The sequence below is a fragment of the Ambystoma mexicanum genome, chromosome 6p (assembly GCF_040938575.1).
Source record: "Ambystoma mexicanum isolate Mex_15411 chromosome 6p, UKY_AmexF1_1, whole genome shotgun sequence".
NCBI classification, from domain to species: Eukaryota; Metazoa; Chordata; class Amphibia; order Caudata; family Ambystomatidae; genus Ambystoma; species Ambystoma mexicanum.
Genome location: NC_090935.1, coordinates 1,183,296,507 through 1,183,440,685, shown reverse-complemented (window position 1 = coordinate 1,183,440,685; position 144,179 = coordinate 1,183,296,507).

Here is a 144,179-nt window from a genome sequence, read left to right as displayed (position 1 = left end):
TCTACCTCACTCGGCCCCTCTGTGGCTGCCTCTCCTTTCCCGTGTCCACTACCTGACAATGGTTCTAGACAAGTCCTATCTATGAAAGTGTCATCCAAGCAGGTGCTCCCCTGCTCCTCCAGAACCATCAAGGAGCACATCAACACCCTTGCTCCAGCCATGGCCCATTTTCTGCAATCACTCTTTTGACACTTGAACTTTCCCCTCGCCCTAAAGCACTCCCTTGAGCACCTCCTCCTTAAGAAGCCTTCTGCTGATCCTTACTCTCCAGCAAACTACTAGCCGATCTCCATCACTCATTTCCTGGGCAAACTCCTGGAAAAGCTGGCCATCTCCGAGCTTACTCTCCATACTGAATTTGTTGGTTGTCTCCATGACCATCAGTCTGGCTTAATAGCTGCCAGTAGCACAGAAACTGCTCTTGTGAACACCCGTGAAGACCTACTCTCTAATCTCGACTCTAGCCTTCCTTCTGTCCTCATCCTCCTTGATCTTCCCTCTGCTTTCGACATGGTCAACCACACCATCCTGATCAATCGACTCTGCAATAACCTGGGCATCATGGATCAGGTCCTAGTCTGTTTGACCTGCTTTCTCCTGGATCGACCCTCCCAGGTCCAACTTGGGACCTTTCTCTCCACCACCTTTCTCTCCACATGTGGTGTTCCCCATGGTTCTAACCTCTCACCCTAGCTTTTCAACATTTACTTGGTACCTCTGGCCCACCTCATCTCTACCTTCTCTTCTAACTTTTACTGTTATGTGGAGGACACTTGGCGCTCCTTCAGGCTCCCCTCTGCCTACCTCTCCTCTCTTGCTCATTCCTGACTGTCTTTCCGTGATTGAGGAATGGTGTGCCTCCAACAATCTCTTCCTTAATGCAAGTAAGACTGAGATCCTTCTCATTGGAACCTCTGCTCCCACTTTCTGTCTTTCACTCTGTCCACCCTCCTTGGGCCCTGTCCCACTGCGCCTTCCTGCGAGGCAGGGAACCTTGGTGTCATCTTAGACTCCAGTCTCTTTTTCTCTCTTCACATCACGGACCTCTCTTAGAAGTCCCATTACCAGCTGCACCACCTCAGAGGTATTCTTCCTTTTCTCACTTGCCCCCCGAAGCTCACTGCCTTTGGAGCCCTGGTTCTCTCTAGGCTGGACTACTGCAACAGCCTCTTTCTAAATCTACTTGCCTCTACTCTTCGCCCTTTGCAACTAATCCAGAACAGGACTGTGAGACATGTCATTGGCCTTCCATTTGGCTTCTGCTTTCTCTCTCTCTCCCCTGCCAATGTACTTGTCTGCTGCGCTAAATGGTTACCCGGCCCCCTCTGAACCTTAATGGGCACCAGGGGCATACACGGCCAGTAGCCCCATGCACTGCCTCCATGCTTATCGCACACTAAGGGACTGTATCCGCAACCCAACAGTCCCCTGCCTCCTTGCACTTACTCAAAGCCATCCACCCCGGTGGCACTTATTTAGTTGTGCCCTATTGCACTTCCCACCTCCCTCCATCTGGCACTTCTCCTCTCCCTTCCCCCTTGCACTTGCATGATCCGAATGACTCAAGACCTAGTAAGATTGTTTGTCCTCCCTTTGTCTTCCCTTCCTCGCCTTGTCTCACCTAGAAACACGTTTGTACAGGCGTGTCATGAATGACTTATATCATATCATTTACATGCACAATTGGGGCATTACATCTCAGAGGATTGCTTACAAATAACACTGCTTGGTCATTTACAACATAAACGTTGGTGTTACTACATGATACACTAGACTTTACACTGATGAGTTCTTCACCCATATATCGGTATTCATATGTTCAACCTAGATTTGTAAGTAAGAGATGATTTTCATATGATATGTTTCAGAATAATATTTCAGGACACTGTTCTGTTGCCATTTATACGTGTCCTTATATGAAGCAGTGATTTGTCTACCGAGCATACCTGAGGGTTCACCTGATGGGTTGACATGCATTGCAATGTGTAATGATGTGACTGGCAAGTGTGCATGTTGATTTTTTTGCTGTTATTATGCTTGTGGTTTAGCGTGAGGTTTATGGTGGCACAAGGGAGATTGCAGGGTCCCAATAGGAGCATAATACTTCACTAGAATTCCCACTAACCCAAGGTCAGGTGAGCAGGACTCCTCCGAGCAGAGACATGGTATTCGGGGACTCAGGTGCCGGAATTGATGGGAAGTGAGTGTTTTTTTTCTAGAAACTCAGAATTCTTGGAGAGTGGTGAAGTCAAGGAGCACAAGGCAATATTTCTCTCTATAGGTGGCTGAGTATTATCGCTATCAAGTTTTTATCCAATAAAAAGCATTTGTCATGCAATAACACGAGAAGATATTTGTTGAATGAATCTTTGGCATATCTGACAATTGTGCATGTAATTTGCATGCGACTGCCTGTGATTAAGTATGCATGTGTTCTGGAAGTGAAGTACAGCAGATCCCTCAACTGTAGACAGTTGCCTTAGAGGTTGATAGACTCTTTGTAATACCCATTTCCACTCTCATACTGCAACCCATATAATACAGCTGAGTCCCAAAAATAAATGTGGTCCAGCTGTCACACAGTCACTGCACTGACATAGCCGTCATCTCTGCACCAGAACATAATGTGCTTCCAGATTTTTACAATGTTGTAAACTAGTCATCTTTGCTAGTAATTGAAAAGACTGCAAATTCTACTTACTGTTCTCATATAATGTAATGCCTTTTTATTTTCATGAATGCACAAACTGCGGTCTTTCGAAGGACCTGCATCCACCAAAGTGTTTCAGAACGATAACAATGGCAGTAGGCACTCTACAAACATCAAGCAACATAACATAACATACAACTCAGGAGTACAAACAATCACTACATACCTCTACCGATCCAATCTTAACACTTGCTTCAAGTATTAGCAAATAATACAATAATACAACAATACATTAATGCAACAATACCTACTGGACACATATAAATCCTTCTTTCCCTCCATCAACAGTACTGCGCTGCTTTATAAAATACTAATACCAGTTCTGGCACATGCCTATTGTAAACCACCCCAGTGCTCTTAAGCTAGGTTTGCGCTATATTCAATCAAATACAAATACAATATTAATATGGAAATTAGTGTTGCAGCTGGATTTGTGGTGGTATAGAGTGAGTCTTTATTCTTCCAAGCAAGAGAGTGGAGAGAAGGGATGAGGTTTTTGTAATATTTGTGTCCAGAGAAGTAGTGAGAGGAAGGAACAATTACATATAAGAAGCAAATATAAGGAAAGTGAGTCTTGCACAAGTGGTGCAGGTTGATGAACATGGTTCCTTTCCATTTTTAAAGGCCCATGAAGATCCAGGGTTAAACAAGAGAGTGAGACAGTGTGACGGATTAGAGTAAAGGTGTTCAAATGGAGAGATGTAGGCCAGTGCTGAACACAACAACATAAATATTAAATCAATTAAGATAGCAATGGGTGGTGAGAGTTCTTGAAGAGGAGTACTGGCTTGGTCTACATGGTGACACGTTTGGATTTCCATTGTTTTCTTTTTAGAGATTTTTAAAAGGAAGGGAAAGGAGAGTAGATGATTGACAGAGAAATCAAAATGTACAAGAAAGTGAACAAAGGGTGATGGAAAAATAATGGTGAGGAGTAAAAGCGGAGCTTGAGAACGTTCCCAAGATCGTATGCTAGATGGTTAAGGAATTCCTAGCAAGAATGATCAAAACTATTGGTATTCAGATGTTTGAGGTCCCTGTGAGTATGACTGGGACTTCAGTTTGAATACATTTGGGGATGAGGTCAAGATCATGGATGGAGATGTTGAGGGGTCAAGGGCTGGCAGATGATGATGATAACAGCAGTAAGCCTTGTGAGCATGTTAATGGTGGTGTGCTTGAATGAAGAGGGCAGAAATTCAAAGGAAGCAGGTAGGCTGGATTTGTTGCACAAGAGTCCAACAACAACAACTATATTAAGTAGGCGAGGGGATAGATAACAGGTAGCACTATCCGTTCTGGAGGCTTCAAGAGTGGCAGTATCATGTGGAAGATCCATGATTCAGTGTTGGGCATCACAATAAGATGGGGGTGAGAGGAATAAAATAAGACAGTAATAAAGGAGTTGTATTGGAGAGTGATTGGGCATTCCACAGTAGATGCAGGCGCAGGTGTAAGAAAATTGCGCGTTTTTGAGTGAAACAAGATGGATAGATGGAGTGGAGTGGGGGTATGTGAAGTGACCAGGGTGTTGTCGAGTAGTGGTGAGAAGGAACAGGATGATGTTGGAAGAAGACAAAAAGAGCAGCAGTTTGGATGATCATGGGGTATTGTATGGATTCCAAGGTGAAGAGTGGGGAGAGGGTGTTTATGATAATGAATGTATGCAGGAGCGTGGTGGTATCAGAAAAGCAGAGGACATGGAATGTATATTGATTAGTAGTCACAGGAAGTCACAGAGGAATGGTGCTTACATACGACAAAGTGAAGTACAGCAGAAGGGATAAGGGGTAGCGGCCCTTCTTTTTATCCATCCTGCTCTGGCAAATACAACATATTGTGTATACTTTGTGCTGCTCATGGGGTCTTGCCATGGGTACTTTGAAGCCATAACAGGCCCAGACCCTTTAAATAGCTGTGCATACATTGGCTGGATACCCAGCATATGATAATAGCCAATATGATTTCCACCAGGAACAGGAAACAGTTGTATATTCCTCAATCTTCCAGTGACAGGGGTTGCTTTGATTTTACTGCAGTATCATTGGTGATTTGGGTCCTCCTGTCATTGGACACTTTAAACTGCAAAGGCAATTGTCTAGCCATAATCTGAAAGTCACATTGCTATTTAATGTTGTAATGTGAAATTGGTATTGCAACATCAGGGAACAATGACATGGTATAACAATAGTCTTAACAGGGGCAGCCTGAAGATATTAAAACCACATGGTCATTTCCAAAAGCCAACATGAGAGAGACATTCATTACCTGACAACAATGTGAAACTGCCAAAGTTATATTATGGGGTCAATGGGGTGTCATATTTATTTGCTTTGGTATTTTATATAGTGTTGATATACTTATTTACAACTGCTTGGAGCAGTGTCTGCAAACTTGGAGACACTGCAGCAAAGCCAATCAACCATTGGCAAAGCCAATCGTTTTGGTGTTTACTGTTGCTCCATGCATTTTGCATTTATAGGCACCAACGGGCAAAGAGGAGAGTCCAAAGTTTTAAACGAGGATGTGATGAGGGATGTGGTTGTGTGGGTTAATGAGAGGGAATGAGATCAGAGCACGAAAGGAAACAATTGAGAGAGGGTGACGATGAGCAAGAGGGAATATGAGGAAGAAAGGGTAAGAAATAAAGCGAGAGTGTGAAAGGACGGATGTGATGGGGTAGAGAGTGGAGGTCGAGTGGGTGGGTTGTACAGTGAGTAGAAAGAGTGGGGGTTTGATGGGAGGCTCAGATATAGAGAGGTGTGTGGGTGGGTGTAGAGAGAGTGGGTGTTGGGTAGGTGTAGAGCGAGTGTGCGTGTGGTGGGTTGGTGGGGTAGACAGAGTTCCGAAGGTTGGGTGGGTGGGGGTAGAAAGCCTGGGGAAGGGTGGGTGATTTGGGGAGTGTGGGTGAGTGGGGCAAAGGTGGGTGGGTGGTGGAGGGTGGATGGGGGAGAAAGAGTGGGCTAGGGTGGTTGGGCAGGCTTAGTGAAAGCAGAGGAGTGGGGTTAGGTTGGCTGGGTGGAGTTAGAAAGTGTGGGTAGGGTGGGTAGTTTGGCTTATAGAGGATGGGGCTAGGTTGGTTGGGTGGAATAGAGAAAGCAGGGGTAAGGTGGGTGAGTGGGGGCAGAGAATATGGGGGTAGGGTGGTGGGTGGGGTTAGAGAATGGAGGTAGTGTGGGGGGTGTGAGAGGAGAGAGCACAGTTACAGTAGAGAGAGGGGGCAGGGTGGCTAGTGGTAGAGAGAGCAGGGGTAGGGTTGGTGGGTGAGGGTATATATAGCGGGGGTAGAGTTTGTGAGGAGTAGACAGAACAGGGGTAGGGTGGGTGGGGGTTGAGAAGTGGCATTATGATAGGTAGAGAGGAGTAGTGTGGGTGTGGGTGGAGAGAGCAGAGGTATGGTTTGCAGGTGGTGGTAGAGAGTGGTGGTAGGATAGGTGGGGGTAGAGATAGTGGGGGTAGAGAGAGTCGGGGTAGAGTGGGTTGGGGTAGATAGGGTGGTGTTAGGATGGGTGGGTGTCGGTAGAGAATGTGGGGTAGGGCAGGTGAGTGCAGAGAGGGTAGGGATTGGGAGGGTGGGTATAGAGAGGGAGGGGGTAGGGTGAGAGGGTGAGGGTAGGGTGAGAGGGTGGGGATAGGGTTGTTCGTGGTGAGTGGGTGTGGGTGTTAGAGACAGTGGGGTGGTGAGTAATAGTAGTTGGTTGGGGAAAACATGAAGAAAAAAGCAGCCTAGGGAGCACTTGTCCAAAGTACCCCAAAATAGCCCAAACACAACCTAACCAACAAACATAAAGGGGGTGGAGTGGGTGAGTTGGGGTAAAGAGAGTGGCCATGGGGCAAGTGGGTGTAGAGAGAGTAGGGGTGGTGGCATTGGGTACGAGATGGCTGGGTGTAGAAAGGCAGCCTCAGGAACACAAAGCCCAATTGTCCTAATAAATTGCTGCTTTTAGAAGAAAACATTGTTTGAGAACTTCTGGATGGGTAGTACGACAGACGAATTTGGAAAAAGAGATTTTTGTGATTTGGCAATTTCATGCAATGACATTGCCCATTGTTATGCCAACCAGATATTCTCAGTTCAGAAACCCCATTCCTTCTCACTCTTCTGTAACAGTGGTTTCAGCAAATTGTCAATACCAAAAAGACAGAACTGAAATTACCCAATTTGGAAACATATCATCTTCAGAGCTGGATGGTAGATGTTAGCATATCATATTCAGAGGAGGTGGTAGATGTTGGGGTACATGCTTGTTTTGATTGAGGCAGACTGGACATCCACACAGATGTGGAAGCCTTGTGAATGATAAAGGTGGAAAGCTACTTAATGTTACACAAGAAGAGTGAGAACATGAGGTGTAAATGACTGATGCGCATAACATAGCATGTAGTCATTGGGTAATGTAGGAAAGGTATGGTATCACAAGTATTGACACTGACACAGTGGATACAATTTGTAAAACCTTTATTGAAAATGTTGGAGTTGGAGAAACTCCTATTCTGCCCTAAAACAAATATGGGAGTAGTCACGACCATCAAACGATAAACAGAACAGTCCTAGTGGAGTCTGTCAAATCAAAATGGCCTATGGTAACAAAAACCTAATGCCTGCCCTATATCTTTTACAAAAAGCTCTCTTCCCCATGTTAGGCCTCAAGGGTGTAAGGTGCTCCTTGTAGGCAGGATGACACACTCTGGCTCGGCATCCAACACAGTACACAGTTCAAAATTGTGGATTGAGGCCCGACTGGCCTTCCACGTTTAAAGTTCCTTTCTCTGACTTTCAAAATAATGCTTCAACCAAAACATTCACAAAGGCCCTCCCTCTGCCAGGCTCAGACCTGTTCACCACGCATTTCCCATAGGTCCCCCTCTGCTGGGCTCAGATCTCTCATGATACAGTTCACACAAAGTTGCAGGGGGGCTCCCTTCCCCAAGCTTAATATACTTCAGGTCTTAATCAATCGGGCTCGGACCACTTTCGGATGTCAGTCTTTCGAATGTGTGTGGCTTTCGTTACAGACCACTTCAGGACCACTTCAACTCAACGTTCACTATTTACTTTCACTCTTGCTGTTTGTTCGCCCTTTAGCTTCAAACAATGTACCTTTCACAGAGACTTTGGAATGGGCTACTCCCTCTCAACAGCCCACTCCGTTACTTAGCATCGCTGATCTTGCTGCTGCAGTTTACTTTAAAGTTAATTCACAGGTCTGCCTTTGTTCACATCTAATCCACATGTGTGCAGCCTTCACTTGTGATATGATGTTGCTGCTTCATTCACTTTAGCACACACCAGTCTCTGAGGTCGCTTGCCAGCTCACCAGCTGTGTGCGCTTCTTTCGTGTTTTGCATTTTCTGATTTTCGTGTCGAGGTTAGTACCACAGGCTTGACCTCGCCTCCCCAATTCTGCCGTTCACCCGGGAGGGTTGCTGGCATCATTGAAACACAATGCATTCTTCCCCAGTGGGATCTGACCTTCTCCACGTGTCTTTTGTGGTCTATCAGAGACAACAACCTCCAGTAGAGAAGCCTTGGGGTTTTCAGCCTGCTGTTCTCGTCCCTTGGTCTGTTACTCTGCTCCAGTAGGTGTGCCTTTGTCCTGGAAGTTCTGCTTGTTCTCATGTTCCACCTTGCTCACAGTGTGTCTTTAGATGTTGCCTTTTATAAATGTGAGTAGAGCTGAAGGTGTATGCATTTAGGGTAAAGTGCCTGACTTTGCCTGAACTGTTTAACGGGACATGTCCAGTACGATGTTAGAGAGTAAATGTGGTTACTCTCAGTCACCCTCTTGCTCGGCCCAGTGTTTGTATAAAAAGGGGAGGAGAGGTTGGGACTTTGCAAAAATCCTAAAAAATAGGATGGGGTAGATGAACAAAAAAGGAGGGAATACCACGTCTCACCATCAGCTCTTTCACCCCCACTCCCCAAATACTCCTCACCCAGGTGATCCTCCCACAGTGGTCCAACCCCAGGGTCTAGATACAAAGGTAATGGCTGTGCCCTGGCCACCTGAGAGAGATCTCTCTGGGGACTAGCGGGCGAGACACCCTCTTGTTTCTCACAGTAAGAACCCTCAAATGATGTAATGATGTGGTGGAACCTAGTTAGTGAGTCTGTGAATCTGGGCCAAGAAAAGGAAAGTGGAGGGCAGAGGGTTAAACATGACGAGGAAGAGTCAGAGGTTCCTCTAGAATGAAACATGCAGAGACGAGAGATATTGGGACAGCAGGAAGTGAAACCATCAAGAATTTGATATGAAGGAGGAGGAAGAAGTGCAAAAGGAGGCAGAAGTGGAACATGATTATTTGGTAGAACCCAAGGATGCAGTTGCAGCGAGGGAGGAGGGACAACAGTAGGCAGATTCAGTTCTGGATGAGGAATTTATAAGGTGGATGAAGGGCACGGGAGGAGATGCAGCAGGAAATGTAAAACAAAGCAGATGATGTGCAGAAGGTGGACAGCGCAGAAGCTGATATGGTGCAAGAGCAAGATTAGCAAGAGGAGGGAAAGGAGTAGGATGGGGCAGTGTGTCATATCCCAGTCCAAGTGGCGATGGTTACCGCCTACCTGAACGGTTGCAACGTTCTAGTGTTTTTCATCATGGCCACCGCTGGGATGTACTTATTCAGTGTACTCCCAGCAGTCGGCGTGTTGCAACCGTCCGATCAGCTGTTGATTGCTCTTTGCGGTTAGACGCTAGTTTTCCACTTGTTTTTCGCTTCGCACCAAAGCACTTGCTCCTCCTCGCTGCCTCCTGTCTCTCCTCCTCCCCTTACTCATACTCTTTAACTCCTCCTCACTTTCTCTTTGTTTCAGTTGCATTTCTGCTTTTTCTCAGAACTTTTTTATTTTACACAGGCATGCCGGCTCCTTGTCTCCCTTCCTTATTTGGACTCCTGTTGTCCTTATTTCCCACTTACCTTTTATCCTCTTACCTTCCTCCAGATTTCTTCCTCTCTTCAAGAATTTCAGCGCTCCTGCAGCATCCTCTTTGTTGTTGGTGCCTGTAGTTTTCTTCCTTCTTTTTGGGTACCATTCCACAAGCCTTTCTGTTTGTTTTTTGTTAGTTACTTTCTTGGACTAGCATTGGGAGATCTAAACTTATTCCGTCATTCACACTGGAGATTGGCCAGCACCGCTCAAGGAGTCAGGGTTTTTTTCTGCCAAAAGGCTTTTTCCCCCTTTTTCGCTGTTCCCTGTTCCGGGGCTTGGGTCATGGCGTGGTTTAGTCCTTGATCCATCACGGCCTCTACCCGTAACAGAACAATATCATCGCAAAAGAAAAAGGATTATCTGGCACATTGGCACAGCATTGAAGAGGCTTCAGATTCCGATTCCACAGGTGATGAGAGTGGTGCCGGAAGTGGGGAGGTGGAGACCCTTAACCAAGGGGTATCAGATAGTCCAGAGGGATTTCAGGACACATTGCAACGCCCACAAAGGAACATGGCAACGCCAGAGCAAGTACAGAAGCTTTGGAAGGCTGTGCAAGGGGTCTCTCAAGAGTTACAGACTGTAAAGGCTGAGAACGCTGTTGTAAAGCAACTGGTAACAAATCGAGAACAACCACCTCTGGAATTGTCTCCAATAGCCTTATCCGCATGCAAATGTGACAGATCACCTAAGAAAGTGAAGGAGTTTCTTGAAGCTGCCACAGTCTATTTCACATTCAGGCCTCGGCTGTTTTCCACGGATCAGTCCAAAGTTGGCTTCCTTATCTCTAACATGACAGGCAATGCCCTTGCATGAGCGACCCCTTTAGTCACTGGAGGAAACCCTATACTGCAAGATTACGGGGGTTTTAAGACCCTTCTTAAACAAGCCTTTGAAAGGCCTTAACTTACTTACCTGGCATGCAAGGATCTGCTAGATGTACGTCAAGGGACTTCAGATCTCCTTTCATACATAACCAGTTTCATGACTCTGGCTGTAGGCGCTGGATGGCCAGAGCAATCTCAGTATGCCATTTTTCGCAGGGGGCTCAAGGAATACATAAAGGACGAGCTGGCTCGAGTACCATCTTCATGAGAGACGTAATGAATGGAGACGACTTCGAGGCAGCCTTGGTGGCGAGACACCCAGTACTCCTATAGCCTAACCGTCTCTTCCCAGGGAGGAACCTATGCAGATCAGAACCACTCGAGCACCACTCTCGGCCGAAGAAAGAAGACGTCGAAGAGAAAGAGGCCTGTGTGCCTATTGTGGATACGATAAACATCTTCTCAAGGATTGCTCTGAATTGTCAAATCGGCGCCCGGGAAATGAGCAACCCCGGGCTTAAAAGGGACAAGAGTACGGGGGTTGTCCATCCAGTCCAACCCCTATGTATCATTATCTGTCTCAACAAAAGGAACACAAGAGGAATCCCGATTTATGGTGGTGAACGTAATGTTGGTCATCAATAGTCAACAAATTGAAACTCTAGCCCTCCTAGACTGCGGAGCTGCAGGCAATTTTGTTGTCACCTTGTGGGCAGACAAGGTGGGACTAAAAAGATTGGAACGCAAGGAAGGAAAAGCAGTCGAGAGTGTTGACGGAACACCCCTTTCTTCAGGGCTCATCACACATACCTCAGAGGATCTCCAAGTAGTTATCTTCCAACACATCGAGACACTGAGATTTGACATTATCCGGGTGGCTCATTTCCCAGTGTTATTGGGGATTACTTGGCTTATAAAACATAATCCTCATCACAATTGGGCTGCTAACCAGCTGAGTTTTGAGTCTTCTTATTGCAAGCAGCAATGTCTTTCTCAGCCATCCTTTACCAAAGTACAGACTACTTCTTCCCAGACGAAAGAGTTTCTAGGAGTACACGCATTACCACACTTCTCTGTCCAGTTCCAAAGTGTTTTTACAGAGATGAAACCAGCTGAGCTTCCCCCGCATCGGCCAGAGGATTGTTAAATTGACCTCGAACCCAACGCTTTGGTTCCTTTTGTTCGGATGTTTCCACTTTCTCAAGCTGAAAAGAATACTCTACGTGCCTACCTTGATACCAATCTTCACAATGGACTCATTCCGCCTTCCAAATCCCCTACAGGTGCCTCCTTGTTCATCTCTAAAAGAGATTGCAATGACCTAAGACCCTGTATAGATTATATTGGTCTCAACAAAGTTACCATTAAAGATCGGTATCCTATGCCTCTCATCACTGACATAATTGAGGCTGTTCAAGGAGCAAAGATATTTACCAAGCTGGATCTCTGTATGCCTACCATCTTCTTTGTATTGCCAAGGGGGATGAATGGACGACAGCCTTCCGTACCCCATTTGGTTTGTATGAATATAGTGTGATTCCATTCGGGCTTGTCAACGCCCCTGCAATATTTCAACGGTTCATGGACCGTATGTTTTCTGATCTCATGTTCTTTTCTGTAAAAATTCACTTGGATGACATCCTGGTATTCTCCACCAACAAGTAGAAACATGAGCAGCATGTACAAGCTCTACTGGACCGACGCAAGAAAAAGCAACTACTGACAAAACCTGAAAAATGTATATTCGGAGTATCCTCTATACCATACCTCGGTTTTGTTCTTTCAGAGCAGGGCATTTCCATGGATCCTCGCAAGATTTCTGCAACCATGGAATGGCCATCTCCCACTACCGTCAAGGAGGTACAACGCTTCCTAGGACTGGCCAATTTCTATCGAAGATTTATCCCCAGGTTTTCTGAGATCGTGTTACCAATAACATCACTACTCAAAAAGAACTCTGGTCCTTTTACATGGACTGCCGGAGCGGAAGAAAGCTTTAATCAACTTAAGTCTCTTTTCTGTTCTGCACCTATCTTACAACAACCCAATCAGACAAAGCCATTCATTGTAGAGACTGATGCTTCCTCAGCCACTATATGTGCGGCTTTGCTTCAAAACAAGGAACGGGTAGAACACCCTGTGGCTTAACTATCTCACACCCTCACTGCTAGCCAGATGAACTATTCTATCCTCGAAAAGGAATTATTGGCCATGAAACAGGCCTGCGAGGAGTGGCGCCATCTACTTCTATGCGCAACCCACCCTTTTTTGATCCACATGGACCATAAGAATCTCAAAGTCCTACAATCCATGGAATGCTCAAATTCCAGTCAGGCTCGTTGGACCTATTTTTTTGCCCAATACCATTTTTCGATTACCTATCTTCATGGTTCTCAGAATATGCTGGCTGACGCTCTTTCGCGAAAGGATTGGAACTCTCAGGTCATCTCTCACCCTCCTGAATTAATGTTCTCTCGGAACCAAATAGTGGCACATATCAATACTTTCTTGCAGGATGTTAAAGATGCAATGGGCTCAGACCCTTTGAGTTCAGCCTAGCACATTACCCTTGACTACCAAGCAAGGGAAGGACACTGGTTTCACCAGAACCGATTGTACATTCCTCCAGGTCCCCTCCGCAAGAAGATCATAGGCTGGTGCCATGACAACAAGACCGCTGGCCACAGAGGACAATCTAATACCCTCGATCTCATAGGAAGAACATTCTATTGGCCTACTCTGAGACAGGAAGTGCAGATGTACATTTCAGCCTGTCCTGTCTGTGCCATGTCAAAAAATCCCACAGGCAAACCTTTGGGACTCCTTACACAAGCAGAGATTCCACAACATCCTAGGGGCCGTATATCTACGGACTTCATCGTAGAACTCCCTGTTTCAGATGCATGCACTTGTATCATGGTAACAGTTGATACTCTTACCAAGATGGCACATTTTTCCCCTTTGTCTGGGTTACCTACTGCTGCACAGATGGCCGAGGTTTTTGCTAAAGACATTTCCCGTTTACATGGACTACCTTATCCCTTCGGACTGGGGCAATCAGTATGTTTCGAAGTTTTGGAAAGCACTTTGTAGTCATTTGGGTATAGATCGGGGTTTATCTTCAGGGTTCCACCCCCAGACACATGTCCAGACAGAGAGACTGAATGCTACTCTTGAGCAGTATCTTAGATGCTACAGTAACCAACTCCAAGATAATTGGGTTCAACTTCTCCCACTGCTGAGTTTGCCTATAACAATTCCAAGCACTCTGCCATTGGGTTTACCCCCTTTTACTGTACCTATAGGGTTAATCCCAGATCTATACTGCCCATTCTCCCCATTCCTTGTGATTTACCAGAAGTGGAGTCACTTTGGCTGACATTACCGAAGCTCATAAGACAGCTAAGAGCAGACTAGAGAAGAGTCTTATGTATTACAAGGAGCAAACTGATTGTCATCGGCGTAAGAATCCAGACTGGGCTGAAGGAACTAAGGTGTGGCTCTCAACCAAATACTTACCTCGATGGGTTCGTCCCTCAAAATTGACTCCCCAATATGTAGGCCAATTTCCTGTACTGGTAAAGATCAATCCAGTAGCTTATAGGCTAAAGCTACCTCCCAATCTCAGTAGCATTCACCCTGTCTTTCACTCATCTCTTTTAAAAGAATACCTACCGGATAAAGTTTGCAAACCGGTATCTCTTCATAAGGAGATACAGGGAATTACACCAAGGGAATATGAGTTCTCTAAGATCCGTGACTCCCGTTACTACAGAGGAAGAATATAATACCTCATTTCTGGATACCCCAGGTCAGAGGATTTGTGGGAACCCGCTCACTATGTCAAGGCTCCCAGGCTTTTGGCTCGTTTCCACCGTACATAACCGGGCAAGCCCGGTGGAAAAAGTATAAAGAGGGGGCATACTGTCATGTCCCAGTCCATGTGGCGGTGGTTACCGTGGATATGACTGTTCCGCCATTAAAATGTTCCACCACGTTCTTCCCGAACGGTTGCAACGTTCTAGTGTTTTTCATCATGGCCACCGCTGGGATGTACTTATTCAGTGTATGCCCAGCGGTCGGCGCGTTGCAACCGTCTGGTCAGCCGTTGATTGCTCTTTGCGGTTAGACGCTAGTTTTCCACTTGTTTTTCGCTTTGCACCAAAGCACTTTATCCTCCTCGCTGCCTCCTGTCTCTCCTCCTGCCCTCACTCATATTCTTTACCTCCTCCTCACTTTCTCTACGTTTCAGTTGAATTTCTGCTTTTTCTCAGATCTTTTTTATTTTACACAGGTGTGCCGTCTCCTTGCCTCCATTCCAGATTTGGACTCCTGTCTTTCTTATTTCCCACTTACCTTTTCTCCTCTTACCTTCCTCCAGATTTCGTCCTCTCTTCAAGAATTTCAGCGCTCCTGCAGCGTCCTCTTTATTGTTGGTTTCTGTAGTTTTCTTCCTTCTTCTTGGGTACCATTCCCTGAGCCTTTCTGTTTGTTTTTTGTTAGTTACTTTCTTGGACTAGCATTGGGAGAGCTAAATCTATTCTGTCATCCACACTGGAGATTGGCCAGCACCGCTCAAAGAATCAGGGTTTTTTTCTGCCAAAAGGCTTTTTCCCCCTTTTTCCCTGTTCCCTGTTCAGGGGCTACGGTCATGGTGTGGATTAGTCCTTGATCCATCACGGCCTCTACCCGTGACAGAACAATATCATCGTAAAAGAAAAAGGATTATCTGGCACATCGGCACAGCATTGAAGAGGCTTCAGAATCCGATTCCACAGGTGATGTGAGTGGTGCCGGAAGTGGGGAGGTGAAGACCCTTAACCAAGGGGTATCAGATAGTCCGGAGGGATTTCAGGACACATTGCAATGCCCACAAAGCAACATGGCAACGCCAGAGCAAGTACAGGAGCTTTGGAAGGCTGTGCAAGGGGCTCTCTCAAGAGTTACAGACTGTAAAGGCTGAGAACACTGTTCTAAAGCAACTGGTAACAAATCGAGAACAACCACCTCTGGAATTGTCTCCAATAGCCTTATCCTCATGCAAATGTGACAGATCACCTAAGAAAGTGAAGGAGTTTCTTGAAGCTGCCACAGTCTATTTCACATTCAGGCCTCGGCTGTTTTCCACGGATCAGTCCAAAGTTGGCTTCCTTATCTCTAACATGACAGGCAATGCCCTTGCATGAGCGACCCCTTTAGTCACTGGAGGAAACCCTATACTGCAAGATTACGGGGGTTTTAAGACCCTTCTTAAACAAGCCTTTGAAAGGCCTTAACTTACTTACATGGCATGCAAGGATCTGCTAGATGTACGTCAAGGGACTTCAGATCTCCTTTCATACATAACCAGTTTCATGACTCTGGCTGTAGGCGCTGGATGGCCAGAGCAATCTCAGTATGCCATTTTTCGCAGGGGGCTCAAGGAATACATAAAGGACGAGCTGGCTCGAGTACCATCTTCAGGAGAGACGTAATGAATGGAGACGACTTCGAGGCAGCCTTGGTGGCGAGACACCCAGTACTCCTATAGCCTAACCGTCTCTTCCCAGGGAGGAACCTATGCAGATCAGAACCACTCGAGCACCACTCTCGGCCGAAGAAAGAAGACGTCGAAGAGAAAGAGGCCTGTGTGCCTATTGTGGATACGATAAACATCTTCTCAAGGATTGCTCTGAATTGTCAAATCGGCGCCCGGGAAATGAGCAACCCCGGGCTTAAAAGGGACAAGAGTACGGGCGTTGTCCATCCAGTCCAGCCCCTATGTATCATTATCTGTCTCAACAAAAGGAACACAAGAGGATTCCCGATTTATGGTGTTGAACGTAATGTTGGTCATCAATAGTCAACAAATTGAAACTCTAGCCCTCCTAGACTGCGGAGCTGCAGGCAATTTTGTTGTCACCTTGTGGGCAGACAAGGTGGGACTAAAAAGATTGGAACGCAAGGAAGGAAAAGCAGTCGAGAGTGTTGACGGAACACCCCTTTCTTCAGGGCTCATCACACATACCTCAGAGGATCTCCAAGTAGTTATCTTCCAACACATCGAGACACTGAGATTTGACATTATCCGGGTGGCTCATTTCCCAGTGTTATTGGGGATTACTTGGCTTATAAAACATAATCCTCATCACAATTGGGCTGCTAACCAGCTGAGTTTTGAGTCTTCTTATTGCAAGCAGCAATGTCTTTCTCAGCCATCCTTTACCAAAGTACAGACTACTTCTTCCCAGACGAAAGAGTTTCTAGGAGTACACGCATTACCACACTTCTCTGTCCAGTTCCAAAGTGTTTTTACAGAGATGAAACCAGCTGAGCTTCCCCCGCATCGGCCAGAGGATTGTTAAATTGACCTCGAACCCAACGCTTTGGTTCCTTTTGTTCGGATGTTTCCACTTTCTCAAGCTGAAAAGAATACTCTACGTGCCTACCTTGATACCAATCTTCACAATGGACTCATTCCGCCTTCCAAATCCCCTGCAGGTGCCTCCTTGTTCATCTCTAAAAGAGATTGCAATGACCTAAGACCCTGTATAGATTATATTGGTCTCAACAAAGTTACCATTAAAGATCGGTATCCTATGCCTCTCATCACTGACATAATTGAGGCTGTTCAAGGAGCAAAGATATTTACCAAGCTGGATCTCTGTATGCCTACCATCTTCTTTGTATTGCCAAGGGGGATGAATGGACGAAAGCCTTCCGTACCCCATTTGGTTTGTATGAATATAGTGTGATTCCATTCGGGCTTGTCAACGCCCCTGCAATATTTCAACGGTTCATGGACCGTATGTTTTCTGATCTCATGTTCTTTTCTTTAAAAATTCACTTGGATGACATCCTGGTATTCTCCACCAACAAGTAGAAACATGAGCAGCATGTACAAGCTGTACTGGACCGACGCAAGAAAAAGCAACTACTGACAAAACCTGAAAAATGTATATTCGGAGTATCCTCTATACCATACCTCGGTTTTGTTCTTTCAGAGCAGGGCATTTCCATGGATCCTCGCAAGATTTCTGCAACCATGGAATGGCCATCTCCCACTACCGTCAAGGAGGTACAACGCTTCCTAGGACTGGCCAATTTCTATCGAAGATTTATCCCCAGGTTTTCTGAGATCGTGTTACCAATAACATCACTACTCAAAAAGAATACTGGTCCTTTTACATGGACTGCCGGAGCGGAAGAAAGCTTTAATCAACTTAAGTCTCTTTTCTGTTCTGCACCTATCTTACAACAACCCAATCAGACAAAGCCATTCATTGTAGAGACTGATGCTTCCTCAGCCACTATATGTGCGGCTTTGCTTCAAAACAAGGAACGGGTAGAACACCCTGTGGCTTAACTATCTCACACCCTCACTGCTAGCCAGATGAACTATTCTATCCTCGAAAAGGAATTATTGGCCATGAAACAGGCCTACGAGGAGTGGCGCCATCTAATTCTATGCGCAAACCACCCTTTTTTGATCCACATGGACCATAAGAATCTCAAAGTCCTACAATCCATGGAATGCTCAAATTCCAGTCAGGCTCGTTGGACCCATTTTTTGCCCAATACCATTTTTCGATTACCTATCTTCATGGTTCTCAGCATATGCTGGCTGACGCTCTTTCGCGAAAGGATTGGAACTCTCAGGTCATCTCTCACCCTCCTGAATTAATGTTCTCTCGGAACCAAATAGTGGCACATATCAATACTTTCTTGCAGGATGTTAAAGATGCAATGGGCTCAGACCCTTTGAGTTCAGCCTAGCACATTACCCTTGACTACCAAGCAAGGGAAGGACACTGGTTTCACCAGAACCGATTGTACATTCCTCCAGGTCCCCTCCGCAAGAAGATCATAGGCTGGTGCCTTGACAACAAGACCGCTGGCCACAGAGGACAATCTAATATCCTCAAGCTCATAGGAAGAACATTCTATTGGCCTACTCTGAGACAGGAAGTGCAGATGTACATTTCAGCCTGTCCTGTCTGTGCCATGTCAAAAAATCCCACAGGCAAACCGTTGGGACTCCTTACACAAGCAGAGATTCCACAACATCCTAGGGGCCGTATATCTACGGACTTCATCGTAGAACTCCCTGTTTCAGATGCATGCACTTGTATCATGGTAACAGTTGATACTCTTACCAAGATGGCACATTTTTCCCCTTTGTCTGGGTTACCTACTGCTGCACACATGGCCGAGGTTTTTGCTAAAGACATTTCCCGTTTACATGGACTACCTGATAAGATCCCTTCGGACTGGGGCAATCAGTATGTTTCGAAGTTTTGGAAAGCACTTTGTAGTCATTTGGGTATAGATCGGGGTTTATCTTCAGGGTTCCACCCCCAGACACATGGCCAGACAGAGAGACTGAATGCTACTCTTGAGCAGTATCTTAGATGCTACAGTAACCAACTCCAAGATAATTGGGTTCAACTTCTCCCACTGCTGAGTTTGCCTATAACAATTCCAAGCACTCTGCCATTGGGTTTACCCCCTTTTACTGTACCTATGGGGTTAATCCCAGATCTATACTGCCCATTCTCCCCATTCCTTGTGATTTACCAGAAGTGGAGTCACTTTGGCTGACATTACCGAAGCTCATAAGACAGCTAAGAGCAGACTAGAGAAGAGTCTTATGTATTACAAGGAGCAAACTGATTGTCATCGGCGTAAGAATCCAGACTGGGCTGAAGGAACTAAGGTTTGGCTCTCAACCAAATTCTTACCTCGATGGGTTCGTCCCTCAAAATTGACTCCCCAATATGTAGGCCAATTTCCCGTACTGGTAAAGATCAATCCAGTAGCTTATAGGCTAAAGCTACCTCCCAATCTCAGTAGCATTCACCCTGTCTTTCACTCATCTCTTTTAAAAGAATACCTACCGGATAAAGTTTGCAAACCGGTATCTCTTCATAAGGAGATACAGGGAATTACACCAAGGGAATATGAGTTCTCTAAGATCCGTGACTCCCGTTACTACAGAGGAAGAATATAATACCTCATTTCTGGATACCCCAGGTCAGAGGATTTGTGGGAACCCGCTCACTATGTCAAGGCTCCCAGGCTTTTGGCTCGTTTCCACCGTACATACCCGGGCAAGCCCGGTGGAAAAAGTATAAAGAGGGGGCATACTGTCATGTCCCAGTCCATGTGGCGGTGGTTACCGTGGATATGACTGTTCCGCCATTAAAATGTTCCACCACGTTCTTCCCGAACGGTTGCAACGTTCTAGTGTTTTTCATCATGGCCACCGCTGCGATGTACCTATTCAGTGTATGCCCAGCGGTCGGCGCGTTGCAACCGTCTGGTCAGCCGTTGATTGCTCTTTGCGGTTAGACGCTAGTTTTCCACTTGTTTTTCGCTTTGCACCAAAGCACTTTATCCTCCTCGCTGCCTCCTGTCTCTCCTCCTGCCCTCACTCATATTCTTTACCTCCTCCTCACTTTCTCTACGTTTCAGTTGAATTTCTGCTTTTTCTCAGATCTTTTTTATTTTACACAGGTGTGCCGTCTCCTTGCCTCCATTCCAGATTTGGACTCCTGTCTTTCTTATTTCCCACTTACCTTTTCTCCTCTTACCTTCCTCCAGATTTCGTCCTCTCTTCAAGAATTTCAGCGCTCCTGCAGCATCCTCTTTATTGTTGGTTTCTGTAGTTTTCTTCCTTCTTCTTGGGTACCATTCCCTGAGCCTTTCTGTTTGTTTTTTGTTAGTTACTTTCTTGGACTAGCATTGGGAGAGCTAAACCTATTCTGTCATCCACACTGGAGATTGGCCAGCACCGCTCAAAGAATCAGGGTTTTTTTCTGCCAAAAGGCTTTTTCCCCCTTTTTCCCTGTTCCCTGTTCAGGGGCTACGGTCATGGTGTGGATTAGTCCTTGATCCATCACGGCCTCTACCCGTGACAGAACAATATCATCGTAAAAGAAAAAGGATTATCTGGCACATCGGCACAGCATTGAAGAGGCTTCAGAATCCGATTCCACAGGTGATGTGAGTGGTGCCGGAAGTGGGGAGGTGAAGACCCTTAACCAAGGGGTATCAGATAGTCCGGAGGGATTTCAGGACACATTGCAATGCCCACAAAGCAACATGGCAACGCCAGAGCAAGTACAGGAGCTTTGGAAGGCTGTGCAAGGGGTCTCTCAAGAGTTACAGACTGTAAAGGCTGAGAACGCTGTTCTAAAGCAACTGGTAACAAATCGAGAACAACCACCTCTGGAACTGTCTCCGATAGCCTTATCCTCATGCAAATGTGACAGATCACCTAAGAAAGTGAAGGAGTTTCTTGAAGCTGCCACAGTCTATTTCACATTCAGACCTCGGCTGTTTTCCGCAGATCAGTCCAAGGTTGGCTTCCTTATCTCTAACATGACAGGCAATGCCCTTGCATGAGCGACCCCTTTAGTCACTGGAGGAAACCCTATACTGCAAGATTACGGGGGTTTTAAGACCCTTGTTAAACAAGCCTGAGAAAGGCCTGAACTTACTTACACGGCATGCAAGGATCTGCTAGATGTACGTCAAGGGACTTCAGATCTCCTTTCATACATAACCACTTTCATGACTCTGGCTGTAGGCGCTGGATGGCCAGAGCAATCTCAGTATGCCATTTTTCGCTGGGGGCTCAAGGAATACATAAAGGACGAGCTGGCTCGAGTACCATCTTCAGGAGAGACGTAATGAATGGAGACGACTTCGAGGCAGCCTTGGTGGCGAGACACCCAGTACTCCTATAGCCTTACCGTCTCTTCTCAGGGAGGAACCTATGCAGATCAGAACCACTCGAGCACCACTCTCGGCCGAAGAAAGAAGACGTCGAAGAGAAAGAGGCCTGTGTGCCTATTGTGAATACGATAAACATCTTCTCAAGGATTGCTCTGAATTGTCAAATCGGCGACTGGGAACGAGCAACCCTGGCTTAAAAGGGACAAGAGTCCGGGGGTTGTCCATCCAGTCCAGCCCTTATGTATCATTATCTGTCTCAACAAAAGGAACACAAGAGGATTCCCGATTTATGGTGGTGAACGTAATGTTGGTCATCAATAGTCAACAAATTGAAACTCTAGCCCTCCTAGACTGCGGAGCTGCAGGCAATTTTGTTGTCACCTTGTGGGCAGACAAGGTGGGACTAAAAAGATTGGAACGCAAGGATGGAAAAGCAGTCGAGAGTGTTGACGGAACACCCCTTTCTTCAGGGCTCATCACACATACCTCAGAGAATCTCCAAGTAGTTATCTTCCAACACATCGAGACACTGAGATTTGACATTATCCGGGTGGCTCATTTCCCAGTGTTATTGGGGATTACTTGGCTTATAAAACATAATCCTCATCACAATTGGGCTGCTAACCAGCTGAGTTTTGAGTCGTCTTATTGCAAGCAGCAATGTCTTTCTCAGCCATCCTTTACCAAAGTACAGACTACTTCTTCCCAGACGAAAGAGTTTCTAGGAGTACACGCATTACCACACTTCTCTGTCCAGTTCCAGAGTGTTTTTACAGAGATGAAACCAGCTGAGCTTCCCCCGCATCGGCCAGAGGATTGTTAAATTGACCTCGAACCCAACGCTTTGGTTCCTTTTGGTCGGATGTTTCCACTTTCTCAAGCTGAAAAGAATACTCTACGTGCCTACCTTGATACCAATCTTCACAATGGACTCATTCCGCCTTCCAAATCCCCTGCAGGTGCCTCCTTGTTCATCTCTAAAAGAGATTGCAATGACTTAAGACCCTGTATGATTATATTGGTCTCAACAAGGTTACCATTAAAGATCGGTATCCTATGCCTCTCATCACTGAGATAATCGAGGCTGTTCAAGGAGCAAAGATATTTACCAAGCTGGATCTCTGTATGCCTACCATCTTCTTTGTATTGCCAAGGGGGATGAATGGACGACAGCCTTCTGTACCCCATTTGGTTTGTATGAATATAGTGTGATGCCATTCGGGCTTGTCAACGCCCCTGCAATATTTCAACGGTTCATGGACCGTATGTTTTCTGATCTCATGTTCTTGTCTGTAAAAATTCACTTGGATGACATCCTGGTATTCTCCACCAACAAGTAGACACATGAGCAGCATGTACAAGCTGTACTGGACCGACGCAAGAAAAAGCAACTACTGACAAAACCTGAAAAATGTATATTCAGAGTATCCTCTATACCATACCTGGGTTTTGTTCTTTCAGAGCAGGGCATTTCCATGGATCCTCGCAAGATTTCTGCAACCATGGAATGGCCATCTCCCACTACCGTCAAGGAGGTACAACGCTTCCTAGGACTGGCCAATTTCTATCGAAGATTTATCCCCAGGTTTTCTGAGATCGTGTTACCAATAACATCACTACTCATAAAGAACTCTGGTCCTTTTACATGGACTGCCGGCGTGGAAGAAAGCTTTAATCAACTTAAGTCTCTTTTCTGTTCTGCACCTATCTTACAACAACCCAATCAGACAAAGCCATTCATTGTAGAGACTGATGCTTCCTCAGCCACTATATGTGCGGCTTTGCTTCAAAACAAGGAAGGGGTAGAACACCCTGTGACCTATTCTATCCTCGAAAAGGAGTTATTGGCCATATAACAGGCCTACGAGGCGTGGCGCCATCTACTTCTATGCGCAAACCACCCTTTTTTGATCCACATGGACCATAAGAATCTCAAAGTCCTACAATCCATGGAATGCTCAAATTCCAGTCAGGCTTGTTGGACCCATTTTTTTGCCCAATACCATTTTTCGATGATCTATCTTCATGGTTCTCAGAATATGCTGGCTGACGCTCTTTCGCGAAAGGATTGGAACTCTCAGGTCATCTCTCACCCTCCTGAATTAATGTTCGCTCGGAACCAAATAGTGGCACATATCAATACGTTCTTGCAGGATGTTAAAGATGCAATGGGCTCAGACCCTTTGAGTTCAGCCTAGCACATTCCCCTTGACTACCAAGCAGGGAAGGACACTGGATTAACCAGAACCGATTGTACATTCCTCCAGGTCCCCTCCGCAAGAAGATCATAGGCTGGTGCCATGACAACAAGACCGCTGGCCACAGAGGACAATCTAATACCCTCGAGCTCATAGGAAGAACATTCTATTGGCCTACTCTGAGACAGGAAGTGCAGTTGTACATTTCAGCCTGTCCTGTCTGTGCCATGTCAAAAAATCCCACAGGCAAACCGTTGGGACTCCTTACACAAGCAGAGATTCCACAACATCCTAGGGGCCGTATATCTACGGACTTCATCGTAGAACTCCCTGTTTCAGATACATGCACTTGTATCATGGTAACAGTTGATACTCTTACCAAGATGGCACATTTTTCCCCTTTGTCTGGGTTACCTACTGCTGCACAGATGGCCGAGGTTTTTGCTAAAGACATTTCTCATTTACATGGACTACCTGATAAGATCCCTTCGGACCGGGGCAATCAGTATGTTTCGAAGTTTTGGAAGGCACTTTGTAGTCATTTGGGTATAGATCGGGGTTTTTCTTCAGGGTTCCACCCCCAGACACATGGCCAGACAGAGAGACTGAATGCTACTCTTGAGCAGTATCTTAGATGCTACAGTAACCAACTCCAAGATAATTGGGTTCAACTTCTCCCACTGCTGAGTTTGCCTATAACAATTCCAAGCACTCTGCCATTGGGCTTACCCCCTTTTACTGTACTTATGGGGTTCATCCCATATCTATACTGGCCATTCTCCCCATTCCTTGTGATTTACCAGAAGTGGAGTCACTTTGGCTGACATTACCGAAGCTCATAAGACAGCTAAGAGCAGTCTAGAGAAGAGTCTTAGGTATTACAAGGAACAAACTGATTGTCATCGGCGTAAGAATCCAGACTGGGCTGAAGGAACTAAGGTGTGGCTCTCAACCAAATTCTTACCTCGGTGGGTTCGTCCCTCAAAATTGTCTCCCCGATATGTAGGCCAATTTCCCGTACTAGTTAAGATCAATCCAGTAGCTTATAGGCTAAAGCTACCTACCAATCTCAGTAGCATTCACCCTGTCTTTAACTCATCTCTTTTAAAAGAATACCTACCGGATAAAGTTTGCAAACCGGTATCTCTTCATAAGGAGATACAGGGAATTACACCAGGGGAATATGAGTTCTCTAAGATCCGTGACTCCCGTTACTACAGAGGAAGAATACAATACCTCATTTCTGGATACCCCAGGTCAGAGGACTTGTGGGAACCCGCTCACTATGTCAAGGCTCCCAGGCTTTTGGCTCGTTTCCACCGGACATACCCGGGCAAGCCCGGTGGAAAAAGTATAAAGAGGGGGCATACTGTCATATCCCAGTCCATGTGGCGGTGGTTACCGTGGATATGACTGTTCCGCCACTAAAATGTTCCACCACGTTCTTCCCGAACGGTTGCAACGTTCTAGTGTTTTTCATCATGGCCACCGCTGGGATGTACTTATTCAGTGTACGCCCAGCGGTCGGCGCGTTGCAACCGTCTGGTCAGCCGTTGATTGCTCTTTGCGGTTAGACGCTAGTTTTCCACTTGTTTTTCGCTTTGCACCAAAGCACTTTCTCCTCCTCGCTGCCTCCTGTCTCTCCTCCTGCCCTCACTCATACTCTTTACCTCCTCCTCACTTTCTCTTTGTTTCAGTTGAATTTCTGCTTTTTCTGAGATCTTTTTTATTTTACACAGGTGTGCCGGCTCCTTGTCTCCCTTCCAGCTTTGGACTCCTGTCTTTCTTATTTGCCACTTACCTTTTCTCCTCTTACCTTCCTCCAGATTTCTTCCTCTCTTCAAGAATTTCAGCACTCCTGCAGCGCCCTCTTTATTGTTGGTTTCTGTAATTTTCTTCCTTCTTCTTGGGTACCATTCCCTGAGCCTTTCTGTTTGTTTCTTGTTAGTTACTTTCTTGGACTAGCATTGGGAGAGCTAATCCTATTCATCATCCACACTGAAGGTTGGCCAGCACTGCTCAAAGAGTCAGGGTTTTTTTCTGCCAAAAGGCTTTTTCCCCCTTTTTCCCTGTTCCCTGTTCCAGAGCTGGGGTCATGGTGTAGTTTAGTCCTTGATCCATCACGGCCTCTACCCGTGACAGAACAATATCATCGCAAAAGAAAAAGGATTATCTGGCACATCGGCACAGCATTGAAGAGGCTTCAGATTCCGATTCCACAGGTGATGAGAGTGGTGCCGGAAGTGGGGAGGTGGAGACCCTTAACAAAGGGATATCAGATAGTCCGGAGGGATTTCAGGACACATTGCAACGCCCACAAAGCAACATGGTGATGCCAGAACAAGTACAGGAGCTTTGGAAGGCTGTGCAGGGGCTCTCTCAAGAGTTACAGACTGTAAAGGCTGAGAACGCTGTTCTAAAGCAACTGGTAACAAATCGAGAACAACCACCTCTGGAACTGTCTCCGATAGCCTTATCCTCATGCAAATGTGAAAGATCACCTAAGAAAGTGAAGGAGGTTCTTGAAGCTGCCACAGTCTATTTCACATTCAGACCTCGGCTGTTTTCCACAGATCAGTCCAAAGTTGGCTTCCTTATCTATAACATGACAGGCAATGCCCTTTCATGAGCGACCCCTTTAGTCACTGGAGGAAACCCTATACTGCAAGATTACAGGATTTTAAGACCCTTCTTAAACAAGCCTTTGAAAGGCCTGAACTTACTTACACGGCATGCAAGGATCTGCTAGATGTACCCCAAGGGACTTCAGATCTCCTTTCATACATAACTACTTTCATGACTCTGGCTGTAGGCGCTGGAAGGCCAGAGCAATCTCAGTATGCCATTTTTCGCACCGGGCTCAAGGAATGCATAAAGGACGAGCTGGCTCGATCTCCGCGACCTTCCTCATTTACTGACCTGTTATCAGCGGTCTTACAGATTGAGTACCATCTTCAGGAGAGACATAATGAATGGAAACGACTTTGAGGCAGCCTTGGTGGCGAGACACCCAGTACTCCTATAGCCTTACCGTCTCTTCCCAGGGAGGAAGCTATGCAGATCAGAACCACTCGAGCACCACTCTCGGCTGAAGAAAGAAGACGTCGAAGAGAAAGAGGCGTGTGGGCCTATTGTGGATACGGTAAACATCTTCTCAAGGATTGCTCTGAATTGTCAAATCGGCGACCGGGAAACGAGCAACCCCGGGCTTAAAAGGGACAAGAGTCCGGGGGTTGTCCATCCAGTCCAGCCCCTATGTATCATTATCTGTCTCAACAAAAGGAACACAAGAAGATTCCCGATTTATGGTGGTGAACGTAATGTTGGTCATCAATAGTCAACAAATTGAAACTCTAGCCCTCCTAGACTGCGGAGCTGCAGGCAATTTTGTTGTCACCTTGTGGGCAGACAAGGTGGGACTAAAAAGATTGGAACGCAAGGAAGGAAAAGCAGTCGAGAGTGTTGACGGAACACCCCTTTCTTCAGGGCTCATCACACATACCTCAGAGGATCTCCAAGTAGTTATCTTCCAACACATCGAGACACTGAGATTTGGCATTATCCGGGTGGCTCATTTCCCAGTGATATTGGGGATTACTTGGCTTATAAAACATAATCCTCATCACAATTGGGCTGCTAACCAACTGAGTTTTGAGTCGTCTTATTGCAAGCAGCAATGTCTTTCTCAGCCATCCTTTACCAAAGTACAGACTACTTCTTCCCAGACCAAAGAGTTTCTAGGAGTATACGCATTACCACACTTCTGTGTCCAGTTCCAGAGTGTTTTTACAGAGTTGAAACCAGCTGGGCTTCCCTCGCATCGGCCAGCGGATTGTTATATTGACCTCAAACCCAATGCTTTGGTTCCTTTTGGTCGGATGTTTCCACTTTCTCAAGCTGAAAAGAGTACTCTACGTGCCTACATTGATACCAATATTCACAATGGACTCATTCCGCCTTCCAAATCCCCTGCGGGTGCCTCCTTGTTCATCTCTAAAAGAGATTGCAATGTCTTAAGACCCTGTATTGATTATATTGGTCACAACAAGGTTACCATTAAAGATGGATATCCTATGCCTCTCATCACTGAGATAATCAAGGCTGTTCAAGGAGCAAAGATATTTACCAAGCTGGATCTCCGTATGCCTACCATCTTCTTTGTATTGCCAAGGGGGATGAATGGAAAACAGCCTTCCGTACCCCATTTGGTTTGTATGAATATAGTGTGATGCCATTCGGGCTTGTCAACGCCCCTGCAACATTTCAACGGTTCATGGACTGTATGTTTTCTGATCTCATGTTCTTGTCTGTAATAATTTACTTGGATGACATCCTGGTATTCTGCACCAACAAGGAGAAACATGAGCAGCATGTACAAGCTGTACTGGACCGACTCAAAAAAAGCAACTACTGACAAAACCTGAAAAATGTATATTCGGTGTATCCTCTATACCTTACCTGGGTTTTTTTTCTTTCAGAGCAGGGCATTTCCATGGATCCTCGCAAGATTTCTGCAATCATGGAATGGCCATCTACCACTACCGTCAAGGAGGTACAACGCTTCCTAGGACTGGCCAATTTCTATCGAATATTTATCCCCAGGTTTTCTGAGATCGTGTTACCAATAACATCACTACTCAAAAAGAACTCTGGTCTTTTAAATGGTCTGCCAGAGCGGAAGAAAGCTTTAATCGACTTAAGTCTCTTTTCTGTTCTGCACCTATCTTACAACAACCCAATCAGACAAAGCCATTCATTGTAGAGACTGATGCTTCCTCAGCCACTATATGTGCAGCTTTACTTCAAAACAAGGAAGGGGTAGAACACCCTGTGGCTTAACCATCTCACACCCTCACTGCTAGCCAGATGAACTATTCTATCCTCGAAAAGGAGTTATTGGCCATGAAACAGGCCTACGAGGAGTGGTGCCATCTACTCCTAGGCGCAAACCACCCTTTTTTGATCCACATGGACCATAAGAATCTCAAAGTCCTACAACCCATGGAATGCTCAAATTCCAGTCAGGCTCGTTGGACCCATTTTTTTGCCCAATACCATTTTTCGATTACCTATCTTCATGGTTCTCAGAATATGCTGGCTGACGCTCTTTCGCGAAAGGATTGGAACTCTCAGGTCATCTCTCACCCTCCTGAATTAATGTTCTCTCGGAACCAAATAGTGGCACATATCAATACTTTCTTGCAGGACGTTAAAGATGCAATGGGCTCAGACCCTTTGAGTTCAGCCTAGCACATTCCCCTTGACTACCAAGCAAGGGAAGCACACTGGTTTCACCAGAACAGATTGTACATTCCTCCAGGTCCCCTCCGCAAGAAGATCATAGGCTGGTGCCATGACAACAAGACCACTGGCCACAGAGGACAATCTAATACCCTCAAGCTCATAGGAAGAACATTCTATTGGCCTACTCTGAGAAGGGAAGTGCAGTTGTACATTTCAGCCTGTCCTGTCTGTGCCATGTCAAAAAATCCCACAGGCAAACCGTTGGGACTCCTTACCAAAAGCAGAGATTCCACAACGTCCTAGGGGCCGTATATCTACGGACTTCATCGTAGAACTCCCTGTTTCAGATGCATGCACTTGTATCATGATAACAGTTGATACTCTTACCAAGATAGCACATCTTTGCCCTTTGTCTGGGTTACCTACTGCTGTACAGATGGCCAAGGTTTTTGCTAAAGACATTTCCCGTTTACATGGACTACCTGTTACGATCCCTTCGGACCGGGGCAATCAGTATGTTTCGAAGTTTTGGAAAGCACTTTGTAGTCATTTGGGTATAGATCGGGGTTTATCTTCAGGGTTCCACCCCCAGACACATGGCCAGACAAAGAGACTGAATGCTACTCTTGAGCAGTATCTTAGATGCTACAGTAACCAACTCCAAGATAATTGGGTTCAACTTCTCCCACTGCTGAGTTTTCCTATAACAATTCCAAGCACTCTGCCATTGGGCTTACCCCCTTTTACTGTACCTATGGGGTTCATCCTAGATCTATACTGCCCATTCTCCCCATTCCTTGTGATTTACCAGAAGTGGAGTCACTTTAGCTGACATTTCCGAAGCTCATAAGACAGCTAAGAGCAAACTAGAGAAGAGTCTTAGGTATTACAAGGAGCAAACCTATTGTCATCGGCGTAAGAATCCAGACTGGGCTGAAGGAACTAAGGTGTGGCTCTCAACCAAATTCTTACCTCGGTGGGTTCGTCCCTCAAAATTGTCTCCCCGATATGTAGGCCAATTTCCCATACTGGTAAAGATAAATCCAGTAGCTTATAGGCTAAAGCTACCTACCAATCTCAGTAGCATTCACCCTGTCTTTCACTCATCTCTTTTAAAAGAATACCTACCGGATAAAGTTTGCAAACCGGTAACTCTTCATAAGGAGATACAGGGAATTACACCAGGGGAATATGAGTTCTCTAAGATCTGTGACTCCCGTTACTACAGAGGAAGAATACAATACCTCATTTCTGGATACCCCAGGTCAGAGGACTTGTGGGAACCCGCTCACTATGTCAAGGCTTCCAGGCTTTTGGCTCGTTTCCACCGTACATACCCAGGCAAGCCCGGTGGAAAAAGTATAAAGAGGGGGCATACTGTCATATCCCAGTCCATGTGGCGGTGGTTACCGTGGATATGACTGTTCCGCCATTAAAATGTTCCACCACGTTCTTCCCGAACGGTTGCAACGTTCTAGTGTTTTTCATCATGGCCACCGCTGGGATGTACCTATTCAGTGTACGCCCAGCGGTCGGCGTGTTGCAACCGTCTGGTCAGCCGTTGATTGCTCTTTGCGGTTAGACGCTAGTTTTCCACTTGTTTTTCGCTTTGCACCAAAGCACTTTCTCCTCCTCGCTGCCTCCTGTCTCTCCTCCTGCCCTCACTCATACTCTTTACCTCCTCCTCACTTTCCCTTCGTTTCAGTTGAATTTCTGCATTTTCTCAGATCTTTTTTATTTTACACAGGTGTGCCGTCTCCTTGTCTCCCTTCCAGATTTGGACTCCTGTCTTTCTTATTTCCCACTTACCTTTTCTCCCCTTACCTTCCTCCAGATTTCTTCCTCTCTTCAAGAATTTCAGCGCTCCTGCAGCGTCCTCTTTATTGTTGGTTTCTGTAATTTTCTTCCTTCTTCTTGGGTACCATTCCCTGAGCCTTTCTGTTTGTTTCTTGTTAGTTACTTTCTTGGACTAGCATTGGGAGAGCTAATCCTATTCATCATCCACACTGAAGGTTGGCCAGCACCGCTCAAGGAGTCAGGGTTTTTTTCTGCCAAAAGGCTTTTTCCCCCTTTTTCCCTGTTCCCTGTTCCAGGGCTGGGGTCATGGTGTAGTTTAGTCCTTGATCCATCACGGCCTCTACCCGTGACAGAACAATATCATCGCAAAAGAAAAAGGATTATCTGGCACATCGGCACAGCATTGAAGAGGCTTCAGATTCCGATTCCACAGGTGATGAGAGTGGTGCCGGAAGTGGGGAGGTGGAGACCCTTAACATAGGGATATCAGATAGTCCGGAGGGATTTCAGGACACATTGCAACGCCCACAAAGCAACATGGCGATGCCAGAGCAAGTACAGGAGCTTTGGAAGGCTGTGCAGGGGCTCTCTCAAGAGTTACAGACTGTAAAGGCTGAGAACGCTGTTCTAAAGCAACTGGTAACAAATCGAGAACAACCACCTCTGGAACTGTCTCCGATAGCCTTATCCTCATGCAAATGTGAAAGATCACCTAAGAAAGTGAAGGAGGTTCTTGAAGCTGCCACAGTCTATTTCACATTCAGACCTCGGCTGTTTTCCACAGATCAGTCCAAAGTTGGCTTCCTTATCTATAACATGACAGGCAATGCCCTTGCATGAGCGACCCCTTTAGTCACTGGAGGAAACCCTATACTGCAAGATTACGGGATTTTAAGACCCTTCTTAAACAAGCCTTTGAAAGGCCTGAACTTACTTACACGGCATGCAAGGATCTGCTAGATGTACGTCAAGGGACTTCAGATCTCCTTTCATACATAACCACTTTCATGACTCTGGCTGTAGGCGCTGGATGGCCAGAGCAATCTCAGTATGCCATTTTTCGCACCGGGCTCAAGGAATGCATAAAGGACGAGCTGGCTCGATCTCTGCGACCTTCCTTATTTACTGACCTGTTATCAGCGGTCTTACAGATTGAGTACCATCTTCAGGAGAGACATAATGAATGGAAACGACTTTGAGGCAGCCTTGGTGGCGAGACACCCAGTACTCCTATAGCCTTACCGTCTCTTTCCAGGGAGGAAGCTATGCAGATCAGAACCACTCGAGCACCACTCTCGTCCGAAGAAAGAAGACGTCGAAGAGAAAGAGGCTTGTGTGCCTATTGTGGATACAGTAAACATCTTCTCAAGGATTGCTCTGAATTGTCAAATCGGCGACCGGGAAACGAGCAACCCTGGGCTTAAAAGGGACAAGAGTCCGGGGTTGTCCATCCAGTCCAGCCCCTATGTATCATTATCTGTCTCAACAAAAGGAACACAAGAAGATTCCCCATTTATGGTGGTGAACGTAATGTTGGTCATCAATAGTCAACAAATTGAAACTCTAGCCCTCCTAGACTGCGGAGCTGCAGGCAATTTTGTTGTCACCTTGTGGGCAGACAAGGTGGGACTAAAAAGATTGGAACGCAAGGAAGGAAAAGCAGTCGAGAGTGTTGACGGAACACCCCTTTCTTCAGGGCTCATCACACATACCTCAGAGTATCTCCAAGTAGTTATCTTCCAACACATCGAGACACTGAGATTTGACATTATCCGGGTGGCTCATTTCCCAGTGATATTGGGGATTACTTGGCTTATAAAACATAATCCTCATCACAATTGGGCTGCTAACCAACTGAGTTTTGAGTCGTATTATTGGAAGCAGCAATGTCTTTCTCAGCCATCCTTTACCAAAGTACAGACTACTTCTTCCCAGACCAAAGAGTTTCTAGGAGTACACGCATTACCACACTTCTGTGTCCAGTTCCAGAGTGTTTTTACAGAGATGAAACCAGCTGAGCTTCCCTCGCATCGGCCAGGGGATTGTTATATTGACCTCAAACCCAATGCTTTGGTTCCTTTTGGTCGGATGTTTCCACTTTCTCAAGCTGAAAAGAGTACTCTACGTGCCTACATTGATACCAATATTCACAATGGACTCATTCCGCCTTCCAAATCCCCTGCGGGTGCCTCCTTGTTCATCTCTAAAAGAGATTGCAATGTCTTAAGACCCTGTATTGATTATATTGGTCTCAACAAGGTTACCATTAAAGATCGATATCCTATGCCTCTCATCACTGAGATAATCAAGGCTGTTCAAGGAGCAAAGATATTTACCAAGCTGGATCTCTGTATGCCTACCATCTTCTTTGTATTGCCAAGGGGGATGAATGGAAGACAGCCTTCCGTACCCCATTTGGTTTGTATGAATATAGTGTGATGCCATTCGGGCTTGTCAACGCCCCTGCAATATTTCAACGGTTCATGGACTGTATGTTTTCTGATCTCATGTTCTTGTCTGTAATAATTTACTTGGATGACATCCTGGTATTCTGCACCAACAAGGAGAAACATGAGCAGCATGTACAAGCTGTACTGGACCGACTCAAAAAAAAGCAACTACTGACAAAACCTGAAAAATGTATATTCGGTGTATCCTCTATACCTTACCTGGGTTTTTTTTCTTTCAGAGCAGGGCATTTCCATGGATCCTCGCAAGATTTCTGCAATCATGGAATGGCCATCTCCCACTACCGTCAAGGAGGTACAACGCTTCCTAGGACTGGCCAATTTCTATCGAAGATTTATCCCCAGGTTTTCTGAGATCGTGTTACCAATAACATCACTACTCAAAAAGAACTCTGGTCTTTTAAATGGTCTGCCAGAGCGGAAGAAAGCTTTAATCGACTTAAGTCTCTTTTCTGTTCTGCACCTATCTTACAACAACCCAATCAGACAAAGCCATTCATTGTAGAGACTGATGCTTCCTCAGCCACTATATGTGCAGCTTTACTTCAAAACAAGGAAGGGGTAGAACACCCTGTGGCTTAACCATCTCACACCCTCACTGCTAGCCAGATGAACTATTCTATCCTCGAAAAGGAGTTATTGGCCATGAAACAGGCCTACGAGGAGTGGCGCCATCTACTCCTAGGCGCAAACCACCCTTTTTTGATCCACATGGACCATAAGAATCTCAAAGTCCTACAATCCATGGAATGCTCAAATTCCAGTCAGGCTCGTTGGACCCATTTTTTTGCCCAATACCATTTTTCGACTACCTATCTTCATGGTTCTCAGAATATGCTGGCTGACGCTCTTTCGCGAAAGGATTGGAACTCTCAGGTCATCTCTCACCCTCCTGAATTAATGTTCTCTCGGAACCAAATAGTGGCACATATCAATACTTTCTTGCAGGACGTTAAAGATGCAATGGGCTCAGACTCTTTGAGTTCAGCCTAGCACATTCCCCTTGACTACCAAGCAAGGGAAGGACACTGGTTTCACCAGAACAGATTGTACATTCCTCCAGGTCCCCTCCGCAAGAAGATCATAGGCTGGTGCCATGACAACAAGACCACTGGCCACAGAGGACAATCTAATACCCTCAAGCTCATAGGAAGAACATTCTATTGGCCTACTCTGAGAAGGGAAGTGCAGTTGTACATTTCAGCCTGTCCTGTCTGTGCCATGTCCAAAAATCCCACAGGCAAACCGTTGGGACTCCTTACACAAGCAGAGATTCCACAACGTCCTAGGGGCCGTATATCTACGGACTTCATCGTAGAACTCCCTGTTTCAGATGCATGCACTTGTATCATGGTAACAGTTGATACTCTTACCAAGATAGCACATCTTTCCCCTTTGTCTGGGTTACCTACTGCTGTACAGATGGCCAAGGTTTTTGCTAAAGACATTTCCCGTTTACATGGACTACCTGATAAGATCCCTTCGGACCGGGGCAATCAGTATGTTTCGAAGTTTTGGAAAGCACTTTGTAGTCATTTGGGTATAGATCAGGGTTTATCTTCAGGATTCCACCCCCAGACACATGGCCAGACAGAGAGACTGAATGCTACTCTTGAGCAGTATCTTAGATGCTACAGTAACCAACTCCAAGATAATTGGGTTCAACTTCTCCCACTGCTGAATTTGCCTATAACAATTCCAAGCACTCTGCCATTGGGCTTACCCCCTTTTACTGTACCTATGGGGTTCATCCCAGAACTATACTGCCCATTCTCCCCATTCCTTGTGATTTACCAGAAGTGGAGTCACTTTGGCTGACATTACCGAAGCTCATAAAACAGCTAAGAGCAGTCTAGAGAAGAGTCTTAGGTATTACAAGGAGAAAACTGATTGTCATCGGCGAAAGAATCCAGACTGGGCTGAAGGAACTAAGGTGTGGCTCTCAACCAAATTCTTACCTCGGTGGGTTTGTCCCTCAAAATTGTCTCCCCGATATGTAGGCCAATTTCTCGCACTGGTAAAGATCAACCCAGTAGCTTATAGGCTAAAGCTACCTACCAATCCCAGTAGCATTCACCCTGTCTTTCACTCATCTCTTTTAAAAGAATACCTAACGGATAAAGTCTGCAAACCGGTATCTCTTCATAAGGAGATACAGGGAATTACACCAGGGGATATGAGTTCTCTAAGATCCGTGACTCCCGTTACTACAGAGGAAGAATACAATACCTCATTTCTGGATACCCCAGGTCAGAGGACTTGTGGGAACCCACTCACTATGTCAAGGCTCCCAGGCTTTTGGCTCGTTTCCACCGTACATACCACGGCAAGTATAAAGAGGGGGCATACTGTCATATCCCAGTCCATGTGGCGGTGGTTACCGTGGATATGACTGTTCCGCCATTAAAATGTTCCACCACGTTCTTCCCGAACGGTTGCAACGTTCTAGTGTTTTTCATCATGGCCACCGCTGGGATGTTCTTATTCAGTGTAGTCCCAGCGGTCGGCGCTTTGCAACCGTCTGGTCAGCCGTTGATTGCTCTTTGCGGTTAGTTGCTAGTTTTCCACTTGTTTTTCGCTTTGCACCAAAGCACTTCTCCTCCTCGCTGCCTCCTGTCTCTCCTCCTGCCCTCACTCATACTCTTTACCTCCTCCTGACTTTCTCTTCGTTTCAGTTGAATTTCTGCTTTTTATCAGAACTTTTTTATTTTACACAGGTGTACCGGCTCCTTGTCTCCCTTCCAGATTTGGACTACGTCTTTCTTATTTCCCACTTACCTTTTCTCCTCTTACCTTCCTCCAGATTTCTTCCTCTCTTTAAGAATTTCAGCGCTCCTCCAGCATCCTCTTTATTGTTGGTTTCTGTAGTTTTCTTCCTTCTTCTTAGGTACCATTCCCCGAGCCTTTCTGTTTGTTTTTTGTTGGTTACTTTCTTCAACTAGCATTGGGAGAGCTACACCTATTCCGTCATCCACACTGGAGATTGGCCAGCACCTCTCAAGGAGTCAGGGTTTTTTTCTGCCAAAAGGCTTTTCCCCCCTTCCTCCCTGTTTCCTGTTCCGGGGCTGGGGTCGTGGTGTGGTTTAGTCCTTGATCCATCACGGCCTCTACCCGTGACAGAACAATATCATTGCAAAAGAAGAGGATTATCTGGCACATCGGCACAGCATTAAAGAGGATTCAGATTCCGATTCCACAAGTGAGGAGAGTGGTGCCGGAAGTGGGGAGGTGGAGACCCTTAACCAAGGGGTATCAGATAGTCCGGAGCGATTTCAGGACACAATGGCTGAGCTGATGCTGGTATCTCCCATCTTGTTGGCTGAAGGATGGAACAATGCAGATTGTTGAACAACAAATTTGGAAATTGGCTTCACCTGGTTGTAGCAGTACTTAAACCTGGATGAGGAGAAGAGATTGGCAAATAATTGTACACTTGTCATGCTGTTGAGGAGGTTCTCATTAGGACAAGAGTGAACATTATGCAATTCTATGATTGCAGTACTCAACAACAGTGAGCAGTGGTATAATATGACATTCGGCAAATGCCCCACTTACTTCCCCTTCTGCCATGGTACCCTCATCCAATGGTGTGGAGGAAGCATATGCCAGCATGTCTGGAGATGGAGGTCATCCCCCACCAGTTCACGGAGCATGGCTCTGTGAGATCTAACCAAAGCAAGTGGCATGGGTCACAGCTATCCAGAGTGTGCTGGCTCTCTACCCCTCTAAGGTGGAAAGGTTGAAGGCAGATGGTATGATTGTATGTTTTGTCATGCAGGCATTGCAGGGTGACAGTCAGATGTCAGAATTTGGAGAACAGTGAGCTTCAAGATGCTCAGAATGTAAACTTCTCTCCCCATCAATCCCATCACCCGAATAGCTGGCTCTAAATTGAGCAAAGGGAAGAAAGACTAACAACATATACTGGAGGAAATTAGTACGATGGCTCTGTAATGTATTAGGGGGATGTTATGAAGTGACTTCCAGGCTTTCTTGTGTTACTTCTTATGGTTTATTACAGGACTTAAAGACACAGTTACAGGAAGGATAAATACATGAGAGTATGGACTATATCAGCACTGGCCCCATCACCCAGGCAGGGGAGCTCTAACTGCCTCAGTATGGAACCTTCAGATAAACATTCCACCATCCACACAGTGACATTCCATGTGACATCACAGGCTCACAGCAAGACAGCATTACACAGACAGCCACTACATAACACATCTCCTTTCCTTACCAGACACCCACACAGAAGGTCACTACATAACACATCTCCTTTCCTTACCAGACACCCACACAGACAGCAACTACATAACACATCTCCTTTCCTTACCAGACACCCACACAGAAGGTCACTACATAACACATCTCCTTTCCTTACCTAACACACCCACACACAGAGGCAAAACAATAAAGAGTTCCAAATAGACGCAGCCTATCAGGTGTAACCAGATTAGTCAACACGACCAAATACCACAGATCACCTTGCGACACTGGCCAGACATCCCAAACCCATCTGCTTACCAGGCATTTGACTACTGATAACCTAAAACAGCACTACAAGAGTACTACGCCAAACAGACTGTCTGGAGAAAATGCAGTCTTTGGCACAGCAAAATATAGGAAAATATAAAAAAAACGAAGGCGCTACCTCCTTTAAATATTTGTGGAAACAATCCTACGCGACACTAATCTACTAAGTTACCAGCCCTACTCCATACTGGCAGAGGCGCTACCTCTCGCACAACAGAATGTTCCACACGCTGGAGGCGCTACCTCCCTCGCGTACACTAGGGTCCATGCTCACCAGAGGCGCTACCTCTCTTCAATACAATTCTTCGCATACGCACCGGAGGCGCTACCTCCTTCAACCACCCTGGTGACACGCACATCAGAAGCGCTACCTCACTTCAAAACTTATTTTGCCACATTAACGGGAGGCGCTACCTCCCACTAATACCAATTGAGCCACACTCACCAGAGGCACTACCTCTCTCACTCGTGACCCACATACCAGAGGCGCTACTTCTGACTACTACTACAATGTCACTCAAGCCAGAGGCGCTACCTCATCTTCATACTAATCGTGACACGCACACTAGAAGCGCTACCTCACTTCAGCACTTATTTTGCCACATTATCCGGAGGCGCTACCTCCCTCAAATACAAATTGAGCCACACTCACCAGAGGCGCTACCTCTCTCACTCGTGACCCAACATACCAGAGGCGCTACCTCTAGTTAATACCAATCGTGACACCTTACACAACAGAGGCGCTACCTCATGTTATAACTACAGCGTCACTCACACCATAGGCACATGGAATGTCACTGTGTGGATGGTGGAATGTTTATCTGCTTCTTCCGACAACTACAGCCACAATACGAATGGCTTTATTACAACGTTCGGGACTCTATATCTTCGGGGGTTGCTGAGAACACCTGTTCACCAGCATTCTATGCTCGCCAGCACCCCCGGCACATTCCATTGCGTCATCATTTCACAGGTGAATCTCACGCAGCACTCATCTCTGGAGCTGTGACAATTCTAACGGTCGCAACACGCTCCCAAACCTCCATTCAGAACCAAATATCACTGTAAACTGCAGGCTGCTCCTAGAAACTTGCCGACTTCACGGTCAGTAATCACTTCCATTATGCCACAATGTCAATAACTGCCAATTGCTGGTTAATGTGGCAATATTCAAATCTAACGTCAATTAATGCGCATGCTTTCATCTCCATCACCACGTTGGGCTGGCACATTTCCCTCACATTACAGTACTTTAGACAAAGCCAGCTGGCTGCCTGCTTGCAAGGAGTCTTGTGCTCTGGTGCGCTCCTCATACATTCAAGAGCTAGAACAGTCTTTAATACTTCATAGTAGCTGCTTGCATGCCCAGCATATGGCTCAGCCCCAGACAGCCCATTTACAGTACCTTTTCTTTTGTCTGTGAACAAGGGCATTTCCACTCATAACTTCTCTGACTGAATAACTTCTCTGGCTGCCTGCAAGGGAGAATATGTCTTCCCATCCCCAACAGGACTTATGCCACGTCGAGTTCAGGGCATCATTTTCACCATCAGCCCTCACCAACTTCACTTCTGTGGGCACTTTTCATAATTTCTACTTCACCACAGGGCGCCATCACATCACTGGACAGCTTCACTTTTGTTGATGCCTGAAAATGTGGGTCTTCCTTGCTCCTCCCCCGCCTTGGACCTGGGTGATGGGTCTTACTTGTATGTGGGGGCAGTGCTGACCACCACTTTGTCCTCCTCTCTCCTGCACCCCCCGCAGCAGGCTCCTTCAGACTTCAACTTCTTATTATGTGCGCAGGTTCTTCTTGAAAGACATCCTCGTCGCCATTGTTATGAAGTGACTTCCAGGCTTTCTTGTGTTACTTCTTATGGTTTATTACAGGACTTAAAGACACAGTTACAGGAAGGATAAATACATGAGAGTATGGACTATATCAGCACTGGCCCCATCACCCAGGCAGGGGAGCTCTAACTGCCTCAGTATGGAACCTTCAGATAAACATTCCACCATCCACACAGTGACATTCCATGTGACATCACAGGCTCACAGCAAGACATCATTACACAGACAGCCACTACATAACAGGGGACCCTGCGAATTATCCATGGCTTTGGATATTCTATAGTAGGGAGATCCTAAGGAATATGTTAATTCTCTGTTTCTCTTGTATATCATGGAAAACCCATGTTGGAGGTGGCATGAGTGGGGACCTGGTGGAGGGTGCCCTGCACTGCTGGGGGGCTGGGGGTGGTGGGAGACATGAGTGGGGGCCTGGTGGAGGGTGCCCCTGGATGCTGGGGGGTGGGGGTGATGGGAGACATGAGTGGGGGCCTGGTGGAGGCTGCCCCTGCACTGCTGGGGGGTGGGGGTGCAGGGGGACATGTGTGGGGGCATGGTGGTGGGTGCCCCTGGATGCTGGGGGGTGGTGGTGATGGGAGACATGAGTGAGGGCCTGGTGGAGGGTGCCCCTGCATTGCTGGGGGGTGGAGTTGGTGGGAGACATGAGTGGGGGCCTGGTAGAGGGTGCCCTGCACTGTATGCATCCAACACGTGTTTCGAGCTAAGCTCTTATTCAGGGCTGTTACTCTGAAATACATTTTAAAACAACAGATAGATCATTGCGTGGATACATAATAAACAATTGGAACAATAAACATACAACAACGAGAGACACAAAGAGAGGAAGACAAACAAAAAAATCAAGATGCATGGCTATACATGTGGATGTAATAACAGATGTATTGTAGAACAATAATATTAGACTGATATTTGCTGACGTCCGGAAACATAGAAAGTGGATTTCTAATGTATCATTAGTTAATCATCATATTAGTGTTAGCCAAAAAAGGTGGGAGCTGTCGAGTGCAGTTAGGCAGATATATCTGTGTTAGTGCATCACCATCCTATATGGGTGTGGGGAAAAGTACGAAGGTATGTGAATTAAGAATAATCTAAGGCTCTGAGATTATTGTATCAAGCTGTTGTGAGCAGAAGAGCGGGATTCTTGAAAGGAGAAATGATTTGCACCCGAGATTAGTATATTACACTTATGTTGAGCATTAGAATCAGGATTATGTTTGAGTGGTGGCTGTGCAAAGAATGTTTCATACCTGAATCAACAGTTTTTCTTGAAACCTATGTTCAGGAAGTACACATTGTAAATTATAAATACTAATACTGAGGAAATGTAAAGGACACAAATATGTTGATAATCCACCCTTTCCCCATGCTAATAGAAACTGAAATAAAAAAAAACACATACTCAGTTTTGAGTGGCAGTGAGAAGAGATTGAGCGTGCACAAAGTCTGCCAATTTTAATATTTGCAAAAACAGGCTTAATAACCGGATTACACCTGCAAGGAAATGCAGTATGAGCGTTAGTGCACCACATGTAAGTGCTGTTATTTAGCCTCAAAGTTTGGGAATTATATTGAGGGATCCTCACTCACTCCACAAGTGGAGGCGGCCTGCTAAAGTGATCCACATGTGCCGGCATTACGTTGCTGGATAGTATGCTCATCTGACTTTGAAGGAAACACTGTTGGAATGTGTGATGTAGCTTCCACTCACTGATGTTTTGCATTATCAGATCTCACAGGTAGTTTTAGATAGACCCAGTATGCAGGTGGAGCAGTATATTGTTTTTTCCCTCCCATCAGGGTTGGATTGGGGCGTACAATTTTTCCCCACTGCTCTTACACACTCCCTTCTGCACCCTCTCATCAAAAAACATTCTGCTGACTCTTCCATTCTGGCTAACTATCACCCAATCTCTATCACTCCTTTCCTGGGCAAACTCCTGGAGTAGTTGGCTATTTTCCCAGTTTACCCTCCGCACTGAATCTGTTGGCTGCTTCCATGACTACCAGTCTCTCTTTAGAGCATCCAGAAGAACGGACACTGCTCTTCCAGTCTCGCTTTAGAGCATCCAGAATTCCGGCGTGAAGATCTTGCTCTCAAATCTTGATTCTAACTCTCCTTCTGTGCTCATTCTACTCAATCTCTCCTCTGCCTTAGACACAGTGAACCACAACACCCTGATCGCACATCTCCGTGACACCCTGGGCATCAATGATCAGGCTCTGGTGTGGCTAACCTCCTTTCTCTCCAACCACCCATCCCCAGTGGAACTGGGGTGTTTCCTCTCCCCTATCACTTTCTCTACTTGCGGTGTACCCCGGGGATATAACCTATCGTCCTGGTTTTTCAATGGCTACATGGCCCCCCTGGCCCATATGATAGCCCCCTTCACCTCCAACTTCCAGTGTTACAAGGATGACACGCAGCTCTCCTTCAGGCTACACTCTTCCTCACTCATACCTGACTGTCTGTCGGCAATTCAGTGGTGGTGTGCTGCAAATGACCTCTGCCTCAATGCCAGTAGACAAAGATTGTCCTCACTGGGACCCCTGCTCCCGTCTTCCCTCTTTCTCTCTGGTCGGCCTCCCTTGACCCTGCTCCTCTACCTACCAACGAGGCAAAAAACCTGGGGGTCATCTTCGACCCCACTCTCTCCTTCTCATCTCACATCATGGACATCTCCAAAAAGTCCCACTACCTTTTCAGAGGTATTCTCCCATCTCTTACCTTCCCCGAGTGGCTCGCCATCTACAGAGCCCTGGTCCTCTCTAGGCTGGACTACTGCAACAGCCTCTTTCTCAACCTCCCCTCTTCTACCCTCCGTCCTCTTCAACTCATCCAGAACAGAACCGTGAAACTTATCCTTGGCCCCCATCCCAGGGACTGCATCTCTCTGGCGCTGAAATCCCTTCACTTTCTCCCAGTGGCTGCAAGGATTAAGTTCAAGACCCTTTGTATTGTCCACAAAGCTCTCTGGGGCCAGGGCCCACTCTATCTGCAATGCTCTCTTCCTAAATAATCACCTTTCCAAGCCCTCCGCTCGTCTCTCTCCAACTCTCTGCGGGTGAGCTGCTTCTCCAAGCAGAGACTTGCGGGATATCTTTCCTCTGCATGTGCCTCTATCTGGAACAGCCTCCGTGCCTCCCTCTGTCTTGAGCCAAATCTCCTTAAATTCCATAAACTCCTCAAGAATTGCCTCTTCACCTCCTCCTTCTCTCTGCCCCTCCCCTGCTAACCACCTCATTCTGCTCTCTCACTCTCTCTCCTCTACTTCTGCTCAGTTTCACTTATTGGCTGCATGGTGTACCTTCAGAGCCTCACAGGTCCCAAGCTTTCCTCGCCAGTTTCTTACACTTTCCGCGGGCCTTGCACTTGCCGCAGCACTCCTGCAATTCAGTTACACTGAGTGTTATCTGAATTCATTTAACCCATGTTCTGACGGAACTGGAGGCACTTGTCCCTATTGCCCCCCCATGCACTTCCTTTTCTGTTCACCTGCATAATCTGAATGTATATGCCTAGTAAGATCGTTTGTCTTGTTTTCCCTATGTCTTCCCCTCCCATGCATGGTTGCGCTTTGGAACACTTGTGTATAAGTGCATAGTAAATAAACAATCAATCAATTGTCCTGGGCACCAATGAAAAAGTGTCCCACAGTTGCAAATGGCAATTCATTTCTTTTGTAACGGACTGTTTGAGTAGTACCCAAGGTGGAGGTTTTTGATCAAATGTGATGCAAATAGTGCATTTTGAAGAAAATTTATTTAATAACACTGGTCAAAACTAAGGGTGATGTAACTTCGCAAACTGGACCACATGGGCCAAAGAATCAGCCCACTTTCACCAGAAAACCGTGCCCAGACTAGCATTTTGCATTTTTGGTTCGGCATTGCCCTATTGCCCGATATGCCAGTCCGAGTCTCCCTCCCATCTTGTTACCAGGGCAATGGTTCCTCCACTGTTTCATTCATTCCTAGAATTATAAAGAGCTGCACCTGGAATCTGATGGTTCATAATCTTTGCCCAATTCACATACATCATTGTATTTTCAGAATCACTGGATGTTGGTTGTAGTGGGAAGCAAAAACTTCTGGTTTCCTGCACTCCTAGCTTGTGATTAGCTTCTACTTGTTGATCATGCTCCTCTACACTTTGTGGTGTTTCTCCCGTCAGTAAGTGAAATATGCATTTCTCCCATTTCTGTATGAGAGAGGCTGTACTGAAAGCACTCCTTTTTCTGTAATAGCGTGGGTACAAGGTGCTTAAAAAACTATTCTTCTTCTGAATGTACTCTCCTGTCTTTAAACAATTATATGATTCTTTTCTTCACAGCTACTGTTTGCGTCATCATGGTATGAGAACACATCCCATTACAGTCACTGCGGGTCATTACAAGGTTGCCAGTCCGGAAACAATGGTGCCGGTAGGCTTTCCGGTACAGTTGTTTCCGGACTATGAGTTCTGTAAGCGGGTGCTTTTCCACATGCCAGGTCTGACCTGGCGGGCAACAAGGCACCCGCTCCCAGACCTTGACGAATGCACTGGCGCCATTCAAGAATTATGCCGGTGCATCCAACCTCCCCATTCCCATTTATTCCAATGGCACTCGAATGGGAATGGGGAGTAATATTTTTCGATGCCCTGCAATGGACAATTACCGGGATTGTTGGGGCTGTAATGCCCCGGTAAGTCCCCATATGGACGGGCACCGGAAGAAAAATTACTCAGTCGGCAGCCGTGCCGTTTCTACCAGCGAGGCTGCCACCTGATTTATAATGAGGACCACTGCTTGTATTGTTAGAAATATGCTCCCAACTACTATTATGTTTTGGCACAAATCTTGTCAAATAGTATAGTTTAGACGAGTAACTCCCAGACTCCGTGCCATGTAGGAAAATTGCTTTAATTTGAATATTCAGTGTGAATCTGACGCCCACTCCATGATTACACGTGTTTCGACTCGGCTGAGCCTTTCTCAAATCAGGGCTAATACTATACACATACCATTGTTAATCAAAATTGACACAGTTGCATCAAATAAGTTGCAAATCAAAACAAGAATAAATAAAGAGCAGTAAACTTAGTTACATTGGACAGAGAATGGGGGTTGGTGAAGGGGAGGATTGTATGGGAAGCGAAAACAACACTAACAACCGAAAAGAGCATCAAACAATGTTCAAATGCACAGATTGCAACATTGAAATAAAAGAGTATGGAAATAAGAAATTAAAAGATAAGAAATAATGATACAAATTGACAAGGGAGACAAAAAATAAATAAATAATATTTTGTTAGTCCAGTTGTCAGTCCATTAGTTATTATACATTGCACCATATATAATCTAATGGCCAAGAGTAGTGCCAAAGATTGCCCAAAGTATGCGGTTGCTTACCAAAAATGCTCTATGCAAGATTTCTATGTGGTGTGTATCCCCAAACTAATTAAGGGGTTAGATCCCAGAATTCCAGTCTCTGTGAAGAAATATATATATTACAAATATCTGTGCTTAATGCCTGTTAGGCAGAAACCTGTGCAGTTCCCTTAGGGACAACAGCAAAAGGCTTAAGACTACAGGTGTTGGCAGTAAACCCGATTGGTAGCAGTCTGTACCACCCAGATTTACCTTGTAGCTGTGGCTGAGCAGCCAGACTTCTCTCAAGAAGAGCTAGACAGTATATAGAGTATACAAGATAGGTACCAAAATACAGTAGCTCAAGCAAACACTGACCAGAGCTTTGGTATCAAAGTATATAATTATTTATTCAAAGACACACTTAGAAACACTCCAGCACTATTATTGTAAGCAAGTTCAAACCACAGTCACTATTATTATATGTACATCCCTTATTCCTTATTGGACAAGTCTTAGTTAACACCACTTATTTTCAGAGAGAGGTGAGCGCTTAACTAAAGATGGCACTCTAATAAGTTATCAAAAAAAGGGAGGGAAAAGGCAGAAATTAGAAACGCACACAACACTAATACTTTAGAAGCACCCAGCAAGGCAGGAAAGTCAAAGTCTACTTCAAAGCAAAAAGTTCAGAGGCCAGGCTCCCTCTTAGAGAGAGTAGGATACCAATGCGCCCAAGATCACACGGTTTAAGATGCTTGAAAAGTCTTGCAGAGAGTTCAAAAAGGAATTAGTTCAGCTCAGAAAAGTTCAGTTAGCCAGCCTAGGGCCAACCCAAGTGGTAAGTTGAGGATTTAAGAGACACCCCACACAGACCGTGGCAAGGGAGGCCCGGCGGACACAGTACCTTGAAAGTGGAGAGAATCCTCCACGGGGGCAGTTGTTCCTGGCAGCGGGTGCAAGTCACGGCGTCGTCCAGAGGAAGAGAAGATCTCAACGTGGAGGAAAGCTGAAGGTCTTTGCACTGCCAGGGAAGAAACCAGCCGCAGAGTTCTCCGGTTAAAAGGTACTACCCTTTTATTCGCAGCAGTGGTAAAACGTGGTATCCCGGTTGCCGGGGTGCTTGGCACAGGCAAGGCGGCCATGAGATGATCCGGGAAGGCGAAAAGGCGGGCAACTGGTTATCCCCACAAGTCAAAGGAAGAAGACTCTTCGGGATGAAGATCTCCTCTGCCGTTGGAAGAAGTGGTGAGGTGGTTCAGCAGGGCTCCACCGGTGGTGTCGTCGTTGCAGGATTCTTTGGTCCTGTGGCGACTTCTGAAGTTCCAGTCCCCAAAGCCCTGCTTTTATGCAGAAAAACCCCATTCATCAGTCCTAGCTGTCACTCAAACATGCTAAGTGGTGAGCCGGGTCGGCTCACCACCGGGCCAATCATACAGGAGTGTGACTTGAGTTGCTGAGGCAACTCAGTCCAGGGTGCCCAAACCCCCTCCCACACATCCTCTAGACCCAGACATGGTGGCACCACTTTTGGAGGCTTCTGTGTGGAAGCCCGCCAAAAAGTGGAACAAAGGGCCCGACTTGGGTTGGAGTTGCAGAGGCGAACACAAACGCCATTTTAAAACCGAGTTCTAGCAAAAAGACCCAACCGGGGAATAAATATTAAATAAATAACCCGCCAGTATCTTTAACATTGCACCAAAAAGTGGTGCGTTTAAAATGAATGGGAAAATCCCATAGTAAATAATCTTAAGCAATATTTTGCGTGGTAACCACTGCCACCAGCCAGAAACTCGAGAAGGGGGGACTGCACAGTGCCCCCTCGAAAAACAGACCCAGGGGCAATCTAATTACCCCTACCAGTACTTCCACAGTATGATGGTTTATACTGGTTCTGTTCCCAATTTAAGTCTAGAAAAGTCAATGGTGACTTTACATGCCCTGGGAGACAGTAGTCTGTCTCAGGGTATGGAGTCTATGTTTGGGGGTCACTATAACACCCCTGTGTTACTGCACTGAGGGTGCTGTGTAACACACTTACCAAAAACCACATGAAAGCCTATGGAGTAAAATACCCCATAGCCCATAAAACACATTACAAAGTCAAAGGATATCTCAAATCATGTCTAAGAATGGGAGAAAAAGAGTCTCACTCTTAGCAGGAGAAAAAAATAAACCCCAAAAATCCAGCAAAGCTGCTGGGGGACTCACTAGGTTTGGGAAATTAGCCTTAACAGAGAATTCTCCCTAACACTAGCCCCTCCCAGACTAAGGGACAGGAGGATTTAATCCACTCCTGGATTAATCTCATACCTCTAGTCGATGACAACATCCTAGAGAGACCATCAGCATTTTGGTGGAGACACCCTGACCTATGTTCTATGGTCAAATCAAAGGTTTTCCTTTGTAAGCTATATGACCTACAAACTCTTTGAGGAACATCAGTCTTTTTGAAACTATAGGGGATCTGGATGACCAGTCCCTCAGAAGTTGGTACAACCTCTGAACCTGTGTTAGGCTTTTTCAAGGGGTCCTTATAAAGGATTCTCTTAGATCTAGAGGGGCCTCCAGAGTTCCTGACCACTTCTCTGTTGGGAGAAGGTTGGGTTTTGGGCCTCTTAGTTGGAGGGGCTGGGGATAAGCAAGGTGAATGCTTCTCCTTCCTCTTAGATCTACCCTTACCTGTTTTAGGAGTTTCACTCCCAAGATTAGGATTTGAGTTGGAGTCTTCAGTAGAAAGTCCAACAGTCTGAAGGTTTTTGGCCTTAGACTTTTCTTTCCTGGTTTTCCACCAGCACTGATAATTACCAGTTCTCTTAGGCCTAGTTAGGGGTCCAGTTGGTCTATCCACCTCTTCCTCGGAAGCAGGGGGGAGTCACAGACTTTAAAACTGGGGAATAATGCTGGAGCTTGGTTTGGGCTCCCATTTCCCTAACATTTTAGCCTGAAATTTGCCTGGGTCAGAGGTCAATTTACCAACACCAGGACTTGTAGTGGGGTTCTCAGTAGAGGTTCCAACAGGCTTAGAGGGGTTCCTTAAGGTGGCCTCTCTAGCCAATTTGGTATGTTTCTGGGTCTCCATACTGGGAGGCCTGGGGGTACTGGATACTACTCCTAGAGTTCTTAGATCATTCCCCAACAGGACTCTCCCAGGCACCTCAGTTTGAACACTGACAGGAATCATAACTGTCATGTTGTTACACTGTATGACCGCTGGTAGAATTGGAACCATTTGGACAGGGCCTCCAGACATCTTAGTGGGACCTTTGGGTGCCTTAGCAACATCCTTAGGCCTGTAAAAGTTTTCATCCACTACTGTTCTGCTGGCCCCAGAGTTTCACCTGGCAGGAGTATCCTGGCCATTGACAAGAACACTGTCCATATAATAAACTTTAGAGTTTTTTGGTATGGAGTTGTACACACTCCTATTCTGATCACTAACCAGACCCATGGACTCTACGGTTACACTTGCTTGAAAACCCAAAGGTTCTTCAGCAAAGACTTCAAAGTGAGCACTAGCCATTTGGACTTCCTCCTCAGGAGTGAAGGCTAAGGAGACTGTGCTGATCCCTATAGGTTTACCTTTACATTTTGGATCTCCTTTGATATGGTAAATTGCCTTACAGACATAGCATACTCCAAATGCTCTCTGAAAGGGTGGCTTGTTCTGACCTCCTTCTGGTTGTTGACCAGAAGGTACACTAGCCTGTTGTGGTTTACCTTTGGGTTTTCCCTGGTTATTTTGTTGTTTGGGGCCCTCTTTGGGTTGGGAGGTATTAGAAGTCTCTTGGTTCCCTTTTGGTGGCTGCTTTCCCTCATCTTTGTTCTGAGTGACCCCTGAATTCTTGTGAGTGGCCATGTTGGCAACCCACAAGCCAGCAGCCTCAGCTAGCTTCCTGGAATCTAATTCCTTTGAATCAGCCAAGTGCCGTCTGAGCTCAGGAGAGCAGGCATCATAAATTGACTCCAACATCACAAGATTCTTCATTCCCTCATAAGTGTTCACCTTGTAACCCTTAATCCATCCCTCTAAGTTTTCCAAACTTTCACTCTCCCAGGTAGCCCAAGGGGTACCGTCATTCTTTTTGAGGGTCCTAAACCTCTTAAGGTATTGGGAAGGGGTCTTCCCAAATCTAACTATTAAAGCTAGCTTCACACATCCATAATCCTCTCTATCCTCCTCCACCAACTCCATTACCACATCAGTTGCAACAGGGGGGAGCCTAGAGAACAACCAGGAAAGTAACTCATTTCCTGTAATGTTCTGGAGCCCATGATTATACTCAAACAAACTCAACCAATCCAACACATCCAACTTAGGCTCATACATACCCACAAGCTCTTTAGTCATCCGGGGTCTTTTGGGACTGGAACTCCTAGAGGATCCGGAGAGAGAAGCATTTTCAACAGAGAATTTCTTCATCTCTAGCTTATGCTTGAGCTCCATTTCCCTGAGCCTTAGTTCTTGATTCAGTTCTTAGTGTCTTTGTTCTGCTTGAGTATTAGGTTTCTTAAACTCCAATTCCAGTTTCATTTTTCCAGTTCCAGATATTGAGGACTAAAGGTGGGACCTGGTAAAGGTCCAGTAGGTACAGCTGGCAGAACAGGTAGAGGCCTAGGGGGACAACTATATCATCCTCACCCTCCTCTTCTGCTTCTGACTCAAGATTATCAATACTAGGATCAATATCAATATCATGACTGTTATCTACATTTGCTGGACTGGTAGGTTCCTCTGAACCACCATCCAGACTTTGGTTTGCTAACAATCTTTCTATTAGCTCCATTTTCCTGCCTTTAGTCAGGAGATTCTTATGCTTACAGCGAACTCTTAAACAATCAGCAGTTTCTGTAGCAAGGGACTCTTGACTATAACTTTCCATAGTTGACAGGTTAGAAAATAACTTTTTTTAGTGCTAAGCTTTGTGGTTAGTTGCACTAAGGTATCTATAAGCACACTAAAATGTATATTCAATACAAATCCCACCGCTGTACACCAGTGTTAGGCTGAAACCTGTGCAGTTCCCTTAGGGACCACTGCAAAAGGCTTAAGACTACAGGTGTTGGCAGGTAACCCAATTGGTAGCAGTCTGTACCACCCAGATTTACCTGGTAGCTGTGGCTGTGCAGCCAGACTTCTCTCAAGAAGAGTTAGACAGTATATAGAGTATACAAGATAGGTACCAAAATACAGTAGCACAAGCAAACACTGACCAAAGCTTTGGTATCAAACTATATAATTATATATTTAAAGACACACTTAGAAACACTCCAGCACTATTATTGTAAGCAAGTTCAAACCAGTCACTACTATTATATATACATCCCTTATTCCTTATTAGACAAGTCTTAGTTAACACCACTTATTTTCAGACAGAGGTGAGCGCTTAACTAAAAATGGCACTCTAATAAGTTATCAAAAAAAGGGAGGGAAAAGGCAGAAATTAGAAAAGCACACAACACTAATACTTTAGAAGCACCCAGCAAGGCAGGAAAGTCAAAGTCTACTTGTGAGCAAAAAGTCTAGAGGCCAGGCTCCCTCTTAGAGAGAGTAGAACACCAATGTGCCCAAGATCACACAGTTTAAGATGCTTGAAAAGACTTGAAGAGAGTTCAAAAAGGAATTAGTTCAGCTCAGAAAAGTTCAATTAGCCAGCCTCAGGCCAACCCAAGTGGTAAATTGAGGATTTAAGAGCTACCCCACACAGACCGTTGCGAGGGAGGCCAGACGACACAGTACCTTGAAAGTGGAGAGAATCTTCCAGCGGGGGCAGTTGTTCCTGGCAGTGGGTGCAAGTCATGGCTTCATCTAGAGGAAGAGAAGATCTCGAAGTGGCGGAAAGCTGAAGGTCGTTGGAAGAAGGCCAGGGAAGAAACCAGCCGCAGAGTTCTCTGGTTAAAGGGTACTACCCTTTTATTTGCGGTAGTGGTTAAACGTGGTATCCCGGTTGCCGGGGTGCTTGGCACAGGCAAGACACCCACAAGATGATCTGGGAAGGCGAAAAGGCGGGCTGGTTATCCCCACAAGTCAAAGGAAGAAGACACTTCGGGATGAAGATCTCCTCTGTCGTTGGAAGAAGTGGTGAGGCGGTTCAGCAGGGCTCCACCGGTGGTGTCGTCATTGCAGGTCGGCTCAGCTTCTCCCTCTTTGGATTCTTTGGTCCTGTGGCGACTTCTGAAGTTCCAGTTCCCAAAGCCCTGCTTTTATGTAGAAAACCCCCATTCATCAGTCCTAGCTGTCACACAAACATGCTAAGTGGTGAGCCGGGCGGCTCACCACTCGGCCAATCATACAAGAGTGTGACTTGAGTTGCAGAGGCAACTCAAAACCAGGGTGCCTAAACCGCCCTCCCACACATCCTATAGACCCAGACAGAGTGGCACCACTTTTGGAGGCTTCTGTGTAGAAGCCCGCCAAAAAGTGGAACAAAGGGCTTGACTTGGGTTGGAGTTACAGAGGTGAACGCAAACGCCATTTTAAAAACAAGTTCTGGCAAAAAGACCCAACCGGGGAATAAATATTAAATAAATAACCTGACGGTATCTTTAACATTGCACCAAAAAGTGGTGCGTTTAAAATGAATGGGAAAATCCCATAGTAAATATTCTTAATGAATATTTTGCATGGTAACCACTGCCACCAGCCAGAAACTCGACGAGGGGGGACTGCACAGTGCCCTCTCGAAAAACAGACCCAGGGGCAATCTAATTACCCCTACCAGTACTTCCACAGTATGATGGTTTGTACTGGTTCTGTTCCCAATTTAAGACTAATAAAGTCATTACATGCCCTGGGAGACAGTAGTCAGTCCCATGGTATGGAGTCTATGTTTGGGGGTCACTATAACACCCCTGTGTTACTGCACTGAGGGTGCTGTGTAACACACTTACCAAAAACCACATGAAACCCTATGGAGTAAAAGGCCCCATAGCCCAAATAACACATTACAAAGTCAAAGGATATCTCAAATCATGTCTAAGAGTGGGAGAAAAAGAGTCTCACTCTTAGCAGGAGAAAAAAATAAACCCCAAAAATTCAGCAAAGCTGCTGGGGGACTCACTAGGTTTGGGAAATTATACTTAAAAGAGAATTCTTCCTAACAATGGGCCTCATTCCGAGTATGGCGGTAAGGGATAGCGGCCACCGCTAACGAGAGCGGTGGCGGTAATCCCTTACCGCCATACTCCGAGTTCCCTTAGCGCCATGGTGCTTTTAACACCTGCTTTTAGCAGGCGTTAAATACCATGGCGCTAAGGGACCTTGATGTTAATTACGCCACCGTAATTTACGGTGGCGTAATTGACGCCTTCCCCACTCCCATTATGCCCTATGGGGCAAGAATGGGAATGGGGAAGGGTAAATGGGGATTGGGGAATTACCGCCCCGCCAACCTTGGAATGGGGCGGTAATTCCGCCAACCACCAAGGCGCTGCCGGTCCGGATACGGCGTCAACCAAGGCGTTAATAGCGCCATTGGTTAGCGCCGTACTCGGAATGAGGCCCAATGCCTGATATCTCTGTTCGGTTGACATGTTCACTGTGCACATGGAAATCTGGAATATGGTATCTGTGAGTTCCGATTGATAAGAATTGCTTTTTAATACTCAATACATAGCCCTCATTACAATCCCGGTGCTAAACCATGGCGCTATTAGCAGCATGGTTAGTGCTGGTGTTGTAACGAGTCCGCCATGGTGGAATGGGGAAATACAGCCCCATTCCAAGGTTGGCGGGGCGGTATTTCCCCATTTCACCATGGCCCTTCCCCATTCTCATTTTTGCCCCAGAGGGCTCAAAGGGACTGGGGAAGGTGCTAAGTACGGTACCGCAAATTGCGGTACCGTAATTAGCACCGAGATCCCTTTGCGGCACCCTACTTTAACAGCTGGTAAAACCAGCCGTTAAGGTCGGGTCCCGCAAAGTGACCTTGTATACAGGCGTTAAGGGTTTAACGGCGCCAACACCTTTTACGGCGCCGTTAAACCCGTAACGCCAGGATCGTAATGACCCCCATAGTCTGCATCCTGTATTGGGATGATGCCTTAAATGCACTGTATGCTCCCAAATATACTGATGAGCCTCTACTGTCCCTAAAAATCTTCTGGTTGAATTTTTAAATGAACGATCATTCGTTGTTCAACAATAAGTGTTATCAATCAGGATTCAATAAAACATACAAATGCAGCGTGAGGGGCGTGGCTATGAGAGCCATGTAGGAGGACGCGTTCTGGAGGAGCTCCCGAGATCCTGCAACGATCCGGGCAAATATGGGCGGTACGACGGATCGCTGACCACCGACGATACACATGACGGTGTGTGAAGGTATTGGCCACGCATTGTGAACTTCTGGAGAGAATAGGATCAACGGCGACGGAGATCGGTGGCTACGAGTTAAAAGACCCCACGAACAAAGGGCGACTCAAAATGGCCGACCAGGGCCCGGGACTCGAATAGGAGCGAGTTGAACGGTGGCCTGGCTGTGAAGGTGCACTGTACACAAACTTGCTACTTTAGCAACCGATCGATTTCCTGAGTCATGTCGAGCAGGCCGGTGCGGCCGAAGGTGAAACAACCTACCTTAGACGATTTCACTAAAACTCCCCCGAGCCAGGACACTACCAAAAGTAAGGATGCGCTGGCTGGGAGTGGCACGACGTCCTCGTGCACCAACCAAGAAATCCTGGCGGCGATTGTGGAACTGAGGGCGGCCTGGGAATCAAAGCTGGAACTGGCCGTTACTGAACTGAAGACTGCACTGGACCGCAAGGTTGGAGAGGTCCAAGAGGACGTTAATCTGCTACGACAAGATGTCAGGGCCCTGGCGGAGCGCACGGAGTCCCTTGAAAAAGAAGTTGGCCCGAATACAGCAGATTGCGCCACTCATAAGGCCGATTTGCATGCCCTGACACAAAGGATTGGCAACCTGGAGAACAGAGCGGAGGAGGCTGAGGGACGAGCCCGTCGCAACAACATCCGCATCGTGGGCCTACCGGAGGGGATAGAGGGCCGTGACCCTATGGATTTCATCGAATCCATGTTCTTACAGGAGATACCTGGAGGGGCCCTATCTCAAGGATTTGCAGTAGAAAGAGCAGATAGAGCCCTAACTAGGAGGCCACCTCCGGGGAACCCGCCTAGGCCTGTGATCGCCAAAATCCTTAACTACCGCGACCGGGAGAGGATACTGGAATACTTCCGTAAAGGAGGGACGATCACGAGAGGAGCGGCAAACATCACGGCTTATCCAGATTATACTCTGACTGTACAACGTAGTCGCATGAACTTCGGGTCTGTAAAGCGGAGGCTGAGAGAAGCGGGCCACAAATATATGTTACTCTATCCAGCAAAATTGAAGGTCTTCCATGCACATAAAACTTTGTTTTTTGAAACCCCGGAGGATGCTATGGGATGGCTCGATGCGCAAGGATGCCCCCAGGAATCAGAAGTTCGGCCCAGAAAGGGCTCTGAAGAGATACGGGAATCGTAAAATGGCATCGCAAGATGGCGTGGCTCGAGGGACTTGAATATAGTCGGTGTGACACCTTCGGTAAAGAAGGTCAGATGATTGCACTATTTTGTCAAGACACTGTGAATGTTTATCTGATCGGGAGCCCTACGGGGCGATACTCTCTACCCCACAATAGTTTTAGTTGGGTGGCCGTTAGGGTGACCTCACCCTACTGGGCTCCGTTCACCGACTGGTGCTTGCGGAGCTAGATGTGGGGGTGCCTGAGCTCTGATGCTGGAGCTGGGCAGCAGTTGGGGTGTGTGATGTTGGGGAAGGCACGGGTGGGGGGAGGGGAGGGAAGTTGGGGTTTAGTTGTGTATATAGTTGAAGGGAGTTTGAGCTTATATGAGGAGTTACTGGACCGAAACGCTATCTGTGTCATGTGGGCGGTTGGGGGTCGCTACATGGGAGGCAGGGAGAAACGTACTTGCCATGGGAGACCTTAAGATTGTCACCTGGAATGGCAGGGGACTTAATAGTTATTTAAAAAGGAATAAAGTTATGTTGTACCTCAAAAGGCAGAGGATTGACATTGCACTATTGCAAGAAACACACCTGAACCGGCACAAGTTAGAACTGGTTGAGAAAAAGTGGAGTGGCATGGTGGTGGGTTCCCCGTACTCTGCCTATGCCAGGGGAGTGCTAATCTGGGTAGCACCGCACGTTCCGTTCAGAGTCACGTGGCAGGAGGTGGACACGGAGGGCAGGCTGGTTATGCTCAGAGCCCTGGTTGAGGATAGAGAGGTTTGCATTATTAACACATATGCCCCCAATCAAAATGCTGCTGCATACTTCAGGACCCTATGCACCCGTCTGGGCACATGCGTGGGGGGAGCAATCATTTGGGGAGGGGACTTTAACTGTGTTCTCGACCCAAGGGCAGATAGGTCCGATGATAGGATTGATCGGCCCACCCCGGCGGCCAGAGCATTACAGACGTTGCTGGGCGACTTTGGGCTGGCGGATGTTTGGCGACTGAAATACCCTGATACCTCGCAGTATTCTCACTACTCTGCTCCACAGCGCCTACACACGAGATTGGATTACTTCTTTGCCACGTCAGAAGTGGTGATGGCGACCACTCAAATTGAATATAAAGCGAGGGTCCTGTCGGACCACTCGCCCTTAGTGTTGACCTGGCAGTATGGCCGCCCTCGTGCACGGATACCTACATGGCGCCTCCGTGCGGAGGCGCTTAGGGACACGGTTTTTAGGGAGGATATCAGGGAGGCGATCCAGCGGTACTTTGAGGTTAACACGGGCAGTGTAGATTCGGCTGGTACAATTTGGGAGGCATTCAAGGTTGTGTTACGAGGGGACGCTATTTCCAAGTCGAAGGGCCTGCAGGGTGGGGTTCTGATGGAGCTAGAGAAGGCGGAGAGACAATTGGAGCGCGAATGTAGCGAGGCAGGAGGGGACGCAGACCTAGTACTTGAGCTGCAGCAGCGGTGTTCGGAGCTTTGGGAAAGGCTCTGTAACCTTAACTATAGGAAATATGTTGAGAGGCAGCATGCGGGTGGAGACAAAACTGGCCGCCTACTGGCATGGCTATATAAGAGAGAAACCCCTAGGCCCTCGATCAGAATAATAGTTAGAGAGGACGGAGAGGAGGTAGACACCCAGGAAGGAGTTAATGCAGCCTTCCTTGATTATTATAGAGCACTGTATGAGGACAAAGGGGGAGAATATCAGGCAGAGATCAGAACTACATTGGAAGACATAGAGCTGCCCAAGATTAGTGATGAAGAAAGAGAGGAGCTGGACTCACCTATCACACTAGAGGAACTGGAGGAGGTAGTGAAGGGATTGCCCACTTGTAAGACTCCGGGCACGGACGGACTCCCGAGTGAGTTTTATAAAGTGTATGGGGCAGAGATACTCCCCCCGATGCTAGAAATGTTCAATGAATCTTTCGAGAAGGGTCGGTTACCGGAAACGCTCAGAGAAGCGCTGATAGTGCCGCTCCCCAAGCCTAATAAACCCTGACAAAGCTGTGGATCGTATAGGCCGCTGTCGATGTTGAACCAGGACAGCAAGATCCTGACGGCGGTCCTGTCCAACAGGCTACGAAGGGCCATCAGTAAACTGATACACCCGGATCAGACGGGCTATGTCCCCAACAGAAACATAACTCACAATCACAGGCGACTTCACCGGGTGATTGAAGAGGGGAACAGAAGTGATGAAGAGATGGTGGTGGTGTCCCTAGATGCAGTTAAGGCATTTGATTCAGTGAGGTGGCCGTGGTTGCTGGCGGCCTTGGAGGGGTACGGGTTTGGGCCTGGCTACGTGAGGTGGGCGAAACTACTGTACAGCGAGCCACTGGCCAGGGTGCGCACGGGATCTGTGATATCCAAAAGGTGGCGACTTAGCAGAGGCACCAGACAGGGATGCCCCTGGTCCCCGATGCTGTACATATTGGCCCTGGAGCCCCTGGCAGTGTACCTCAGACAACAATATGACTTGGTTGGCATCGAGGTGGGAGGAGAGAACCATTTGATATCCCTATATGCTGACGACCTGTTGTTGTACCTGAAGTATCCGGAGGAAAACCTCCAGTACATTTTAGAGGTCATGGAAAAGTATGCGGAGCTGTCCGGCATAGCGGTTAATCCCAGTAAATCGAGCATGTTCCCGCTGGGGAGCTTCATTGGGGTCCCTCTGGAACGGTTGCCGGTGTTGCCCGTGCCCTGGGCAACTGAGTCTTTCCGTTACCTCGGAATTGATGTATATCATGCTGTGAAGGAAGAACACTTGCACAATACCGAGGCGGCGGTAAAGAAAATCCGCGATAGTATGCGGTTTTGGGAGAAGCTGCCGCTGGCAATGGTGGGTCGGGGGGCGATGCTCAAAATGGTGGTCCTGCCCAGGCTTTTGCACTTTTTCAGCAATATACCATACTTGATACCCAGGAAGTTCTTTGTCAAACTTGATAGTGTATGTAGGGACTTCCTGTGGCACGGCATCCGTAACAGGGTGGCCTTGTGGAAACTGCAAAATTTCCACGATAGGGGAGGCATCAAGCTGCCGAACTTTGAGGCCTATTATGTGGCCAGCCAGCTGCAATACGTGACCAAATGGCTCTCTGATGAGGAAACTCCTGAGTCTAGGCTGGTTGGGAGGGACTGCGCCCCGTTTTATCTAAAGGAGGTCGTCTGTGTCCCTAGGTCGGACTTGCAAGGACGCCCATGTATGTTGCTGTTGGGGTGGAGAATTTGGCGCAGAATGTGTCAGTTGATTGAGAACCCGTGCCCGTGTTCCGCATGTGCCACTGGCCGCCCTAACTATGGGGGACAGCCAGCTCAGGAAAATTATCAGGACATATTGGAAAACGGTTGGGCTGGCCACATTGGGAGACATATGGCAGGATGGGGCCATTAGAGAATTTGTAGACCTAGGTGAAGAAACAGGGCTGCACGGGGGCCAATATGTTACATATCTAAGGCTGGTACAGATCATCCGCAAGACTTGGCCGGAGACGGTGCTAGCGGAAGATCCGGACGCACTGATCGGAACGATATATGATATATCAGAGGGCGGGCTTGAGATCTCCAGATTATATGAGGTGGTGATGACCCGGGTGGGGAAGGACTTGATGGATTTGAGGCTCGATTGGGAAGCGGAAGTGGGGGCACAGATGACTGATGGGATGTGGGAACGGGCCATGGGATACCATAAGAAAGTGTCTAGGAATGCTAGATTGCAGCAAATACAGCTGTACATCATGCACAGAGCATATATGACCCCGAAGAAAATAGCCAAGTTTGCGAGCGCAGGTAGACAAGCATGCCCGAAATGCGATGAAGAAGACGCAGGTATGACACATATGTTCTGGTCCTGCCCAGTGATTGAAGGCTTTTGGGGGGAAGTGGCACAGAAATTAGCAGATAAGGGTGTTCTGCTACGCATTGACACGGCCTGGGCCTGCCTCCTGGGAGGGTTCCCTAGACCACGGAACACCAAACATCTCAGGAAACTGAGAGACCTGGCGTATGTACTTGCTAAGAGAAGGATAGCTATGAGTTGGAAGCAACGCCATGGGCCAAGAATAGAGATATGGTGGCGGGACCTGCAGAAGTTGGCGGAGGCTGAAACAGTGGTATGGCAGGAAGCGTGTGGTAATTGTGGGGAGGAAGAAGTGGGCAACCTGGCGGCTTGGAGAATGTTAATTACGGGACTGTTTGGCACGGAGATGGACCCTGCTGCTTCCGAGAGGGGCGACGCCCGGCCCCACCAAGTGTACACAGAACTGTAAGGTTGATAAGCTCTTGGGGGGGGGGAGGGTTTGAAGTGCAGTAACATGGCATTAATTGATGTTTACAGTGTGTAATGTATAATGCTGCAAGTTTGGTTTGTAATGTTTTATTTTGAAAATAAAAAATATTAAAAAAAAAAAATACTGGCATAAGAGCAAGATAAGGAGGGGGGTTATGTTTTTATGGACCTTGAGGATTACATCAAGGAGGGCCACAAACAACTCTGAAAGGGTGGGGTCTATGCAAACTAAAAAATAAAAAAAAACATACAAATGCAGCGTTCATCATACGAACTGGTAATCCTTCTATTGTGCGCGTAGTAGGAAAATACATAATTACCTTACAACCTCTGTCCCATTAGACGGCTGAATCGGAGTTCCCGTCAGCCGGCGCCATTTTGGGACATACATATACTGTATCCATGGCAATGTTGTGTATACGTTGCCATGGTACAGGTGCTTGCTGCACATTTCAACTGCTTTTCTGCTGGCGCCATCTTAAATGAGCGATGTGTGTTATATATGTTAATGGTGTTCGTGTTATTTTATAATTGAAATAGATTAAGCATACTTGTCAGTAACATCAAATGTAATTATAGGAAACTTGGTTGTAGTAATTGTATAAAAGCCACATAAAATGTTGTTGGTTTTCAATTACCATGCTGCATACACGCGGTCCACTTTGGTTTGTTTGGTTTTAATATGCCAGTGCATGAGAGTTCATAATATTAACATTCATTATCAGTGGTATTTAGATATTTCGAAGCCACAAAGATTATTCTGGGTTCTGAGATCTGGCGTCTCATACGGGTACATGCACCTTGTTGGAAAACGTATTAGTAAAAGTATAATTCAATTTATATTAGCATTATAGTGAATGTACGTCTTAATCGTTGTTCAGTGTCCCCATTTGGTTGTATAGACATCTCTTGTCAAACATAAACTGTAGTTCATATACCACTCACCAGCTCAGATGTCTGGAGACTGGTTATCCATTAGATCATTACCAATCATTCTCCACTTATTGGTGTTTTGAGACCCAAACAGCATATTCAAGAATTATATAGGTCAGTGATACCTGCTTATTACCGGAGCCCAATTGAAACCTTTCATGATAAATAATAATAACCATAGGTGATATCTTTCTTGGTTGGCACAGAATTATTAACTATTCCACTGCATACCATTACAGGAATGATACCATCTCATTGTCACTGTTTAGACCTGTTACCGTTGAATTAAGAAAGAAAATTATACGTGCTTCTGCCTGACGATGTGCTTTCACCCTGTCCCCACTTCTCTTGTTTAGGGTTACATGCTGAAGCCCTCTAAATCTAATGTCCGATTTATTATGCATTTGGTGAAACACTTGCCAATGCTGTGCTAATGGCAAAGAAGGATCTTGACTTCCAATCTTCATTAAGTGCTGATGTATCCTAGTTCTTAGTTCTCTCTTCGTACTACCTATGTACACCTTTCTGCATACACGGATAATACCATATATAACGTATTTAGTTTTGCAGTTAATGCCATGTTTGATTTTCAGTGTTTTTCCATTGATGTCTTTGAATTCCATAGTCTTGTCATGTGCATACTTGCATTGGGAACACATACCACACTTCCTAAAGCCAATGTCATTATTATGTAGCCACGTTTTATGACTCCATTCTTTGAGATCAGGTAGTAATGACGGACTGAGTTTTTATTTTAATGTCTCAGCTCTTTTGTAAATCAAAAGGGGTTTATCCCCTATGAATTGTTCAATGTGGTCATCAAGTTTTAGTAAATAGCAATGTTTTTTTCAGTATTTCTGAACTTTCTGGTGATCTTTGTTGAACTGAGTTATAAAATAGATCACGCTGGGTTTGTCTGAATTTTGGTCTTGCTTGGTTTGCACAGTGTCCTGTTGCTTGAGTAACTTGTTTTTCTTGTATGACGATGTCACACATTTCTTCGGATAACCTCTTTTTTTGAATGGATGTTGTAATAATGAACATTCCCCGTCAAATTTATTGTCCTCCTGACAGTTTCGTCTGGCTCTAATATATTCCCCCAGTGGGATGTTGTTAATTGTTGCTTTGTGAACCAACTTTTGCATGAAGAATGGAATTGACTTCAGTTTATTTCCTGAAGGTCCTGGTTAGAAGGTTGTTGTCATCTGAGTAAATTGTAAAGTCCAAAAAATTAATTTTGTGGGCATACATTCCCCTACAATTTCTATGCCATAACAGTTCTTGTTCAATCTTAGTACGAGTTCTTGAAATTCCTGTGTGGTACCTTGCCAAATTAAAAAGACATCGTCTATGTATCAAGTCCACATTATTACTCTCCTTCCAAAGTCTGGGTCAAGGTAAACTATATTATCTTCCAGCATGCCCATAATGAGATTAGCCAGGGCAGGAGCATATTTGCCCATGGCTAGCCCCTTGGTCTGTTGACATACACAGTTATTGAAGGTAAATATATTTAGATCTAATTTAAGTTGCAGCATTTCCTTTAGCATTTGGATTTGGTGAGTCATTCCAGAAGGTATAGTCAATTGCTGTAATTGCCCATTTGTGCTGTATAGATGTATAAAGGGCATTCACGTCTAAGGTGGCTAGGCAAAAATTCTCCTGGCAAATGATTAACTGTAATTTTCGGATGAGGCTGATAGAGTCCTGCAAGTATGATTTCAAAAGACTTGCCCTGGGTTTAAGGATAGAGTCCACATATTCTGATAGGTTCTTTGTCACCCAACCTATCCCACTCATGATTTGGTGACCTGCTAATACGGTATTAAAGGCTTTATGTATTTTGGGTAGAAAATAAATTTTTGGTATGATTGGTTCCTTCATTGTTAAATAAGTACGCTCCTCATCCGTAATGAGACCTGTACGGTGCCATCTGAGAGTATTTTCCTCCATTAGCTTCAAAGCTTCTTGTTTGTAATTGTCCTTCCACAATTTATAGCAGCCCGGGGATGTAAAATGATGTCATGCCATTGTTAAATAATCTTCCCTATTCATAATAATAATATTTCCCCCTTTATCTGCTTCTTTAATCACTATTTTAGCGTCCATTGATAAAGCATTAAGGGCTCCCTTTTCTTCATATGTCAAGTTGTCTTGATTAAATTTTGCTTTTGTTACCTGTTTGGTGCTTTGTTCAGATAGCTCATGAAAGTGCTGTGAGACTGCTTTATAGAAAGTATCTATCACATTATCTGCTGCTAATTGCGGGACAAATTTTGATTTTGTTTTCAATTCATTTGTAGTAAGTAAGTCTGGTTTAATTCGCAATTCTTCTAATAGATTTCTAATATCAAAATCATCAACTTCTACTAATGAACTAGCCAGAAATGTATCTTCAATGTCTTGAATTGACAAATGACTAATTGGTGTCAGTATTTCTTTAATCCTATAATCACTTGGTGCTTTGGTTGCAAAGAACTTTTTTAACTTCAATTTCCGTATGAATTTATATAGGTCGATATGAATGTCCACTTCTTTCAGATCACATGATGGTGCGAAAGATAGACCCTTATTCAGTAGTCATCTTTCGTCTTCAGTAATGTATCTGTTTGAAAGGTTTAGTACTAAGTCTTCATTTATTTGTTCCTGCTCAACTTTCGAGCTGGCCCTTGTTTGTCTTTTGTTGGTCACCAGTGTTTCTGGGTTTCCGCTGTTTTCTGCCCCCCCCCCTCCTCTGGTGTGGTATGTGTTCCCAATTCAAGTATGCACATGACAAGACTATGGAATTCAAAGACATCAATGGAAAAATACTGAAAATCAAACAAGGCATTAACTGCAAAACTAAATACGTTGTATACGGTATTATCTGTGGATGCAGAAAGGTGTACATAGGAAGTACGAAGAGAGAACTATGAACTAGGTTCTGTGAGCACTTAATGAAGATTGGAAGCCAAGATCCTTCTTTGCCATTAGCAAAGCATTGGCAAGTGTTTCACCAAATACATAATAAATCAGACATTAGATTAATAGAGCTTCAGCATGTAACCCTAAACAAGAAAGGTGGGGACAGGGTGAAAGCACTTCGCCAGGCTGAAGCACGTATAATTTGTTTTCTTAATTCAACGGTAACAGGTCTAAACAGTGACAATGAGATGGTATCATTCCTGTAATGGTATGCAATGGAATAGTTAATAATTCTGTGCCAACCAAGAAAGATAACACCTATGGTTATTGTTATGTATCATGAAAGGTTTCAATTGGGCTCCGGCAATACGCAGGTATCACTGACTTATATAATTCTTGAATATGCTGAATGGGTCTCAAATCACCAATGAGTGGAGAATGATTGGTAACGATCTAATGGATAACCAGTCTCCAGACATCTTAGCTGGTGAGTGGTTAGGATTAACAGATTGGGCATAACAAGAGGATTCTATTGACAACATGTTGATTGGCTTTTAAAATGCTCATGGGTATTTAATGATTGATAACGACTCAATGGGAGCTTAATTACCAGCCAATACTGCCGGTGAGTCTATATGGACTACAGTTTATGTTTGACAAGAGATTTATATACAACCAAATGGGGACACAGAACAATGATTATGACATACAGTCAGTATAATGTTAATATAAAAGGAATTATACTTTTACTAATACGTTTTCCAACAAGGTGCATGTACGCGTATGAGACGCCAGATCTCAGAACCCAGAATAATCTTTGTGGCTTCGAGATATCTAAATACCACTAATCATTAATGTTAATATTATGAACTCTCATGCACTGGCATATTTAAACCAAACATACCAAAGTGGACCGCTTGTATGCAACACAGTAAAAGAAAACCAACAAATACCGTTTTTGGTGGCTTTTATCCAATTACTACAACCACGTTTCCTATAATTACACTTGATGTTACTGACAAGGTTTAGCATCTATGCTTAATCCATTTCAATTATAAAATAACACAAACACCATTAACATATATAACACACAGCGCTCATTGAAGATGGCGCCAGCAGAAAAGCAGTTGTAACGTGCAGCAAGCACCTGTACCATGGCAACGTATACACAACATTGCCATGGATACAGTATATGTATTTCCCAAAATGGCACCGGCTGACGGGAACTCTGATTCAACCGACGAGTGGGACAGAAGTTTTAACGTAATTATGTATTTCCTACTATGCACACAATAGAAGGATTACCAGTTTGTATGATGAATGCTGGATTTGTATGTTATTTTGAATCCTGATCAATAACACTAATTGTTGAACAACAAATGATCGTAGATTTAAAAACTCAACCAGAAGATTTTTAGGGACAATAGGGCTCATCAGTATATTTGGGAGCATACAGTGTTTTTAAGGCATCATCCTAATACAGGATGCAGACTATGTATTGAGTTTTAAAAAGCAATTCTTATCAATCGGAACTCACAGATACCATAATCGAGATTTCCATGTGTACAGTGAACATGTCAACCGAACAGAGATATTAGGCATTAAGCACAGATATTTGTGATATATATATTTCTTCACAGAGACTGGAATTTTGGGCTCTAACCCCTTAAAGGCATGGTCTAGTAACATTTTTTATTGTCCCTACGGGTCGGCCATGTTTTTTTAAGCCTAAGTGGCTCGATTCTAGAAAACTTTCCTATGGACCTTACCTGAGTTTTCGTCCATTAAACGCATGCGAAAACAAGCACCAGGGAGCCGCCGTTTTCTGATAATCCTATCATTTCCCCCATCGCCCTGGCTGACCTGCTTTTGCGGCACTAAATCAATTCCCCCGCCCCTGAGCCTGACATTATCAAAACATTCATATTCCCCGCCTCTCTCTGTGACGTTACTGTGCTGCGTAGGCAAACGCGCCCAGTCGTCTTCTACGCAACTCCACACAGAACCCGGAAACCAACACAGACCATCTCACACACAGCGCGCCACAATTCGGAATATGAAACTGTACTTTAAAATCAAACAGCAACACAGTACATTTGGTAAAGTACATTTATTTTACATTAAATGTTTAGAGAATATTCAGCAATTGCCATATGAACTCCGAAAGCCATTTATTTTCTTTTATCTGTATCCGCCATGGTACACAGGGTGTTGCTTTTCGTTAAAAGAAGCACTTTGGAAGCACGGTGAACCGCAAGGCTGTTCCATCACCTAGGCACTAGTCCATCGTAAAGGTTGATATGTTGCTTCTAGCCACTAGTGCAGCGTAAGGGCATGTGGGCCCTTGGCGATCGTCCCATAAAATTATCAGTGTGCTCCAGTTGTTCACACGAAGCTGCAGGTTTCTCCTGTAAAAGCCATCTGCTGGTGTCTCAAACCGATGGCAGTAGCAGAAGGGGAGCAAATACCTGTTATGAAAACAAAAAAAATATAATTAGTCTCGCCAGCCGATCTTCATTAATATTACTTATTTTATTTATTACAGCCGATCAGAAACTATTTGCTTGCAAGGATAGTTCAATGGAGTATGTTTGGCTCTAAAATCAATGCGAAAAGTAACGAAATAAATCGAGGCCAACACACAATGATAAACGACAGTTAGTCTACATGCGTGAGGAATGATATGATATATGATATGGCATTTGTAACGCGCCTATACTCAAGTGTTTCTAGGTGCGACGAGGCAGGTGGGGAACAAGGGCAGACAGACAACAATCCTACTAGGCCAGGTGTCTTTCTGATCGCGCATGGGGAAGGGGGGGGAGGGAAAAGTGCTGTACATGGTTAGTTGAATACAAATTAAATAATAGGGCCAGCTGGTGGCAAGTGCAAGGTAAATGCCGGGAGAAGGGGCTGAAGGATACAGAGACAGTCCCGTAGTGCAGGTAGGCAGTGCAGGGAAAAGTGACTGGGCCAAGGACCGAGATCGGTGAGACCAGTGGACCTGCATGCCCATGTGCCCACTACGAACACGTTTTCCTTGCTTTTCCTAGCTCTTCATTCATTCATTTATTCATGCATCCATTCATTAAATCTTCATTCCGGTATAAAAGCGTGTAAAGATTTACTTACATTATATTTGAAATTTCCATTGTGTCTCTTCGTAATGCAGTCTGTAAAACGGACCGTGCTCTTGACAACGATTTTTCGTATACTGAACTAAAATGAAACTCGGTCTAGTTTCTGAATTTTCTGCCTTATAGTCTCTTAAGTTATTGCGCACCCCCTTCAAATGTAGTTCTTTCGGCATGGTCCCTGTCTAAAGGTCAAAAAACAATAGACCCTTATACTTCCAGTGCGACTTGTGGGCCTCATCTGGGCGCAAGCTGAAAATCAAAGCCACTGTCCTTCGCATTCTTTATTTGCAACATCACGTAGTATAGGCATCTGTGAGAACTTGAAGTTTAGAATCCGTCTATATAGTGCGCCTCAATGTGCAAATGCGAACTGGCTTCTCTCCCAAATGCCACGGCCCGCTTGGCTGGTGCGTTCTAAGTGCCCCAATTTTGTCCCCGTTGTCTGCGAGCTTTGCAGCCCAAATTGAGACATTTAATTTTTGGCGGAAGGTCAGGGAAAGTATAAAGTACCACAGGAGTTGAGTTAAAAGTGAGATTTATTGTTTGTTTGTTTGTTTTATTATTTGCAATACGCAAGCCTCCCCTCCGTTAACAGTGCGCAGCATTTACATTTACATGAGGTGAGACATGAGAAAAATATATACATACACATATATGAGGTGAATAGAGAGAATTTAAAGATGACACCCAGCTTGTTCGCCACCCATGATGGTGAAGGTAGAGGTTAGGTTTACAGGTACACTGTACAATAACATTTATTTACAAAAAGACAATCATATTGCAATTATTTAAACTGGGATTTGTACTTCACAATCAGCTGTGCTTCAGGTGGGCATGGCACAGTCGCAATGTTCGGTGGCAATGGATCACTGCTCTGCACAGAAACGTCCAAAATTCCATATCTGTGCTTCTCTAACACAGCAACAATAAGGCCTTTCACAAAGTTGAACTGCATTTCATCATAGACTGGTTTGATCACCCATTGCTTACTTCGTTTTGAAAATACCTTAGTGTAGCGAGGCATCCTTACTTTACCCCTAGTCCTAGATTGTTCACGTCCGACATTGCTGTTATGGGCCAAGACCGCTAGTAGAGTGCGATGTTTCATGCCCCGAAAGCTAAAATGCAAGCGCTTTGGCCTGTACTTTAGGCACATATTGTGGAAAACCTCCAAATCTCCTGTGTGACAGAATTCTGTCAGTCCTCTCAAATCTCTTGATAGAGTTTTGTCGAAAACAATCTTCTCAATGGCTTTGTGTGTCGGTGAAGATGGAATCAACCACTTCTTCTGGTAACCCAGTGAGCTGTTTCACTCACGCACGGTGCCCTGAAAAGTATGTGAAACATTCAGTAACACTATGTCTATCCAGTACTGTTAATATTCTACAAGTCCAGGGAATTTGGTGGAGATTTGAGGGCAGTCACAAATGTCCTCACACCCCTCAACCTTCCTCAAAGTTCTTTGAGGAAGCTCAATATGCCAGTACATGTACATCTCTCATTCGCTTCACTGTCTGTGTATGTATAGTTCTGACAGCCACGGTTAACTGGAGGAGAGATTCGAAAAGGGATGTTCAGTTTAAACACAAGATGGAGTGTAGTAGAATTGACTGGAAAAAAACATAAAATAGTCCCCAGCACAAACATTTTTTTAAAGTTATGAACTGTTTGTAACTAACCTTTTTTTGTTTTTTTTTCTTTGCAACTTTTTTGACTCGACCTTCAACATCTGCACGCTGTAGCTCCGATTCGTTTCCGCATGTCCTCCCTTCCTCTTGCGCTGCAACGACTATATTTTCTGTATCCGCATAGACAGCACGGAATGAGGCTCCATCGTCTCCCTGAAACATAGTACTTTCATTACTATTTATCAAAATATTGTTAGCATAAAACACACGTGAGGACGAACACACAGGTACATCTCAATAGCCAAACACGATTTAAATATTGTGTGCAACAATCAAACGACAAGTATTCGACCAGTGATTATCTATTTCGATGGAACTGTCAGTATCCATACCTCTGGCTCTGCATGGACTGCCATGAATGGTTGTGTTGGAGAGGAGGCATCCGCATCTCCCTGAAACACAGTACTTGCATTAGTATGCTTTTCAATATTGGAAACACAACACACACTTGGGGTCGACGGCACAGGTACATATAAAGAGATAACCACAAATGATGCATTGTCCAAAAGAATCAAGGAAAATCTAAATATGATCACATTTCATCGACTTATTTCTCCGATTCCTTTACATCTGCATCATCTAAATGAGATGTTATGATTGTGGTGGAAGCTCCGTCGTCTCCCTGAAACACAGTACTTGGATTAGTATGGTTTTCAATATTGGAAACATAACACACACTTGGGGTCGAACGCACAGGTACATATAAAGAGATAACCGCAAATGATGCATTGTCCAAAAGAATCAAGGAAAATCTAAATATGATCACATTTCATCGACTTATTTCTCTGATTTATTTACATCTGCATCATCTAAATTGGGTGTTGTGATTGTAGTGGAAGCTTCGTCGTCTCCCTGAAACACAGCACTTGGTTTAATAGGGAAGAAAGTATAGCAAATGGAATCACGTTATATGATCAAGCATGATGGAGCTGTCATTATCCATACCTCGTGCTGCTGAAGCATATCTATGGATGTTGCAAATGTAGTGCGCACTTCCGAAAGCTGTTGCGCCGATTCGTATACGCATGTTCCCGCTTCCACTTCCCCTGGAATTACTTGAATGTCAGGCTCTGCATCAAGTGCAGGGGTTGACGCTCCATCAACTGCCTGAAACATAGTACTTGCATTAGTGAGGATTACAATAGTGAAAACATAGCACACATCTGGGGTCGACAGCACAGGTACATATCAACGGCTAACCATGAATGAAACATTGTGTAGAACAATCAAACGACAAGAATTCCAGCTCTGATGATGACGCTCGATGGAGCTGTCAGTATCCATACCTCCTGCTGGCGAAGAACATCTAGAAATGTTGTAGATGTGGCGGACGCTTCAGCATCTCCCTGAAAGACAGTACTTGCATTAGTATGGATAACACTAATTATAACTGAAAACAAACACCAGTGGAGGATAACTAAGGTGTATATCAATTGGAAAGCACTAACCAAACATTCGGTAAAATAATTACACGATAAAATAAAACTATTACTTGACATGCATAAAATAAGTCTGTAGCGGATTAGCCTAGTAAGATTACCTGATACGTGCTAGAAGTGGTTGATAACTGCGAGGATGTAGAATGTTCTTGCTTCAGATTCAAGGGATAGTCAAGAAGTTGTAAAGGTAAATTAATGATTGATAATGACATGCCAATATTAAAAATAGCCATGTAAGGCGACAGAATACTTGAAAAATGCTCAATACAGGACAGTTCCCTGTTCCCATATATATACATTGCGTTTGTGGGTTATGAAATCGAAAAAGAATATATTGATAAATGTCATTATTCAAAAAACTATACACTCATATCAATATCGAAATTATTACAAGGGATAAAACACCTACAATATCAATTAATCCGTTTGGATACCTACACACTACCGCAAGGCCTAAAGCTAAATCCGGACACTTGACTCACCAGTGGCGGAATGTGGACGAATAGAGTGGGAATAGCGTTTTTGAGCAATTTCCGTGTCGTTCGCCGTTTATTCTTCCTTGTTACCCAAGATGTTGGGTACATGTCCAAGAAATAGTGCCGGCAGCAGATGCGGTATCGATCACCCCTTTTGTCCTGTAAGACTTGTTGGACTCTACTTTCCAGCTCATCCAGTGGATATCTGCAATGTCTGACCCATTCTCTTATTCGATCAACAGTTTCCGGAAATACATGCATTTTAGTGCCTTCAGATTTCGCATGGGTCTTCGAAGGGCAACCGCTAATCGAACAGGCAGGCATTGTTGATAAATCTGAAAAGTAAATATCAACATTATTATACAATCTTCAAGAATAAAGATTTGATACAAAAGTAAATGAATCATACAATGATCAATGCAAGGTTTGTTTTGGTCACAGGAACTATACTAGTTCATTATGTACGGCTTAGTATTTGCATAAGTTGCAGAAATGTATAAATGATGTGACTAAAAACTGAACATGTGACTCATCCCGTGGATGTTCTGTATTGCACGAGAAGGAAACATGCTTACATTATAGACTGGACCCCCGAAGGATGCAATTCGATGACAATAGACACAGATGAAAATAAATAGATCTATTGATAGCATAGCAATGGAAACTCAAGTCAATAGCAATGAGACCAATGAACCTAGCACTATTGTGTACTCAACTCGCAAATAGATAGACGTTTAAAAATCTGCAAAATATGACTAGGATACATGGCCTTACCTTGACCAACAAACAGTTGGATTCAGCAAGCAGAGCGGTATGTTGCAGGAGAATAGGTGGGTGGCCACAGGTAGCACACTGATGGGTTTGCTCTAAGCGGTCACAGAAGTTCACGGATAGCACGACGACGAGCAGATTAGCGTAGATCTCAGTGGTTGCCAGGTAACACGTTCAGGAGTTGACTTACAAAGCACAAAGATGTTCTCTTGAGACATATCAAGTGGTTTATAAAGTATTAGAAACAGGGGTGTGTTTGTGAATGAATGACGTATGTATGTCGTGGTCTTAGGGGGGCGGCCTGCTTCAAGGGGAGGCCTGGCTGGAGACACGGGGTCTGAGGATGCCATGTGGCCGATGGCCTCTTGGCGTGGGATACCTTTTGAAGTGTACATGTACTTTGGCACCTTGGCTTTTCGCGCCCCTGACAGCCCCCCATGCCAGCGCTCATCCACTGGCGCGAACCGCCTTTGATAGAGGGGGGTGGGATGGATGGGCCTGGGGCGTGCAGATAAGGCACAGGAAGACTGCTGAATAGAGACACACTTATGTGGATTGCAGGGGGGCGGCCTGCTTCAAGGGGAGGCCTGGCTGGAGACACGGGGTCATGTGACCGATGGCCCCTTGGCGTGGGATACCTTTTGAAGTGTACATGTACTTTGGCACCTTGGCCTTTCGTGCCCCTGACAGCCCCCCATGCCAGCGCTCATCCACTGGCGCGAACCGCCTTTGATAGAGGGGGGTGGGATGGATGGGCCTGGGGCGTGCAGATAAGGCACAGGTAGACTGCTGAATGGAGACACACTTATGTGGATTGCAGGGGGGCGGCCTGCTTCAAGGGGAGGCCTGGCTGGAGACACAGCGTCTGAGGGGGCCATGTGACCGATGGCCCCTTGGCGTGGGATACCTTTTGAAGTGTACATGTACTTTGGCACCTTGGCCTTTCGCGCCCTGACAGCCCCCCATGCCAGCGCTCATCCACTGGCGCTAACCGCCTTTGATAGAGGGGGGTGGGATGGATGGGCCTGGGGCATGCAGATAAGGCACAGGAAGACTGCTGAATGGAGACACACTTATGTGGATTGCAGGGGGTCGGCCTGCTTCAAGGGGAGGACTGGCTGGAGACACGGGGTCTAAGGAGGCCATGTGACCGATGGCCCCTTGGCGTGGGATACCTTTTGAAGTGTACATGTACTTTGGCACCTTGGCCTTTCGCGCCCCTGACAGCCCCCCATGCCAGCGCTCATCCACTGGCGCGAACCGCCTTTGATAGAGGAGGGTGGGATGGATGGGCCTGGGGTGTGCAGATAAGGCACAGGAAGACTGCTGATTGGAGACACACTTATGTATATTCCAGGGGGGCGGCCTGCTTCAAGGGGAGGCCTGGCTGGAGACACGGGGTCTGAGGAGGCCATGTGACCGATGGCCCCTTGGCGTGGGATACCTTTTGAAGTGTACATGTACTTTGGCACCTTGGCCTTCCGCGCCCCTGACAGCCCCCCATGCCAGCGCTCATCCACTGGCGCGAACCGCCTTTATATCAATATATAGTATATTGTCTTTATATCAATGATAGTATATCGTTGCTTATCAATAACAAATGCCACAAACCGGAGATTCTTGTGAGCACAGACCCACACTTCAACCGGTGTACTATAGTGGTCAAGACCCTAAGGCATGTATAATCCAATGGTAATTGTTAGTATAGATATATGTGTGACTTTTATAGAGACATAACCCACTGAAAGACTTTGAACAAGTGTTATTTAGTGCATGCATTATCGAGAATATGTTATGTTAACTTAGATAGATAGTGACCACCCTGCTTCACAGCGACCAGACCTTCACCCATTCGGAGCACTGTTGTCTGACATCCATCCTTGAATGGAGACAAACTTGATTCATTTAAAAAATCAAAACAACCGTTGTTAAAATATATGTGGTGTTTTATTTTGTAAATACAAGACGTTAAAGATTATACATGTCAGGTTGCAGCACAGCGAGAGAAAATCCCCTATACTGACCGCTGTCACTCGGGAACATTTCTCTAATGGCACGAACGGCACAGGCGGGTATCACTCTTCGAACGCGGTGTCCAAGCCTCCCGTGGAGCCACCATGTAAAGGAACGATAGGAGATCAGCCTGTACCACCTGTGAAAAGGAATGAAACAAACTGTTTTTAAATGACCAAGATAAGTTTAATAAACGTTTGTTGTCAATGACAATTCTTGTAACTAATGGTATTCTGCACGGACAAATGCTATCTAGACAATGCACACTATTGAACGACTTACATGCGTTACAATGATATGTAGATGTAATTTTGGATATAGTAGAAGAACATGAAATAGGAGTGGCATGACAAGCAGAGTATACTTACTCGTTACTCGGATTACGAGGACGAACATTTGTGCGAAGTTCGTGCATAAGCACCATCATTATTCTCAACACGGCCCGTGTGAGGAAGGCTGCCCTAAAGTCTGGCAGCTCGGTGATGCATTGCGGTCGTGGCTCGCCTTCTGAAGTGTAGGCCAGGCATCCCGAGTTTTCTCGGCAGCAGCAGTTCTTGTCCTCAGTTGGCATTAGCTTGCACCGATTGCATGTGCACCAGGTGGAGACGCTGTCCAATCGACTAGGCCCAGGCTCTTCATCTGTTGATTCGTCCTGCCAACTGCCGTCCGAATCCCCATCATTTTCGCGTGCTTCCCTTTCCAGTAGTTCCTCCTCGGTATACTCGGGCTCGTACATGTAGGGGATTATTGTAGCCATTGTGTGTTAAACAAACTAAAATAATTTATAGCGGTGGTACTGGTATCTGTTCACACGGGCTACAAGCGGCGAAGGTAGCTGACCAGAGTACTGAAACGAGTCACAGAATACTCAAAGTAACACAGCGAGAGGAATGGAATCGAAAATCTGCTGCTGTGTGTTGTGAAACGGTCTGTTTATATTTATTGAGGAAAGAGGCGTCCTGCCATTTCCATGGCGACACGTCATTAGCTGAAGCGCAGCGAATGTTGACACAAGACGTGCTTTGGCGTTGGGAAATGGGCGGTACGAGTCTGCTGATGACAGGCTCAGGGGCGGGGGATTTGATTCAGTGCCGCAAAAGCAGGTCAGCCAGGGAGATGGGGGAAATGATAGGATTATCAGAAAATGGCGGCTCCCTGGTGCTTGTTTTCGCGTGCGTTTAATGGACAAAAACTCGGGTAAGGTCCATAGGAAAGTTTTCTAAAATCGAGCCACTTAGGCTTAAAAGAACATGGCCGACCCGTAGGGACAATAAAAAATTTTACTAGACCATGCCTTTAATTAGTTGCAGATACACACCAGGTAGAAATCTTGCATAGAGCATGGCTGGTAAGCAACCCCATATTTTGGGGCATTCTTTGATACTACTCTTGGCCATTAGATTATATATGGTGCAATGTATAATAACTAATGGACTGACAACTGGACTAACAAAATATTATTTATTTATTTTTTGTCTCCCTTGTCAATTTGTATCATTATTTCTTATCTTTTAATTTCTTATTTCCATACTCTTTTATTTCAATGTTGCAATCTGTGCATTTGAACATTGTTTGATGCTCTTTTCGGTTGTTAGTGTTGTTTTCGCTTCCCATACAATCCTCCCCTTCACCAACCCCCATTCTCTGTCCAATGCAACTAAGTTTACTGCTCTTCATTTATTCTTGTTATGATTTGCAGCTTATTTTATGCAACTGTGTCAATTTTGCATAACAATGGTAGGTGTATAGTATTAGCCCTGATTTGAGAAAGGCTCAGCCGAGTCGAAACACGTGTAATCACGGAGAGGGCGTCAGATTCACACTGAATATTCAAATTAAAGCAATTTTCCTACATGGCGCAGAGTCTGGGAGGTTTTCGTCTAAACTAAACTATTTTCACAACTGTTTGGGCTTTTTTATACCGTCACACTCCAGTGGCCTGCAACATGGATACCAATTTCATGCACTACAAATTTGATTTAGAGGAGCTAATTAGGGATTGAAAGGAGTGGCCTGGCAGATCAACTTTTTGAAAAGAAGCTTTTCACTTCAGCTTGTCAGATAGTACATTCTCTTGGCCATCGGAAAAGGTTTGAACATATAGTATAAACACTGAATTGTTTTGCCAGACTCCAAAGCAGTATGGCCTCTTCATGTAGAGTCAGCATGGACAAGTATTCCACAAAGAGATGTGATTTAGATATCCAAAATATGTCCTGACAGAAGACTACAACCACATTTGGTTCTTCGAGAATTTTTAATTGGTGTCTCAAAATAGCATTCTAAAAATGTATTTTTTTTTTTAAAAAGGTAATGTTATTGACAAGTGAAAGGCACAGCTATGAGAGCAGCTCTGGGCTCCAATTTGGCAAACTTATGCACGTCAACATTACAGCAAAATTATTTATTTAATGGAGCAAATATATTTGCTGGAAAAACATGTGTGTGAAAAAGATTTTTAGATGATATCTTCTTCATTTGCAGTGGTAATAGGGAGTAATGGTCTTCAAAGCCAGAAATGAAAGCTGACTGTGATCAGTAGTAAAGAAAAATCACCCCTCTTGGATATTTATTTTACAAATGATACTGGTAAACTTTACAGTACACTTTTTCGGAAAGAGGCATATAGAAATACATTGTTGAACTATTCTAGAAAACATACACCGGCCTTAAGAGACAACTTACCCTTTCAATCAATTTTAAGATTATGATGTAACTGTAAGAAGAATTCAGATTACTTTCATGAGACAAAAACATTGTTGTATATGTCAATGAGTTTGACTTAATAGTCATGAAATTAAAATATGGCCTATCGGGCAACAGAGCAAGGCCCGAACCAAAAATGCAAAATGCTAGTCTGGGCCTAATTTTTTAGTGAAAGTGGGCTGATTCTTTGGCCCATGTAGGCCAGTTTGAGAAGTTACGTTACCATGTGACTTGTAGTTTTGACCAGTGTAACTAAAAAAATATTTTTCAAAATGCGCTATTTGCATCACATTTGATCAAAAACCTCCATCTTGAGTAATACTCAAACAGTTAGTTACAAAAGAAATGAATTGCCATTTGCAACTGTGGGCCACTTTTTAATTGGTGCCCAGGACAATTGATTCATTCATTGATTGATTGTTCATTTACTGTGCACTTATACACAAGTGTTCCAAAGCACAACCATGCGTGGGAGGGGAGAACATAGGGAAAACAAGACAAATGATCCCACTAGACATGGTACATTCAGATTATGCATGTGAACAGAAAAGGAGTGTGTGGGGGGCAATAGGGACAAGTGCGCCCAGTCCCGTCAGAACGTGGGTTATAGTGCAGCAATAGCACCGCAACCCGAAGACGCTGTGGAGAGCAGAGCCATAAGAATGTGGATGGCGCAGCAGGATGCAGCAAATAGAGGATGGTTATGCTTCACTGCAGGGTGTGCCACACCGGATGCTGCTGGAAGAATAAGAGCAGAGCTGCAGCTATCAAATGTCAGTTGGAGCCCCGCGCAGAACGTCACATTCACTAATCCACCAGGGATTCCCAGTGGTAAAAGGAGAAACCCAATATGCCACCAGAATTTCAAAGCTTAAAGGCTCCATAAAAGCCATGATGTCCCACTAGGTCACCAGGGATATTTGGGGGAACAATGGCCTCTAAAAAGCCTTGAATAATGGGATGCTCTGAATCCCATCTGGGTCAGGTTGGAAATGGCCACAACAAGCAAATTTGGGCGGCCTTACAAGCCTTTGTAAGGCTTCCCTTTGCCTTCTCTTCCACACCCCTGGAGACAGTGAAGTCTATTGGTCAGGATGAGTGACCAGCCCTGGAAGGGATTAGGGTATTTGTGGAGGTGTGCCTGAGTGTGAAGTGTGGGTTAGTTGAGTGGGGACAGGAGGAGGAGTAGGACTTCCGAGAGACAAGAGGATGTGAGAGCGAAAGGAATGTAGAGTATTTTAGAGAGAGAGCATCATTGGAGTGTTTGAGAGTGAGCGTAAAGGGTGTGTGGAATAGCAACAGTGTAGGAGGTAGTTGTAGCAGAAGGTAGTAGTAGTTGGGAATAGAGGTAGTGGTATTGAGAGTAGTAGAGTAGCATTTAGAGGGAGATGTATTAAGTAGTAGGAATGGTCGCAGCCATAAAGAGGATGACTGGATGTAGAAGAGATAGTAGAGCAGCAGTGGTCGTGGAGAACTGGTAGTAGTGAGAGAGGAGTAGCAGAATGAGGAGTGGTGCTAAGAACAGACGGTCATAGTAGTAGCAGAGGAATTGTAGAGGCAAGGAGGAAGAACAGGAGGAAGGAAGGAGGAGATTATACCAAGTAGTGGGAGGAAGCAACAGTAGTGAGTGAAGGATTTGAGGTACAAGAGGAGAACAAATATGAAAGGATGGATGTAGGCAGAGTGTGAGAGTCAAGGGACAGCAGACGCTGAGAAGAGAACATCTTATGAGTCCAGTATAGAAAAGGGTCAGGTGCCACGAGGCCTGAAAGAAGTGTGAGTGACACCGGTTGAAAGAAGGCACCATCCCTAATTCCCTATAATACTAAGTGGGATAGTTCAAGGAAAGCACAGAATATCCCCCGTGAGATACTCAGCTGTCGTTTTAGGGAAAACACCTCTAGCATAAATCAGGAAGCAGATCGACAGGTTTTACCATTGGCCAGTATTAACATCCCGATACAGAACCCTGGGCTGGGGTGGAGGAAAAGGATGAGAGAAGTCAAGATAGACATGGACTGCTCTTCCATCAATTCCCCAAGAACCTCTTAGCCATAAGAACTACCCAAGAATCCCTGCCCCAATCCATTTGAAATGTTCCAATAAACACCCTTGGATGTTATTGGAGCATCACAGTTGTTATTTGTGGCGAACACCCCATCACAAATATCAGTAGGATGAAGACAGCAGATCAGCAGGTATTTTTTCCAAATTGGCACCTGTGCATTCAAAGTTAAATTGTAAAGGTCTAGATTTCTGCTTTTGAACTAAATTGATCAATGTACTTTGTAATAAAAATCTGATCTTTTTAAGCATAATCTTTGAAATGCCATTGAAATTGTTTTTTGGAAATATGGTGGCATTTAGGATAATGGCAAAAATATATAGAACATTCTTGCATTATTACTGTTTTGACACTGCAATTTTTACTCTCAATATGGTAGAGAGAAGTTGGGATTAAACTGCTAGGATCTAGATTTTCAAACAGAAACTATCTCTCTCAAGAACAAGTGCCATTATCCAAATCTCCCGGCGTAACAGAAGAATTAAAGCACTCCTTCCTATAAATGGCACCTAAGCTAACAGTTTACAAATGGTCAGGATAACTTTTTTTTAAATGGGTAATTTCTCTTTTTGAAAAACAATTCCATAAGAAATACATGAATAAGATATATTTAGAGGTTAATGAGGCCACCACTTACTTAGATATTTTATAATATTTTAGAGTTTGGATTGATATGTCCTGAATTAAAAAATAAAAACAGAACTTATTTTCCTTCGAATCTTAACAGAGAAGAATCCTATAATGAAGGGAAAGATTGGCTTTTGCATTCTATGGTTTTACCAAATAAGACAATTGGAATACTTTGTGATACCAGCGGGTGCTTGTGTGAGTGCCCTAGCTGTATAACTTTCATTTAATATTACTATAAAAATAATTGTTAAGTTATTTTTGTTGAAGGAAAATGTGGTCAATTATTTGTATTTTATTTGTATTTATTAAATACTTTCGCCAAAGCTCTGGTTCAAAAATCAAACTTGATATGGTACAAAACATAAGAAATCATGTCAATTAAGACAGAAGATCATTAGGAAGGTACAGACAGAGAGAGAAAAAATATCTTTTAGTAGAGTGTGAAAGATAGCAAGAGAGACAGCAGACTAAATGTGGAGAGTATGATATGATATGATAAGTCATTTATGACACCTCTGTACACAGGTGTTTCTAGGCACGATAAGGCAAGGGAGGGAAGATAGGGTGAGGATAAGAGTAACAATATTACTAGGTCTTGCTTCATTTAGATTGTGCAAGTGCTAGAACGAGTAGTGCAAGGGGAAATGGAGGAGGGAAGTGCAAGGGAGAGAGGAGGGGAAAACAGGGCAGCACTGCTCTGAGTAGTACAAGGAGAACAAGGGAGTGTAGGATTACAGTTACAGCCCCTAAGTGCACAGTAGGCCCAGAGGCAGCGCAATGGTGACTGATCAAGAAAGAGCCTCTGAGGGTAGCCAAGTAACCAGTCGCTACAGCAGACCGGTAGGTCAGATAGGTCAGTATTGGAGGGAGAGAGAGAAAGCAGAGGAGAAGATTAAAGTTTTGAGCTGCTTACGGAACTTCAGGTAGTTTGGCTGAAGTTTGAGAGGGGTAGGAGGCCGTTCTAGAGGGAGGCACCTGCAGAGGAGAGCATTCTACCCCACACTCTCTGCCTGGAGAAGATTCTATCCCCTAGAAAGTTGGAGGTAGCGGAGCAAAGGGATCTAGAAGGGAGGTATTCTGAAGAGTGAGTTGGATGTAGTGCAGGCCCTGGCCCCAGAAAGCCTTGTGGACGATGCAAAGGGTCTTGAACTTGATGCTTGCAGCCACCGGGGGCCCGTGGAGTGATTTCAGGGCTGGAGAGATACAGTCCCTGGGCTTGAGGCCAAGGATAAGTCTTGCAGTCCTGTTCTGGATAGGTTGCAGAGGGCCGAGAGTAGAGGAAGGCAGTTTGAGAAATAGGCTGTTGCAGTAGTGCAGCCTAGAGAGAACCTGGGCTCTGGAGACAGCGAGCTTATGGGGGAAAGTGAGAAAGGGAAGAGCCCCTTTCAGGAGGTGCAGCTGATAAGCGTGTTCCGATGTTTTAGAGCAAAGAGAGAGAAGACCCGTAAACATGATTGAGCAGAAGATGGCTGAGACACAGAGAGAAGAATTAAAGAAGCAGAGCGAAGCGAGCTACAAAATTAGAGATGACAGATAAAGGGGAGCCAGTGAAATGCTATATGGGAGTCAGATAGAAGATGGTAGTGGAAGGCGGAATAAAAAAAAAAAAACAGAAGCATTACAAATAGACTGTAGTGGAAGGGCATATGCAGGCAGACCAGCCAAAAGGGCAGACCAATAATGTAGTTTAGAAAAGACATGAGAAACACTACACATTTTGATGGCATGGAACGTCAAAAATTAGCAGATTTTAGAAATGACATATAGGGCAAATTGGGGGGAGTTAGCAAAGATAGACACATGAGACTCGAAAGAGAGATGGGAGTCAAAGATGACCCGCAGGTTCCTTGTCTTTGATCAAAAAGGAAGAAAATATGGAGGAAAGAAGTAAGGGAGAAGCAGTAGCAGAGGAATTAGAATGAGGGAAATACAGAAAGGATTGAGATGGAGTGAGTGAGACAGCATCCAGGTTTGAAGAGTAGAAAACAGTCTGATAGAGAAACTGAAGAGTGTCAGATAATTAAGAAAAAGAAAGGAAAATGTGTGTCTCATATGCATACAAATGACACAATGGTCCAAAGGAATCAATAATTTTAGATAACAGAAGTGCAAAGCAAGACGAGTAAATGACCTAGTACTGAGCCTTAGCGTACTCCGAAATATAAAGGAAAGGTGGCTGAAGATTGACTGTCGCAGGTGACTGAGCGAGAATGATTAGAGGGGTAAGAAGAGAGCCAATGATGGACAGTACCCACGATCCCCAGATTAGTAGGAATGGAAAGAAGGAACATTTAAGGAACTCTGTCTAAAGAAGATAATTTTTATGCTTCAGTAATATTATTGAATAAACATTGACTCATTTTGCTAAATATTAAGTAAATAGTCCAACACATTTATTGAATGCATCAATAGCCAACAGGTAGTAATTATAATATGACAAAGTTATATCTCTAGACAAATTAGATTATTATCCAACATTAATTTTGACAACTTATTTTTCAGTCATGAAATAACAATTCCTGGGATATAAAAATCCTGCATCGAGGTAATTTTCTACGTTTTAATGTAAAGAATTTGTACCTTCCTAGAAAGTGTGGCTATGTAGCTTTGTCACAGTTGCATTCATTACATTACACACCAGCCATAGCTATATGAAGAATTTTCCTCTTCCTTTAGAATACTATGCATTTACTAACTCTTACCAACAACTATCAAACCAGCAGGTAATTTATGATTTCAATGGGTCTAACATAAATTCCCTTGTATTTCTCTTAGAAAGAAGATTAGATGCTTGAAGACTGACAATAGACGGGCTATTTTAATTAGGCATATTGAATGTATTATTGTGGATGACCTGTTAATAATAGGACTGTGCCAAATAAATCACTGTAGGACTTTAGGTCTTGGCATGTGGACTTGTGTGGAGTTGTATAAGGAACAACGCTACACCAACCCACAAACCCACAAACAAATATTGACGTGTGCTGAAATCTGGAAAAATGGGTGGCATGTCCAAATGTCATGTAGCCAGTAATGTCTGGAGTGTCCTGACAAATGACTGTGCAGAATGTGGTGCAGATTGTTAAAACGGTGTGCCAGAGAGTATCTGAACTAACGTCAAAGCAGTTGCCTGAAAATACTATCCTGAGCTTTGTGCCATCCGCCTTGAAAGGACACAAGCCCTGCAAAGAAGCTAGGAGGAGTTCCACACAAGCATCATCCAGCATCCATCTTTTAAGGACGTTTTTCAAGACAGTCGAGCCCTCGAACCGCAAATGGCTACACTGCTGACTGTTGTCACGCCACAGTCAAAAGAGCCATCTGAGCTGCCTTGACTAGCATTCCAGATCCATTAACCAGCACATAGACAACAATTCTTGGCCTTCAGCCGCCCAGCCGGACAGCCTGCAGACGTCCGTCCAGCCTCGCTTGCCGAACTGCCTACTGCAGGGTACCCGCAGATCTCTCCCGCCACTAACTCTGTCTCTAGGGCTGCAAAGCCCCCTGGAACCGCCTCAATGCTGTAGAGCACCAAGAACTTCTTCAGCACTAGGTACGTTGTGGTTCTGTCCCCCTGGTCCTTCTCTGAAGGCCCCTAGAGACAGTTACGACCCTTTGCCCCCTTGGTGCTGAAACCAAATAACCTTGAACCGTAAAACTGATTACTTTACCAACTACCCTCCTGTCATTATCCAGAGTGCATCCCTTCCCTTTGTGATACTGTCTATCCTCTGTGTTCCTTTACACGGTGGGTCCTATTTGTGGTGTGCTAGAACTGTCTGTTTTAGTAATAATAAAGTAGATATTTTTATACAACCTTGACTGGACAGTCCCTTTTATCATTAGATAATAATTGTATTTTTGCTGTGTTGCAAATAACCAACGATCCACAACCTTGCAAAGATAAGCCTTCCGTTCTGTCCATGTTACCAAAATTGTACAAGGAGGTCTTATATTTCACTTGTATTCCAAACTGTTTGGATCCCTTCAGGTGTACTAGAGGTGTGGGGTTGATTGATGGTTTAGAAACTGATATTCATCCCTGGACCACGGGTGCCCCGGAAGTTGATTTGTCACAGGGTGACTGTGCAAAATGTGGTGCAGATTGGTGAAACAGTGTTGAATTGTATAGGGAACATGCGCAAAACCACACACCCACAAACCCAGAAACTTTTGCTGAAATCCATGGAAAAGGGGTGGGATGTCCGAATGTCATGTAGCCATTAATGTCCGGAGGGACCTAACAGGTGACTGTGCAAAATTTGGTGCAGATTCGTGAAATGGTGTGCAATTGTATAGAGAACTTACACGAAGCCACGCACCCCAAAACCCACAATTTTAAATATATAGAAGATAGTAGATAGATACTGTGCCCCAGTTTCTAGCAGATATGGTTCCCTCAGTGTTAGAATTATCATTGAAAGCAATGACACAATCAATTACAATCAAAGATTGTACCCTCCTGCCTCCAAAACATTCTTAGACATGTGTTCCCAGCTACTATTCTGTTTCATCACAGTATTTCTTGTCCATCACAAAAGGGTGGCAAAAACAGTATAACCACTGAATATATTTGCCCATCCTTCAAGCTATTATCAGAATGGCTGTAGGGCAATTGTAAGATTTTCTTCTTCACAAGAACAATGTTGTCTTGTCAAAATCGATACCCAACTCTATTACAGCCACAGAGTACACTCTACTGCAGCCAATATAATTTTTGCGAATACAATTGTGTCTGTTTACAAAAAGATGGAACACTCGGTTACAGTCTCTGGATGCCTTTTCCTGACTCTAAAATAGTATAACGATGTTCCTTCTAAAATATAATTGTATCTTCTCACAACAAGATGGCACACTCAAATACAAACACTGAAGTATTTTCTTTGCAATGTCAATGTTGCCTTTTTACAAAATGACAGAACACCCAGTTACAGTTTCTCAATATACTACCCTACCTGCAAATGAGGATAGGATTTTTGGTTCACAAAAACATTGTTTTCTTGTTACAAAAATATGGCATACTCAGTCACAGCCACAAAATATGTAATTGTCCATCCAAACAATTCTAAAAATTGTTCTTTGGAAAAAAAACGGTTTGTTCTTCATACAACAATATTGCACACTAATTGAACGCCTCTAAATATACTCTCCTGATGCCAAAATGTTTGACACCTTTCTTTGCAACGTTTACTTTATCTGATCACAGAATTATGCCACACTCAGTTACAGCTTCCAAATATGTAACGCTGCCACCCACATTTCTAAGAAATCTTCTCTGCACTTGTACCTTCTCTCGTTACACATATTCACATATATTGTTTTCTCTGTCACAAAATGTTGGCAAACTCAGTACAACCACTAACTATACACTTTTTCCGCTAAATAAAGGCGGGAAGCTCACAGTATATGCCGATTGGATGCCGGGATCTACCAACGCTTGCACTTATATGTGTTGCTGGTCCCCTGCATGCAATCACCCACAAAGTGGAGTGTAATCTTGAAGAGTAAATGAAGGTGAAATCACCATCACCCTCTCTTCACTTTTTCTCACTGCTTTGTGAGAAATAAAAGGCCACCTGCACATTATTCTTTTGCAGGCAGCATTGTATAATGGATTCTTAAACCGATGCGTACTACGGAGGAATTTATTGGTTGTACTCCGGCATGTAAATCTCATACAGGAGTAAAATTGAGGGCTCAAGACGTAGGATGAAAGCAAAGTGAACGTGCAAATTCTACTTTGCTGCCCTCCTACACATTGTAAATTAACAAAACTGATCTAGAGCGATTGCGTAAAGGCAATGGGCCTAATTTGAAAATGACCTCCAAAGAATTTGTTCTCACCAACTTCTATTGTCACAAAAATGCTACACACATCTACAGCCACTGAATGCTACTTGTGCCTGCTTCCAAACAATTCTCGGATGTTCTCCTCATATTCTAGTCATACTAGAAAAGCAATACCAAATTTATGTTTATCACACAAAGTATTTTGTATTTGTATTTTATTGAATTTATATAGCGTTTTAATCCGAAACACTTTACAAGAGGAACAAACAAGATACAGCACAAGAGGAACAAAGAAGATAGTCACTAGAATCATATTGTCCCTAATTGTCTGAAGGATGCCATCTTATTTTAACGTTCTTCCACCCCCTCAACTAACGCCTGTTTTAATTTTCTTCCACTCCACCAACTAAATCCTCATTTTATACTGCTCCCTCAACTAATATCTCTTTTAATTTCCTACATTTCCCTCAACTCCTCTAGTATCCACCTGATTTTGCTCTGCTTATACGACTCACCATAAATGGGAACAAAAATGCTCTATTTATAAAAAGTTTAGGAGCGCTTCATCTGAACAAAACTGCAATTCTTTGGGAGATTATAAAAGTGCCCAATTATGTTTCACCTTGCTTAACCTTGTCACAGTCCCTTAGTCCTCTAGTCAGTCAAACACTAAGCTCCCAATTCCCTTGTGCATTTTCTCTGAATCGCTCCTCTACTCCATCACTCAGTAAACCCTATGTGTAGAAACTTCTATGTACAGCAATCTAAAGCTTTTAAAAGCAAAGTATTTTTTTGATTGATTAGTTGAATTTAATCAACCTTACAATATCATGATGTAAAAGGAAATATACACATTCATAATCTAGAACAACATTTTTAAATTCAGTATTCCAAACAAATTCATTGTCTTATAAAAAAGCATGTATAAATGTGCACCTTATTGAATCATCAAAGTAAAAAACGTAAATCTCCGGCCCTCTCATGCCTAAGTCTAGGAGCCAGATATGATATCCAAATGGACACATTTCTAGAATGGACATCAATGACTTCTAGTGCCAGCTACAAGGTAATTACTACTTGGCTAAGCATAAGGAATTGTATAACAACACATTCTTATACACTATGTGCGAGAATCTGACACCAGTTGTAAACGTGTTAAGATGTGCACCGTTGCTAATTGAATCGTCAATTGAGAACAACTCAAGATAATAGACCAACATGTTGTCTCATCAAGATTTCCCAAGTGCTGACAATGTTTCACAAAATGGGTTTGTCTAAGACTCCTTAAACACGGACATTTGGGTTATAAGGTGTTCTAATGTCTCTGGCACCCCTCTTATGGTAAAGAAGCGACAAAAGTTATCACTAGGTAACATTAAATGCCGTTTTGTTAGAACAACTCTTGTATGCCATAGGTTAAATTGTAAACGTATGATGGCCAGTCTATAGGCTGGTGTAGGGACTCTCAACAGATAAGGCGAAAGGATGTGTTATTTTTTAGGTGGAAATCTGTTGTTATCACCTCCTTGATATTGCATACATTTGTCACATGTGTTAATCCAGTCAGCCCGGTATAACTTCTCTTTGACTTTATCTGGGTTTGAAACCAACAATTCAATAGTTATATCTGCCATGCCCATAATTGGACAGACCTTATTTACCCAGGTTGTCATGAACCTATCTTTTGGAATAATGATTGAGGTTTTCCTGGACGCCGGCACCTTACGTGTTTTCACTATCAATTGAAAAATCTGATCTAATATCATCGCCCACTCATGTACATATGATTTTAGTGTTATATTGGTGATACCGACAGGACCGACTGCTCTGGAGGTGCTTGCTTGTTGAATCATCACTTCAATGCTTGTTGGAGAAAACTCCAAGGACAAGCCTGTTGCACTGGGACAAGCTATTTGCGTTTCCTCAAAATCAGGGTCAGCATACAGATCAGCAGAATACTCAACCCATTTGTCTTCTCGGACAGCCATTAGTTGCGCATAAGCTTGTGAAGAACCAGCATGATTATTCAGAAGCATCCACATCTGAGCTGAGTTTTTATTCGCCATCGCGCTGGCCATGTGTTCGATATCATGTTGGTACATTATATGTTTTCTTGATTTGACCCAGTTTTTATACACGCCTTTTGCATGCTTCAGATCTTTTTGACATGATATAGTACCTGCCGCTAACATGAGATTTCTTTTTTTCCCCGATAGGCCGCACGTGCAGTTTGTATATCACAATCAAAAACATGATGATGCTTCACACAAGCTTTTAAGGGCCCACGGAAAGTATTAATGAATGGTAGTAATAACTCTGTGTAATGTACTGGTGAGGCTGCTCTTGCATTATTTACCAACGAGTTTCTATATGCCACCACCTTCGTATTAGACCATTTCAAAGTATTTGCTTCATAACCCCCAACTCCAAAAGGAGGCTGAACTCCTTCATTGAACTCCTGAGCTTTCCATCCCTGGATTGACAGACTGAGTTCTCCCGTATTTAATTCTATCAATTTGATTAAATGTGTGTATGTATAATCAGTATTCAGAGAGGAGCCTGTGACCCAAGAGTCTCTGTCATCAGCGTACACTGGGTATGCATAAACCATAGGACCAGCAGTCTGGCTTTTCAAGTTGTCAACTTCTAAGTGGCAAAGCTTTGCCGAGTCATGCCCTCTCTTTCCTGGATCTTAATATGCCTGTTTTGATAGAGGCATGCTTAGGGGCATTCATGTAAGTACAGGCTGTGACAATTTGTGCCTCCTTCCCACAGGGGATCCATCCCCATTGAGACTAAGGAGGTGAGCCCACTAAGCAAGACCTTCCCTATGAGTTTGGACAAGAAGGATCTCATTGGGAGTGACACCCCCATAGGGGACAAGAACTCCCAGGGTTTCTTAAGAACTCAGCCAGATCCTGTGATCTCTGCCCATAGGAGCGGAAGAGGTTGTCAAAAAGATAAAGCCTGATTTTCCATCTAACGTTAATGCTGACCCCAACTCAAACCTGAAATCCTTTAAACAACAGAACTTCATTACACATTACAGAGACCCCTATAACGGCCTTTTAATCCTCACCTGGATGCAGAGACCAGTTAACATAGAATCCATCAGAGATGCCATCAGAGGAAGAGGGAGTCCCGGGAGGATAGCTCAGGGAGGATAGCTCAGCGGCAACGTGTTCGCCTTGGAAGCAAGATAACACAAAGCAACACAGGTTCGATCCCCGGGTCCGCGATTAGAAATCTCTGGGTATTTAAGCGCATTATAAATACGCAACTAGGACAACAAAAAAACTATTACGCATCTAAAAAACAAACAATTCCTGTACTGCGGGCTGTTTGAGCTCTTCAAAAAATGCAAATAAAAAAAGGCTCCGGATAAGGTCAAAGGATGCACCGTCGAACCCACGAGAAAATAGCAGCTGGAGGAAGCCACGGAGTGAGGCACCCACGGGACACAGGGAGGGCTGCTGCCGGAGAAATACAGAAAGCAGCCCGATGCAAGGGAGTCAGCCACCACCAGAGCCACCAACCCTCCCTGCAGAGAGTACTGCAGAGCATCAGGTATGCGGTTTCGGGATGAGAAAGGGAGGTGGCCGGTCGAGCTCCACAATGAACATGGGGAACAACAAGACCCAGTTATATGCAAGAGGGGCAAAGCTTATCAGATTGGTAGTCGTTGATCCCCTAGAAACCAAGGCGAACAAAACGCTGAGACAGAGAGTGAACCTGAGAAAATAATCTATCAAAGAATAAACGAGAGGGCTACAGGGTCCAGTAAAGGTCTAACATGAAAATACAGTGGGTCAGGAGGTTGAACAGAGAAAGTCAAACATATATCATAGATACATTCCACACATGTCCGCTTATCTTTAATATCAAGTTAATACAACAGCAACACTTTATATTGGATACAGATATAGGGCCTCATTACACGGACTGCGGTAAGGGTTTACCGGTAAGGGTACCAGTGCCGTAAACCCTTACCGCCTTACTACGAGGTCCCTTTGTGGGACCCTACCTTAACGGCCGTTAAGCACGGGACTCGCAAAGGGACCTAGGAGGTAATTACGGTACTGCAATTTGCGGTACCGTAATTACCGCCTTCCCCATTCCCATTTAGCCCTATGGGGGCAAACATGGGAATGGGGAAGGGCCATGGTAAATGAGGAATTACCGCCCCCACACACCTTGGAATAGGGCGGTAATTCCGCCATTCACCATGGTGGAGTCGGTAAAATACCGGCGGCAACCATGGCGCTAATAGCGCCATGGTTACCACCGTCCGTGTAATGAGGCCCATAGTGTTGCACTGTTGTGAAAAACAGTCTTTAATATGAGCATAAATACACAGCCATCTATGGATAGAACATATAGATCCAGCTACCCATGAAGGCTGAGATCATTAGACTTTTTAAAAGGTAGAGGTTGATGAGGAATGAACAGAGTAGGTAGGGCAAGAAGGTCCAGATGTCAGTCTTTCTGTACATAGTGACATTCTGGCACCTTTCTGTTCGGTTCTGTTATTATCCTTTCCCAGTTGCCTTCATTCTACGGGACGCTCTGCTGCTTGCACAATGCTGGATGTCCCAAAAAGGCAACATCACAGTATAATATGGGGCAGGGTAGGACTCTTTCAGGTTGCAAGTCACTAACATGAACACCAGTGAACTCAGATTGCACCAATGGGGCCCCCAAGCAGTGAACCAACCAAGGTGGAAAGAATGGGCATTGCATAGGTGCTATTGTGTTAGAAAAGGACCTCACAATCTAGGGGAATGAGGATTGTTGCAGCTTGTTCCATGAGAACCCTATGAATGGAAACATTGAAATATTATTTTAATAATAACAGGGTGTTACATGAAAGGCAGTTTGGCTTCAGACAGGGCCATGGTACAGAGACAGCACTACTGGACCTCAAGTCTAATTTAATGTGTAGCCTAGATAATGGGAAGACGGCTGTCCTGATGTTGTTGGATTTATCTGCTGCCTTCAACCTGGTGGACCATACATTGTTGCACACCAGATTGAAGGAGGTGGCAACACTTTCCAATGCCACCATAGCATGAATAACATCATTTTTGGTAAACAGAATATGTAGGGTGTTTAGTGACTCCACGGAAGCAATACAAAGAATCCTGCATTTTGGAGTTCCTCACAGATCCTGTCTATCTCAAACCCTGTACATTGTTTTGATTGTCCCACTTTTTGAGCTTTTGGAAAAAAAAGTTATTGAGTTTACGAACTACTCAGACGACACTCAATGTGTTATCCGACTTTCTGGTGATTAATATCAAGACACCACAAGACTGAATGAAGTGTATGACATCATTCAAGTTTGGATACTGGAGAACGGTCTCACTTTAAATAAAGAAAATACCCAACTAATGATATTTGGCACAACAAATACAATCTCAAACCTTGGCAATAATTATAAGATGTTCAAGGTGGCAGGCTGTGATCTAGAAACCAAAACAACCATGGGAATCTATCTGGACCAACATCCTAGTATGAAAAGTGAGCAGCCTGGTTGCGTCGTCAGCGTATTATATAAAACTGCTTACTCAAATTTGGCTGTTTATCTCAAAAGCTAATTGTGAGATAGTAGTAAGAGCCATTATAGGGTCAAATATTGACTATTGTAGTAACCTCTATGTGGGCATCAATAAGTCAGAGTATGCCAGATTTCAAGTCATACAGTAAAGTGCATTGAGAACGATCGCTGGTCTTAAAAAAAGAGATCATGTAACCAATACAAGAAGAGATCTGCATTGGTCACCCATTGAAGAAAGGATTATGTTCTGCATTCTAGTCATTGTGCAGAAAAGCCTCACATGCACTGGTCCTTCGTATCTGAGCGAGGCCATGTCTGTGAAAACAAATATGAGAACACTCAGATCGAACAATACCCATCAGCTCAAAGAGACTAGATGTCTGCTCACACAAGTGAAAAAGGGTGCTTTTTATTCTGTCACTCCCACGGCCTGGAATTCCCTCCCAGAAGAGCTTAGAAAGATCAGTGTCATTGAAAACTTTAAAAAGAAATTGAAGACACTTCTCTTTAACTAGTTACAAAGTGTTGTTTAGTTCGTGGTTGGTATATTTCCCCCCCTGTATCTACTAGGTTTTGTTTAATGTGGGTTGCGCCCATAAGCCTCTGGGTCCTTAGGTTGCGTAGTATACATTTTTAAAGTGAAGTAAATAGGTTTAATGCCAGAAATTCAAATTTGCCATAAACTCAACTTCCTAAAAAAATTGCTGCATCTCCTCTATGGTATAATGTTTTATACTGAACCAATCCACCACCACATGAGTCTTAAAGCACCTTGGTGTATCTGTTTGGGTAAAATGTGTAACAATACTGAGAGGTGAGTTTGAATAAGCAGTGGTCAGGCCTTTAAGCCTTCCACAGCGCTATGGTACCATTTTTAGCCTGGGCATGTTGAAATCATGTTCAACAAAACAGGAAGGCAAAACCCTCCATTAACACACCTATATCTCACATATGGCTACAAGCATCCAGTGTCTTTAGAAAGAAAACCTTAAATGAAATATGGGCACATGTAAATCAGGGTGGGTTTTCGACCATGGTTTCTCTATTAGAAAAGCCCTAGAATGGGCTTCCTGCAAGAGCTTGAGGTCTGCTAGCAAAATTATGAGGACCAGTGTAGTGGTGTCTAAGACAGGATTCCTCTTAGGCTAAGCCTGGGAATGTATGGGAGTTCACTTCACCCTTTGTATCACTGTCTCAACCTGAGCAACAGTTAGATGTCCTGTTAATAGAAGACAGTGTCTATGTCTTAGGTAAAAAAAGAGGGGTGTAGAGTTTGATTCTTCAAGGCACTTGAAATTAGACATTCATGCAAAATGACATAAACATCAAATAATATACAGTGACATAACAGGTATTATAAATAAGACACTGAAATGCAACATGAGAGAATACAAATTAGAGTTGAGGTTGTAAAAATAAGGCCCAGCAGGATATATGAACAGACATCTTTAAGGGCAATAATCGATAAAACCTACAAGCAAAGGCAGTCTGGCAAACTAAGCACATGCTTTGAGCCAACCTATGAAGTGAAATATTTCAAATATGACATAACAAAATAGACATGATATTGCATGACATAACATTTTCTGTAATAATGTTCACATCTAACAAATAGGCATATTTTAGTTTATACTGGCACAACTTGTGCACATACATCTTTCCTTCTAGGGGATTTCAGAGGGAGCCAGGCCCTGCATGCAGACTTTTGTGTTTCTAGTGGAGAAAGAAATCAGATAGAGGTGCAACAAAGGAGTGAATTTGCATTGTTATAGTGAGGATGTCTAACTGTCAAATTCCCCTGAGGTCAGCCAGTTTAATATGCTGAGAAAGAGCAGGATGAAAGTCCCATAAACAGGGAAGAAAAGCACATATTGTTATGATGCTTACTTGCATTTCTCAGAAAGGCTCTTAGGCAGCCTCAAAACATTGAAGGACACTCAAGGAGAGGGCGAGTAAGAGACCAAAAAAAGTCAGGTTCATGTCAGAGGTATGTTGTATCTGGTGGCAAGGGAGGCAGAAATCAGTGTGGGGTTGGTTACTTCAGACCAGTTTTCAAGATACTGGTCCTTAAAGCATTCCATGGGGTACAAGGACTACCTGGACTTATTACAATCCAAGCAAATGCAACCTTGTACGCCAAGGCTTTCATGGGCATTTTACTACTAGCCGTCTTGAGGAACAAATGGAATCATAATGTCATTTTGGCATGTCCATTTTGCTTGGCTGCAACTGAAGATATGGTGGATTGTGTCCTGTTGTACCCATACTATGCTCTCAAAAGCCTCTCCTGATCAACCGTGGAACGCGTACTGTGCCAGAGGCATTGTCCTAATGCTTAGCAGCTAAAGACAAAGCTGAAACCTTTGCTATGGGCTGATACTTGTTGGGTCCCTGGACAAGAAGAGCTAAATATACCACCTATTTTATGAAGGCTACCAACAGTTCCCTCTTTTTTTATGAACTATTGCGTGACAAATCACACTTCCTGGTTCCAAATTCATAACGTGTAAACGAGAGCCCACTGTTTAATGAATTTGATTGGCCTCCGTAGTGGAACAGCTGGCATAAGTAATTGCACATTTGCAGTTTGTAAGAACCCTCTTTAATGACTTAAACTGTCAATCGTCAATTCATATTTGTATTTTTGCACCACTCTGTGTTTTTTCAATGCTTAGCACTGGATTGTTATCCATGATGGTGCCACTACTGTTTTCTTATTCATTTGTAATGTATTTGTTGGCTTGTAAGGTATTTTTATACTGAACTAAAGTGCTAAAGAACAAACATATGTTATTTTATGTTGCAGGGTTTTATTTTTAAATAACTTTCTTTGTTTTTCATTTCATACTGTGCCTGTCAATCCCCTGAAAACCTTTGTATAGGCATTTGCTGTATGTCAAACATGAAATATGAACATTTTGTCCACTCCCAGAATGATTAGCAACAATTCTTGTTTTTATTTTGCCAACATTTCATGTTTTTAGCATTTTCTTTTTTCTTTTTGAAGGGTATATGCCTCAGTGTTTCACCAGAATAAAGCATAAACAATGAAGGGATGGGAGGGGAAATTCCATCAATGGCCGGAATATCTGTCATAGAAGTCATTACTTATGTGTTAGTGGTATTATGTTAAGTCATTTTGTGAATGTGCAATAGCCTTGAGGTGTGCTCAAGAGTTCTTGGAAGGTATGAATATTTCTAACTAGATAATCATTTGGGATACCCACCTGCGGATGTCTGGAGTGGTGTGATTCTGGTAAAGCTGAGCATGCTGACACAGGTGTCAGGTAAAGACATTTTCTGTGTGCAGAATATGTGCCCGCAACACACAAGGAGAAGTTTGACAAAGGGATCTTGTCCAACACGAGCCATAAAAGACCGGCCCTGTCTGGAGAAGCAAGAAGAAGTATTGTCCCTGTAAGTTATGTTATCATACTATATATTTAAATAGCACTTGCTGCCATTGTTATGGCAATGTATCTCTGTGGGGTGAATACTCTTTTTGGCAGACAATAGTCCGAAAAGACATGAAAATACAAGAGCATTTCATTGCATGTGAATAATACTTTAAGTTGGACTCCATAATGGGGGCTAACACCCCATTACCACAACTTGTAATCCCATGGTAAACCCATGGACCAAGTGGCAATAACCATATCCGATTTCTGCAGTATTTCATCAGATTTGCAGCCAAAATGCCTCTAAACTCCGAATGAGGCCTGTTGTTCAACTACAAAGAGGATTGTTAAGTTAGTGTAGAGAGGGGCCCAATTTGCAGCACTAGTAAAAAAAATACTCAATAAGGGAGTACTCAAAGTGCATGGAAAACCCAGCTTTATTCAAAGCATTGAAACTCGGCCGGGACAGCATACATCAACTCTAAATGTAACAATAGATGTGAGCGGTTTTTAAACAAGAGACACGTCAGCCATGTCATCATAATACTATTTAAAAAAAAAACGGTTATGAGTAAATTAGATTGGTTAGAATCGGAAGCAACATATATAGTATATAGGTGTTAGTTCTTCGATTGGTTTAAACATATTTTATGGCCCCACCTGGGCCCACCCTACTTCAGATAATGCTTACACTACATCATCATAGTGATAATTGTTTGGTGCTGGTCATTATCAGCAGTGTGACACAATGGATTTCTGTTGGTTGGCATTCTGCTAACCAACCTTGAACATCCTGCCAACACATCAAGATATGACAGAGGCACAGGGTGGGGAAAAGAAGTCGATGTGCTGCTATCATTCCAATTAAAGCAACTCCTTTTCAGTCACAGGTAACAAGGCCTTCCCTTCTCTTTATACATGACCTTGTGTATCATCTTGTGTCTGTCTGTGTGCTAGGGAGTTTAGCAGGTATCTTATCTATATTTGTAATGAATAACCACTGTTTCCCAGTTTCCCAGTTTCTTGGTCATGTGCAAGGGACCGAGTTGGAGAATGGATTTCTTCCTATTTATTGTACTTTTAGCTAATTCTAACGTGCATGTTGTACTCTTTGTATCCGCTTGAGACGCCCTTCATCTATTCTCTAAAGAGTCTCATGGCATACTTTTTTCATGCACCTGGACATCAACGGCTGTCTGTGCTCTTACTAATGTAATTAACTTGGGAGCACACTGCTTCGCGTCCTTGGAATGGTTATCTTATCATTCGGTTCTGCTCACCCATTAACCCTTTCCTGGTGTTATGACCTTGACACTCACTGTGAACTATCATCTGTGCAGCTTCAAATGCTTCTAAAATAGATGTGTTTTTGTGAGTTCAGCATCTTGGACTCTAATAATTTGCTAATTCTTGGGCCTACTGCGGCCTCCATTTTAGGAAATTGGCTGTAATTCAACATTTTTGGCACCATGTAGGCGACCTATATCCGAGTCTGTTTGTTTTACATTCATCTTGTACATCTGCCATACATTGGTTTCCCTGCCCATGTATGTTCCACCCTTATCTACCTATAATTTAATCTACCCTTCCAATGTAGTGAGTCTCTCTCTTGGTATGTAGGCACCTATGATACTTACAGCACACTACTTGTGCATGCTACATCCTAGTTTAAATCCCTACTAGTGTCACTGAGCCAAACTACTTCTTTATGACCGATGCGTGTGCATTGACAGTTTGACTGTTTTATGGATTCTGCCTTAGCTTGTATCATTTCTCACCCTTATCCTCATGGGGCCTTTCTGTTCTCTTTCTCACCTTTTGAAAAACAAGGAGGGGCAGAAGCTGGTACTGACACATTTATCTGCACCATAACATTAGTGACTATGTGACATGAGGACCCAATTTTTTACGGGACTCAGCCATATTCTGTGGGTCGCAATGCTTAGCTGGTTAAATAGAACAGCGAGTTGAACAGTCGCCCCTTATATCTGTGCACAGCGTGTTGTGGCAGGTTTGAATCCCAGCATAGTAAACTCAGCTTTTCATCATTTTGCAGTCGATAAATTGAGCACTGCTCTGTGGGATAATAATGTCATCTGTTGTTTCAGCACTCTGAGACCATGGTTGTGTAGTGCTATATAATACATGTCTATTGTAATTATTATTAAGGGGAAATGTGCTATTAGAAATTGGTTTATCAACCCCAAAGGTAACTGTCTACAGTTGAAGGCTTGGCTATGCTTTACATGTACAACACATGCACACTGAAAAACATGCAGTCACATAAAAATCACATGTACATTTGTCAGATATGTCAGAGATACATTCAACACATGTCCATTTGTCTAATACATCATTAAGAGGTTGGAGGTAATGGAAAAACAATGCCGGTAAGGGATTACCGGCACCGCATACCGCTCTGGGCTATTACGACTCAACAACCCTTTATTAGCGCCACTGCTGATACCGTGCTCCCCCATACCGGCATGCGCGCAGGCATGCGGCCCTCCGGGCCGGAAATACCGGGATGGCGCTAACAGGAGGACATCACAAGTCATGCGGACAAGCAAATACCAGCATCATGAAAGCAGTAATAAGGGATAGTGGGATGCCGGCATCACCGGCATTGCGAACCACCCGCAAGCAGTGTTCCCAAATGCCACAGGTACACAAAATCAGCACAGGTGGAGGCAATGGAGTCTTGTCCAGCACAAAAGGAGCACACCCACAGACGACACCCCTTTCCACACCAAAATGATTCCACTTGTAGTAGCAATGTTGGGGCTGGAGGACACGCTTGCATTGCCACACCAGCAACACCACAGAGGAGACACAGGAGGAGAAGGAGGGTGAGACAGCCCAGCAAGCCCCACCAGTGCAGCCAGTGGTACCACAAAGGTAGCCCCCAATCCCTAGCATCAGAGCCAGTCCATTCAACCTAACCCCTGAGCAGATCCACACCCTGTACTGTCCGGACCGGGACACCATCACCACCATTGTGGACATGATACACGATAACATTGTCAGCCTGATCGAAATACGCACCGCCATCCCCCCTCTACTGAAGGTAGTGTCTGTGCTCCACTTCCAGGCCACAGGCACCTATCAGCACACAGTGGGGCACATGCATGACATATCACAACCCTTATTTTCTCGCATGCTGAACAAAGTGATGGATGCCCTCCTGAAGCACTCAAACTACAAAACCCTACCACGAACTGCCCAAGAGATAAATGACACCAAAGTTGGCTTCAATGCACTGGCAGTAATCCCACATTTTATTGGTGCACCTGACTGCACCCATGTAGAATTGGTGGTCATGCATGCCATGGAGGTGGTGTACCGCAATCGTAAGCTATATCACTCCATCAATGTACAGATGATATGTGACTCCAGCAAGATCATCACACAATGTTGTCCCCGATTTCACGGATGAACTCATGACTCAATGGTCCTGCGGAACTCCATGTTACTGCACTCCATGGAGCAAAATGCAGGATGACGTGCCTGGCTGCTTGGTAAATCGCGTGACAGGCACATGGCAGTGTAATGGTGGGAGAGGTGCACACACCACCATGGCGTCATTGTTGTGGTGACAGCACAAAGACCAAATTGCAAAACACTGTGCCCCAAAGCATCCCAAACTGAACATGACTACCAATCCGCTTAGCAATGATGGAAGCTGCACACCAATTACAGCATGCCTAACTTACATCCAGCCCACATACCACAACATGTCCACCACCCATCATCAGACCTCACCCTCCATAACACAATCCAGCAACATGCTGTGAGTATGCACAATGTAAATGTCTGCAGCAATTCACAACACAGGACAAGCATCCATGAGAGTGCACAAATCAATTCCACCAAGGGTATACACTGCTTGTCACAGGGCCACCAGCACAGCAGCGCTGCATGTCACCATGGAAATAATAAGCACTGAATGACAAATAATGCTGAGACTTCTGGCAACACTACCAGTAACAAAATAATACTAATCACTACACATCAAATAATGATAACAAACACAGCGGAATACATCCACAGTGCATGCAGAACATCAAGGGAGTGTACACCCTGTATCAACTGGGAGAGGCAATCCACACCATAAGACATGTGCATGTGAACAACAAAAATGTGCAGGCATGTGTGATAAGTACAGGTGTCCATCAGGAATTGATTTACACATACCTTATGTTGCACCTATGCAGGTGACAGTGGCTATCCCTTGAAGATGTGGCTCCTCACCCCTGTCCGGAACCCGCAGTACAGGCACGAAGAGGACGACAATCGTTCCCATACCCGTACCCGTGTGGTCATTGAGCAGACATTTGGCCTGTTGAAGGCACGTTTCTGCTGTTTTAGCTGGTCGGGTGGGGCACTCCTCTACAGGAATGAGGAGGTGGCCAAGATCATCATGGCATGTGTCATGCTGCACAACATGTGCATTCAACGGAACGTGCCTCTGCCCCCTGACATTGAACACCAACCACCAGGTGATGATGAAGAAGATGTGGTTGCATATCATCGCAGTGGCGATGCACAGGAGGGACGTGCTATGCACCAGTCAGTGATTGGCCAATACTTCTAAGAGACATGGGTGTTTAGGGTGTCATGAATGTGGGACGGATGGCACTGGGTGTGGGAGTACATGGACACTATGCACTGTAAACGAATAAATGACACATACACAATAAGGAATGTCCAGGCTAGTATTTTTTCAGTACACAATGGGTGTATTTAACAGTAAGAAGTAAAAAGTGCTCATACCCTCCACATCACACACACCCCCTCCACCTCCCCCCCAACTCCCCCACACAACCCCTCCACCCTCACCCTCCCCTTCCCTCTCCCCCACAACTCCCCCACACATGGCGTAAAATGTTATGGTACTCAAGTTTCCATAGGTTTGCACATGCAGTCTGAACCTTCAACTAATGGCCTGTGTCTGACTCCGGGGCTAGCATGTTGGGGTGGTGCATGGTGCGCACAGACCTGCGCAGGGGGCTTGTCTGTGTCGAGCTCGAGGAAGCCCCCGTGGGCACATGCTCAACTGTCAGGGCAGGACCCAGAGCCTCCATGGCATCCGCAATCCTGCAAAGGACCTGCCGCACAGCCGACAGCTCCTCACATATCTTCTGTGTGCTTGCCTCTATGGCCCCTAACATTGCAGCAGTGTTGCCTCTGGCCTCCCTCCTTGTTACATCACCATCAGTGACACATTGTTTGACTAGGCCAGTCAGCTCCTGCTGGCACGCCTCCATCTGTGTCATCCTGAACTCCCTGTCCCGGACCCCTGTGGAGGTGGATGGCAGGTGTGGCAATGGGCCCAATTCTGGTGTGTCCTGTTTCGGGCTCCAGGCCTCTGCTACAGCCTCTCATCCTGATTGGAAATGAGAGGTGCCATTGGGTGAGCTGATGCGTGTGTACTGGTGTTCTTGTGAGGGGCTTGGTGTGCCAAGGAATTCCATGGAGTGGGAGTCCTCCTCAGGGACACAGACCTCGCCTTGTGAAAGAACTACATTGCCACTCTGTGGCGCAGTGGCATCTGCCGCCCCAACCAAACTGGTTGCTGCAGACAGGGTCTCATCTGCCACCGGCTCTACAGCTGCGGATTCACAGGTGTTGGGACCTGTGGAGTTGTGGAAGGCCCATGATGGCCCTGTACCCTGGCATCCAATGGTGTCTTTGTCCTCTGATGAAGATCTGCCTTGCCAGTGCCTTGGAGGTGGAAGACCTGTTGGTTTCTTCCCTGGACTTGGCCCTCTTGGTAGGTGTGGTGGCCTGTGCTGCAGAGCCCTCTGCATCGCAGTCGGTATCTTGGCCTGTGGGGGACCATAAGAGGGACATCATCAGTGATGGTTGTACATGCATCATGCATACAATGGTATTAGTGCAGTTGCACACATTTGATGACTTGCTGTCCTAGTCTTGTGGTATGCAGGTTATCTGCCATTTGTTAGGGTTTCTCAGGCATACGTTAGCTTCAGACTTGTGTGAGGTGGTGTCTGCTGTGAGACATGCCTTTGTGTTGTGGACAGCGTGCAGTGTGACACATGCCGTTTCCCTGTCTGTGGTGTGTGTCAGGTATGGCATAGGCATGCTGCATGCATGTGGATGTGTAAGTGCTGGGGATGGCATCTAGGCAGGGATGTGTCCATGTGTGTGTAATGGGTCATGCATTGCCTCATATCACGGTCACATTGGTGGACTATCATCATACTTTGCAATACATTGCTTCCTTAGGACACTCACCTCCATCTGCCGATGACGTGGCTCGATGTTCCATGTCTCCCACCCCTTCTATTGACTCTTTTCCGATTGTGCTGCCGCTGGTTTCCTCCCAGCGGCTGAATTTGATTGGAGAGTTAGAGCCAGCACCAGTAGCCAGGCCGACAAGATATTGTGCACTCTGAGGCACAGGTCGTCCCAACGTTTTCTCACGTCCTTTACTGTGCGGGTGTGGTGCCTACCACACAGACTTTCTCGGCCACTTGCTCCCAGATCTCCTTTTCTTAAGTTGTGCTGCTCTTTTCAGGTATGTGGCAAAGACCGGGTAACTACAAATGGGAGTCTATAGGTTATCACCTCCTGTCTGGACCCTAGTCTTTGCAACACATTATAGACAGAAGAATATTTATTAAAAAGTTATTCCTACAGCTGAGTCCTTAGCAATACTTGTTTTAGCCCTATGTGTTAGGTACCCTCTACAGATTCGGGACCAGCTCTGGTGTGAGGTGGTGTGCCGACTACAAATGGGGTGTAGAGGTCCTAGCCCTTTTCTCTCTCACTACTTTCCCAAACTCTGAAAAGATTAAGTGCACACTTATTGGGGTTGGTTTTTATCTTTATTAGTACCGCCTCAATATGTGTGTCTTATCAACATTAATCATATGACCAATGTGGTCAAAGAATGGTTAAAAAGCTAGTTATCCATTCAACAGGCAATTGATTTTATGTTGGATGTAAATAGCTATGATATATTTCTTAAACAAGCCCTTTCATCAGTGTATGAGGGTATCGGAGTTTGGGTTATCAATCCAATACTGCTTCAAAAATAGTCAACCATTTTCAGCGGGACTGGTCAGTAGCTGCTTTCTTCAGGACACATGCTTTTTAGTACTGCATTCTGCATGTGATATTTAATTCCTTTTTCAAGTCTCCATTTCGTGGATGCCAAGAGGATGTCTTTGGGTCTTTCTGTCTGATTAGTCGGATAGAGTATTTAGTGGGGCTGAAGCTGCTGATGCCTTCACTGTGCTGTGTGGGGTGACACAGGGTTCATGTTTATCTCCAACCCAAAATAACATCTGTATAAACCCTATTTTAGAATTTCTAAATTCTAAGGGTGTTACCTGCAATAATTGTACTAATGAAACTCAGTGCCTTATCCCCATTTCTGGGGATTACAAGAAGGACACTCAGTTCATCAATGAGGTGTACTCCCTTATTCAGCACTGGATGGCTCATAATGGTTTGGAACTTAATGTCTCCAAGACAGATTTAATGCTAGCAATACCGCAGCGAGACTCAAGGAACTTGGACCAGAGAATAAAACCTTTACTATTACCCAATGTACTATTACCACCATTTTAAAAACATTAGGTGTCTATCTAGACTCCAAAATGTCCATAAAGGCCCATATTAATAACACTGTCTTTAGCTTAGCTTACCATCTTAAGCTGTTGGACCAAATCAGACCCTTTCTATCCAAGGAGAGTTGTGCTGTAATAGCAAGGGTTATTCTCATCAGCACTACATTTGATTACTATGGTAGTCTGCTGTATCGAACAAGGACAATATTGCCAAATTGCAGGTAATAAAAAATAGTGTTGTCTTAATTGGTGAGAGATTGGGAAGAAGAGATCATGTCTCTCAGGCTAAGCGTGCACTTCACTTACTGCCAGTCGAATCTTGTACAACTTTCCACCTTCTTACCCTTAGTCATAAATGTCTATTTGGTATTAGTCCCATTTATTTATCTGAGAGAATCTCCTGGTTACCTTGGAGAACTTTAAGGTATAATAATCCAATCTCTTGTTCGTGCCGAGAAAGAATCTGGTGTTGGGTGGACAGTGCACATTTGACTATGCCACTCCTAAACTTTGTAATGCTATGCCTCCAAATTGTGGGGCTGTTGTCTTCTGGACCCTTTTAAGCGAGCGCTGAAGACTCATCTTTTTAATTAACTAGTTTGTTCTTGAATATGACTCTCTTATGTCCTTTTCTGGCTATGATTGTGTGTGTGGCTCTGTTCCCATGTTCGTTTTTGTGTGTGTATGTGTTGTTTGTATTTTTGTCGGCATCCTGATGCCTCCGGTCTTGTTTTTGGTGTTGTAAATATTATAATTGTAAAACAAAACTCGGGCAAGATGGTCTGTATGTCTGTCTTTCTAAGTAGTTACACTACGTGAAGCATGTGCTGCTGTTTGGGTGTGGCTTCTATAGCCCAGGTAAAGTAGTTCCAGGTAAAGTAGTCCCAGGCCCAGCCACAGCCGAAACTCTAGACCGCAGAGCTCAGTTCTTTGGAACTGAGCAATGTGAGTGCCTCCATGTTAACTAAAGTCCCAATCCAAATGTTGTCCTTCACATAACAGTATGAGCCTGCCTCCAAGAAAGTCCCTGATGGTGTTTTGTGGCCCTTGAAGCCACAATGGAAGCCTTTAACCTGGCCACAGCCGAAAGGCTGGTTTGGCCATGATGACCAGGGGCATGAATCATGACAGCACTCTGCCCCAAGGCCCCTCTCATGGTAGTTCTTCTGCCTGTTCCTGGTTTAGTTGGATGATTTTGATGGAAACGTTTTACCAAGCGTGGTTCGTGGATGTTCTCACTTGGTTCCCATGTTCTGTCCTGAGGACCATATCCTTTCCAATCTATTAAATAATATAGTTTAGATCTAGTGTATTTTGAATCCAGGATGTCTTTAACTTCAAACTCCGGTTCTCCGTCTATCAGTACTGGTTTTGGTGGTGTTCTAACTCAAGTTCCAGGTTGCATAGGTTTTAGGAGTGATACATGGAATACAGGATGGATCTTCATGTTTGGTGGCAGGGTTAGTTTAACAGCAACTGGGTTTATAATGGACTCAATGGTGAAAGGTCCTAGATATCGTGGATGAAAGGTCCAGGTTCCTTTTATTGGCACATGTTTTGACGCTAACCAGACTTTGGGCCTCATCACGAGTTGGGCTGTAGCCCTTAAATTCGGTGGTAACGGTATTACCGCCGCATTTAAGGGCTGGCCCTATCATGAGTTGGGCGCTAAATCGGCTGTTTTACCTCCAGCTTTTTTCTGGAGGTGAAAATCCCTGTTTTCGGCTGTATTACAGCCCGCTGTATTTGCCCGCAGTATTAGCACCGAAAATTCCCCATTGGATCCAATGGACCCATTCAGGAATGGGGATTTACTGTTAAGGCCCAACCTGTGATCCGGTGGTAATACCACCGGACCAGTCGGCGCTAGGGCTATTACAGTCAGCGGTATTACAGCCGGGAATACAGCCCAACTCGTGATGAGGCCCGTCTCCAACTCCATAATAAGGAGCCTTTCTGCAATGTTGATCAGAGAATTTCTTTTGTCTGCTTGAAGTAAATGTTCAGTTGCCTCTTTGAAGGCTTGAGTAATGGTTGTATTAAGGTTTTCACCGCTAGCATCTCCAGAGCCCTGAGAGCATCTAATTCAGAGTTGCATGGATGCCTACCATATATAGGTATAGAAAGGAGTTTGTCCCGTGCTGGTATGCAGGGAATTATTATAGGCATATTCTGCTATCCATAGTAAATCCTTCCAACCTTCTTCAACTTGGTGTAACATACAATGTAGGTATTGTTCGAGTGTCTGTTTGTCCTTTCCGTTTGGCCATCCATTTGGGGATGATGGCTGGTGGATAATCGAATATCGATTTGGGCCATTGAACAGCACTTCTTCCGGAAGGTAGATACAAATTGACTACCTCGATCTGAAATCAGGATAGAAGGAAAACTGTGTATTCGTACAATATGTTTCAGAAACACCTTCGCCAGACTGGATGCATTTGGAAGACCTTTAAATGGAATGAAGTGTGCTATCTTAGAAAATAAATCTACAACCACTAGGATGGTATTGAATCCTTGACTGAGAGATAAGTCTGTGATGAAATCAAGAGAAAGTGTATGCCAAGTTGCGGGTGGGATTTCCAAGGTTCGTAGGAGGCCAGCTGGTTTTTGCTTTTGAGATTTATTTTGTGCGCGCACACACCATAGGAAAGGATAAAGTGAATAATGTCTTTGCGCCATGTTAGCCACCAATATTTTCTTTTTACTTTGGCTAATGTTTTGGCAGTTCCTGGATGACCTTCCATCAAAGGGTCATGATAACCCGAGATGACTTGCTCTTGTAATTCTTCACATGGCAGATATAAACAATCTTTGAAATTTGGTAGTTGATCCTTAATTATGTTATGTTCGTTTTGAGTAGTCCATTTTTGTAAGGTCTCGGGATTCATCAAGAGTTGGATCTTGTTATGGAGTTCACTTTGGGTTACTGTTGTTGTCAGACCTAATAATTTGTCATTCGGAATGATAGCTACTGGATCTGGGGTTGTGTATACTTTTTCATCAATACCTATGTGGGATAAAGCGTCAGCTTTTCCGGTTCGGAATCCCAGTCGATATGTGATCACGTAGTCATATTCTGCAAAGAAAAGTGCCCATCGCAGCTGACGTGAAGATTGAACTTTTGCAGTTTTTAAGTATTGAAGATTTCGATGATCAGTAATCACAGTGATGGTATGTCTGGCACCTAGGAGATATTGTCGCCAAGCCTTGAAATCTGATTTGATAGCTAGAAGTTCTTTGTATGTGATACTATAATTGAGTTCTGGACGCATGAATTTGCATGACCAGAAGGCCACAGGATGCAGCTGGCTGGTATCGGGATCCCTTTGTGAAAGAACTGCTCCCATTGCCGTGCTAGAGGCATCTGTTTCCACCACATACGGGAGATCTGGGCGAGGGTGATGAAGAATTGTGGCGGAAGTAATTCTTTTCTTGAGTTCTAGAAAAGCCCTTTCTGCTTCTTCTGTCCATTGGAATTTCTTATTGTTTTTTCGTAACAATGACGTGATCGGGTGCACTATCTGAGAAAACCCGGGATGGATTGGCGATAAAAGTTTGCAAATCCCAGCATGCTCTGGATTCCCTTGAATGAAGTTGGCGACGGCCAATTAAGAATGGCATCTAATTTGTGCATATCCATCCTGATCCCATTTGGAGTGAGGATAAAACTGAGGAATTCAACTTCGGTAACATGAAATGAACATTTTTCAAGTTTAGCATACAGTTGATGTTGACTGAGTTTTGCCAGAATTGAACACCCATGTTTGACATGATCTTGTTTTGAAGAGGAGAATACTAAGATGTCATCAATATAAACCAAAGCACACACATCGATTAGTTCCTGTAAGTCATCATTCATAAAATACTGGAATTCAGCGGGAGCATTGCAAAGTCCAAAGGGCATTACCTGATATTCATACAGGCCATACTTGATTCGAAAGGCAGTTTTCCATTCGTCTCCTTCCTTAACACGAACAAGATGGTATGCTCCCCTAAGGTCCAATAAAGTGTAGATCTGGGCATCCTTAACTTGATGTAGCAGTTCCGGAATTAGAGGCTGTGGATAGCGATTTGTTACGGTGATTTGGTTCAGTGCGCAATAGTCGATGCAAGTTCTCAAGTCCCCTTCCTTCTTTGGTACGAAAAATAAGGGACTGGCTGCCGGCTATTTAGACGTGCGGATAAACCCATTAGCCAGGTACTGATCTAGATAAGATTTGAAATGGAGGTTTTCTGCTTCTGTGAGTGCATAGATTCGACCACAAGGAACTTGTGCACTGGGCATGAGATCGATCTGACAATCATAAGGACCATACGGCGACAGGGTATTGGCTTGTTCTTTCTGAAAAATGTCTTGAAAATCTTGGTATATGCTTGGTAGAGTAGCTGTAATCCCCAGTACTACTGTTGCTGTTCCCCGAACATATATCTGTGAATACGTTTTCTGCTTTTCTCTGTGGTAGCAAGTGAGTGCACAATCGTCGGAAAAGGCCAACTTCTTTGCATGCCAGTCGATTTGAGGATTGTGAGCTACTAACCATGGCATCCCTAAAATCAACCGGAACTGAGAAGCCTTGATGAGCTCGAAAGCAATAGATTCTCGGTGTCCATCCTGGCACAGAAGGGTTAATACTGCTGTACATTGGGTTACTGGACCTGAAGCTATTTCAGTACCATCAACAGTGGTGACCTTTTCAGTAGTTGGCTTTTTGCATAGGGGAAGCCCTATCTCTGCTGCCAGATCTTGGTCTATGTAGTTCCCAACTGCCCCGCTGTCTATGTATGCTTCTACGACATGCATCCACGATGGTTGTTGGTGATGCATCAAAATCACAGGTAATGCAAAGTGTGAGGTCTGTGGCTCATTCTCCTCGCTCAACAAAACGGACCTCTATGCTTGCCGGGCTTGGTAGTTTCTCATCTCATTGTTGTCGTCTTCCTTTTCTGTAGCTCCAACAGTTCTCCTCTGAGGCTTTATTGGACATTCTTTGAGGAAATGGCCTGACCTTCTGCAGTATAGACATACTAGCTGTAGCCTTCTTTTGTCTCTTTCAGCCTTAGTTAAGGGAGCCCATACTCCTCTGATTTGCATGGGTTCTACAGTGTTCTCCGCTGAATGTGAGACATTGTCCTTTGACCGGACATACGTGGCACGAGTGTCCAATCTCATCCAATTGGCTTTTCGGTCCAGTAGCCTATGATCTAACTGAACAACAAGATTGGTGAACTATGCACAGTCTCTTGGTGGATTAACGACATGTGCTAGGATGTCCTTTAATTCTCCCCATAGAAACCCGGTGGAATAATGTAGTCCTTTTATCTTCAGGCCATCCTGTTTCAACAACTAACCTAATAAAGGTCGCTATACATGATAACAAGTCTTGGTTTCTTTGAAGGAGGGACATAAGTTCATTATCCAATGCTTGTCCTTGGGTATGTCGAGCAAACAGTTTCTCCATTTCCTGCTAAAAACCACTAAAGTCACGTAGCAGTGGATCATCCTGACTTACTAATGGCACAGACCAATCTGCAGCACTGCCACTCAGATATGATAAAACAAAGGCAACCCGTGACTGGTCGTTAGGAAAAGCCCCGGGTCTACAAAGGAAATGAAGACTACATTGGTTCATCAACGTTGCATACTTCTTTGGATACCCCGCAAACTGTTCTGGTGGAGCTAACGGAATTTTCCCAGGAAGAGTTATTTGTACTGTACTGGCTGGTGTTGTCACTGGCGGAATGCTTCCAGGTAAGGGGGCATGTCCTGCCTGTGATTGGAGTAGTTTTCTACTCAATTCCTCAGTATGATCTTTAGTAACTATCATTTCTCTCCTAAGGGCATTGGTTTCTTGCCTGGCCAAATGTACTTTGGCACACAGCTGCCCCAATAACTGGGCTAATTGGTTAGTTTCTGATGTTTCCATGACGACCAGGTGGGTAGTTATATGAGGCTTCGCGTTCTGTTACGCTCACCTGATATCCATAGGGACGCCACTCAGACCTGGCTGGAAGATTAGCACTCTCGAACCCTCTCCCTTGATACTGTGTTGGACGTGGATAGCGCCTGCAATACAGGAGAACTAGATATAAGGCTTAAATATCTCTCTTGGATTCATTCCCACCTACCTCAGCCTTGAATTCCTCCCTTAAGTCTAGTCTCTCTCCTCACCTTAATATTAGGTATGGTGTGCTCGCCATCCTGCGTCTCTGTGCAGGGGTGCGTTGGAGGTGTGGGCGTTCTGCGACCTAGTTGCTTCACTGGCGCGTTGCCCTGTGTTCGGGTCCATGCCTGCTGTGATTCCGATTTGCTTGATGAGGTAGGTAATACTGTTTTTCAGTCTTTTATCTTGCCCTGGTCCTCTTTTGCCTTTTTGTTGTTATTAATGTCTCTAGTTTCTTTCCCTCAGATGAGTTGGAGAGTTTCGGTGTTGCCGTGCTGTATAGGATGAGAATCCCAGCAAGGTAAGTGAATGCGCGGTCCGCAGCACTTTCTTGCCTTTTCTTTTTGCTAAGCTGTGCCTGCGCCTCTTCCTTTGCAGGTCGTTATGAGGTTCCGGGCCGCTGTGATGTTCCGAGATCAAGGAGAGACTGCACCTGGTAAGTGGTTTTTGGTGTCCTTGCGTGGCCGCGAGTGAGCACTCACTAATAATGTCTCTCTTCGTCTTTTTCAGGTTGCTGCAATGTTCTGAAGATGGAGTGTCATGATGAAGAATCTGCGGATTGCGTGTATTCAGGTGAGCAGCTGGTGGTAGTTTGAAGATGGAAGATTCAAGACCAAAGCCAGGCTGCTACTTACAGGTAAGCGCTGAATAATGGTGTTCTTTTTCTTCCAGATACAGGATTCAGCATGTGGCAGGATTCAAGAAAAACTGGAGATCAGAACAGACACAGTGAGCGTTACGCTGCTAACTGCAGAATAACGCGAAACATGTGCTGCTGTTTGGGTGTGGCTTGTATAGACCACGTAAAGTAGTCCCAGGCCCGGCCACACCCGCAACACTGGACTGCATAGCTCAGTTCTTTTGAACTGAGCTATGTGAGTGCCTCCATGTTAACTGAAGTTCCAATCCAAATGTTGTCCTTCACATAACTTAAGGATATTGAGACTTGAAAATTAGACTTTAGGGCCTCATTTCGACCCTGGCGCTCCTGTAATGAAGGGTGCCGGTACGGGACTGGCACCCTTCATTACGGGAGTGCCTATTATGAGGTTCCCTTTGCGGGACCCGGAACAGACATCTGGTAAAAACAGACGTCCTTTCCGGGTCCCGCGAGGGGAACAGGGAGCTAATTACGGGCTGTTATTAACGTGCCCGTTATTAGCTCCCTCCCCATTCCCATTGAGCCCTATGGGGGCTCAAATGGGAATGGGGAATGGTTCCTTCAAGGAGGAATTACCGGGTCCTTCAATGTTGGAATGACACGCTCATTCCCCAATGAAGGAACCCGGTATTGGAGCCCGGTATGGAGGCAGCCATGCAGCTAATAGCACCATGGCTACCTCCATACTCGTAGTGAGGCCGTTAGTGTTCTTTGCACAGTATTACTACACACCTTTCACTTTTATGTTCATAACTTTTGGAGGAACTTGGGGGATCCTCCTGTGTAGTTTTTGCAGCATGGGACATCACACAATGCAAGAGAGTTGAGCGCACCCCATTTTTTGTCACTTCCCTTTTCATCTATTTAGAATACTCATTGGTGATGAGGGGTGCTGCCTTACTTGGGCTCTAACATACTCAAAAGGTGACTTAAATGGATATTCAAGGAGAGAGAATTAAGCCTTCCTTTCAAAACCTGTTTGATTATGGCTAATTACCTTAAAAATAGAGAAGAGGAATGAGCTGCCCTTTTTTGCTCCACAAGGGAGCACACTAAATCCATTTAAGAGAATGTACAATAGTATTGAAACACTCAGTCAGAAATGTATTAAATTGGAAAGATTGTCTAAAAAAGAAATAAATACATTTTGGGAACAAGCGTCCCTCACCAACTATCTAGAGAATAAAGAGATCCCAAGAGGTCTAACAATATTAATATTCCCAAACTTTGACAATCAGGATGATCAAGACCTAGCTAATGAATGGGAATTTAACTTAGACCAAAGCTCCACTAAATTGATTAAACTACTAATAGAACATGCCAGAAGGGAACACACCAGAACACAAACATTAATGGATGCCCTAAAAGATGAAATCAAGGATATGCCGAACCCACAAGCTACTAAAGACAAAAACTTGGACAAAATGTATCAGATTTTAGGCAGTTATCAAGACGAGATTAAGTTGCGTAAATTTCGCAAATATATTAGCGATGATAAAGATTACAGAGAGGATCGTGTATATACATTTCAAAGTAAATTTGAGGAGCCCCAAAATAAATCAAGGGAGAGTACTCCCAATGCATCCACAGGCAGCTCTGATGTTGAATATGATAATGATTATACCAATAACACCCCTTCAACTGCGGGCACACCGCCACAATCTAATCAAGGACGTTTTTTTTTAGAACAAATAAAACGTTACCGGAAAGGCACACGCCAAACCAGCAAACAGGTACACTTTCAAAACCAAACATCCCAAAATACTCCAATATGGAACACCAGCACAGGGGCATGAGGGGGATGGGGAGAGAGAGAAGGAACAGATATAAACAGGCAACCAACAGGCATTCTATTGAGAGCAGGGTCCAAGAAGCAACAGGGAAACAGATGACCACAAATCTAGTGGTCATTCTATCAGATAAGGTTCTAACTACTCAGGAAGAGGAAGTAGTCAATAAAGGGTTATCTTTTTGTCCATCAACTTCGTCGGATTTAGTGAATTTTCAGATTGACATCTTTAAGTTTACAAGTAAACTCAAACATAAGAAATATTTTGCTACTCAGGTTAAGTAATATAAACTGAAAGACATTACTGATGTACCTAGTACCTTATCTATCACAGACATCGAAAACATACATTTTTAGTGATTACTGACTTCATTAACTGTAGAACTAAATATGTTGTCTATGCAATTGTGTGTGCTTGTCAAAAGTTCTATGTGGGAAGTACAATCAGACACTTACGTATTAGGATAAGGGAGCACTTATCGAGTCTCAAGAAAGAAGACCATTTTCTACCTCTGGCCTGCCATTGGCAGGAGTGCCACCAAATGTACAATGTGGATGATATCTGATTCATTGGATTGAAGAAAGCCATCAGGGGCAAAAGAAGGTGGAATCTCAAATTAAAACTGAGACAAATGGAGTCTAAACTCATCTGTAACTTGCGCTCTGTACTTCACAGATTGAAGACAGATCATGAGATGAATGTCTTTCTATAACATTTGGTGAATGTATCCACAGCAAATACTAGATGAAGTTCTGTATTTGGGTACTGCATTTATGGGTACCCGCTGCATGACACCTGTTATGATATGGTTTGAAGCAACGAAACACAATGGATACAGGAGAAAATATCAAAGGTTCTCGTAAAGGACACAGGCTGGTAGTAACAAAGGATACACTCAAAGTCTTCTTATCTTCGTAAGATGACAGGTAGGGCGTTCCGTATCAAAAGGGAACCTTCTAATCAATGTCACTCTCTGACTAGTAAAACTAACAGTCAAAGAGAGCTATTGGTGGGAAGGGCATTAGAGGACCAAGATTCACCAGGCTGTTGATGAGAGGGAACTGATTAGAATGCTGGTTGATAAGAAGGACAATATAAACCTATGTTGTAGACACTAACCTGGATGTGCAGACAATGACGTTTCTCAAGATGGTCTGAAGGGTCTAAGGATACAACGACCAGGAAAGGGTAGTGAGGAATCTAACCCCGGCGGAACGAGGGCCGCACTAGAGACAGGTTGGTGCACACAGGAAAGCATCCAGAGTCCAGTGCACATGTAGGAGAGAAGAGGAATCCTGATCCAAGAGAAGCAGGTCCTTAAAGCGGTGGAAGATCGGTGAGAGAGGCAGAGCGGGTATCTGCAGGGTCTTGGTTGACTGAGGTAGAGCGGGACTCTGTGAGTCTAGGTTGACTGAGGCAGAACGGGACTCTGCAGGATTGTGGTGGACTGAGGCAGAGCTGGACTCTGCGGGATCGTGGTGAACTGAGGCAGAGCGGGACTCTGCAAGGTCCTGGAGGTCGTTGCTTGATACGACGGGGCTCCGTTTGGATAAGTGGAGAGAAGAGCCGCGTATGAGCGCGGTTAGCAGGCAGCTCAAGGAGGAGCTGAAATCTTTTCTCTTGATACGACGGGGCTCCGTTTGGATAAGTGGAGAGAAGAGCCGCGTATGAGCGCGGTTAGCAGGCAGCTCAAGGAGGAGCTGAAATGTTGCCGGGAACTGCGTGGGAACGCGGAAGGCAACCGTACCTTGAATGGAAGTAGCGTCTGCGAGAAAACAGCAGAAGCAAGCTCCAGAACGCGGGATAACAATTAACGATCAGAAGCGCAGTTGCAAGGCTTCTGCCTTGCTAAATAGTGTCAGCTGACGTACGTCTGACCAACGGGCTGACGATACGTGTACGTTGGTCATGTGACCTTTGTATTAACTTCTCCCGGACAGCTTCCATTGGGTGTAGAATGGTCTAGCCGTTCTCAAGGCTGAGGAAGCCGGGAAACAGGGACGCCTGGATTTAGTAACGGAGCCGGATGGGGAAGAAGGCATGACAACACCAGATATACCATTTCTGTGCCAATTGCTGACTTGACTTACTAGCCTTCTAGCACATATATATACTTTTGTGATTAGGCTTTACCAGCTACTAAGCCCTGTTTTATATGGCTGTGATATACCTTAATTAACATTCTGAATAGAATTTCAGAATCTTTTCATGTTATTTAAGATTTGCTTTTAATTATCACAATGAATAACCACTCTCGACTGGTAGATTAGCACGAGTGTCACACTTAAGATAAATATGCCTCTGTGACTACATCACTCTACCTCATCAGACCACCTGTCCGAATTAGTGATCCCTCGCTTTGATCCAGTAAGAATAGGATGAATTTGTAATTTATGAAGTCCTTTATATTCCCCATAACATGCTTTCTAGCATTCTGTTCCCCCCGCTAATTTTGGACACTAATCCATTTGTTAATATTTATCCATCTACTGACATAGAATTATGGTCACATGGTTCCCATTAGACCTGCCACTCCCATTGAACTATTACTATTCTCCCTTGAATTTTCTGAGTCACAATTACAAATCCTTTGCATATTTGAATATTAATAGAATTCATTTTCCTATCCATATGGATGTATTCATATTTCATTGGGTTATATAATTTTATACTTCGCCTTGCGGCATTCTCCAATTCTGCACAGCTCTATGTTTACTTTCTGACATTACATTCACGTTGCGTGATGTGCGTCGTCACGCGCATGACGTCAAACGCCTCTCTGCCATTATCGCGAGCCTGCAGTTAAGTGGTACACGAACCTACAACAAATGGAACGCATGCATCTGCAGCAAAAGGGCTTTATCCCTCATATATGCTAACTCTAGGCAAGGACATATTTTGACCACACATTATTAGTCAGATATAATATGTAGCCTTCATTACTATACTATGCATTCAGCTTTATCTCCTTTTGATTCTGATTGGTTGCAATTATTGTACAATCCATAGGTATTGATACCTCAAATTAATCCATCTTTCTTAAAGATCTGACGGAACTTAATTAAGATATTATCTCATCGCCTCCATGGGGCTATCATAGAGTACCTAATAGGTAAGCTACAATATTATTTTGGTCATCAAACTTCATGGTACTTTCCTGACATTATTCACCACGCTTAACTGCATATCAATTACCAAACTCTGTTAGTTTTTCTCAACCTAGTTTATCTACTTTGCAGGTATTATCCAAGAATTGACACATTCGCATCTATGCAAGTGTACAAATCCATGCCATAAAGGTCTGTATCCCTATCAGTTTCTGGTGAGTGCATACATTAAAACACTCACACTAGGTTATTTCCCTCACACTAACAGGCTAACCGTTAATCCACCAGTCCATATTTAACTCGGTAAACTCTTTCGGGTTTTTTTGGGAATCATCAGTGCATGGCTTAATCTATGTAATTCATTTCAGAAATTGCATCTCATGGATAATGCACAGACTATTTTGGAATATGCATGAATTGTGATGTAAACTGGACACTGTGATATCAGAGTAACTTATGTATGCAGTGACTTAATGCTAAGATTACCTCCCTGTCTTCTCCCCCCATTTGCTCTCTGCAATCATCTGACTGTTGCGCTATCAAATTAAAATTGGGTATGTATAACCCGTGTTGTATATTTAATTAATTACAGATGAATGTGGAAAATGAATTAACATGTGCAATCTTTGGTTATTAATTTGGTTTCACTTATGGTTTGCTATATGATTTGTTTTTTGTCACGCTTGTAATTTTGCTTTTTTTGTGTTTTTTGTCATTTTTTAAATATGGCTTTTTTTTATTAACATTTATAACAGCCTTGAGGACGACCCTTTGGTCAAAACACATGTCGGCTGTGATCACAATAAAAATCTCTAGTTACAATTCTGGATGGCTGTTTTTCGAGCAATTAAGGATATTGGGACTTGAAAATTAGAACTTAGTGTTTTTTGCGCAGTATTACTACACACCTTTCACTTTTATGCCAATAACTTTTGCAGGAACTTGGGGGAACCTGCTGTGTAGTTTTTGCAGCATGGGACAACACACAATGCAAGAGAGTTGAGAGCACCCCATTTTTTTTCACTTCCCTTTTCATCTATTTAGAATACTTCACATAACAATATTAGCCTGGCGCCAAAGGTGCCAAGACTGACTCCAAGAGAGTCCCTGATGGTGTTTTGTGGCCCTTGAGGGCACAATCGAAGCATGTAACCTGGCCCCAGCCAAAAGTCTGGTTTGGCCTTGATGACCAGGGGCATGAATCATGATACCCCTTTGTATGAGACGCGACACCTCGACAGTAATGAACAATCTGATCCCTGAACGGTGAGCACACAGTTCGAGAGTGCATCTTGACGAGGGTCCTCATATCGAGGCGGGTTGTTTTGCCGAAATTGCCAACCATGAGGTTGTCCTTTGTAATCTGATCGGACCTCCTCAGTCCTTTGTAATCAGGTGAGTCATGCCGCGATTCCTAAGTATCCTGATATTTGGTTGAAGTTTTGTCCTCATGAGCACAAACTACGCCAGGTAACACCAGTGATCTGGCATGCCTGGGAAATTGTCTTCCTGTTTTAGGGGTTTATTCTGCAGAGACAGACAATCTTTGGAATTAGGCCAACCGGCGCCACAGGAGGGGTCGCCGGCATGTACTATGTACTGTAAGTACGGCATTGGTATTATAGTATTCAATGATATTTGGCACAGACAAACTAGACATGCTTCCGAATTTCAGTGGCCAATTCATGGTAGTTTTGAGATTCCCCGTATAGAGTATTATATTGTTAAAGAAAACGGCTAGGCCTGCAGCATTTGATGTAATCCAGAAATGGAAAAAGGAAGGCATGCAGCAACTTAGGAGTAAAGAGAAACATGCACATTGTCACATGTCTAGCTCAGAGAAAGCATTATTGTATGATCAACAGAAACAGTTGGAGTCTGTTAGAAACATCGATAGGGCTTTCCAACTTAGTGTACAGAGAATATATCCGTCTAAAAATGTTCATGCCTCAGATGAACTAATTGATGAGCTTTCAAATGAACGTAGGACTGGTGGCACTGCACCGCCTCATTATGTACCTCTTACTGCTGTCTCACCTCTTCCCGTTGCTGTGCCTCCTCCCATAACTGTCCCTGTTCTTCCAGTCTTTCCTCCACTGCCAGATGTTGTTCCTCTTCCTACTGTTGTTCCACCTTCTGTATCTCCACCTTTACTGACTATTACTGTTCCTTTGATTCTGTCTTTGTTGCCAGCGGTAGTGTCTCCACTAGCTGTTGTACAAGATTTGTCTATGCTCTCTTGCCCAAGCAGTTCTGTTCCGCTTGTAGCAAATGAAGGAGTGAGTGCTGAATCAAAAGTAGTGACTCCTAGTACATTTTCTAAAGATAGGAAGAGAGAATTGTATGCATGGGCTAAGAAATGTATAGAGAAAGGTGAAAAATCAGCTGTATTAGCTACACTTCTTGATCTAGAAAGTATTCCCGAACAGAATGTTTTGATTGAGGGGATGGGAATACATTTGGCCGTAATGTGGAATGATTTGACGGACATGGATGTCCCACAAGAGTTAAGGGATTTTATTATTATTAAGGGGCACTGAGGAGAAAGTACATAATAATAATTAGGCACTTATATAGCGCTACGAACCCTCAGGTATCTGAGCACTGCTTATTATTACCCACGGTGTGTGGTGCTCATTTATCGACTGTGGAAGGATGAAAGGCTGAGTTTGGCCCTGCCGGGATTCGAACATGCGTTAGCAGGCTCTGCACGGATGTCAAAGCGAGCGCTCTACTCGCTGTGCTGGTGACCGGCTAGACAGGCAGACATGAGCATGTTGAGAAGGTTTTTGAGTTTAGGAGGGAGTTAGAACGGTTACAGAATGATGAAATAGATGGTGATAAATTGGACACTCTGTATGTGCAGAAACAGTTTCTTCCTTTTTGTAAGTCAACCAGTGAAGAGACGCGAATTTGCACAAGGGATGTGCTTAGATGGATTTACGATGTGTCGATATTTCCCATAGAAGTATATGATACGTTTAGTCAGTATACTCCAGAAATGCAAAAGAAAGTGTTACAGGTAATGGTAGAGTACCTACAGGATGAGTGTATAAAGAAAAAGATTTGTTGTCACACAGATTTGATGATTATTTATAAAAGAGCATTTGCGCCCGATACTGCTTTGACTACCTTGTCGCTCAATCTAGCTTTATTGCTTAACAAGCGTTCGGAGTTGCCTACTTTTCAAATGCCAATGAGAGAGGTTCCTCCGACATTTGTTCCTGAAGTTGAAATGCCAGCTGATGCCGGAGCAGGCACACCAGCTACCACTATTGAAGCTCACTATGTTTCGCAATTTGTTCATGTTCCGTTCTCTAGACAGGAAGTGAACACCATTAGACAGTTGATTCCAGACATTGGGACAAATTCAACAGGGTTTTATAAAGAAATAGAACCTGTCTTGCATTCGTCAGTTTTCACTCTGGGGGATATAGACTTGTTATTCCCTGTCGTCCTATCTGCTGATTTATGGAAACATATTAGGAGTGTAGATGATCAAGCAGGACTGGGTGACATGCAGGTTAACTTGGTACGGTTAGACATAGAAAGGAAAGCTGGTGCGAGATCGCCACAGGAGATACTGACACTGCCAGACGGAATAGTAACAAAATTAAAGACTCTGGTTCTCGAGAGAAGGATAGTTTGGGACAAACTCACTGTTTGTACCCAGGGGAAATCTGAAGGTGCCACCAAATTTTTTACTCGGTTCGAACAAGTATTTTCAGATTTTAGCGGAAAGGATTTAAGCACCGAGTCAGCAGAACTGTTGTTTGTGGATATATTTGTGCGTGGATTGTTGCCTGATATCCAATCACAAATTATGACTTCTGAAAGTGCTTGTAAGCTAAATCACACTCCGAAGTATTGCATATGGCTCAGTATTACGAGAATAGACCCAATAGTGAAAAAGAGAGGATAGGAAAGAAAAAGAGATACCTGAAAACCAAAGTATTTTTGCAACAGATAGTTAGAGGAACCAGAGGTGGGAGTACACAATTTAGAAGTCAGTTTGCTCCACAAAGTAATGTGCAGTTGGGTCCTGTACACATGAACCAATTTGCTTATTGCAGACAAGAAGGTAATTGGCAAGCACAATGCCTGATCCTTCAGCAGAGATCGAATAACACATATGGTGTCATGGGTAGATGATCCAGAGGCCGCCCTGGGGTTGGGGGTCCTGATAGGAGTCAGTTCACTCAGAATCCACAGTCATTCTCACAAGATAATCAGCAACCTAGTATAGATAGTAGAAATATTTTTAATAATCCTTCAACTGCCTATCTTTCTGAGGATCTTGTATTTGATGATATATTGTTCCATTAGGACAGCCCGAAGCAGAGTCTGGAACCGGTGCCTATTCCCATCAATCAGAAGGGGCCTTACATTGAGATGAAGGTGGAGAATAGGAAATATCTATTTTTGATAAATACAGGAGCACAGAAGTGTTCCATTGATCATTCACGGGTTCCAGATATTCCACTGTCAGGAAAGAATAACATTTCTGTAGGGTTTTCTGGCACGCCAGTGGTTAGTCCGGTTTCTCAGCCGGTACCGATTTCACTGGGGCCATTCACAGATTACTGTCCATTTCTTATAATGACAATTTGTAGTGAGAATCTGTAGGGGTTGAATCTGGTGAAGTAATTAAATGCGGTAATTCATTGTCCTTCGGATGGAGTACATTTGACGATTTCACCCCAGCAATATTCTGCTTCGTAATTTTTGACTAGACCTTTACCGTCTGAATTTAGTAAAGTTCTTGGATGTTTATGGGTGGTTGACGACAATGATGTTGTAGTTTTGCAAATTGAACCTGTTAACATTTTTTTGAAACCAGGAGTTAAGTTGACACATATTCCACAATATAAGATTTCAGTTGATGGTGAGCAAGCTCTAAAAAGCATAGTTTCTGATTTTGTTCATCCTGGAGTGATTGAGGAAATTGCAGGAAGTTTGTGCAATAGCCCAATTTTATCGGTGTACAACAAAGCGGATAATGCGATTCCTTTCCATTTTATTATTGATTTGTGTGCTATCAATAAGATTGTTGCTCCACAATTTACAATTGTGCCTGATGTGAGCACAATATTAACTATGATTCCAGTTTATGCTACTCATTTCAGTGTGGTGGATCTTAAGAATGCCTTCTTTAGTATTCCTGTAAACGTTGATTGTAGATATTTGTTCGCATTCACCCTAGGGGGGCGCTCGTTTATATTCACTCGTGTGCTGCAAGGGTACACAGAGAGTCTGAGTATTTATAGTAGAGCTTTGAAGTAGCAGCTCGATACACTTGAGTTGCCTCCCACTTGCACGTTGTTGCAATATATTGATGATATTCTTTTAGCTGCAGACTCAGAAGTTGCTTACAAGGAGGGCACCGTGTTACTGCTTATTCATCTAGCAGAGCATGGGCATAAGGCTTCATTGAAAATGTTTCAATATTGTCGACAGGAGGTCACCTATTTAGGCTATCTCCTATCAAAGGATGGAAGAAGGCTGACACCTGAACGGATAAAAAACATTTCTAGCATATCTGGTCCAAATACACAGAAAGAGGTTAGAGCCTTGATTGGTATGGTTTACAGTAGACAGTGGATCCCTAACTTCTCACTAGTGATCAAACCAATGTTGGCATTGACAAAGAAGGGCATTTCTTTGCCATTACCGTAGAACTTGGACCACCAGAAAGCTTTTGATCTGCTCAAGGCTGCATTGTGTTCAGCACCAGTTTTGGGCACACCAAATTATGACAAAGCCTTTGTGTTTTATGTGCATGAATGTGATGGATGTGCTTTGGCTGTGTTAACGCAGGAACATGGTGGGAAGAATGGACTGTCAGTTATTTTTCCTCCACATTTGATCCTGTTGCATGCGCTTTGGCCGAGATGTTTGAAAGATGTCCCTGCTGCTGCTGCGTCTGTAAAAGTGAGGGTATGGTTTTAGGTCACTCTGTAACCATGATGGTGCCCCACCCCGTAGAGGTTCTATTGAACAGAACGCAAACGCAACATCTTATCTCCACACAACTAACAAGATACAAACTGATTCTATTTGCACTGCATATCCAAATTAAGAGATGTTGCATATTAAATCTGACTGAACTGTTGCCTCTTCCGTGAGACATTGCTTGCAGTGACAACATGTCAAATGACTGCTTTTATACCACAGAGCAAGAAACCAAAGGCAGGATTGATTTAAATGACACACCATTGAAAGACCCACAAGGGGAGCTATTTTGCGATGGCTCCTGCTTCAAACTTCCAGATGGTACATCCACTGCTGCTTATGCCATCACTATATTAAGCACTATTGTGGAAACCAAAAGAATTTTGCATAACTCGCGTAGGCCGCAGAGATTATCGCATTGACTCGAGCTTGTGAACTTTCTGAAGGGCTTAGAGTAAATATATTTACAGAGCCAGTATGCCTTTGGGGTGGTTCACAACTTCGGTAGACTATGGGCAGAAAGGGGGTTCTTGACCTCACACAGGACTAAAATCCAACATGGTACCTTGATAGTTCAGCTACTCTCAGCACTTGCGCTTCATACTCAACTAGCAATTATGAAGTACGCCACACACCAGAAAGTAACAGATGATGTAGGGAGAGGAAATGCTTCTGCTGACAGGATAGCCAAACAGACTGCCACTGATTTGTATTCAGAATTGTATGTATCAAAAGATGCCACAAATACCTGTATAATAGATGAAGGAATTGATTTGATAAAAATATTCAAGCTGATGCCACAGAAGAGCTTAGGCAATGGGCTGAGGGTTTAGCAAGTTTAGATGATGAAGGTTGTTGGATAGACAATATAAAAAAAAGATGGATGCTACCCGATGTTTATGTCACTGCTATGGTTACGATGGCTCATGGTCCTACTCATATATGTGCTAGAAAAATGTGTAAACTGCTAGAACCTGCAGGGCAAATTTAAACATCTCTAAGACTGATTAGCGTTTGGTCCAAAATTGTATGGTATGCTTACAGCATAATGTGGGAAAGGGTACTTCGACACCTAGGGGTAGTTTTTGACCCCCCTCTGTGCCTTTTGAAGTGATACATTTTGACTTTATCGAAATGGAGCGCAGTCAAAACTGTAAGTATGTCCTACTAGTCATTTGTGCCTTAAGCAAGTAGGTTGAAGCCTCCCCTGTGGAAGATGCCACAGCAATGACAACGATAAAAACCATGCTTAAGGAATATTTTCCTAGGTTTGGTTTGCGGAGGGTCATCTGGTCAGACAATAGTCCACATTGTATCGCTGCTGTTATCCTGCAAGTATGCGCAGGATTACAGATCAATAAACAGTTCCATTCGGCCAAGCACGCTCAGAGTGCCGGACTTGTAGAACACCATAATGGTATCCTAAAGAACAAACCAGCTAAAGTTTGTGCTAGCAGTAAATTGAAATGGCCAGATGCCTTACCGGTAGTTTTATTGTCCATACGGACAACCCAACAAACAAGAACTGGACTCTCCCGCTACGAGATCGTGATGGGGAAACCAGCAAATATTTGGAATCTGCCCAAACCCAAAAGACTGAAAGACGTGGATCATTTGCTCCTTTCTGAATACTGTGACCAGTTAGCTCAAAACTTGTATTTGATTTACCAACAGGTGTGAGAAGCCCTCCTAGTAAAATACAAGGGGCCAGGTCACCGACTTCGACCCGGCAACAGGGTGCTCAACAAGGACTTTGAAAGAGCATCCTGTCTCGCACCGTGCTGGCGAGGACCGTTTCAATTTCTGTTGGCCACACAGACCGCTGTACAAGTAGCAGGCAAGAGACATTGGTTCCACACAACACACGTCAAGATAAGTCTGTTTTGAACGACACCAAGGTTGTCTCTGAGATTCTCCCTGAGCCCGTGGGGCCTGGGGAGACTGCTGCTTTGCCTTTGAATTCTTCCTTGGATCTTTCTGCACCCTTGAGAAATCTTGCTTCTGTTTCACCACTTCCATCAGGAATCAATGACACTCTGTTCGCAGATCACACCGTACCTGAAGTCATGAGGTACGATCTGTGTCCACGGCACTAGACTTACAGTACAGCATGGCTGTTCCAACAAGAAACCACTGTTGAGCTAGTCCCTTGCCACTCTCTCACTGAAACATAAGTAAGTGGCCGGGACCGGCAAAGTTACCTACAAACAAGATAAACCATGTGGTTAGGAGAACACCAACAGACAAACTGCAAGAACCTGACGGAGAGACTTTCTAAACGGACTTCGAAGAACAATGCCCTTTTCTAACTCTACTCGTACAGAGCAATCTATCAGTCTTGTGGCTAACAAAGACTTTGAACGACAAAAATCATGGTTCTTGAGGACTCACTGGCCCTCATTACGAGTTCGGCCGGTAGCCATGCCGCTATTGGTGGCATGGCTGCTGCTGAAATTGCATCCGTGTCCGGGTCCTCGGAACACGGTCCTTCCCCATTCCCATTTCAGCCCCCATAGGGCTGAATGGGAATGGGAGATGGAGCAAACAAGGGGCCATAACGAGATGGCCCGTTGTTTGCTCCCTCTTCCCCTCGCAGGACCCGCTAAGCATGCCTGGTTTTCCTAGGCGTGCTTAACGTGTCCCGCGAGGGGACCTCGTAATGTGGCGGAACGGGTTGAATGGCACCGTCACCTTTTACGGCGCCATTTAACCCATTCCGCCAGGGTCGTAATGAGGCCCACTGTCTTCTTGTAATAATGTTAACCGGTCTAACAGTTGTATTTGTGTTAGGAAAGATTTCATAATTGTATGTAATTTTTCCTCCATGTGTCAACCCCCAAACTTTTTGCTGCTTTTTTTTGCTGCTTTTTTACACCCTGATCTAGACTTTGCCAGAGAAGCGCAGCCTTCCGCCGCACTCCTCTGGGCTTTCGCTCAATTCTTATGGGGAAACTGATATGCCCTTAAGACAGTCAGTACTGGGAGACTTTGTTTCCCTTAGTCCTTTCCTCATGTTGCAGCTTTTGTGCAACATGAAACAAGAGTGCACTGTAACTTACTTTACCGCGCTCTTGGGTCTCTAGTCATTCCAAAGGCCCTAGAAACTTTCGCTGGACTTATTATGAACTGTGCAAGTGTGTCACGGACAGGACTGGTGGCAGCTATCGTTTCTCTTGTGTTTTGAACCTTTTGTTTGCCATGTTATTCACGCTTACCGCGTTTGGCACAAATAAGTGGCCTGGCTCCAAAATGGCCACGTCACAAGGTTCTTTGTCCTGTCCTCTGACCGTCTTACCCCTTCACCTTCCGCAGGTCGAGCCGAACCGGGTTAGTCCTTTTTTGGTCATGCACTTTCCCGCGAAACCCAAAGCTTTCACGGGATTCTGCATGCATTGTGTGTGTGCCTCCAGGATGGGGGCTGAGATGTCTGTTCCCAATACACATCCTGGGTGCCAGAGAGTCTGGAGTGTGCTGAATGCCTCGGACCACCGTGGTCTGTGATAGGTCCACGTATGGTGTGAGTGTTTGTGAGCAGATCTCCCATTGGGTCCTCTCCGTTTTGGCACGAAGGCAACTTTGGATAAGAGGAGGCTGAAAACACCACTACCATATCGATCTCCTGAGTTCACACCGAACGAGGGATAAGGAGCCAAGTATCCTGCAACAAGAAGCTGAGTCGAGGAACCGCTGGTGACCTGCTGAAGGTTTGGCACCCTGAGCCCGCTGTCGTCCTGCGAGACCTCTCTGCCTCTGATTGTCCTAGAAAGTCTGCGAAGGCGCTTCGACCCATTGGAATAGTAGGACCAACTATTCTCGACACCTTCATCAAACCCTGCAAGTAAGCCTCTTCGGAAGTGTCCCTGGGCCAACTAGTGGGCTGACCAGCTTACACAGGACATTTGCTCTGTCACTGCCGCCGTTTCGGGGAAGCCCTTGAAACTTGGCCTACTGCTAGCTCTGTGTCCATAGCACTCTCACACAATATCGTACACTTGGCATTCCCAGGTCTGAAGTGAGACGAGTGCGCCCGGACCATAGTAAACACGGTTGCCGTGTTGCCCTGCTGTGGTAACAACCTGTGCGCGTTCGCTGCATTTGGGACACCCTTGCCCCTGACTCCTGCTACCGCGGAATCTACACGGTGTTGAGACGTCCTGATCATCGCATCTGAACCTGCCAGCAACGTGAACTGAACTGGCGAAGTCTGGGTCTGCCTGCGTCGGGGACTGGTGAGTAGTCCATACCCAAACCGGTGGCCCCTAGCGCAGGAACCCACTTCTCTTCCACCTATGTTGCAAAATAGCGGATCTGTCCCGTACTCTCACCCTGCCTCCGCCCTCAAGTGGACGTCTTGCTCGAGTACTGGGGACCTGTTCTTCATCGCTTCATCCACCTTCCTGAACAGTCAGAAACCCTCGAAGAGACCCTATTTTTGTCCATTGGCACAAGCGCGGGCATGTACTATTGAGCATAAGGCTCCTCTCTTCGTAAGGCTCGGACTTCCTCGTAGTTAGGTGAAATTCTGATGTCGAACTGGAACTAATGATTATTTGCACTGCCTGTTTTCCTCCCCATCTAGGTGGTCTACATATTACGGGCTCATAACTCCTTAGGCCCTTCGGTCTTGTATATATATTGTATTGATTGTGATGTGTTGGTTTACTATAGTATTATTGTGATTCTTTACTATGGTCGATGTTACAAAGGCCTTGTAATAAATGTGTCTATATTTTTAATATAACACCTGTCTGGAGTAATTTGTAAGTGTCCTTGCTTTGTGTGCTCATTGAGGTCTTTCAGTCACGCTCACCCCTGTTGAGACTTAGGGCCTCATTACGACCCAGGCGGTAAGGGGTTAACGGCGCCGTAAAAGGTCGCACCGCCATTAACCCCTTACCGCCTAATTACGAGGTCCCTTTGCGGGTCCGCACCTTAACGGCTGGTTTTACCAGCTGTTATTCTTGGAACCCGCAAAGGGACTTTCGAGCAAATTACGGTACCACAATTTGCAGTATCATAATTACCAACTTTCCCATTCCCCGATAGACTTTCTAGACCTTTCCAATCGCTAATTTCTTTCAAGATGGCTCCAGTAGGCAACCGGGATCCCATGCCTCCTTCTTATACTATCAATCATAGCTCCAACTCAGTTTCCTACAGCAAACAAAGGTTTGGTTCTCAGTCAATGAGTTCATTGCGAATCTGACTAGTGAGGACAGACCTTTGTATGTAGGTGATCTCATTTATTTTGTCTCTGGCAATGAAGCTTATCCTTGGTTACCTAGAGATTGGCAGGGTACTTGTTATTTGGGTATCTTGCTACAAGGGGTATTTGTAGCTAGCACCTCTGAGGTGTCTGGAGCTCGTCCAAGGCGGGACCAGAATTTTGATACTCCTTCACAGGTTATGGGTGATGTAGCGAAATCCTTTGTACCATTTTGGGGACAGATAATGAACTCTGAGGTTATTAGGAGACTAGCAAGAGTACTGGAAAGAACCATCAACAGAACCACCGATATACTATACAACATGACGTTGGAACAGAAAGCAATTAGATTAGTGGCTCTACAGAACAGGATGGTGTTAAACGTCATCCTGGCCGAGCGTGGTGGAGTATGTAAATTGGTGGAATCTGCTTGTTGTGTTTTCGCACCTGACTCCTCCCCTACCATATTCAAGGCGATACAAAATCTGCATGTCCTAAGTACGGCAGTACATGTTCCCTAGGGAAATTGGGATCTTAGTGCCTGGTTCTGAGACTTTCTATGTTCATGGGGATGGAAGCTCCTTTCAGTCTTAGTGGTAATACTTGGTGTTCTATTGTTCTTTTGTTGTTGCGTACAGTGTCTTTCTGCCATATGTTTGATGTTAGGGGGATGTTGTGCGCAAACTGTGGGTACATTAGGACCAAAGATGCATTCACCTGAGAAAATGACTAATGCTTTTGTAATGAAGGATAATACTATCAAGGATCTAATGGCTGTTGATATTTCTGAAGAATGTGATTCAGGATGTACGGACATTGAGACATGGGGTTTTGAGTAAAGTGAATGTTTGAGTATTGCTCTTGGCTTAGGCCAAAAGGAGGGTTTGTTAAACCGTAATCATATAGTACCTCCTTATTATAAATATTGGCCTAAACCCATTTACGTTACACAGAAAACCGCATCTGTAAAGTTTCAATTTTGGTTAACTTTTCCACCATTTTAAGACTCATCCGCCATTTTGATTTCGTTTTGTGTTCTATTTTCTAAAATGGTGGACTGTGTTTTCTACTTGCAGTCAAGCCAAACGACCTTTGAGTTTCCATTAATGTTTAGGCTGACCAAGAGCATACTGTTTGACCAATGTAAAGAAACCTTGTGCTTCATATGAACTGCCATTAAAGTGTTGTCTGCGCTCACAAGCCTCATCCACATATAACCACAGAGACAATGGAAAGTAAACTCTGGTCGTATGGTCTGGCTGAATTGCATTGTAGAGATTTGTTGAATAAGGCTTACCGTGGAACAAAGAACCAACAGCACCATTGTGATTTCATGGAAAAGTAAACTTGTTTAATCCTTTGTATAATACTGTAACATCTGTCATGTAAACTGGCACAAACTCTAGCCAGTGAATTATTTGCTTGGAGAGAGGCTGGACAATATTGCAAAAGTAGTATAAATATGTCTGTGTTTTAGATTCCAGCACTCTCACTACGCACTGTGTCTGCTGCTACACACTGCGAGATAGCTATCTGTTTTGCTTCTTAACTGTACAGTAATAAAAGATACTTGTATCTTTTTAACCCGTGATTGGTGTATTTCATTTGTGGTACTAAGCCTTAATATTTCTCTGGTGTTTCACAACCATCTACGTTTTTCAAACATTCGCATACCCAGATAGACCAAGGGGTACCATTATGCTTTTTGGGAGTCCTAAACTTCTCAAGGTACTGGGAGGGCGTCTTCTCAAATTTAGAAATTAAAGCTAACTTCAAACACTCATAATCCATCCTATCCACCTCCCTCAACTCCATCACAACATCAGATGCAACAGTGGGTAGCCTAGAGAAGAGCCAAGGAAGCAACTGATTTCCTGTAATGTATTGAATACCATGGTTATGCTCAAAGATTGTCAACAAATCCTCATACATACCAACAATTTATTTAGGCATACAGGGTCTCTTAGGACTGGAAGACCTAGAAGACTCTGGGAGAGAAGCATTTTCAATAGATAATGGGCCTCATTATGACTGAGGCGGAACGGGTTAACGGGCTCCGCTAAAGGAGGCAGACCCGTTAAACCCGTTCCGCCTCATTACAAGCTCCCCTCGCGGGACCCGGTAAGTCAAACCAGGCATCCTTACCGGGTCCCGCGAGGGGAAGAGGGACCAAACAACGGGCCGCTCGTAATCAGCCCGTTGTTTGCACCCTCTCGCATTCCCATTGAGCCCTATGGGGAGGAATTACTGGGCCCTGCGAACTCAGAATGGCCCGGTAATTCCCCGTTCTGGGAACCTGGACCCGATTTCCGCAGCAGCCATGCCGCCAATAGCGGCATGGCTATCACCGAAGTCGTAATGAGGCCCAATGTCTTCATGTCTAGTCCATGGTTCAACATTTCTCTGAGCTTATGTTATTGATGCTTTTGTTCAGTTTGAACATTAATATGTTTGAATTCCATTTCAAGCCTAATTTTTTCTAGAGCAATGAATTCAGGACTGAGTGTAGGACCTGATGGGGTCCCAGTGGACAAAGATTAAGGTTGTTGAGCAGGTAGAGCAGCAGTAAGGCCTACATTGTGAGACACATCTACCTCATCTAACTCATCCATAATAACTGACACATTATCTTCCTCATCATTTTCCACAATTGCTGGAGGGTAAGGTATTTCAGACCCACTCTCCAGACTTTGTTTCTCTAACAACCTTTCAATTAATTCTGACTTTTTGCCTTTAACAGAGACATTCCTTTCTCTACACAGATTTTTCAGATAATCCACAGTGTAACTAAGGAGGGTCTCCTGACTTTGGCTTTCCAAATCAGACATGATTAAAATGTGCTTTTTAGTGATGTTTAGCTTTGTTGTTAGTTGGTCCAAGGTAATAGCAGCACTCTAAGTGTAATTACAATAATTTATCATTTATCATTTATCCTCACCGCTGTACACCAGTGTTTGGCAGAAGCATATGCAGTGCCCTTTGGGAACACCACACACAATTAAGACTGCAAGTGCAACTACAAATTCACCTTTGGTACCAGCCTGTACCACACAGTAAAGTGGTAGCGATGGCTGAGCAGCCAGACTTATTTCAAGAGTAAAGTGAGCAGTACCAGAAGTTACAAAAAGAACAGCAATTGCTATGGTTCAAACAAACACCGACTCAAGGTTTCTGAGTAAAAGAATATACATTTATTTACACCATCAGTTATAAAACAACTCACTATTTTCAAGCAGCAGAAAAATCCCAATCTTAATATACTACAAAACACCCAATCAATTCTGGACAAGTTAAGCTCAAAATGAAGAGTGAGCAAAATGGCACTCCAGCAATTTAAAAATAGAGGGAAAGACAAGGTCATGCAAAATTAAGCAGCACCAACAAGTAAGTAGGCAGGGCAATCTAGAAAAGGCTTACTACAATGAGGTTTCAAATCAATAGGTCTGGGCCAATGTCAATGGTTCAGAGTCTTTGCAGAGGATCACACAGTTCAGAGTAGTTCATGGTTAAGTCTTTAAGTCTTTGGTCGGAAAAAAGTTACTTAAAAGAGTAGAGAAGGACAAGCCCTCAGGTTGGTGAAAGATTTAAAACACTTTCACTGCAGTTGGATGGAACGAACAACCAGGTTTGAACAGTACCTTAGAAGAGGAAGAATGCTGTAGCTGAGGCAGAAGTTCCTGGCAGATCCTGTAGGGTCCTGCACTGCTCAGGGAAGAAACCAGCAAAATCAGCAGCAGAACAAAGCAATGAATAAAAGGTGTGCTCCTTAAAACCCAAACATGGTCAGGTCCTACTGGCTATCTGGTGCACAGCAAATTCAACCAGGGGAGGGAGGCCTTGCTTGGTGTTTGGTGAACTAGTTGGTCCCACCAGCTTCTCTGTCGTCGAAGCTTAGAAGATTCGGACCCACAGCAGGGCTTCACCGGGAGGTTCAGTAGTTGCAGCAGTCGTCTTCCTTAAGCTTCTCTTCGGTTCTCTCAATCCAGTGGTCACTCTGGCTTCCTGGTGTTCTGAAGACGTTGTCCAACACTCGCTGTGTCCTGAAATGTTCACAAATATGAATGGGGGGTTGTGGCTGGCAAGTTGAATGTGTTCTAAGAACACTTGCGGTGTCCTGAAATGTTCGCAAATAAACAAAATGGGGGTGTCCTGAGGAAGCTGTCCGTATTGTTGTCTGTCAAGTTGAATGTGTTCTAAGAACACTCGCGGTGTCCTGAAATGTTCGCAAATAAACAAGATGGTGGTGTTCTGAAGACGCTTCTAAGAACACTCGCTGTGTCCGGAGAATGTTCGTAGGGGGTGTCCTGAGGACGCTGTCTGTATTGTTCGTTGTCAAGTTGAATGTGTTCTAAGAACACTCGCGGTGTCCTGAAATGTTCCCAAATACACAAAATGGGGGTGTTCTGAAGACGTTGTCGAACACTCACTGTGTCCTGAAATGTCGCAAATATGAATGGGGAGTTGTGGCTGGCAAGTTGAATGTGTTCTAAGAACACTTGCGGTGTCCTGAAATGTTCGCAAATAAACAAAATGGGGGTGTCCTGAGGACGCTGTCCGTATAGTTCTCTGTCAAGTTGAATGTGTTCTAAGAACACTCGCGGTGTCCTGAAATGTTCGCAAATAAACAAGATGGTGGTGTTCTGAAGACGCTTCTAAGAACATGCGCGGTGTTCGGGGAACGTTCATAGGGGGTGTCCTGAAGAGGCTGTCCGTATTGTTCTCTGTCAAGTTGAATGTGTTCTAAGAACACTCGCCGTGTCTTGCAATGTTCGCAAATACACAAAATGGGGGTGTTCTGAAGACGTTGTCGAACACTCGCTGTGTCCTGAAATGTTCGCAAATATGAATGGGGGTTGTGGCTGGCATGTTGAATGTGTTCTAAGAACACTTGCGGTGTCCTGAAATGTTCGCAAATAAACAAAATGGGGGTGTTCTGAAGACGTTTCTAAGAACAATCGCGGTGTCTTGGGAATGTTTGTAGGGGGTGTCCTGAGGACGCTGTCCGTATTGTTGTCTGTCAAGTTGAATGTGTTCTAAGAACACTCGCGGTGTCCTGAAATGTTCGCAAATAAACAAGATGGTGGTGTTCTGAAGACGCTTCTAAGAACACTCGCTGTGTCCGGAGAATGTTCGTAGGGGGTGTCCTGAGGACGCTGTCTGTATTGTTCGTTGTCAAGTTGAATGTGTTCTAAGAACACTCGCGGTGTCCTGAAATGTTCGCAAATACACAAAATGGGGGTGTTCTGAAGACGTTGTCGAACACTCACTGTGTCCTGAAATGTCGCAAATATGAATAGGGAGTTGTGGCTGGCAAGTTGAATGTGTTCTAAGAACACTCGCGGTGTCCTGAAATGTTCGCAAATAAACAAAATGGGGGTGTCCTGAGGACGCTGTCCGTATTGTTCTCTGTCAAGTTGAATGTGTTCTAAGAACACTTGCGGTGTCCTGAAATGTTCCCAAATAAACGAGATGGTTGTGTTCTGAAGAGGCTTCTAAGAACACTCGCGGTGTCCTGAAATGTTCACAAATAAACAAAATGGGGGTGTCCTGAGGACGCTGTCCATATTGTTCTCTGTCAAGTTGAATGTGTTCTAAGAACACTCGCGGTGTCCTGAAATGTTTGCAAATAAACAAAATGGGGGTTTCCTGAGGACGCTGTCCATATTGCTCTTTGTCAAGTTGAATGTGTTCTAAGAACACTTGCGGTGTCCTGAAATGTTCGCAAATAAACAAAATGGGGGTGTTCTGAAGACGTTTCTAAGAACAATCGCGGTGTCTTGGGAATGTTTGTAGGGGGTGTCCTGAGGACGCTGTCTGTATTGTTCTCTGTCAAGTTGAATGTGTTCTATGAACACTCGCGGTGTCCTGAAATGTTCGCAAATAAACAAAATGGGGGTGTTTTGAAGACGTTTCTAAGAACACTCGCGGTGTCCGGGGAATGTTCGTAGGGGGTGTCCTGAGGACGCTGTCCGTATTGTTCTCTGTCAAGTTGAATGTGTTCTAAGAACACTTGCGGTGTCCTGAAATGTTCGCAAATACACAAAATGGGGGTGTTCTGAAGATGTTGTCAAACACTCGCTGTGTCCTGAAATGTTCGCAAATATGAATGGAGGTTGTGGCTGGCAAGTTGAATGTGTTCTAAGAACTCTCGCATTGTCCTGAAATGTTCGCAAATAAACAAAATGGGGGTGTCCTGAGGACGCTGTCCGTATTGTTCTCTGTCAAGTTGAATGTGTTCTAAGAACACTTGCGGTGTCCTGAAATGTTCCCAAATAAACGAGATGGTTGTGTTCTGAAGAGGCTTCTAAGAACACTCGCGGTGTCCTGAAATGTTCACAAATAAACAAAATGGGGGTGTCCTGAGGACGCTGTCCATATTGTTCTCTGTCAAGTTGAATGTGTTCTAAGAACACTCGCGGTGTCCTGAAATGTTTGCAAATAAACAAAATGGGGGTTTCCTGAGGACGCTGTCCATATTGCTCTTTGTCAAGTTGAATGTGTTCTAAGAACTCTCGCGTTGTTCTGAAATGTTCGTAGGGGGTGTCCTGAAGATGCTGTTCGTATTGTTCGATGGCAAGTTGAATGTGTTCTTAGAACACTCATGGTGTCCTGAAATGTTCGCAAATAAACAAAATGGGGGTGTTCTGAGGACACTGTCCGTATTGTTTGTTATCAAGTTTAAAGTGTTCTAAGACCTATCGCGTTGTTCTGAAATGTTGGTAGGGGGTGTCCTGAAAACGCTGTCTGTATTGTTTGCTGGCAAGTTGAAAGTGTTCTAAGAACACTCATAATGTCTGCGGACATTAAAATTTTCCATAGACCATAGTTGAAATGTTTGACTCTATGGATGTGATATGCTGCGGTGGTTTTTGCCAGGGCATAGAGCCATTTGGCCATGCACCCAAGACTCTATGCCCTGGCAACAACCACCACAGCATATCACATTCATATTTGCTTATAACTTTGGGTGAAAAACAAATGTATAAGGAACAAAGGTATTAGATACTATGGATGTGATATACTGCTATGGTTCTCCTTATTATTGTATACTTAATGTTTGGTCTAGTAACCGGAGTACATCGTTGTTAAAGGGACGTTATGGTTAAGTTGCGCTTCTAAAAACCTATGAAATTCAGTAAAAAATCTTTGTTAAACGGACGTTATGGTTCCAGGTAAAATTGAAAAACCCTTGAAATTCGCCAGTTATGGTAAGTTAAGCAACCATAACTCGCGCCACCAACGTGCACTGCTAAGACTAACACCCACGACATCAAAGATGACATCACAAATGTCATTGATGGCTTATGTTATTGATGCTTTTGTTCAGTTTGAACATTAATAGGTTTGAATTCCATTTCAAGCCTAATTTTTTCTAGAGCAATGAATTCAGGACTGAGTGTAGGACCTGATGGGGTCCCAGTGGACAAAGGTTAAGGTTGTTGAGCAGGTAGAGCAGCAGTAAGGCCTACATTGTGAGACACATCTACCTTATCTAACTCATCCACAATAACTGACACATTATCTTCCTCATCATTTTCCACATTTGCTGGAGGGTTAGGTATTTCAGACCCACTCTCCAGACTTTGTTTCTCTAACAACCTTTCAATTAATTCTGACTTTTTGCCTTTAACAGAGACATTCCTTTCTCTACACAGATTTTTCAGATAATCCACAGTGTAACTAAGGAGGGTCTCCTGACTTTGGCTTTCCAAATCAGACATGATTAAAATGTGCTTATTAGTGATGTTTAGCTTTGTTGTTAGTTGGTCCAAGGTAATAGCAGCACTCTAAGTGTAATTACAATAATTTATCATTTATCATTTATCCTCACCGCTGTACACCAGTGTTTGGCAGAAGCATATGCAGTGCCCTTTGGGAACACCACACACAATTAAGACTGCAAGTGCAACTACAAATTCACCTTTGGTACCAGCCTGTACCACACAGTAAAGTGGTAGCGATGGCTGAGCAGCCAGACTTATTTCAAGAGTAAAGTGAGCAGTACCAGAAGTTACAAAAAGAACAGCAATTGCTATGGTTCAAACAAACACCGACTCAAGGTTTCTGAGTAAAAGAATATACATTTATTTACACCATCAGTTATAAAACAACTCACTATTTTCAAGCAGCAGAAAAATCCCAATCTTAATATACTACAAAACACCCAATCAATTCTGGACAAGTTAAGCTCAAAATGAAGAGTGAGCAAAATGGCACTCCAGCAATTTAAAAATAGAGGGAAAGACAAGGTCATGCAAAATTAAGCAGCACCAACAAGTAAGTAGGCAGGGCAATCTAGAAAAGGCTTACTACAATGAGGTTTCAAATCAATAGGTCTGGGCCAATGTCAATGGTTCAGAGTCTTTGCAGAGGATCACACAGTTCAGAGTAGTTCATGGTTAAGTCTTTAAGTCTTTGGTCGGAAAAAAGTTACTTAAAAGAGTAGAGAAGGACAAGCCCTCAGGTTGGTGAAAGATTTAAAACACTTTCACTGCAGTTGGATGGAACGAACAACCAGGTTTGAACAGTACCTTAGAAGAGGAAGAATGCTGTAGCTGAGGCAGAAGTTCCTGGCAGATCCTGGAGGGTCCTGCACTGCTCAGGGAAGAAACCAGCAAAATCAGCAGCAGAACAAAGCAATGAATAAAAGGTGTGCTCCTTAAAACCCAAACATGGTCAGGTCCTACTGGCTATCTGGTGCACAGCAAATTCAACCAGGGGAGGGAGGCCTTGCTTGGTGTTTGGTGAACTAGTTGGTCCCACCAGCTTCTCTGTCGTCGAAGCTTAGAAGATTCGGACCCACAGCAGGGCTTCACCGGGAGGTTCAGTAGTTGCAGCAGTCGTCTTCCTTAAGCTTCTCTTCGGTTCTCTCAATCCAGTGGTCACTCTGGCTTCCTGGTGTTCTGAAGACGTTGTCCAACACTCGCTGTGTCCTGAAATGTTCACAAATATGAATGGGGGGTTGTGGCTGGCAAGTTGAATGTGTTCTAAGAACACTTGCGGTGTCCTGAAATGTTCGCAAATAAACAAAATGGGGGTGTCCTGAGGAAGCTGTCCGTATTGTTGTCTGTCAAGTTGAATGTGTTCTAAGAACACTCGCGGTGTCCTGAAATGTTCGCAAATAAACAAGATGGTGGTGTTCTGAAGACGCTTCTAAGAACACTCGCTGTGTCCGGAGAATGTTCGTAGGGGGTGTCCTGAGGACGCTGTCTGTATTGTTCGTTGTCAAGTTGAATGTGTTCTAAGAACACTCGCGGTGTCCTGAAATGTTCCCAAATACACAAAATGGGGGTGTTCTGAAGACGTTGTCGAACACTCACTGTGTCCTGAAATGTCGCAAATATGAATGGGGAGTTGTGGCTGGCAAGTTGAATGTGTTCTAAGAACACTTGCGGTGTCCTGAAATGTTCGCAAATAAACAAAATGGGGGTGTCCTGAGGACGCTGTCCGTATAGTTCTCTGTCAAGTTGAATGTGTTCTAAGAACACTCGCGGTGTCCTGAAATGTTCGCAAATAAACAAGATGGTGGTGTTCTGAAGACGCTTCTAAGAACATGCGCGGTGTTCGGGGAACGTTCATAGGGGGTGTCCTGAAGAGGCTGTCCGTATTGTTCTCTGTCAAGTTGAATGTGTTCTAAGAACACTCGCCGTGTCTTGCAATGTTCGCAAATACACAAAATGGGGGTGTTCTGAAGACGTTGTCGAACACTCGCTGTGTCCTGAAATGTTCGCAAATATGAATGGGGGTTGTGGCTGGCATGTTGAATGTGTTCTAAGAACACTTGCGGTGTCCTGAAATGTTCGCAAATAAACAAAATGGGGGTGTTCTGAAGACGTTTCTAAGAACAATCGCGGTGTCTTGGGAATGTTTGTAGGGGGTGTCCTGAGGACGCTGTCCGTATTGTTGTCTGTCAAGTTGAATGTGTTCTAAGAACACTCGCGGTGTCCTGAAATGTTCGCAAATAAACAAGATGGTGGTGTTCTGAAGACGCTTCTAAGAACACTCGCTGTGTCCGGAGAATGTTCGTAGGGGGTGTCCTGAGGACGCTGTCTGTATTGTTCGTTGTCAAGTTGAATGTGTTCTAAGAACACTCGCGGTGTCCTGAAATGTTCGCAAATACACAAAATGGGGGTGTTCTGAAGACGTTGTCGAACACTCACTGTGTCCTGAAATGTCGCAAATATGAATAGGGAGTTGTGGCTGGCAAGTTGAATGTGTTCTAAGAACACTCGCGGTGTCCTGAAATGTTCGCAAATAAACAAAATGGGGGTGTCCTGAGGACGCTGTCCGTATAGTTCTCTGTCAAGTTGAATGTGTTCTAAGAACACTCGCGGTGTCCTGAAATGTTCGCAAATAAACAAGATGGTGGTGTTCTGAAGACGCTTCTAAGAACATGCGCGGTGTCCGGGGAATGTTCATAGGGGGTGTCCTGAAGAGGCTGTCCGTATTGTTCTCTGTCAAGTTGAATGTGTTCTAAGAACACTCGCCGTGTCCTGCAATGTTCGCAAATACACAAAATGGGGGTGTTCTGAAGACGTTGTCGAACACTCGCTGTGTCCTGAAATGTTCGCAAATATAAATGGGCTTTGTGGCTGGCAAGTTGAATGTGTTCTAAGAACACTCGCGGTGACCTGAAATGTTCGCAAATAAACAAAATGGGGGTGTCCTGAGGACGCTGTCCTTATTGTTCTCTGTCAAGTTGAATGTGTTCTAAGAACACTCGCGGTGTCCTGAAATGTTCGCAAATAAACACGATGGTGGTGTTCTGAAGGCGCCTCTAAGAACACTCGCGGTGTCCGGGGAATGTTCGTAGGGCGTGTCCTGAGGACGCTGTCCGTATTGTTCTCTGTCAAGTTGAATGTGTTCTAAGAACACTTGCTGTGTCCTGAAATGTTTGCAAATACACAAAATAGGGGTGTTCTGAAGACGTTGTCGAACACTAGCTGTGTCCTGAAATTTTCGCAAATATGAATGGGGGTTGTGGCTGGCAAGTTGAATGTGTTCTAAGAACTCTCGCAGTGTCCTGAAATGTTCGCAAATAAACAAAATGGGGTTGTCCTGAGGACGCTGTCCGTATTGTTCTCTGTCAAGTTGAATGTGTTCTAAGAACACTCGAGGTGTCCTGAAATGTTCCCAAATAAACAAGATGGTTGTGTTCTGAAGACGCTTCTAAGAACACTTGCGGTGTCCTGAAATGTTCGCAAATAAACAAAATGGGGGTGTCCTGAGGACGCTGTCCATATTGTTCTCTGTCAAGTTGAATGTGTTCTAAGAACATTCGCGGTGTCCTGAAATGTTCGCAAATAAACAAAATGGGGGTGTTTTGAAGACGTTTCTAAGAACACTCACGGTGTCCGGGGAATGTTCGTAGGGGGTGTCCTGAGGACGCTGTCCATATTGTTCTCTGTCAAGTTGAATGTGTTCTAAGAACACTCGCGGTGTCCTGAAATGTTCGCAAATACACAAAATGGGGGTGTTCTGAGGACGTTGTCAAACACTCGCTGTGTCCTGAAATGTTCGCAAATATGAATGGAGGTTGTTGCTGGCAAGTTGAATGTGTTCTAAGAACTCTCGCAGTGTCCTGAAATGTTCGCAAATAAACAAAAATGGGGGTGTCCTGAGGACGATGTCCGTATTGTTCTCTGTCAAGTTGAATGTGTTCTAAGAACACTTGCGGTATCCTGAAATGTTCGCAAATAAACAAAATGGGGGTGTCCTGAGGACGCTGTCCGTATAGTTCTCTGTCAAGTTGAATGTGTTCTAAGAACACTTGCGGTGTCCTGAAATGTTCCCAAATAAACAAGATGGTTGTGTTCTGAAGACGCTTCTAAGAACACTCGCAGTGTCTTGCAATGTTCGCAAATAGACAAAATGGGGGTGTCCTGAGGAAGCTGTCCGTATTGTTGTCTGTCAAGTTGAATGTGTTCTAAGAACACTTGCGGTGTCCTGAAATGTTCGCAAATAAACAAAATGGGGGTGTCCTGAGGACGCTGTCCGTATAGTTCTCTGTCAAGTTGAATGTGTTCTAAGAACACTCGCGGTGTCCTGAAATGTTCGCAAATAAACAAGATGGTGGTGTTCTGAAGACGCTTCTAAGAACACTTGCGGTGTCCGGCGAATGTTCATAGGGGGTGTCCTGAGGACGCTGTCCGTATTGTTCTCTGTCAAGTTGAATGTGTTCTAAGAACACTCGCCGTGTCCTGAAATGTTCGCAAATACACAAAATGGGGGTGTTCCGAAGACGTTGTCGAACACTCGCTGTGTCCTGAAATGTTTGCAAATATGAATGGGGGTTGTGGCTGGCAAGTTGAATGTGTTCTAAGAACACTCGCGGTGTCCTGAAATGTTCGCAGATAAACAAAATGGGGGTGTTCTGAAGACATTTCTAAGAACACTCGCGATGTCTGGGGAATGTTTGTAGGGGGTGTCCTGAGGACGCTGTCCGCATTGTTCTCTGTCAAGTTGAATGTTTTCTAAGAACACTCGCGGTGTCCTGAAATGTTCGCAAATACACAAAATGGGGGTGTTCTGAAGACGTTGTCGAACACTCGCTGTGTCCTGAAATGTTCGCAAATATGAATGGGGGTTGTGGCTGGCAAGTTGAATGTGTTCTAAGAACACTCGCGGTGTCCTGAAATGTTCGCACATAAACAAAATGGGGGTGTCCTGAGGACGCTGTCCGTATTGTTCTCTGTCAAGTTGAATGTGTTCTAAGAACACTTGCGGTGTCCTGGAATGTTCCCAAATAAACAAGATGGTTGTGTTCTGAAGACGCTTCTAAGAACACTCGCGGTGTCCTGAAATGTTCGCAAATAACAAAAATGGGGGTGTCCTGAGGAAGCTGTCCGTATTGTTGTCTGTCAAGTTGAATGTGTTCTAAGAACACTCGCGGTGTCCTGAAATGTTCGCAAATAAACAAGATGGTGGTGTTCTGAAGACGCTTCTAAGAACACTCGCTGTGTCCGGGGAATGTTCGTAGGGGGTGTCCTGGGGACGCTGTCTTTATTGTTCGTTGTCAAGTTGAATGTGTTCTAAGAACACTCGCGGTGTCCTGAAATGTTCGCAAATACACAAAATGGGGGTGTTCTGAAGACGTTGTCGAACACTCACTGTGTCCTGAAATGTCGCAAATATGAATGGGGAGTTGTGGCTGGCAAGTTGAATGTGTTCTAAGAACACTTGCGGTGTCCTGAAATGTTCGCAAATAAACAAAATGGGGGTGTCCTGAGGACGCTGTCCGTATAGTTCTCTGTCAAGTTGAATGTGTTCTAAGAACACTCGCGGTCTCCTGAAATGTTCGCAAATAAACAAGATGGTGGTGTTCTGAAGACGCTTCTACGAACACTTGCGGTGTCCGGGGAATGTCCATAGGGGGTGTCCTGAGGACGCTGTCCGTATTGTTCTCTGTCAAGTTGAATGTGTTCTAAGAACACTCGCCGTGTCCTGAAATGTTCGCAAATACACAAAATGGGGGTGTTCTGAAGACGTTGTCGAACACTCGCTGTGTCCTGAAATGTTCGCAAATATGAATGGGGGTTGTGGCTGGCAAGTTGAATGTTTTCTAAGAACACTCGCGGTGTCCTGAAATGTTCGCAAATAAACAAAATGGGGGTGTTCTGAAGACGTTTCTAATAACACTCGCGGTGTCTGGGGAATGTTTGTAGGGGGTGTCCAGAGGACGCTGTCTGCATTGTTCTCTGTCAAGTTGAATGTTTTCTAAGAACACTCGCGGTGTCCTGAAATGTTCGCAAATACACAAAATGGGGGTGTTCTGAAGACGTCGAAAACTCGCTGTGTCCTGAAATGTTTGCAAATATGAATGGGGGTTGTGGCTGGCAAGTTGAATGTGTTCTAAGAACACTTGCGGTGTCCTGAAATGTTCGCAAATAAAAAAAATGGGGGTGTCCTGAGGACGCTGTCCGTATTGTTCTCTGTCAAGTTGAATGTGTTCCAAGAACACTCGCGGTGTCCTGAAATGTTCGCAAATAAACAAGATGGTGGTGTTCTGAAGACGCCTCTAAGAACACTCGCGGTGTCCGGGGAATGTTCGTAGGGAGTGTCCTGAGGACGCTGTCCGTATTGTTCTCTGTCAAGTTGAATGTGTTCTAAGAACACTCGCTGTGTTCTGAAATGTTTGCAAATACACAAAATAGGGGTGTTCTGAAGACGTTGTCGAACACTCGCTGTGTCCTGAAATGTTCACAAATATGAATGGGGGTTGTGGCTGGCAAGTTGAATGTGTTCTAAGAACTCTCGCAGTGTCCTGAAATGTTCGCAAATAAACAAGATGGTTATGTTCTGAAGACGCTTCTAAGAACACTTGCGGTGCCCTGAAATGTTCGCAAATAAACAAAATGGGGGTGTCCCGAGGACGCTGTCCATATTGGTCTCTGTCAAGTTGAATGTGTTCTAAGAACACTCGCGTTGTCCTGAAATGTTCGCAAATAAACAAAATGGGGGTGTTTTGAAGACGTTTCTAAGAACACTCGCGGTGTCCGGGGAATGTTCGTAGGGGGTGTCCTGAGGACGCTGTCCGTATTGTTCTCTGTCAAGTTGAATGTGTTCTAAGAGCACTCGCGGTGTCCTGAAATGTTTGCAAATACACAAAATGGGGGTGTTCTGAAGACGTTGTCAAACGCTCGCTGTGTCCTCAAATGTTCGCAAATATGAATGGAGGTTGTGGCTGGCAAGTGAATGTGTTCTAAGAACTCTCGCATTGTCCTGAAATGTTCGCAAATAAACAAAATGGGGGTGTCCTGAGGACGCTGTCCGTATTGTTCTCTGTCAAGTTGAATGTGTTCTAAGAACACTTGCGGTGTCCTGAAATGTTCCCAAATAAACAAGATGGTTGTGTTCTGAAGACGCTTCTAAGAACACTCGCGGTGTCCTGAAATGTTCACAAATAAACAAAATGGGGGTGTCCTGAGGACGCTGTCCATATTGTTCTCTGTCAAGTTGAATGTGTTCTAAGAACTCTCGCGTTGTTCTGAAATGTTCGTAGGGGGTGTCCTGAAGATGCTGTTCGTATTGTTCGATGGCAAGTTGAATGTGATCTTAGAAAACCATGGTGTCCTGAAATGTTCGCAAATAAACAAAATGGGGGTGTTCTGAGGACACTGTCCGTATTGTTCGTTATCAAGTTTAAAGTGTTCTAAGAACTATCGCGTTGTTCTGAAATGTTGGTAGGGGGTGTCCTGAAAACGCTGTTCGTATTGTTCGATGGCAAATTGAATGTGTTCTTAGAAAACTCATGGTGTCCTGAAATGTTCGCAAATAAACAAAATGGGGGTGTTCTGAGGACACTGTCCGTATTGTTCGTTATCAAGTTTAAAGTGTTCTAAGAACTATTGCGTTGTTCTGAAATGTTGGTAGGGGGTGTCCTGAAAATGCTGTCCATATTGTTCGCTGGCAAGTTGAAAGTGTTCTAAGAACACTCATAATGTCTGCGGACATTAAAAGTTTCCATAGGCCATAGTTGAAATGTTTGACTATATGGATGTGATATGCTGCGGTGGTTGTTGCCAGGGCATAGAGCCATTTGGCCATGCACCCAAGACTCTATGCCCTGGCAACAACCACCACAGCATATCACATTCATATTTGCTTATAACTTTGGGTGAAAAACAAATGTATAAGGAACAAAGGTGTTAGATACTATGGATGTGATATGCTGCTATGGTTCTCCTTATTATTGTATACTTAATGTTTGGTCTAGTAACCTGAGTACATCGTTGTTAAAGGGACGTTATGGTTAAGTTGCGCTTCTAAAAACCTATGAAATTCAGAAAAAAATCTTTGTTAAAGGGACGTTATGGTTCCAGGTAAAACTGAAAAACCCTTGAAATTCGCCAGTTATGGTAAGTTAAGCAACCATAACTCGCGCCACCAACGTGCACTGCTAAGACTAACACCCACGACATCAAAGATGACATCACAAATGTCATTGATGTCTTATGTTATTGATGCTTTTGTTCAGTTTGAACATTAATACGTTTGAATTCCATTTCAAGCCTAATTTTTTCTAGAGCAATGAATTCAGGACTGAGTGTAGGACCTGATGGGGTCCCAGTGGACAAAGGTTAAGGTTGTTGAGCAGGTAGAGCAGCAGTAAGGCCTACATTGTGAGACACATCTACCTCATCTAACTCATCCATAATAACTGACACATTATCTTCCTCATCATTTTCCACATTTGCTGGAGGGTTAGGTATTTCAGACCCACTCTCCAGACTTTGTTTCTCTAACAACCTTTCAATTAATTCTGACTTTTTGCCTTTAACAGAGACATTCCTTTCTCTACACAGATTTTTCAGATAATCCACAGTGTAACTCAGGAGGGTCTCCTGACTTTGGCTTTCCAAATCAGACATGATTAAAATGTGCTTTTTAGTGATGTTTAGCCTTGTTATTAGTTGATCCAAGGTAACAGCAGCACTCTAAGTGTAATTACAATAATGTATCATTTATCATTTACCCTCACCACTGTACACCAGTGTTTGGCAGAATCATATGCAGTGCCCTTTGGGAACACCACACACAATTAAGACTGCAAGTGCAAGTACAAATTCACCTTTGGTACCAGCCTGTACCACACAGTAAAGTGGTAGCGATGGCTGAGCAGCCAGACTTATTTCAAGAGTAAAGTGAGCAGTACCAGAAGTTACAAAAAGGACAGCAATTGCTATGGTTCAAACAAACACTGACTCAAGGTTTCTGAGTAAAAGAATATACATTTATTTACACCGTCAGTTATAAAAGAACTCACTATTTTCAAGCAGCAGAAAAATCCCAATCTTAATATACTACAAAACACCCAATCAATTCTGGACAAGTTAAGCTCAAAATGAAGTGTGAGCAAAATGGCACTCCAGCAATTTAAAAATAGAGGGAAAGACAAGGTTATGCAAAATTAAGCAGCACCAACAAGTAAGTAGGCAGGGCAATCTATAAAAGGCTTACTACAATGAGGTTTCAAATCAATAGGTCTGGGCCAATGTCAATGGTTCAGAGTCTTTGCAGAGGATCACACAGTTCAGAGTAGTTCATGGTTAAGTCTTTTCCAAGAGTTTGAAACAAAGTTGGTTGGAAAAAAGTTACTTAAAAGAGTACAGAAGGACAAGCCCTCTGATTGGGGAAAGATTTAAAACACTTTCACTGCAGTTGGATGGAACCAACAACCAGGTTTGAACAGTACCTTAGAAGAGGAAGAATGCTGTAGCTGAGGCAGAAGTTCCTGGCAGATCCTGGAGGGTCCTGCACTGCTCAGGGAAGAAACCAGCAAAATCAGCAGCAGAACAAAGCAATGAATAAAAGGTGTGCTCCTTAAAACCCAAACATGGTCCGGTCCTACTGGCTCTCTGGTGCACAGCAAATTCAACCAGGGGAGGGAGGCCTTGTTTGGTGTTTGGTGAACTGGTTGGTCCCACCAGCTTCTCTGTCGTCGAAGTTTAGAAGATTGGGACCCAGAGCAGGGCTTCACCAGGAGGTTCAGTAGTTGCAGCAGTCGTCTTCCATAAGCTTTTCTTTGGTTCTCTCAATCCAGTGGTGACTCTGGCTTCCTGGTGTTCTGAAGACGTTGTCGAACACTCGCTGTGTCCTGAAATGTTCACAAATATGAATGGGGGGTTGTGGCTGGCAAGTTTAATGTGTTCTAAGAACACTCGCGGTGTCCTGAAATGTTCGCAAATAAACAAAATGGGGGTGTCCTGAGGACGCTGTCCGTATTGTTGTCTGTCAAGTTGAATGTGTTCTAAGAACACTTGCGGTGTCTTGAAATCTTCGCAAATAAACAAGATGGTGGTGTTCTGAAGACGCTTCTAAGAACACTCGCTGCGTCCGTGGAATGTTCGTAGGGGGTGTCCTGAGGACGCTGTCTGTATTGTTCGTTGTCAAGTTGAATGTGTTCTAAGAACACTCGCGGTGTCCTGAAATGTTCGCAAATACACAAAATGGGGGTGTTCTGAAGACGTTGTCGAACACTCACTGTGTCCTGAAATGTCGCAAATATGAATGGGGAGTTGTGGCTGGCAAGTTGAATGTGTTCTAAGAACACTCGCGGTGTCCTGAAATGTTCGCAAATAAACAAAATGGGGGTGTTCTGAAGACGTTTCTAAGAACACTTGCGGTGTCCGGGGAATGTTTGTAGGGGGTGTCCTGAGGACGCTGTCCGCATTGTTCTATGTCAAGTTGAATGTGTTCTAAGAACACTTGCGGTGTCCTGAAATGTTCGCAAATACACAAAATGGGGGTGTTCTGAAGTTGTTGTCTAACACTCGATGTGTCCTGAAATGTTCGCAAATATGAATGGGGGTTGTGGCTGGCAAGTTCAATGTGTTCTAAGAACACTCGCGGTGTCCTGAAATGTTCGCAAATATACAAAATGGGGGTCCTGAGGACGCTGTCCGTATTGTTCTCTGTCAAGTTGAATGTGTTCTAAGAGCACTCGTGGTGTCCTGAAATGTTCGCAAATAAACAAGATGGTGGTGTTCTGAAGACGCCTCTAAGAACACTTGCGGTGTCTGGGGAATGTTTGTAGGGGGTGTCCTGAGGACGCTGTCTACATTGTTCTCTGTCAAGTTGAATGTGTTCTAAGAACACTCGCGGTGTCCTGAAATGTTCGCAAATACACAAAATGGGGGTGTTCTGAAGATGTTGTCGAACACTCGCTCTGTCCTGAAATGTTTGCAAATATGAATGGGGGTTGTGGCTGGCAAGTTGAATGTGTTCTAAGAACTCTCGCAGTGTCCTGAAATGTTCGCAAATAAACAAAATAGGGTTGTCCTGAGGACGCTGTCCGTATTGTTCTCTGTCAAGATGAATGTGTTCTAAGAACACTCGCGGTGTCCTGAAATGTTCCCAAATAAACAAGATGGTTGTATTCTGAAGACGCTTCTAAGAACACTTGCGGTGTCCTGAAATGTTCGCAAATAAACAAAATGGGGGTGTCCTGAGGACACTGTCCATATTGTTCTCTGTCAAGTTGAATGTGTTCTAAGAACCCTCGCGGTGTCCTGAAATGTTCGCAAATAAACAAAATGGGGGTGTTCTGAAGACGTTTCTAAGAACACTCGCGGTGTCCGGGGAATGTTCTTAGGGGGTGTACTGAGGACGCTGTCCGTATTGTTCTCTGTCAAGTTGAATGTGTTCTAAGAACACTCGCGGTGTCCTGAAATGTTTGCAAATACACAAAATGGGGGTGTTCTGAAGACGTTGTCAAACACTCGCTGTGTCCTGAAATGTTCGCAAATATGAATGGGGGTTGTGGCTGGCAAGTTGAATGTGTTCTAAGAACTCTCGCGGTGTCCTGAAATGTTCGCAAATAAACAAAATGGGGGTGTCCTGAAGACGCTGTCTGTATTGTTCTCTGTCAAGTTGAATGTGTTCTATGAACACTCGCGGTGTCCTGAAATGTTCGCAAATAAACAAAATGGGGGTGTTTTGAAGACGTTTCTAAGAACACTCGCGGTGTCCGGGGAATGTTCGTAGGGGGTGTCCTGAGGACGCTGTCCGTATTGTTCTCTGTCAAGTTGAATGTGTTCTAAGAACACTTGCGGTGTCCTGAAATGTTCGCAAATACACAAAATGGGGGTGTTCTGAAGATGTTGTCAAACACTCGCTGTGTCCTGAAATGTTCGCAAATATGAATGGAGGTTGTGGCTGGCAAGTTGAATGTGTTCTAAGAACTCTCGCATTGTCCTGAAATGTTCGCAAATAAACAAAATGGGGGTGTCCTGAGGACGCTGTCCGTATTGTTCTCTGTCAAGTTGAATGTGTTCTAAGAACACTTGCGGTGTCCTGAAATGTTCCCAAATAAACGAGATGGTTGTGTTCTGAAGACGCCTCTAAGAACACTTGCGGTGTCTGGGGAATGTTTGTAGGGGGTGTCCTGAGGACGCTGTCCACATTGTTCTCTGTCAAGTTGAATGTGTTCTAAGAACACTCGCGGTGTCCTGAAATGTTCGCAAATACACAAAATGGGGGTGTTCTGAAGATGTTGTCGAACACTCGCTCTGTCCTGAAATGTTTGCAAATATGAATGGGGGTTGTGGCTGGCAAGTTGAATGTGTTCTAAGAACTCTCGCAGTGTCCTGAAATGTTCGCAAATAAACAAAATAGGGTTGTCCTGAGGACGCTGTCCGTATTGTTCTCTGTCAAGATGAATGTGTTCTAAGAACACTCGCGGTGTCCTGAAATGTTCCCAAATAAACAAGATGGTTGTATTCTGAAGACGCTTCTAAGAACACTTGCGGTGTCCTGAAATGTTCGCAAATAAACAAAATGGGGGTGTCCTGAGGACACTGTCCATATTGTTCTCTGTCAAGTTGAATGTGTTCTAAGAACCCTCGCGGTGTCCTGAAATGTTCGCAAATAAACAAAATGGGGGTGTTCTGAAGACGTTTCTAAGAACACTCGCGGTGTCCGGGGAATGTTCTTAGGGGGTGTACTGAGGACGCTGTCCGTATTGTTCTCTGTCAAGTTGAATGTGTTCTAAGAACACTCGCGGTGTCCTGAAATGTTTGCAAATACACAAAATGGGGGTGTTCTGAAGACGTTGTCAAACACTCGCTGTGTCCTGAAATGTTCGCAAATATGAATGGGGGTTGTGGCTCGCAAGTTGAATGTGTTCTAAGAACTCTCGCGGTGTCCTGAAATGTTCGCAAATAAACAAAATGGGGGTGTCCTGAAGACGCTGTCTGTATTGTTCTCTGTCAAGTTGAATGTGTTCTATGAACACTCGCGGTGTCCTGAAATGTTCGCAAATAAACAAAATGGGGGTGTTTTGAAGACGTTTCTAAGAACACTCGCGGTGTCCGGGGAATGTTCGTAGGGGGTGTCCTGAGGACGCTGTCCGTATTGTTCTCTGTCAAGTTGAATGTGTTCTAAGAACACTTGCGGTGTCCTGAAATGTTCGCAAATACACAAAATGGGGGTGTTCTGAAGATGTTGTCAAACACTCGCTGTGTCCTGAAATGTTCGCAAATATGAATGGAGGTTGTGGCTGGCAAGTTGAATGTGTTCTAAGAACTCTCGCATTGTCCTGAAATGTTCGCAAATAAACAAAATGGGGGTGTCCTGAGGACGCTGTCCGTATTGTTCTCTGTCAAGTTGAATGTGTTCTAAGAACACTTGCGGTGTCCTGAAATGTTCCCAAATAAACGAGATGGTTGTGTTCTGAAGAGGCTTCTAAGAACACTCGCGGTGTCCTGAAATGTTCACAAATAAACAAAATGGGGGTGTCCTGAGGACGCTGTCCATATTGTTCTCTGTCAAGTTGAATGTGTTCTAAGAACACTCGCGGTGTCCTGAAATGTTTGCAAATAAACAAAATGGGGGTTTCCTGAGGACGCTGTCCATATTGCTCTTTGTCAAGTTGAATGTGTTCTAAGAACTCTCGCGTTGTTCTGAAATGTTCGTAGGGGGTGTCCTGAAGATGCTGTTCGTATTGTTCGATGGCAAGTTGAATGTGTTCTTAGAACACTCATGGTGTCCTGAAATGTTCGCAAATAAACAAAATGGGGGTGTTCTGAGGACACTGTCCGTATTGTTTGTTATCAAGTTTAAAGTGTTCTAAGACCTATCGCGTTGTTCTGAAATGTTGGTAGGGGGTGTCCTGAAAACGCTGTCTGTATTGTTTGCTGGCAAGTTGAAAGTGTTCTAAGAACACTCATAATGTCTGCGGACATTAAAATTTTCCATAGACCATAGTTGAAATGTTTGACTCTATGGATGTGATATGCTGCGGTGGTTTTTGCCAGGGCAT